The sequence below is a fragment of the Sorghum bicolor genome, chromosome 2 (assembly GCF_000003195.3).
Source record: "Sorghum bicolor cultivar BTx623 chromosome 2, Sorghum_bicolor_NCBIv3, whole genome shotgun sequence".
In the NCBI taxonomy this organism is placed as follows: domain Eukaryota; kingdom Viridiplantae; phylum Streptophyta; class Magnoliopsida; order Poales; family Poaceae; genus Sorghum; species Sorghum bicolor.
In genome coordinates, this window is record NC_012871.2 from 4,304,292 (window position 1) to 4,445,086 (window position 140,795).

Below are 140,795 nucleotides of genomic sequence, written 5' to 3' on the forward strand. Positions count from 1 at the left end.
GCCTACCTCGGCGGAGAGCCAAAGGCAACATTAATGGATTGCTCGTGTCATTGAGCTACCTCACTTGTGGGTAGGTTCTTGTGGTGTCCTAGTGAGGACGAGGTTCGTGCTACACCTCTTAGCCACCGAACCACCAAGTGTTGGTCGACACAACGGGGACGTAGCGTGCCGGCAAGCACGTGAACCTCGGGAGAAAAATTGTTTGTCTCCATTGTGTTTATTCATTGGATTTCTCCCGGTGATTGGACTTCATATTATTGATTGGTTCGTCCTCTCTACGTGGCGGTATAAAAATCAAACCATCTCTTTTACATTCCCGCAAACTAGAGTAGCTTTCTTACTTGTATAGAAACTTTAGGTAGCTCTCTAGTGTAAGTAGTGACATAACTCTTGTGTGCCTAGAGATCATATCAACTAGAATTGTTGGATAGGTGGCTTGCAAACACCATTTTAGAACTAGAGCAAAAAGCTTCGCTTTGTTATTTACTAACCTCTTGCTCTAGTGAATTTGTAGAATTTTTAAATAGGCTATTCACCCCCCTCTAGCCATATTAGGACCTTTCAACGGGTCCGGTGTGCACCGGACTAACTTGCTCAGCGTCCGGTGCTCTGCAGGTTACCGTTAGACTCTGACACGCGGCTGACATTGGAGCACCGGACGCTGGTGTTGAGCATCCGGTGCCCCTTTAAGAGCGTCCGGTGACCCCGTATTTCGCCCAGTGAAAGAGCCAACGGCTCTATTTGTTTGAGGGGCTATAAATACGTGTTTGGCCGGCTTGGGGCTGACTCTCTTGGTATTCTAACATACTTGACATCCTTGTGAGCCTAAGCAAACACCTCCCACTCATCTCCTTCATAGATTTTACATCTTTGTGAGATTGGAAGTGATTCCAAGTGCATTTGCTTGAGTGATTGCATCTAGTGGCACTCGGGGATCGTTCTAGCTGCGGTTTTCTTGTTACTCTTGGTGGTTGCCGCCACCTAGACGGCTTGGAGCAGCGGAGGAGGATTGGCACGAGATGGTGATTGTTCGTGGCCATCTCCCGATGATTGTGAGGGGTCTTGTACCTTCCCCGGCGGAGAGCCGAAAGGTAACTCTAGTGGATTGCTCGTGTCATTGAGTTACCTCACTTGTGGGTAGGTTCTTGTGGTGTCCTAGTGAGGACGAGGTTCGTGCTACACCTCTTAGCCACCGAATCACCAAGTGTTGGTCGACACAACGGGGACGTAGCGTGCCGGCAAGCACGTGAACCTCGGGAGAAAAATCGGTGTCTCAATTGCGTTTGATTGGCATTCTCCCGGTGCTTGATTGTTTATATTGGTGATTGGTTCATCCCCTACTCGGTGGTATTATTATCTCATCTACTCTTTTATATTCCCGCAAACTAGAGTAGCTTACTTCTTGTATAGAAACTTTAGGTAGCTTTCTAGTGTAAGTAGTGACATAGCTCTTGTGTGCCTAGTGATTATATCAACTAGAATTGTTGGATAGGTGGCTTGCAAACTTCCCATTAGAGCTAGAGCAAAAAGCTTCGCTTTGTTATTTACTAACCTCTTGCTCTAGTGAGTTTATAGAATTTTTAAATAGGCTATTCACCCCCCCTCTAGCCATATTAGGACCTTTCAGAGGGGCTTCGGCCTTCCTCCCTATCGCCCACCACGAGCTGAAGCCATGAGTGGCAGAAGGCCACACAACAGCTGGCCACACCAAATCCGACTGAGAAAGAGCTAAATGATTAGAAATTACATTTATTGTCAATCTAACCCTTGCATCCAAACACCTATTTGGCTAGAGTTACTTGAGGGCTAGTCATAAGCTAGAGAATAACTCTAACCTCTAACTTAGTTAGAGTGTTTGGATCCATGAGTTAGAGTTAGATTTAGCTATTTGGGACTCAAAAGTATCCAAACATGAGGGTTAGATTGGTGTTATTTGCATTTAACCCACCCAAAAAACCTATTTTTTAAAGAGGTGCTTATTTGGGCTATTTAGGGCTATTTGAGGTGGGGCCCATAAAAATGCATTGTTTTGTCGCACGGGATCGGCTCCGGTCGCACGACCGGTTCCTCTTCCCCACGCGCGACGCGAACTCGTAGTTGCACTGCCGCCTTCCGGGAACCAGCGCCACCGCCATAAGTCCGCCTCGCCGTCACCTCCCAACCGCGCTGTCGCCTCTTCCTTCGATGGACGGAGATGGCTTCGACGCGTGGGGCTCACAGCCGTCGTTGAGCGGCCCTAGACTCGTATATCTCAACCTCAACTCGTAAGCACCGGCGACAGAGGGGTTCCTAGGGCTTAGGCTCTACGGAGTCGTCCTCTGGGCGAAGCTCCTTCCAGGCCGCGTGAGAGGCTCCAACCTCCTCCCTATCATCCACCGCGAGCCGGAGCCATGAGCTGGAGCTGGAGGAGGCCACACAACAGTCAGCCTCACCAAATCCGGTTAGGAAAGAGCTAAATGATTGGAAAAAATATATTTATTGTCAATCTAAGAGCATCTTCAAGAGTTTTTTTTTAAATCTCACTTTCTAAATCATCATTTGGAGAGTCATTTGCATAAAAATCTCTTTGTGTATCTTTTATTTCTCCAACATTTTTTCTATATCTCATACGTAATCTAGAGAGCCATTCTTGTCTTCTATTTTTGGCTAGCGAAAAATCCAGAATAGAATATGACTATATTTGAATGATCATTTAGAAAACCTATTGGAGGTAGTTATTTTTATCAAAACCTCTATTCCTAGTATTTAAGAATGATTTGAAGAGTCTCTTGAAGATGCTGTAATCCTTGCATCCAAACATATCTTTGGCTAGAGTTTAGTTGAGGGATAGTCATGAGATAGAGAATATTAACTTAATATCTAACTTATTTAGAGTATCAAACATGCCATAGATATAGATAAATAATGAGTATACAGTGGATAATATGCAAAAAGCAAAATAAGTACATAGGGCTTGTTTAATTTACCCTAAAACTCAAAAACTTTTCAAGATTTTTCGTCACATCAAATCTTGCGGCACATGCATGAAACATTAAATATAGTAAAAAACAAAAACTAATTGTACAGTTTACCTGTAAATCGCGAGGTGAATCTTTTGAGTTTAGTTAGTCCATAATTGGACAATATTTACCACAAACAAACGAAAGTGCTACAGTACCCCCGAACCAAAATTTTTTGGAAATTAAACAAGGCCTTTAGTTCCAAAAATTTTGCAAAAAATTTCAGATTTTCCGCCACATCGAATCTTGCGGCATATGCATAGAGCATTAAATATAGATAAAAAATAATTACTAATTTCACAGTTTGCATGTAATTTAGAAGATGGATCTTTTGAGTCTAATTAGTCTATATTGAATAATATTTGTCAAATGTAAACGAAAGTGTTATAGTATCTTATTAGGCCTTGTTTAGTTCACTCTGAAATCCAAAAAGTTTTCAAGATTCCCCGTCACATCGAATCTTGCGACACATGCATGAAGCATTAAATATAGACGAAAACAAAAACTAATTACACAGTTTGTCTGTAAATCGCGAGACAAATCTTTTGATCTTAGTTAGTTTATGATTGGACAATATTTGTCAAATAAAAACGAAAGTGCTACAGTAGCGAAATTCAAAATTTTTTAGGAACTAAACAAGGCCTTAGAACTAAACATGGGGAAGGAATGAAGGAAGGAAAGGAAGGAAAAGACAGTCCCCGTTCAGACGTTCTTGCTCTCGCTCTCGCTCTCTCGGCCTTCCTTTCGTGGCGGCGACGACTGGCGGCGATTGGCGACGCCCTCTGCCGGATCTTCGTCAGCTCCTTCGCCGGCGACTGACGCTGCCCTTTGCCAGGTCATCGTCCGGCCTCCTTCGCCGGCGACTGGCGATCACCAGGTATGCTTGCCCCCTTCTCTTCATTCGTGCTGTTCGAAACCGTGCACCCAAACCCTAATGTAAGCTACTTGTATTCGGATCTGCTCTAATTACTACTATATACATGTATTATGCCTGCTAACTTCGGTTTCGCAAAAATTATCTGGTGTGCATGTGCACACCCACACCCTATGCTGGGTCCTCCCCTATTCAGTAGCTCTGAGCCTCTGATGAATGGAGGAAAGGAAACCAAAAAGACAATCTTGTGCTTTGTTTAGCCTACAAATGCGGCAGCATCCACCCTGTTTGCTGCAATTTGGAGACAGTGAGTTTGCCGACTATTATGTCTTCATCTCCCATGCCTGCACACGCTCTTCAACTTCACTGCCATCTATTTGTACCAGACACGCTTAGGCACTGTGATGTCTCATCCTTGGTCGAGCTATCCATAACAGCTTCAGCTTTGTCATAGCCCCCAATCAGTAAGCACCGGTCAAGGCCTATCAAGTTGGTCACCCAGGCCATCCCAAGGTGCCAATTTCCAATTGGTAGTATTGGGGAGACTAAAAATTAGAAATTTATAATCCATTTTTTGTTTGACTTGGCATCGAATAGGATGTGATCAACCTCGGTGTTAGAGAGTATCTTTTCTTTGATACACTAATGATATGGATTTTGGGGACCATAATTTTTTGAAGTTGTATCGGTTCCTTTTTTTTTCCTGTTTACAGTTCTAGCTACTAAAGATTATGATATATGATGGGTTTTCTTCTCTTGATCATCATCTATTGATTCCCTTCTTTATTGGATAGGAGATTTGATTCTTTAGTTCTTGCACAAGAGACTATCAGATCTTTATGTTGTGCTTATTATTACTGTTTCTCAGTTGGCTCAATTTCACTAGGCTCATTGCTGAGATGAGTTGAATTTGCTACTCATTTTGCTGATATGAACACAATCAGTTGGCTGTTAGGGTGCTTTTATTATCACAAAACTACTACAGTTTATTTTCATTATTGTGGTCATCTCTGTACCTGGTACCTTCTCCTGTCTCTGTGTTCTGTATTTCTGGGAAATGTATTTGCATCAGTTGGATAATTGCAAATGTGTTTACTTTGCATGCTAAAAGTAATTCCAGCTTCAGTTCTAGACCTAGTCAGCAATGATAATTTGTTGTCTGTTATTTGATTCTTTTGTCGTTTGGTACATCGGCTGATTGCTTCAGAAAGAAAATTGATGATAAACTTACATTGTAATTTGTATGTGTGGTCTTAGATGACTTAATGAATCTTCACTGATATTTACTCTCATAACAGGTTCTAGCTACAAATATTGGAAGATCGTTATTGGTAATTTCCAGTTATGTGCCCTGCTTTTATTCAAGATTCGTCAGGGTGATGACAGATGTGAACTCATCATTCATCGGAGGTGCTCAGTTGCAGCCAAGTAGAAGCATGAATACTGATTCATTCATGCGTGTTCCAGCGTCCCCAATATCATTTTCATCAAATAACATCTCTGGCTCCTCAGTCATTGATGGCTCCGTTGTGCAGCAAAGTCCACCCCAAGACCAGGTACAAAAGCGGAGATCTTCAAGTGTAACATCACATCCCATGATTGAGGCTAGTGGTGCATTGCATGCTCCAAAGAAATCAAGAATTGATGTTAGGCAAGATGAACTGCAGCAACAGCTGATTCAACAGCTGCTCCATGGTCAGAGTTCCCTTCATCTCCAGGGGCAACAGAACCCACAGCTTGAAGCTTTGATCCAGCAGCATAAACTAGCACAGTTGCAGCAGAGGCAGCAGCAGTTGTTGCAACCGTTTGCTCAGATACAACCATCTCAAATTGGCATTTCTCGTCAGCTTCAGCTTAGGCCACCGCTAGCACAGCCTGGAATAGCTGGACCTATTAGGACTCCTGTCGATACTGGGCTTTGTTCCCGAAGGCTAATGCAATATTTATATCACAAGCGTTATCGTCCAGAGGTGTGTTTGTGTTTGAGCACTGTATACATTGATCATGAGATTACGAGATGCAAGCCTTTGGCAGTACAATTTATTGGTGCACTGTCTTGTAGAATAATCCCATAACATATTGGAGGAAGCTTGTTGAGGAATATTTTGCACCACGAGCAAGAGAAAGATGGTGTGTGTCGTCTTACGATAAGAGAGCGAACGCTTCAGTTTCTACTCCACAATCAGCTCAGGTTAGTTAACAGTTTACATTCACAGCAAATTTTACTTGCGATTATATTGTTCTTGACTAATTGGTTTTGTGTTCCATGTCCAACATCACTCTCTGCTGTGTGGCATCACTTCCGTCTTGATTCCAAAACAAGATTGATTATCATCTTCTTAAACTTCTGCTTGATCGTTGAACACCACATCTAATTTTGTATCTTTTAGTGGCTTCAGAATATAGTTTATAGGTATACCTTTCTGTAGTAAAAAGAGTTTTCTTGTTGCAGTAGCTAAATAGAAAAGACCAATTCTTTTTTCTCTGCACATTTACAGTTAAAATGTGAAGGAGAATATCCCTTGGTCTTTTAAATTTGCAAAAGGTGATGGATATTTATATAATGCTTCATACAGTCATATTTTATCCATTGCAGGTCACATGGCGATGTGACATATGCAATACACATGGTGGAAAAGGATATGGTTAGCTAATTTCTGTGAACTCTGGCAAACTATATTCATGATGATATCTTTTGATATTCAAATTTAGTTTTTGTAGATTCTCTTTGAAACTTGTTGATCTCGTGTTAGTTGTTAGCAACAAACTCTACTTTGCTATAAATATCTTGTGGGTTAACAAAAATGAATTATATGAAGTTTCACATTGAATCTGTGGTAAAACAAGATGAATTACAGAAGGCCAGAACAAACATGAATTTAGTATCTTGAGGTTTACAAAATTGATAAGTTTCAGGCTGGAACAAAGATGAATTATGTGATAATACAAAATTGTATTAATGCGTCATGCATAGACATGAAGAATGGATATGAATTTGTCATGAATATATGCTGAGTGGCAATAATCATACTGTGCACAACTGCACATGCATGTGAAATGAGTGACTGAAAGGTACCTATGCAGTGTGCACCATTGATTCTGTGGTAAACCAAAGATTAGCTAAACTGTGGTATCTATGCAGTGTGCACCATGCAAATGCTATTGCCATAATATAGATGCACATCTTAGTGTTTCTTGTCCAAGTAGCTTTCTGATTTGTTACTTGTAGTACAAGTATCTCTTACTCAGGTATCCTTTTTTATGTCTGATCTCTCTGACAGAGGCTACCTATGAAGTGCTTCCTAGACTCTGTCAAATTAGATTTGATCATGGTGTTATAGATGAATACCTATTCCTTGACATGCCCAACGAATTCCGGTTGCCTAATGGACTAATGCTGCTGGAGCATACAAAAGTTGTTCAAAAGTGTGTTTATGAACACCAACATGTTACACATGAGGGGCATTTGAGAATCATATTCACACCAGAATTGAAGGTTAGTTGCTTGGTGTAGTAGTTCGCACATGTGAGTGCAATTTTTGTAACCTGTCCATGTTACGTGTAAGGGTCAATATCAATTCTTATGTACCGTTGACTCAGATCATGTCATGGGAGTTCTGTTCACGACGACATGAGGAGTATATCACTCGCCGGGTTCTGGCACCACAGGTGGATTTCTTATACTAGCACAGTGTTCCACTTTAACTTGGCTACAGAATTTTTAATTGTAACTTGCCCTTGCCTAGTTACATAGTAATACAGTTATTTCTTGGCAACCTAGGTCTTAGGTAATTAATTATACATGATGCGGCATAAGTCTAGTTACTTAGGACAACTTGTATAAATGGATGAAAATGCCTCTTTCTTGTCACGACCAGACTTCTTCCACAACTATTTAGATTTTTCTTCATTCTTCATTGATGTACTGAAGGTCAGAACTGCTTCAAGATACCCCAGCGAGGATCAAACCCATTTTCATTACATCTTAATGTAAATCTGTACTCTTTAAGGCATTCCCTAAGTGTGTGTTCATGTTTTACAAGTGTGACCAATGATATCTTATACTGCACACATGGTTCTGCTTTTCAGGTCAATAATTTGTTACAGGTTGCCCAGAAATACCAAGCGGCTGCCAGTGAAAGTGGTCCTGCTGGGGTTTCAAACAATGATGCACAAGCCATTTGCAACATGTTAGTGAAGAAACTACACCTTGAGTGCTGTAATATCCATTACATAGAGATCTTTTGCCATGATAAATAGAAAATCCTGTATCTCAGAGCAATCTTATTTTTTATTGTGCTAATGCAAAGGCATCATTTTGTTTTCTGCTGTTAGGTTTGTGACTGCATCACGGCAACTAGTGAAGAATCTGGAGCAGCACACCTTGAATGAACATGGTCTTTCTAAACGATATGTTCGCTGCCTGCAGGTAATTACAGTCTTTTACCATTGCATTGTATACTTTTCAATGTTGCCCCACAAATTCTGCTTGGATTTTAGTACATTATATCATTATATCTGCATGTGCATCCTATGGTTTCCATACATTCATACACATCAAGCACACTGATAGTTATCTGTCCTTGTCAGATATCAGAGGTGGTGAATCACATGAAGGACTTGATTGAGTTCACCAACAAAAATAATCTTGGTCCTATAGGTATGTTCATGCACATTTACCTATCACTGTCTTCAGTTTTCACCTAGTTGTCAATTGTTAGTTGTCTGTGACTCTGTCAACAAATTCTCCTAAAGTAACTAATATTTTCCCACTGTTTCCAAAAAGATGGTAGGACATATTAAAATAATATGCCTCAGGAAAGTTGATTGCTAGTTCAAGTTTTGTTGTACAAACGAAACTTGTAGCACTAGAAACGGGAGTTCTCCATACAGGAAGGAACCCAGCTGACACTATGTGATTACATGTCAAAGTCAGTTATTGATGTATGTCTGTGCTGTGGATTTATCAAAAGAAATTGAAAAAAAAAGTCTTCACAAGCCTCTGGGTAAAAACTTAAATCCTTCAGTCATATGCCACTGTCAAGTGACTATGGGGGTCCCAGTTGTCAGACACATCGATGGCATATAAAGAAATCAGATATGATTGTGTTGTTTCATTTGTTTTTCCTTCTGAGAACAGCAAAATATTGGATTATATGATATGGACAGTGGCAAAAGCAATAGATTTTATAATAATATTCTGATATAGGCCACACTTCCTGCTTGCCTCATCAACCTTTTGGTGTCTTTTTAATGTGCACTGTATTCATATGCAGAGGGCCTGAAGAATTATCCAAAACCAAATGTACCGAAGCTTCCAGGACAGAATTTGCATGAGGCAAAACAAATAACGGCTGCTGCTGGTCTTCCCAATGACCAGAACAACACCAAAGTTATGGGTGTCAAACAAGAAATAAGCGCTCATGTGGACAACGGAACTTCTGTTGCTGGAGCCATTGGTAATAGTACTCCACAGAATGCTGCAACACTAAACAGTTACCAGAGTTTACTCAGAAGCTCCAGTGCAAATCAGAGTCTTCTTCAGCAGGAGGCATCCAGTGTCTTCAAAGGTCCTGCTGCAATGCACAATGGCATCCAACTGGAAGCATCTAGATCCTTCCGTGGACCTAACCAAGTGCAGCTAGCACAATTCCAACATTCTGGGTCATTCCAGCACCCAATGCCTCAGCACAACAATCTCCAGATCTTGGGAGTGCAAAATAATCACCAGGGCTTGGGTGCGAGCCCACAGTATCAGCAGCATGTTTTAAATCAGCTGCTTCAAGAAGTTAAGAACACTAACGGCCGCACATTGCCACAGCAACCACCTCCAGATACCCCTAATGCAAACAGTGGTATCACATCAGGAGGTGCTAACACCAACAGTGCTGCTACCGGAGAGCAGGCACAGCGCATCAATAGCAGCGCCGAAAAGGGTGCAGCTACGGTCGGTACCGGGCCTAGTAATGTGATCAACAACAGCACAGCCAGCATTGTCCCCAGCAGAAGTAACAGTTTCAAGTCAGTAAGCAGCAATCCAGCTGCTGCTGCCGCCGCCTCCGCTGCTGGAGGCAATGCCGCGACTTCGAAGGCTGAGCCCTTCCACGAATTTGATGACTTCGAGCAACTCCTCACTAATGAATTGGTGGGAAACGAGTTCTTATGGGACAATTGACAGAGTACAAAGACACCGTACTGCTCAGACTTCAGTGTAAGCGTTGAGAAACAGCCTTCTTGGCTGCTAGTATGGAAACTAGCGTGTGGCGATGGAAAGTTGCCCAGGATTCTAGTTTCTGTTTCATTTCTCTTTTCGTAGGCTTTGTATTGTATTGCCCTTCGGGACAGTTAACTGATGTAACATGAGATGTGTGAGATAGGAGTTGCATTTGGCTTGTAAATGTGGGAGCAGTAACCGAGTTACTAGAACATATATATTTGCTGCGGGCCGCCTCTGTTTTGTCAAATTATCTCAGATTCATGTTGCGACTATTCCCACGCTGAATTTTGACAGCGTGGAGGCAGTAAAAGGTGATTGATGCCACGCTTCATTGAAGCAAACTTTCTCGTGATACCATGAAAGCGTAAAATAATTGGCTAATCACGTTACGCACTAGTTTGCATTGGCGGGATCGGCAAGAATATGTAGTAGTACAAAAGGTTATTACTTAGGAGTACAACACAAAGGTAAACATACTATCCTGGAGATTACAATCAAGTTTCCATGGCTGTTACGCCGATCCGTTCCGCTAATCAAGGTGACGATCTAGTCCTGGGCACCATTATTGCCGGATGGGCGCATACGTCCTGTACCGCAAAGCAGGCACGCTACCTGTCTAACATCAAGGTCGATCAAATCTTCTTCATTGTAATCCGGTTTAGACAGTTATGCCTCATGTTGGAATTCTTTGTCATGCCCGATGACAATCATATAGTCAATTGATGTGTGTATCCCTTAACTTGACCAGTCAAGTGAAGCAATCGTCTGATTAAGGCACAAGTCACCGTCGTTTTCCTACTTCCCAACTTCACTGCCCTTTGAACCAGCTGGAGCCGCAGCACTTTTCTCAAGAGTCTTTATTGTGGCATTTTCAGCTCCAAATGGCTCAGACTGTCTCTTGCGCCTGGGTCTCCTCGATGTCATCTTGATGGCATCATCTTTTTGCGGTGCCTTTTCTTTTGTTGAACCGCTGTTGGATTCTGAATCCGCGTCAGGAAGCAAAGCTCGGGAACTTAACCGTAGTTGACCTTTATCATTTATCTGGCTCAGATGATCAAAGAAACATAATTCAGAGAAGGGCATCATATCATGTGGTTGGATAATTTACCATATAGCGTTTTGGAGGTGGCAATTATAGAAATAGCAGTTTTCACTATAAATGCCTTGAGGACAAATGCATGTTGAACTTAAAAATAGCTACCAACCTCAATAAGCTTGACGTCTATGCGATCTCCAACTTTAAAAGCCTGCAACAAATGCAGTGGATTGGATTACTTAAACAAGGGGTAGAAATCTAAGCAAATGAAACAAATTCATAATATTTTCTCACATCCTCAGCCTTGGCCAACCAGCCTGAACTTAACTCGCTGATATGACATAAACCCTGCATATTGAGTTACAAGCAATGGGTTATGGCAGAAAATAATATCAAAATTAAACTGGACGGTATTTTTCATGAGAACTTCCTTTTCTATTGCACAGATGCCCAACAAGGCCATGCAATTTTGTCACTAAGAAGTGCTTCTTTTCTCTGAATTATACACAGGTGATGAATATGTGAAACAACTAGAGTAAATTTTAGTATCTGCTCACCTCACGCCCTGGAGCAATTTCAACAAAAGCACCATATGGAGCTATTGACTTGATCTCACAATTCCTGGTAAATGAGTTCCCAAGAAAAGGATATTGATTAGATACCCAAAAGATTGGTTACAAGAAAGCAAGCAGGGTAATTAATTAAACAAGAAAGAAGAGATAATATACTTTGAGAAGAATAGTCTACAAAACATCCATGGGGATAAAAGTTGATACCTGTATATTTCTCCGACTTTTGGAACCATGGTAAGGTTAGCTATTATAGTTTTTGACTTCTCTAAGCTTGATAGGTCTCTTGCAGTAATTTTTACCTGCAAAAGGCATTTGTCAATAGTACTTTAGTAAGGCTAAATGGCAAGTATCACCAAGTTCTCCGTACCGTGCCATCGTCTCCAGTATCAATAGCATCTACTCCAGTCTCCTCAATTATGCTTTTTATTGTCTTTCCACCAGAACCAATTATTAAATTCACCTTGTTAGGTTTGACCTTGAAGAACATTGTAACAAAACATGTTAGAAAGATATAGTTGCAAGAAAACATATATACCATATACACATCATGAACATAGTACCAACCTTCATAACATGAATTAAGGGAGCATACGGAGATAGTGCTTTTGATGGTGGAGGTGAAGATTTTGACATTTCATCTGAGGAGAAGCAAAATGTAACATCAGATCAAATGGGGAGAAAATGAGATAAAAACATGCAGAAAATGACAGTTTCAGCATAAGCATTCTGTAGAATAGACATGAAAAGTTATTAGTGTTGACCATCCAAGGGGAACTTTAATATTAAGGAACGTTCCAACCTTCACAAATAATGTCATAAGAATTGGTGCAGGAACAAACATGATTTACCAGCACAAAAGAAAGCAGCTACGATAAGTCGACTCCTTTTTTTTTTGTTGCATTTTCTATACTACTGCGAAACACTGGATGCTGCATTACTAATGGCAAACAAGTATTAATGCTGAAAGAGTTTGAAAATGAGCGCAAAACAGAATTCCAGCAGTTGCTATGTTTTTATCTTCCTTCCTTTTAATTTTAACTTAAAGCTTGACTGTGATGTACTCCCTCCATTCCAAATTATAAGACGTTTTGGTTTTTCTAGATACATAGTTTTTGCTATGCACTTAGATATACACAATGTCTAGATACATAGTAAAAGCAATGTATTTAGAAAAGCCAAAACGTCTTATAATTTGGAACAGAGGGAGTATATCATAAGTTTGTAGATAGCTGGGGTAAAGAAATTGGCATGTAAATGGAAATAGCTAATTTAGCATAGGCTTACTCAGAATATGCTGTCTCCCGTCCCTAGCTTGAAAGAGTGCTTGCTCCATCACAGGTAGAGTTATCCCGACTACCTGCCACAATGCAAGAACCAGACAGATTAACCATTGTAGCAAAGCCTCCTAATAGCAAAACTACATGACAAATACTTCCATCTATATAGTCATTACAACCTTAATGTCCATCTGAAATGCAGATATGCCACTTTCATTACCAGCAATCTGCAACAAGAGCTTACATATAAGAAAACTGAGCTTTCAGCAGAACAACATATACTAACCTTGCTAATGCAGTTCCAAGTACCAAATGCAGAATGAAATACAAGTCACACCTTCAAATCCATGTCACCAGAGGCATCTTCAGCTCCAGTAATATCAGAAAGTATAAGTGGGCTACCATCTCCACCAAATTCCTGTGTATCAAGGACCAGGCCCATTGCAATTCCAGCAACAGGAAACTTTATAGGAACCCCAGCATCTTGAAGTGCTAAACAACCTCCACAAACAGAAGCCATGCTGGTGATATCACATAAGAAGTATTAGCAATTGAGGAGTAATCAAACGCTTAATTCTCTACTGTAGTCTGTACAAACCCAAAGAAATGGTCAACTGCTAACTGTATCAGAAATATTGAATATAAGTTCAGGTACTGCTGGACTAAGAACTTTATTTTGGGTCACCAAACGCAAGATTTGCACCTCACCAACTAGCAAATGTCTAAACTAAACTCCCCAGGAGGCAACAAACATAAAATAAAAGGTTGTGTCAACTCATAAATAGTTCTGCAAATTGAAAGAACCGTTAAAAGAAAGACAAACAAACTTATACAAGCTAGCAAACAAAAAAAAATGTTAAGCACAAGAATAGTATTACCTGGACGAACCATTACTTTCAGTGATAGTACTCTCGACACGAATAGTGTACGGAAAATCCTCTTCTGGAGGTAAAATTGGCTCCAGTGCCCTTTCTGCAAGCATCCCATGCCCAATCTCTCTCCGGCTAGGTGCTCCAATTCGACCAACTTCGCCAACACATGATGGAGGAAATGAGTACTGCAGAATGTCACAGAAATTAGTTAACAATGCAGAGTAATCTTGCAGCTAACTGTGTTGATAACAAAACTCCAAGCAAAAATGGAAAACTATTTTGGACCATTTCACAGGTTAGCAATGAAATTAGTAAGCATACAGCCTTCAAAAAGAACATCACAAAGTGATCCTCAGAGGACAGAGCAGAGCTTGGGTAGATACTCATGTACACCCTGATCAACAATAAAATCTCAATGACACAAGTAAAATACAAAACATAACATCCACACACACACGACATTTAAATATAAGATGGCATCTTGGCAAACTCATGTTTACTTGCAATCTACAATGAATTAGCTCAGATTCAATGCCATAAGTGAAAATCATCACAGCAATAAAGCAGGACATAATCCTGTCAACTGTACATACCACATGTCTCCCTTTACATAACAAATCTTTAAAAGGGGGCAATACGTGCTACCCATTCTATTTTCACATAGTTTGTTCAGAAATATGGATCTGAAGACCCTCCACCCCCCCCCCCCCCCCCACACACACACAAAATGATAAGATTTCCCAATGAACAGAACCGTCTAAATAAGCATGATGCACAGGAAACATAGTAAGTAGGAAATTAGGAATTGACCAAGCAGGGTGATGTATCATTCAATCAGCAAAGGTGTTTCGCTTACCTGAAGATAGAAGCTTTTTGAATCCTCTGTATCAACAAGGTTGTCAATTCGTTGTGCCATCTGATAGCCACCTAAAGTGACCACAGCCAGTGACTGTATGGTCGGACAAAAGAAATAAGTGAAAACAAAATAATAAGATAGCAAACCTAATATGCATTTGACTCTAGCTGAAACAGACTATAAATAAACCAGCAGCAGAAAGTATAATGTTTTAAAAATACAGGTAATGGTTGTGTTATGTATTATTTAGAAATGAACTCCACAACAAAATACATCAAATTAAGTCTTGTAAGAGTTAATGTTTGAAGCAACAAAGCAGGATTCTTACAAATAAAGGTGGGATGGATATAAATAGAATATGCACATAAATTTCTATAAACGTCATCAGGTACTGAACAGATCAGCAAGACACTAACAGCAGCATATGACAGATAAAACTATGAGACATGTCATACTATGCCAATCAGAAACGACAGATACAACAGACTCTCAAATGAGGTGTATTACCTCACCTGTGTTTCTCCCCTCGTGAACAGAGCACTACCATGAGCTCTTGGAAGTAAACCACACTGAGAATTAATGGGTCGAAGTTCCCAAGGACTCCGTCCATCACTTCGCCTCCCTCCCTGAAATTTGAGGTGTTGATATTCCATACAATTTCCATATTAAACCACATGAAAGTCCCAAGGAACTGTGATTACCAGACATAATGATGTGGCACACTAGGAAATTCAATAACCAGAGTCACAATAGACGAACAAAGCCATGTATGGCAGGCATTGGCACACATACACAATGCTAGATTGTGATAGGACCCCTATTCTGAACTGTCCCTATTAGTTTCATTAATAACTTGTTTTGGCGTAGCAGAATTTTCTCCTAAATATGGCAACTACATATTTGTTTTCACTCTTCTTTTGGATGACCAGTGGGAGTTAATACCTGCCACACTGGCTTCCTGTTGCTGGGCTACAATGTTACATTCTACAGAAAGAGTTCAAAAGGACCTTTGAAAACACTATGCACATATAGGAAGAAGGTCAGATCCTTTGTAGTAAGAACTAGAAAGTACATATGATCTTTGATTGTTTTTACACAGACGTAACCAAATATGTATGCTGAATAAATGCAGACACTGAAAATCCATGACAACTAAAACAGGTATTATCAAGACTGCAATGACCATAACAATGCAATTCAGAAGTCTAAGTATGGGCATGAAATCTAGATCTATAACCAGATTTTTAACAGAAAAAAAAAACTAGCAAGTTGACACGAACGAAGCATCCTGCTATTGATCACATAAACAAGGGAAAAAAAAACTTTAGGTGACAAGCGCAATCAATACCTCTACAATCCGCCTTCGTAAATATTTAGATGAAACTTCCTTGAAGACTAGCTTGACATCAACTTCTGCAAATAGCTACATAGAAGAAAAATACTTGGAAATCAGTATAAAATGTTAGCTGTTTCAAGCAAAGCAGAAAAATGGGGTGGGGTGTGGGTGGTGGTGGTGGGGGGTGTGTGTGTGGGGGGGGGGGGGGGGGGAGAGGACGAGGTCTACTTGTCAAGAGATCTTAGAAAAGTGAAGGAAAAGAAACTTTACAAGACAAAAGCACAGGCCTAGCTATGAATCCTATAAGATACTATATCTGATGTTTTATAAAAGCATAAAAATCACCACATCGTCATCAACTACAATACAATAACCATCACCTGAGGAGGGGGCTTCCTTGAAACCGGCTTGATGTGAACATCACCTTCATCTACTTCTCCATCAACTATAATTTCATCCTCATCCTCATCCTCAACAATATCAGCCAAACTTTCAGTGACTCCAGATGAGGCATCTTTGGAAACATAACCCTGTTCAGAAAGTATACTTATAACTTTGTCCTCCAATGCTGAAAGAGCTTTTCTTCTGGGAATCTTTCCTTTTATTTGTAATGCCTTCACCAACTCATCTCCAGAAATATCCTGAACAACATTAACAGCTGAAATCAGCAACCAGGGGTAATGGCAACAGGCACATGCATGCTTGAAAGGGAAAAGGATATTGTATAACTACCAGCATATATTTTCAATTTAAAAATTACAAAAGTGAAGAAGTTGCAGTCCATAATTAAATAAGGAAATGATAGCAGGATTCAATAAATCTTTTATATGATTGACAAGACTATGTGACTACCCAAGTGGCTACTGAACAATCATATTAAGCGAATGGAAATGATAAGCATATAGGAGTAAGAACTAAGGAAAACAGGAGGACAGGAAACAGCATTCTAGTCAGCCAGTTCAGGTATTGTTTAGCCTTCAAACAAGCATATTAGGTACTTGTACTTGCAACTATATAAAGTTAAAAGATTGTATTTTGGTAAAATAGGGAGGTGTAGTGTGTTCATACTTCAACATGCCTGTAGAGTTCAGGAGGCGGTAGGCTGATAGCATCGACCATTTTCTTCTTCCCACAACTCTGGACGAGAACATCAATTGCTTTGCAGATTTCTCTAATTGCCACCTGATTTCTACATTACGTCAGAATCACAAAAAGGGACAGACCAGGACAGAAGTTTCGTTTCAGAAGTTCAGGTGTACAGAGCTAACATTTATGTAAGATAAGAACGGAAGCAGATAACATGTCTTCTAAAAATCTAAAGTGAGGTCTACAAATGACAGAAGCTCTGGATCTTGTAGGTTCCGGAAACAAAAATGGGGAAAAACATATACATTTTTGGCTTACTTGTACTGAGTAGTGAGTAGTAAGAGAGGTAATATAACAGCTCAGAAAGTTACAAATTATAAAGAACTCAAAGCTCCATGGTTAAGAGAAACTAGAAAGCAATGATAAACAAAATGGGGAAACAAATAAATCTATTATTTGCGCAAAGACTTGAGTAATTGATTGTTGCCTACAGTGATAGTGCTATCATCTTGCCATATTTAAGCACTTCATTCATGTTTACATTATGGAGCAATATATTATATATAAAAGTGTATCTTATTGATAATCTTATAAGCTCACCTGCCCAGCTTCCACAGCTTCAAGCAGCTTCTCCTCAGTCAGAAAATCACAGTAGCCCTACCAAAGACTAGTCAGGAATCAAATGATAACCTCAACTATAAGATTTATGAGTCCTATGAAAGTAATCAAGATAAGTGAGCTAATTTAAGGACTGGCAACTTGGTTTAGCACATGAGCCCAATGCATAACTGTTTTACAATAAAATAAAAGGCAGAGTAACAATGTACAGCAAACTTAAAACATACCACTAAAAAAATTGAGGACTTAACTATATGTTGCCAAATGCAAGAATTATATGCACAGATTTGTTTTAACAACTAAAAAAAGAATGCTGGAAATATGGTGAAGCATTCAAGCATGTATGCAAGCAAAGCTTCAGCACTAACCTCAATCATCAAAATGGCACTATCAGTCCCAGCCATCATCAAATCTAACTCTGAGTTCTCCATCTGTTCAGTAGTTGGATTAACAACAAACTGGTCGTCAATCAGGCCAATTCTTACTCCAGCAATTGTTTGTTTATTTGGAATTTCAGAGAGGGCCCTGTAGTGAAAATTTTGAGATAAATAGAGTATCTTTGTGATAAAGAATGTAATCTCACAAAAAAAACATCATATTGAAATATTTTTTTATTAAACCTACACGGCTATACCAGCAGCTGTGATAGCCAAGCAGTCCGGGGAGTGAATGCCATCATAACTGAAGACCTATAATGGTCAAGGTTATCTCATCATATGGAGTAATTGATGGAGGTCATCAAGAAACAAAAACCAAAGAAAAAGGTAGAATAGCATAATATGATCTTCAAATCTGGCCCATCAGCCACAAAGATGTCGAGAGAAAAAGTGGCCAACCATGGCCTTTTTTGCTAGGTGGATTCATATTTCTTTTATTTGTTGCCAAAGTGAATTATTAACAGGTGCAGAACATAAATCTCTCGATGAGGGAACGAAACAGTATTGCTGGCAATAGCTCCTATGAAAAGGCTCTGTATAGGGCATCTTGCAGCCATCTATGAAGATTGCTGGTAAGAATTATACAATATACATCATGTCAGTTTCAAAATAAGAACACTATCCTTGCAGTTTGAGTTGATATTATGGTTGAATTTTCTGATTTTCCTAACAAATTTCAAATAGCAAGTATCTCAGCTTTAGAGGTTGGTGAATGGGATTGCCAAGTTATGAATCCAAGTTACATGATGTTATACATAAATTGTCCGCTAATGAGAAAAGTATCACACTATCAATATAACCCTTGTAGTATTATGAGATTACTAAAGTAAGTTAGAGAATACTAGGACGGGTTACAATAAAATGGGGGAAAATATGTAACTGATGATGAGCTACTCATATAACTTTAACACACATTGCAAGAAAAAGCTAGAACATACAACCAAATTCCCAGAGGCAACACAAATGCAAGTTAACATCTAAAGATTACCCAGGATAGAATTTGAGTTTCATAGTAGAAACCCTTAGGCATAGTAGGTCGTAGGGGCCTGTCTATCAATCTGCAAACCAAAACCTGTGAAGCATGTAGGAAAGAAAATGTAAGCACCCAACAAACATAATAGTTGAACAAAAGTAGAAGCTCCTATAGTGAACCTCATGGTCTTTTGTCTTGCCTTCTCGTTTGAAGAAACCACCACTGGAATCAGTAAAAATATAGAATAAGGTTTCATAAATTACACAATCAAAACTGAGAATTGAGTCATGGACAATGACAAAGGTGGCGACAACAGTTTTAGGTTTCTGCACCTAGTTCTTCCAGCAGCTGAAAGGCGCTCTTGATAGTGAACCGATAAAGGGAAAAAGTCAGCAGGGTCGTTTGGAGTATCCGCCAGACAGACAGAACAGTAGAGAATCTGCCAGCACAGTTTGAAGTTACAGTTAGACATAAAAAGGTCCTGAAATTGAAATAACAAAATTAATTGCATTCAAGATGCTTCTATCATCATCCATTAAACTGGACAACAGTGATGAGAGAAACAAAATCTGAACAGCAGCCTTGAGTTGAATTTGGTAAAAGGCCAAAATTGTGCTTGCAATAGGCAATACGCTGTCCCCTAGAAAGCCATTCATGTTATGGACTTATGGTATCCAACAGGAAGAACAGAAGAAGAATCATGACCCATGGGCAAGTCAGATCAAATTTGATTGCCATGCACATGTAGAGCATATAAATCATAACAGTGGCAAATCATTACAGCCTAAATAGTGTGGAAGTGACAAGCATGCAGATTCTGATGTTTTGACAGAACGAAATGCACTTACAATATAACTAAAAGTCTACCAGCCCTGATAGAATTACGAAATAAAAACTGTAAATAGTCCCTCAAAACAAAACAAATAACAACTGAAACGTGCAAATGGTGTGCTCTGAGGAGAAATTCTGAGAATTTTATAACCCCTACTGACAGATTGAATGGACCATCACGCGTGCATGTACAGTTTCTTAACAACGGTCAAGTAGTCAACAGGTATTATAGATTCTGACAACTTACCGTTTCACCGTCGGTGACCATTACAGAAGCGCTCGCTTGCCTCCCAATGTGGCCCGTTTCCACCAATATCTGAAATGCGAAAACACTCCATTACCCCCATTTTTTATGAACGCAGTCTATTTTGTGAATGTGCGCGCTGTGCCATCAATCAATCAACCTAAACCCACGGATGAAGAGTAATAGAAACTTCAGTGCGCTTAGGCAAATGCCATGAGCAAAACAGCCAAGCACAATGGGAGGTCTTCACCATTGAAACCGCACTCGGGGTTGCACACGAGAATCCAGCAACTAGGAACACACGCAAGCACGAAGCATGCGCTGCAATGCACTGTGCAGGAACACGCTACGACGAAACCGCGCGGAGGCGCCTCACGCTACGGAGCGGCAAAACTCGCGACGCATGAGCAGGGCGCCGCGGAACATTCCACAGCCGAGTAAGAAAAAAAAAAGGAGTGAGAGCTCATCGGCGGCTCACCTCGCGGTCGCCAACGGGGATCCTCACGGAGAACTTGGCCGGTCCGGAGCTACTGGCCTCCTCCGCCACTGCGGCGGAGGCCCTGGCGACGCCATGCCTTGGCCTGGGCGCTCTCCTCCGCGCGCGGCGCGAGCACGGGAGCGAGGCGTGGAGCGGCGGCGCGGGGAAGGCGACGTGGTGGTGCTGGTGCTGGTGCGACGGCGGCGGCGGCGCCGGGAGGAGGAGGTGGAGCGCGGCGGGGCACGCGAGCATCTCGAGGTGGATGTGGGAGGAGGAGGAGGAGGAGGCGCGACGGCGTGGGACGGGAACGGGGCGGGAGACGAGACGAGAGGGTGGCGACGCGCCCACGAACCTTATCACTTTCTCGCTCTCTTTTGCCCTTCCGCCGTGTGGGTTTTTGTCAAGATTTTGCCGGCTCTGCTGGCTGCTGGGGTTTTGGGATGCCACAGCTCAAATTTAGGGCAGGGTTTTTCGTGATTTCTGAACATAGATAGGTGTACTGTTTGGAATTTGGATACACTATCTTACCTCCTTTGCAGAGCAATTATAACTAAAAAAACTAAAAAATACATAGACAAAAGACTAGAGATCTTATTCGCTTCGTATGTTCGCTGAATTATTATGAGAGAAAAATATTAGTAAGTTCAAGTGAATAGGCTCATTAAAGTTGATGTGATGTAACACAATGATGGGTGTTTCGTCAAAAAAAAGAACATCAACGATGGGGCAATATTGGCATAGCCCATTTTCACATCTGAATTTTAGCCTTTTAGATTAGAATTGAATAGTGACTTTCTTGCTCTATCACCTCTCCTCTCATTCTATTGCTCGTCTTTTTCGACATGGTAATTGCTACTTGTTTTTACCCAAATAAGTATGGGTACAAAATTTACTCATAATGGGTTTGGAGGTTTAATTGTTTTTCTATTTTGTCATAGAGATGGATATATGGAGCGCCAATGTATGATTGGTATTTATCCATTGTCATCTCTATTTAATGATTATCATTACAACCACATCAGACACTCTTGGTGAATTTGTAAATAAAATGTGTTCCAATCCAAGGTAGTACATTAAGAGCAGCAACACTTTTTGGGTATGTGCGAGGAGTTTAGCTTCCCCTTATAGGAGGAACAAAAATCACAAATGTTTTCCTAAGATTCAGGATATGTAAATAAATAAACAAGTGAATGAAGTGGGTTTGAAGGCTGGAATTTCGTGACCCATGTGATTGGTGATTTCCATGCGGATGTGTGTACTTTTTCTACTGTGTGAAATAAAGGGAGTTTACTAAGGCTTTGTTTAGTTCCGAAATTTTTTGGGAAATCGACACTGTAGCACTTTTGTTTGTATTTGACAAATATTATTCAATCATGGACTAAGTAGGCTCAAAAGATTCGTCTCGTCAATTCCGACCAAACTGTGCAATTAGTTTTTATTTTCGTCTATATTTAATACTCCATGCACGCGTCTAAAGATTCGATGTGACGGAGAATGTGAAAAATTTTGGAAAATTTTCTGGCACTAAACAAGGCCTAAAGGAGCTTCAGTGTTTGGTTAATGCAAATTTCAATTCTTTTACTTGCGGGTTCCGGCCTAGAGAATGTAACAAGGCTGCTCATGAACTAGCAATCTTTAGGGAGTGCTCGTGTAGAAGGAACTGAGCCAGTTCTGAGCTCTCTTCAGGCCCATGTAAGTAAATGTTATTATTGCCCATGAAGTATATCAACTAATGAGCAATAAGGCACCCATTATAAAAAAAAGAAAAAAAAAGAGGAGGTGGTGCCGTCTTATGTAGCGATTATGGCGTTGTTTACTTCCAAAAAATTTTGCAAAATAAGAATAATAGCACTTTCATTTGTATTTGATAAATATTATCCGATCCTAGACTAACTAGGCTCAAAAGATTCGTCTCGCAAATTACTGGTAAACTATGCAATTAGTTATTTTTTTTATCTATATTTAGTGTTTTATGCATGTGCTGCAAGATTCGATGTGATGAAGAATGTAAAAAATTTTACAAAATAATTTAGAAATTAAACAAGGCTATAGTGGAGGTGGGCTAGCCCCATTCTGCTCAAAAAAAAGTGCCGCATCCCTCGATTTTCTTCGCCTTGGAGCATACGTCTACAAAAAGACCATTCCGAAGATCCATCAAAGCACCTGTGGTCTAGTGGTAGAATAGTACCCTGCCACGGTACAGACCCGGGTTTGATTCCAGGCTGGTGCATTTTTTGTATTTTTTTCCCCCATTCCCTCTCTCCCCTGTCTGCTTTTAGCACTTTGGTTTGTTTAGTTCTAAAATTTTTGGTAAAATGTGAATAGTACTAATTTTGTTTGTATTTGACAAATATTGTCCAATCGTGAACTAACTAGGCTCAAAAGATTCGTCTCGTCACTTCCGACCAAACTGTGTAATTAGTTTTTATTTTCGTCTATATTTAATACTTCATGCATACCTCTAAAGATTCGATGTGATGGGGAATCTGAAAAATTTTGCAAAATTTTTTAGGAACTAAACAAGGCCTAATTGAATTTGATGCTGTTGGTCTTCTCGCGTTCCCATTTTTTTGTTCACAGTCATAATCGCAGCACATGCACAGGACAGTAGGCATCACATAGTTAAGTTCAGGTTGAGGTTTGCACTTTGCAGCTACATCCAGTTTCAGTAGCACAGTAGCAGCAGACTTCCGATCCCTTCTTCCGTAGTTCCATGCAAATGCAAACATCATGCTCGTACAACAGCCTAGTTAAATTGTGAGATCTAGCCATTATGTAAAATAGAAAGTTCAACCTAGCTAAATTGGAAAACACATATAGAAAGCAGGACTCGCTAGGCAAATATGGCCAGCGAGAAAGGTGGGATACACAGTTAGAAAAAATAGAAAACAATATAGACAAGTTGTTGGAATGCTTTTTTGAAGCACAATAGCTATAAATAGCTTTTTTGAATACATTTACTTAGTCTGTTGGAGTTGTTCGTAGTGAGTATTTGGGACTATTTTGTTTCATGTTTTGAGCTGTGTCAAGCGGTCTCATCTCCACGTATTATGTTCGGAGAAAAATAGTAAAGTTGTGAGCATCTAAAGAAGTGCTTAATTAATTCTCTTGTGGAGCTACTCTGTAGCGTAGTTTGTAGAACTTATAAATGAAGATGTAATCGAAGCGGTTTGCACTTTGCGGTTTGCACAGACTTGGCAGTTAGCATTTTTTATGTGATAAAGAATCTTGAAAAAAATGAATTAAACAACCATGATTGAACTAAACAAGCATGTGTATGATTGGATAATATTTGGATAATATTTGGTACACGACCTCGATCGCTCTCGAGCAGCCGTCAACATCACGCGCGCGTGTACCACCTCCCGCTGCCGGGCTGCTGCGCGTACCAAGCCAGCGGACAGTGGTGTTTGTTGAACGCAGTTTTTTTTACTCTATATGCTGGGCATTGCTTATCTACATCGTTGAATATGCATCGAGATGTGTGAAACAGTGGAGAAAAGTATAAACACAGTTGAGAGAAGTGCAGCAGCACGAATCTTAGAGCACATTTGGATGGTCCAGATAAGCAATGCTGAGCATGTACATGCTGCATTGTATTATTGGGTGTTTGTCTGGTGATAGGCTGCTGAGCGCTGATTATGCCCCGCTCGAGGTAGAACGAAAAAAAAGAAACTGAGGTATGGTTTAGATCTATTTTTTATTAACATTGTAGCATCTTTGTTTATATTTAATAATTATTTTTTTCTATTGTGAACTGGTATCCATAGTATTTTGTATCAGCTACCAATTGCTTTCTAAAAAGCAGAGAATGTTTCCTCCTTCTAAAAAAACTAAAGATTAACTAAGCTTAGAAGATTTATCTCGCAAATTACAGATAAACTATACAGTTAGTTATTTTTTATTTATATTTAATGTTCTATATATGTGTCGTAAGATTTAATATGATGAGAAATCTTGAAAAAACTTTAGATTTTGAGGTGACCTAAACAAGGCCTAAGAGCAACTCCAGCAGAGTCCTTACTTAAGCCTCAATAGCTAAATATGAGTGTCGAGACTAAAAACATTACTCCAGTAGGATCCCTACTTCAGACCTCATATTTAGTTGGACATTCATATTTCTCCACCAGACACCAATCTTGTTGACCCAACAGGACAACCCCCATCCTCCACCGCATGTCCAGCCCCAACTCTCTCTCTCTCTCTCTTCTCTTGTATATGCACGACACTCTACGGTCACTGACTCGATCCTCCAAGAAAGAGGGAAAAAAAAGGAGACAATAACTAGTGGTTTATTTCTGTCATTCTCTCCGAAATAGGTTTGAGGACCAAAATTTTTGAGTGTTATTGTTGGAGTCGAAACAAAAAAAACTAAATCCCAAAGAGTAGGTGGAGCACCTAAATTAAAAATAGAGGCTTTATTTTTGGGCTCTGGAGTTGTTGTAAGAACATATTATGCACGGTCTACACGGATTCCACGTGGGAGGCGTTATATCTCACGGGCGGGCACGGTAGGTTAGTTCCACGTGTGCAAGGACACGAGTGGGGTCGGTCGTTAGATGGGCCTCCCTAGCGGCGGCTAGCGCTATTTCCCGACGCATGCACCATGCACGAAAGGCATCTTGACACACATTTGGGACTTGTTTAGTTCCCAAAAAATTTTGCAAAATTTTTCAGATTTTCCGTCACATCGAATTTTTAGACACATGCATGAAGTACTAAATATAGATAAAAATAAAAACTAATTGTACAGTTTGGTCGGAATTGACGAGACAAATCTTTTGAGCCTAGTTAGTCCATGATTGGACAATATTTGTCAAATACAAATGAAAAAGCTACAGTGTCCATTTTGCAAAATATTTTGGAACTAAACAAGGCCCTGTTTGCCACGTTTTTTTTTCATGGCTACCATGTTTCGTTTTGCCACATTTTTGTGATATAAGAAAATCCACTATCTAACGTTAGGCAAACTTAGGGACAAAAGTTAAATCTACAACAGACGAGACAAGTGACTAAAAAGTCAGACCCACTAATAAGTTTCAATGGTAACCGAACACTGTCTAAGAAAACCATGGTTATCTAAGTTTGTTGTAGACACTTAGACCTTCCGTGTAATATGCTAATGGTACTATAAATAAATACCCTCTCCATCCCAAATTGTAAGTCATTCAAAGAATTTTGGAAAGTTAAAACATTTCCACGTTTGACCAAAATTATAGAGAGAAATACTAAGATTTGTAACATAAAGTGAGTATATTATAAGATATAATTAAGAAAGAATCTAATGATACTTAGTTGGTATCATAATAATAATTATTTTATCATATAAATTTAATCAAACTTAGAAAAATTTGACTCTCAAAGATTTTTGGAATGACTATAATTTGGAATGGAGGGAGTCCTAATCTATTACAAAGAATAGTGTACTACTCTTCTTGGAATTGGAATGCAGGGATAGACGTCACCTACTAGGCCCCACGAGGCCACGATACAAGTGAAACAAATAAAATAAACAACTATAGAGTCGATGGCTTAAGAAATGGTAGGAGACGAAAAACGTTCATGTGTTTTGTTCTGATTTGTTTAGTGAGTGGGCAAAGGCCCTTGTATGTTCATAGCTCTTAGTTTTTTCTGGCTTGGGTATCGATAGTTATACATAGTTTTATTCGTTTGAACTTATTTGCCGAATTTATCAGTCATTTAGCAGTGATTCCTTTCACAACAAATCAACGAATAATACTTTTATTTATGATTTTTCAGACAAGCGAACCAGCTGTGTGCAAAATAGCCTCGGTTCATTTAGAGTACCACTCCAAGCCAACAATATAGAAGGCCTTAGGTTGCAATCCAAATATGTCCATGTGAGCTGCAGCACTCTCTCCCTTCTAAGGGGCAAACCCCCTTTCGTCCACAAAGTTAATCTCATGGTTCTCATCTCATCTCATCTTCTTTCATTCTTTTCTCCACCAATTCATTGTAAAAGCACATAAGCAATACATGTCCCAACTTTTTGGGTGGCACCATTGGCGTTGTCTCGGTTGCCACTGTCATGTAATTGCAAGATGAATATCTCGGTTTGAAACATTTTTAAGTTGAGCTGTTTGCCTTTTATTAGCTCAATTCAATACTACTATGAAGATAAATTTGCTCTTGAAGGCACAAAGGGGGAAAAATATGTGATTGTCAATTGCCATAGCACTTCATGCATGTGAACATGTTCGGGAACCTATTGAGTTGGAACAAAATATATAGTACCGCCCTTTGTCCCAAATTCAGTAGTATTTTAACTTTTCTACGTACATAACATTTACTATGTTTGTTTCAAAAAAACATTTACTATATACTCCCTCCGTCCCAAATTAAGTCATTCCAAAATTCTTGGAGAGTCAAAACATTTTTAGTTTGACCAAATTTATATAAAATTATAAAGATTTATGACATTAAATAGATATATTATGAAAATATAATTAATGAAGAACCTAATGATACTTAGATGTTATTATAAATGTTACTATCTTATGATATAAATTTTGTCAAACTTGAGATTGTTTGACTCTCTAAGATTCTTGGAATGATTTATAATTTAGAATGGAGGGAGTACCTAGATATATGATATGTCTAGATATATGATGAAAGTTGTGTATTTAGAAAACCCAAAACGACCAATAAATTGGAATGGATGGTAAGACCATCCACGATAAATTTGTCTATGTCAGCTTGCACTTGCTACTACACAAATAATTTTACAAAGTGGTGTGATTTTATTAAGGCCAGTCTCAATGCATAGTTTCATGGTACACTTACCAAAACTATAAACTAGGTAACCGAGCCACAAGAGTTTCATGGGGATGAAACTCCTCTCTCATTTGATGAAACTCATTCATTTAATGACCCTGCCAAGTCAGCAATTTTGCTTATGTGGCACCCTATTTAATATGCATGACACTCTCATAAAACATGCATTGAGACTAGCCTAACAGGCACAAGCGAGCTAGGCAGCCGCCTCCATTAATAGATGGCAGGACTACTGGCTAAGTGTCTGCCTTAGGACTAGGGCCTTATTTACTTCCACCTCAAAACCTAAAATTTTTCAAGATTCTTCCTCACATCGAATCTTTAGACGCATGAATGAAGTATAAAATATAGATGGAAATAAAAACTAATTACACAGTTTAGTGGAAATGTACGAGACGAATCTTTTGAACCTAGTTATTCTATGGTTGGACAATAATTACCACAAACAAACGAAAGTACTACAGTGTCGCGTTTTTTTTTTCAGGAACTAAACACGGCCTAGGAGATTGGACTATGGATACTTGGTGACCGTATGAATGTCCATGACCAAGATGTTGTCTTATCGCTAGGCCTGGGCAAATTACCCGATACCCATTACCCGTACCCGAATTACCCGAACCCGGACCCGAATTACCCGAACCCGAGGTACCTGATCCTAAATTCGGATAGCGATTTTGATTACCCGAAATTAGTTTGGGTAATTCGGGTAATATCCCCCGGTACCCGAACTACCCGAATTACCCAAATATTTGTCTACATGTTTGTATTTATCATGTGTTGTTAGTTAAATATTAGAATTTATCAGTTTATTAGAACATAATTCTCTTTGTTTGAACAAGTGACAGTAATATATTATTCTCTACAAAATGCTATTGAAATTCTATACAAATTGCTGCTGAAATTATATATAAATTGCTATTGAAATTTTGTATAGTGTGTTGTGTTTTGAAAATTCGGGTAAATCGGGAATACCCGAACCCGAACCCGAATTATCGGGTACCCAAATTTGCGGGTAGTGTTTTTTCAGGACTAATATCGGGTAACAATTTTCATTACCCGAAGTTTAAATTACCCGAATTACCCGACCCGAAAAAATCGGGTAACCCGAATGCCCAGGCTTACTTATCGCCTATCACATCAAATATTTGGACACATGCATAAAGTATTAAATATAAATTATTTATAAAACTAAAAATACAACTACAAAATAATTTGCAAGACGATTTTTTCAAGCCCAATTAACCTATGATTAAACACTAATCACATTTGATGTTGTCTTGTAGTTATTACAACTCCCCGACGTAGTAGCATTTGATGTTGCCTTGTAATTATTATAACAATGCATTGTTTTAACGAGGAATTATGATAAGATACTCTTTGATATGTACTCCCTCCATCCTAAAAAGAGTGACATTTTTTACTTTTACAAATCATGTTTGACCGTTCGTCTTATTCAAAAAATATATGTAAATTATAAAACAAATAAATCATATGTAAAGTATCTTTAATGATAAAATAAATATTAACAAAAATATATAATATTTATGTAAAAAGATTAAATAAGATAAATTATCAAATAAAATGTCTAAAATTCTAAAACGACACTTTTTTTAGGACGGAGGGAGTATAAACCAACTTTGGCCACACAGTCATGTTTGCATAAAAGGTGTTCCTTAAAAGGAAAAAAACCGAAACATCGAATCAAATTCAAGGGTTTTAAGAAAGCTAAATTACACAACGGGCGACTGCCACCGCTAGTCCTACTGGCTACTGTGCGTCTGTGCTATTGCCTTGACAAGATGAAAAAAGTTTTTGGATTTTGACACTATATTATTTTTGTTTTTTATTTGACAAACATTGTTCAATCATAGAGTAACTAGGTTTAAAAGATTCGTCTTGCGATTTACAGGTAAACTGTGTAATTAGTTTTTATTTTTATTTTTATTTAATTCTTCATATATGTGCCGCAAGATTCGACATGATAGAGAATCTTGAAAAAATTTTAGTTTTTGATGAACTAAACAAGCCAGCGTGGCACCTGAAAATTCCTTTAAAAAAAAGGCACACGAAAATTCAACTTTATGCCGAAACAAAAAGGCACCGCGTCAGCAGCACGAGTGGCACGTCATCCACCGCCCCCACCATACCAAAAAGAAAAAGGAAAAATTCACGCGCACGCTCCACGCAAAATGACCGGAACGCCCTTCCTTCCTTCCAAGAATCCCAGCCAATAGCCGTACAAAGCTTGCCAGAAGTGCAGAGCTCTGGGCGCCAGCTCGTGTCGCTCGCTGCCTGCCGCTCTGCCTCTCCGTCCTTCCTCCCTCCTTCCCTCCTTGATTCTCGTGCGCCGGCGGCGTCCCCTCCCCTGCTCGCTGTCGCTGGATTCAAAAAATTTGAACCTTTCCTCCCCGCTCTATCGACCCCAACTCCGTCGCCGTCGACTCTGCTGCTCTTGCCCGCCACCGACCGCGACGTCTGTGGCCAGCCCCAATCCGCGGCGTCTCACCGGCCCGATTCCAGCAGCTTCCCTTCGTCCCCACCACCTCCTTCTTCTCGGAGCCGCTGGAGCTCCGAGCCTCCGACCCAAAATTCCACTAGCGTTCTCTCTTGCCAACAAGGTTACTCCGTTACTGTGCGGCGGCGCGGGCCGGAAATCGCCCTGTCACCAGCCCCAAGGGCGGCGGCTCGCATTGCGGCCTGATGGCGGCGAGGCTCGCCGCGGCGTCGGCGGCGCTTGCGCTGGCGCTGGTAGGGATGTGCTGCGCGGCGGGGCCGGCGACAGCGCTGGGGATGAACTGGGGCACGCAGGCGACGCACCCGCTGCCGCCCAAGGCCGTGGTGCAGGTGCTGCAAGACAACGGCATCAAGAAGGTGAAGCTCTTCGACACCGACCCGGCCGCCATGAGCGCGCTCGCCGGCACCGGCATCGAGGTCATGGTCGCCATCCCCAACAACATGCTCGCCGACCTCGCCGACGACGCGGGAAAGGCTAAGGACTGGGTCAAGCGCAACGTCCGGCGCTACGACTTCGACGGCGGCGTCACCATCAAGTCAGTCAGTCTCTTCCCATCTTCTTCCTCCCTGTATATATCTCTCTCACACACCCCCGCCGCCGTCGCCGCCGCGCGCCATGGATATCGTTCTTTGTCTGCATTGGTCACCGTGACCTCCTCCGACAGTGACTTGTTTCGAATTGCTCTGCTCGTGGGCGCAAAAATAAAGAATCGCTGCCGCGCAAATCATCTGCGACAGATAATCGGATAGCGATGATATCGATATGTTTAGAAATTCATGTGTCCTTTGGCATCAAGCTATCGTCTTGCAAAATCTCAAGAGCATCGCCCAACCATCACGGATGATTCTTCTGGATGAGGTTGGTCGGATGGTGGGGTCGTGGGGACAGCGGTTAGTGGAGGACGGTTGTTGGCAAATTCAGATCCGTTTGGAACATAAGAATTTTCATGAACCCTGAAGAAATTTCACAGGAACCAGCTTCTTTTTAGACAGAAAAAAAATCACAAAAAATATATGAGAAAAAAAATCACATTTTCCGAGACTGTTCGCCGATCTATAAAGCCATGACTATGAGAAAAAAAAAATTATTGAGTGATAAAAAAGTACCGTTTATAAGACAAACGAACGGAGTTGGAGGACATTATCGTATTCAATAGGTCGTGCAGGGCATCACATTTGTCTCTATGGGTTGTAGAGGCCAGATATTTATATCCCTTATTAAAAAAAATTGTCTCCATGGGTCGTTTCCGGGCACGGATAATGCCATAGGAGTACACGCTTGTTATTCTTTGAATATCAGTTGATTGGCATTATTATAATTAATTAAAATAATCCGGTGGTTCATTGACGGTACGGTTGTACCAGCTACCAAGTATACCTCCATATCTTCCTTTGATTTGATCAACTCGTCTAGGATACTTTTGGAACGTGTGAAATTGCTTGTTTTCTTTGGGCTGGTTTTGATCAAGTATCAGCATGGACAATGTCAGAGGATGGTTTGCTTGAATAACAGTTTTTCGATAAGGTAGGTTGGTGGCGGGGCAATTGTGCAGAGCATGGTCTATCATGACTCAATCAATTTGTTTTGTGGCATGTGTTGTGTTGGGACATGGCCAATTCCAGGATGATTGTCACTTTCATTTGTTTTGAGTATTTTTGTGGATAGGTTATATATTGAATTAATTGAACAGTTCGAACAAGTTACTACCAAGTAGTGTAGGATACCTCCATCTCTTCCTTTGATCAACTCGTGTAGGACACGTTTGGAGCGTGGGAAATTGATTTGTTTTCTGTGGGCTGTTTTTGATCAAGCATCAACACGGACAATAATGTAAGAGGGTGGTTTGTTTGAATAACAGTTCATCCAGGAAGTAGGTGGCGGGACATTTTTGCCAAGCATGGTCAATCATGACTCAATCAATTTGTTTGTGGCATGTGTTGTGTTTTGGAACATGCATGGGCAATTCCAGATGATTATCACCTTCACTCGTTTGAATATTTTTGTGGAATTTTAGAATTTCAGATACTGTAGCACTTTCGTTTTTATTTGACAAATATTGTTCAACCATGAATTAACTAGGCTCAAAAGATCCGTCTCACAAATTACATGTAAACTGTGTAATTAGTTTTTGTTTTCGTCTATATTTAATACTCTATGCATGTGCCGTAAGATTCGATGTGACAGAAAATCTAAATTTTTTGGTAGGAACTAAACAAGGCAATCCATCGGACTGTTCGAACAGGGCTAGATGAGTGCTAGTAGCAGTAAGCCCTAAGTACTAACTACCAAGCATGGTGAAACTTGGTTTGGTGGTTTCATTGGGTTTTAAGGCCACATATATATTCAGAACACGAGACATGAAAACAGACAGACACACAGCCCTCCCTTTTAAGCTAGTGGGGGTTGTTGTTGTAAAACATTAAACACATAATTGGAGATTTGAGGATATTGCTTAGAAACAGTGCAACAAAATCGCTATGCACCCATTGAGGTTTCATCCTCCAATCCAACCGGTCGTCCTTTACAGGCTGCAACTTGTTGTCCAGTCCAGCCCACCATCAGGCAGGCGCACCAACTACCTAACCTGATCACAACCAGTGGCAATGTCAGTGAGTGCTGCCTGCTGATCCGACGGAGAAGCCACTCATGTCCCAAATGCCCACTTCTCATTTTCTCTTTAAATTTTTTCTTGTGATGATCTTTTCTTCTAGAACTGTTTTTGTCACCAAGGCGGTGACAGTGAGGTGAAATCTACTGTATCACCAACTCCGAAACGAATTTACCGAAATTATCCACTTTTCATTTCATCCATAACCTTTTCTTGTGATCATCTCAACTTCTGAACTAATGCTAGTTATGTTTGGAATGAACCAAGAATTAAGCGCAGTTTAGCATTTTTCAGGTCTTTTGTTTTTGCAAAAAATAATCACAGAAGATATTTTTAAGCTGCATTTTCGACAAATTATGAATTAAAACTGATCTTGCAGGTATGTGGCCGTGGGCAACGAGCCGTTCCTGGAGTCATACAACGGCTCCTTCATCAACGTCACCTTCCCGGCGCTGGAGAACATCCAGAACGCTCTGAACAACGCCGGCATCGGCGACCGGATCAAAGCCACCGTCCCTCTAAACGCCGACGTGTACAACTCCCCGAAGAACAACCAGGTGCCGTCCGCAGGGCGGTTCCGCGCCGACATCGCCGGCCTGATGACGGACATGGTCAAGTTCCTCGCCAAGAACAACGCGCCCTTCACCGTGAACATCTACCCGTTCCTGAGCCTGTACCTGAACGACAACTTCCCTCTCGACTACGCCTTCTTCGACGGCGGCGCAACGCCGGTGAACGACAACGGCGTGCTCTACACCAACGTGTTCGACGCCAACTTCGACACGCTGGTGGCGGCGCTCAAGGCCGTGGGCCACGGCGACCTGCCCATCGTCGTCGGCGAGGTCGGGTGGCCAACGGACGGCGACAAGCACGCCAAGGCGTCCTACGCGGAGCGATTCTACGCGGGGCTCCTGAAGCGGCTGGCGGCGAACACCGGCACGCCGGCGAGGCCGAACCAGTACACGGAGGTGTACCTGTTCGGGCTCGTCGACGAGGACGCCAAGAGCGTGGCCCCCGGCAGCTTCGAGCGCCACTGGGGCGTGCTCCGGTACGACGGCCAGCCCAAGTTCGCCATGGACCTCGCCGGACAGGGCCGGAACACGATGCTGGTGCCGGCGAAAGGGGTGAAGTACCTTCCCCGGGCGTGGTGCGCGCTGAACCCGAACGCCAAGGATCTCGGCAAGCTCGGTGCCAACATCGACTACGCCTGCACGTTCGCCGACTGCACGCCGCTGGGGTACGGGTCGACGTGCAACGGCATGGACGTCGCCGGCAACGCGTCGTACGCGTTCAACGCGTACTACCAGGTGCAGAACCAGAAGGACGAGGCCTGCGATTTCCAGGGCCTCGCGCTGCCCACCGAGACCGACCCGTCCACGGCGACTTGCAACTTCACCATACAGATCCAGACCGGGGCGGCGGCCATGGCGTCGCTCGGCGCCCGGAGCGCTGGAGCGGCCGCGCTGGTGTTGGCGTTGCTGCAGCTCCTGGCGATGTGGTAGCAGTGCTTGTGTCCACGTGGTTGCCGGAAGAAGAGATCGACGTTGTACGGTTGATTGATTCTGTGCATTTCTTATATGATTCGATTAAAAAACATGCTTTTTATTTGGACCGGAGTAGAGATGTTTGCTTATTTTTCTAGGGTTAACATGTGAATAATTTAATTGATTGGGTATCTATCTATATATATATATCCTATAGAGACAAACCTCACTCAACTACTTGTCTTGCACCTCCTTGCGACACATCATCATCTACTCCTCCATACAATTAAATGTCCACTTACAAATGGATTTAGTAGCAGATGCAGGTACTTACACATGACCATGTAGAGATACGGCTAGTGCTAGCATTATTCTCTCACGTAACTTTCTATCTCTTCCTTTTCGAAAACTGACTACTAATAATTAAGCTTTATATAGATGACTTGATAGGCTACAATAAGACTATATTTATATTTCTACTTTATACCTACGACGACGCGCTGAGAATCATTCTAGTATCTTGTATGTTTAACTGTAATTACTCTAGTTGTTGACTCTATACTAACTCATCTGTGCATAATTGGATTTTCCTTTCTGTCCCTCTTATATTGTGCAAAAAGGGGAACTCATTTGTTCTGAAGTTACCTATTTTGTGACCACTGAAATGTTTGCCATGTAGATTATGCAGATCAAAACAAATTTTCTTGTTCTTATGATCCATTTTTTTTTAGATTTCGATATTGTAGCACTTTCGTTTTTATTTGACAAACATTATCCAAGCATGGAGTAACTAGGCTTAAAAGATTCATCTCGCGATTTACAGATAATTGTGCAATTAATTTTTATTTTTATCTATATTTAATGCTCCATGCATGTGCCGCAAGATTCGATATGACGGAGAATCTTGAAAAGTTTTTAGTTTTTGAGGTGAACTAAACAAGGCTTGTATAGTATTTCTGAAGAACAGCTCAACTTTACTGGCAAAGCTATTTTTTTTTAAAAAAAATAGCTTAATGATCAACTTTCTAGATGAAGCCGAACTACTTTGAAAAAAGTGTTTGGTAAAATAACTTTACAAACTACTTTCTTGGAGAGAAATAAGAGAGAGAGCTGAAATAAGCTACTTTTTTCAGTTTCATTTTAACTCATGTCTTTATGAGAGGAGAAGAAAAAACAACTTCATTTATAAAACTGTTTTAGAAATAAGTGTTCGATAAAAAAAAAAGTTTACAACTGAGTGGTTATCTTTCTACCACAAGTATCACTAAATCTTTGCTTCCACTCGGACCATTCAGCAGGAGGATTCGAACTCAGGGATTTTTCAGACGTGATTATTATTACAATTCTGAATTTGCACACCACCCTGTGCATAGGCCTTACAACATTTGCCCAATGGGCCATGGGCCGCTGGCCCGTTGCCAAGGAAACCACCCACGTGCACGGGCCGACGGCAAGCGAGCCCAGACAGAAACCCTACACGACGGCTGCGACGCCTGCCTACAAATACACGAGGCTGGGAGACCCGCCTCACTCGATCACCCCCGCTTCTGCCGCCGCCGCCGCCGCCGCCGCCGCGCTCTCTGGCAGGCTAGTGTTCTCGCCGCGCTGCCCCCTCCCCGAATAGTTAGCTCTCGATCCGCATCGCCGTCCTATCTCCGAATCGCTAGCTCTGGATCCGCGCTGTTTTCCTTGTCTTGCTTCGTTTGCGTCGCTGCTTGCTTTGTTTGTTTGTTTGTTTTCGGTTTTGATTTGGTTTGCCTAACATTGCAATTGTCCGGCGCTGCATCCGGTGCGGCGGTCAATCTATCCTTAGGCGAGAGCGAACCCAAGGGGAGGGCGCTTTCCTAGCTCTTCTCGCCTGCTTTTTAAGCTCCGGTCTTCCTGCTTTTTTCCCAGGATTCGCCGGTGACAAAGCAGGCAAATTTCTTCTATTTTTTGTTTGTTTGTTTGACTGTTCTTCGGATATGTGGCTAGCGATGGCAATGGCGAGGATGACGAAGAAAATCAATCGGATTCCCATTGATTTCTACGGAAAGATGAGATCTTAACCAGCTACTTCTGATTCGCGATGCCGCTGTCATTTTCTTGTTTCTCTTGGAAGATATTTCTTTGTATATATTTTTCTTTTTCTGTCGATTGATGGCGAGGATGACGAAGAAAATCAATCGGATTCCCATTGATTTCTACGCGAAAGATGAGATCTTAAACCAGCTACTTCTGACCCGCGATGCCGCTGCCATTGACTGCTTCTTAGATGACATTTTTTGTTTTTTTTTTCTTTTTGTTTCTCCTGTGGAGATGGTTGGATACCTGCATGTGATAATCCGTGGAGGCCGGTGATGTGATCAAAATATTTGCTACTCTTGATGGGGCAAGAGCCCCGCTTGATGATCACGAACCACCAAGATCTCTGAGGCCCTCTGTAATCGGTCATGCTCTTTGTTTCTGAATGTTCGAATTAGCCTACAGGGCACTCTTAACAGGTTCCGACAGAACTATTATCATCTGATTAACATTTTTGGAGACGTAAAATTCTCTCTTGAGGCCCTCTGTAATCGGTCATGCTCTTTGTTTCTAAATGTTTGAATTAGCCTACAGACACTCTTAACAGGTTCCGATTCAAGATGACAGAACTATTATCATCTGATTAACATTTTTGGAGACGTAAATTCATCCGGAACAGAAGAGTCAGTCTGCATATTGGTAAAGGCTAGCCGGGATGAAGAAAACCAATCTGTTTTCCTTTAATTTGAACTGTATGGGAGAGCCAGAATGTGGAAAACCAATCTATTTCCTGTTAATTTGAACCTGCTATGTTAAAAAATGTAAATTACCTGCTCCAACCAGTTAGAGAATAACTTTCTTCAAACAAAATGTACCAATATTTATATGATGTTAGGTAGTACACGATCAAAATATTTGCTACTCTTGAGTCTTGATTGGGCAACAGCCAAGAGCTCCCTGTTCCTAATGATCGCCAGGACAGCGATCAACAAAGATATACTTACAGCCAGTTAGCCACAATATCAGGAGACAAAATGCTAAGATTCCAAATCGAGATGAAAGAGTTAATTTGATTTTTCCACCTGTAACCTGAAGTGGTGGAATAAATCGAGACGAAAGAGTTAATTTGAGTTAATTTGATTTTCCACCTGTAACCTGAAGTGAGGCTTTGTTTAGTTATGTCTAAAAACCAAAATTATTTTAATATTTCTAAAATAACTAATTGCACAGTTTATCTATAAATTATCATACAAATCTTTTGAGTCTACTTATTAGTTTATAGTTGGACAATAATTAACAAATAAAAACGAAAGTGTTAGGCCAGTCTCAGTGGGGGTTTCATCACGATGTCATGCATATTTATTAGAGCGCCATGTCAACAAAAGTGTACTTTTTGCATGAAACGAAGAGGAGAGAGAAGGAGGTGAAACTCCGCGGGCGTTGTTTCCCACGCGGTGAAACGGGATGAAATTCCCACTGAGGACTAAATTGTTTCACCATCTTGCATGTGATCCAATTATTTTGCAGTAATTAAATACTTTGCCTAGCCTAGGAAACGTCAAGGTGAAACTCATGCATTGTGGAGGTTGTTTCATTGTTCGTTACATTGATGCTCTGTCAGCAGATTTGTTTTGGAAATAATGCATTGAAACGGGCCACTGAGACTGGCCTTATAGTACCTAAAATCTTTTCACCTCAACTAAACAAGGCCTGATGGAATAAATCAAACGATAACTGTTAATTTGATTTTTCTAAACATTCAGGCAAGCTGTTCCAATTTGTGGAAAAACTTTTTTTAGACAAAAGAAGGATCATATTAGATCATATACATCATTACATTAAAAGCGCTCTAGAATACATAATGTATATTTAGAAACTGATTAACTAAATTATACTCATGCTTTGTATAGTTTCAAATCTTAACTCTAACTTGTATGACTGTATAGATGACTGCATAGACCAAAATGCCTGATAACAAATGGCTAATGAATGACGGCCACCCTGCAGGCGAAGTGGGGAACTTTTTCTTATGTCTACTTCTTTCTACCATAAAAAAATAAGAAAGACTAATTGAAGACTTGATCTACTAGATAACATGTAAGCGAAGTGGAGAAACCCTAACTCTAACTTTAAAAGACTCATCTACTACTAGAGAACTTAAGAACTCGTCTACTAGAAAACTTAAGGAAGGACTAGCAGCGGTGTACAGTACAATGCCGGTGACGATATGTCAATACACCACTTGCGGCTTGCGGGACTTCAGGTCAGAATGCGCGTCTCAGAGAAAACTTCCAGCGGATGAAGCGACGACGATGACCTCGACATCAGATCTTGTTGATCTTGTCGGCCATCACGACGGGGTTCTGCTTGGCGATCTGCTCCCTGGCCGCCGTCTTGTAGTCGAAGGTGCACTGGTGAGAGTCCGTGTAGCGGTGCGTGGAGCAGAAGGTCCCGCCGCAGCGGCACTGGAACCCAGTCAGACCCACCTTCTTGCGGCAGCTCAGGCACCGGTTGCTCGGCGGCTTTGGGTTTGGGGGCTGCTGCTGCTCCTGTGCCGCTGCTTCTTCTGCTTGCTTGTTGTCTACTACGGCTTCGGCAGCGGCGGCGGCGGGAGCATCGTGTAGCTTGATGAAGTCCTTATAGCACTTGGAGCACATCTTGTTTGTCATGCTACTGCCGAAGAAGCCACAATTGTTTATGCACTGAATTGGGGCCTCTCCAGTCTCCTCGGACTCTTGTTTCCAGCTCTCGTGTGCCATTGTTACCAAGAATTGGCTGCAGGGATAAAAGTTCACAGTTCATTAGCAAGAGATGGGTATGCAGACATAAGAAAGCAAATAAGTAATGGCAGAAAGTAAGTAAAGAGTGATAAGAAGACAGAAATACATGATTCAGGTTCGAAAAAAAATTACAACCCTGGAACTATAAATGTTGTGTAGACAGAAACTAAGAGGAAATTACCAGCGCTGGATTGAATTCATATAAAGGATTGCAGCAAATTACAATAATCCTTGTATCCTTTAAAGAATGAGGTTCAGACCATCAGCTAAAAAAAAAACAAATCTGAATTGCAAAGGGGCACACACACACATGAATAATCCCAGGTTAACGATCAACGATGTTTATGCCAATTTTATCGTAACATGTCATTTCTCTCCAAGGTCTTTCAAATAGTTATCTGATAAACACACAGCCTGGATTATTCAGATAAGCAGCAGCTGCAGGCAAAGGGCATGTTAGCAATCAGCACCCAATGCCAAAAGTTGATTCAAATACCAAAGTCAGTGTCCAATGTAAGTTGACTGATTGAAACATCAAAAGTTGCTACCATGATTCTTTATTCCTGACAAGATTAATTAAATTAGCACATACCACCAGGTTGCATATTAAGCTGCAATACTGAAAACAAAACACGATCTTCTTATCTGTCAGCTTATATCAAGCACAAGCAGAGCGAAGTAAAGATCGACAAGCGCATATCCAACCTGCACAGCAGCAATGGTATCGTTAGCCAACAACACACACCCCAGGTCTTGTGTGTCAGGCCGCACCCCAGGTGGCCTCGGGCCAGCCGGCTGAGGGAGCCCGCGGCGGCCATGGAGCTGAGCGGGAGGTCAGTGGAGCAGGGAGCGGCTGTGGTGGTGCTTCGTTCGGTCGCCGGCGATGGCGTCCGCGCCTGTACGTGCGCGCCGAGCGGGAGGAAGAGCGAGCGAGTGCGAGAATGGGAGAGCAGAGACAGAGAGCGGCGCCGGGAGAACGGAGAGCGCTGGGCTCCGTTTCTTGCTGTTCGTAGAGGCGATGTGGCGGGCATGCGAGCAAAGCACGACTGCCTAGGGCCACGCGGCGCGCGGCTTCTGCTCCCGGTCGCTCACGCGTGTCAGCGCGGTTCAGGCGATTCCTCCAGAATATTTTACAAAATTTTTCACATTTACCATCACATTAAATTTTACGACATATATAAATAACTAATTACACAGTTTATCTATAATTTACGAGATAAATCTTTTGAGCCTAGTTAATCTATAATTAGACAATAATTATAAAATACAAACGAAAATACTACTATTTATATTTTACAAAAGAAATTTGGAAGTAAACAAGATCTGATGAGACCTATCTATAGCTGTATGAAATCATGCATCAGGGAGAGAACAGAGTCAATTTGCAAAATCCAAAAGAATTCTGCTAATAGGATGAAGAAAACCAATCTGTTATCCCTTAGATTTGTACTTGCAGTCTACGAAAGAATGCAAATTACCGAGAGGGTCAAACCGTCATGAGTTTGACTATTTGTTTTAAGAAAATGTTTAAAAGTTTATGACGTACCATGTGTTGTTGGATGGCTATAATATTTGCTACTTTTAAGTCTTGATGATGAGCAGGAGCTCCAGATCCTGATGATCACCAACCGACAAGATGTACTGGACTTGTATTATAATATCAGCTAGTAGGATTAAAGATTCCACATTTAACTTGAAGTGATGGAATAAGTTAAGAAAGATGCACTGAATTTAAAGTTGAATTTCTGAACATTCAGGCGAGCAAGGCCTTCCAATTTATGGAATGAATTGAGACTCATAATGCTTTGAAATAGATCTGGTTGAGTTTTTGAACATTTAGGCGAACAAGTAGCCTTCAAATTTGGAAGGACATGGGATCTACTTTGGAAAAAGGAAACAGAAGGCCTGTGTCAAGGAAACATTAATCTGAATGTGCATAGGTGCGCAAAGGACATGGATCTAATAATGCATTTGTACTAGGTTTCACCTAATACAAATGCATTGATGGGTCTGTTGCTGAACATGAAACCCAACCCGAAATGTTTCGGAGACAATTGGATCCAGGCGTGATGTTGGCCCAGACGGGATCGTGTTGGGACTTATTTACGTCTTGTTTAGTTCACCTAAAAATAAAAAACTAGCCATTAATTCATTAGTGGACAAGCATGGACTAGAACGAAGGTTCACGCAATGCATCTAGTTTACTTTTTGTCACGTATCCAAACAACCAGAAAATTGTATTTTTAGCAGCTCAAACAATACGCTTTACAAAACTAACATCCAGAATATTGTTCGTATAAAAATAGCAGCCCAAACAATTGCTTGTTATTTTCATTACCATTTTTCCTTTTTCTCTTTATTTCTCCTAAAATCTAGACGAATTTGCCTTTTTGCTAATTTCATGTAACCAGCCGCCCCGCCGCCGGTTCTGGTTCGTACTTCCTCCACCTTAAATTGTAAGTCATTTCAAGAATCTCGGAGAGTTAAAGTATATCAAGTTTGACCAATATTATAGAAAGAACTATAAACTTTTATGTCATCAAAGAGATATATACTATGAAAATATAAGTAATGAAGAACCTAATGAGACTTACTAGTTGATATCATAAATTTTGTTCTAGGCGATGTAAACAGAGCCTTAATACACCTCTAATTCCACGAGTCAAGATGGTGTTACCATCATTTGCCTCGCCCTCTCGTGATTTCCCTTTCTACTAGTAGTTTCTACCCGTGATAGAGACCCAGCACAGAGCGAAGCTATAAGCGGCTGACACCACGAAAGGCTAAGGGCCTGTTTAGTTTCCCACCCAAAATTTTTTCATCCATCCCATCGAATCTTTGGACACATGTATAGAACATTAAATGTAGATAAAAAAATAAACTAATTACACAGTTTAGTTAAGAATTGTGAGACGAATCTTTTAAGCCTAGTTACTCCATGATTAGCCTTAAGTGCTACAGTAACCCACATATGCTAATGACAGATTAATTATGCTTAATAAATTTGTCTTGCAGTTTCCTGACGAGCTATGTAATTTGTTTTTTTATTAGTTTCTAAAAACCCCTCCCGACATCCTTCCGACACATTCGATGTGACACCCCAAAAAATTTCGTTCCCAATCTAAACAGGCCCTAACACCAGGGAGCATTGCCAGTCAACCCCTCCTCCCATTCCGGCAGTGTTTTGCTCTCCAAGCAACAACAACTATACCCCATGAGTCGTCTGATCTGATGGATGACCATACTCTGATGAATCCCATGTACTCAAACCATCTCTCAACAGGCGTTGCTTTCCAACAGACGCACTGATCACGGGTACAGCAAAGAATTGCCAAGGCAATTGCATTGCATGTGGACATCCATGATTCACAACTCCCACAAAAGAACGTCACAAGAAACGGACTTGACATCTATCTATAGGCTTATCTTTACGTACTACCTCTATCTCATCGCATACAATACACTTCTTGCCAAGATAAGCTTCAGGCTTGCTGTGACTTCCAGGCTTCCAGCACCGAGTGATGATAATGTACAATACCGATGACGACATGTCAATACACCACTTGCTGGCCTTCAGGTCAGAATGCACGTCTCAAAAGAACTTCCAGCGGAAGCGACGAGCCGACGACGACGGAAAACCACGGCATACTTTCACCACAAACTATACGGCTAATAAAGCGATAGCACAAGCTGCCATTTCAGCTGAGGATCCAAACCCAGCTTTCCTTCAGATCGAATAGTTCTTGAGATTTTACTTGATATATGCACAGAACCAAGACTGGACGAAACTTGAAAGATATTCAACGAAAAAAATAAACCAGCAATCGGTAATAGTAATTAGGAAGCAATAGGATTAAATTACAGTTTGAATAGGGCATATATTTACATTATTACACAATCGAGAGAATGAAACCATGATAAAAAGGAGAAGGATAGACACAATTGAGAGACCCCACCCCACCCCCCAACTAACACACTACTAACCCAGACCTCCCCACCTGACTGACGACCTGAAGGAACCTATCGATCCGAGCGAACACTTGACTGAACCCAGGCACGGGACACGAACGAATCCAGAGATCCATCCTTCGACGATGAATGACCGCTCATCAGTCAGATCTTGTTGATCTTCTCGGCCATCACGACAGGGTTCTGCTTGGCGATCTGCTCCCTGGCCGCTGTCTTGTAGTCGAAGGTGCACTGGTGGGAGTCCGTGTAGCGGTGCATGGAGCAGAAGGTTCCACCGCAGCGGCACTGGAACCCAGTCAGCCCCACCTTCTTGCGGCACGTCAGGCACCGGTTGCTCGGCGGCTTTGGGGGCTCCTCCTGTGCTGCTTGCTTGTCGTCTACAGCTGCGGCTGCTTCAGCAGCAGCAGCAGCAGCAGCGGTGGGCAATGCGTCTCGCTTTGCTGCCTCTAGTGGCAGCACTGCAGAGGATGATGCCCCTGCTATAACCTTCTTCTCCACCACAGGGGTTTCCATCAACTTGATGAAGTCCCTATAGCACTTCGAGCACATATTGTTTGTCATGCTGCTGCCGAAGAAACCACAATTGTTTATGCACAGAATCGGGGCCTCAGGGGCATGGACTCCAGTTTCCTCAGACTCTTGTTTCCAGCTCTCTTGTGCCATTGCTGCTATCAACAGGCTGCAGGGACAAAAAAGTTCACAGTTAATTAGAAGGAAAATAAGAACACAAAAGCCCAGTAAGTAAGAGTGACAAAAAAGACAGAAATACATGATTCAGGTTCGGAAAGAAATACAACCCAATGTCCAACAGTTGGAACTACAAATGTAGCACAGAACACAGAAACTTAGGACATTAGCAGTGCTGGGTTGAATCATGAAAAGGAGGGCAGCAAATTTCAATCCTTGTTTCCTTTATGGAATGCAACTGTTTCATACAATCAGCAAAAAACAATTCTGAATTGCAAAAGGGCACAAATGAACAATCCCAGGCTATCAATGTTCCTGTCAATTTTATCCCAATGCGTCATTCTGCAAGGTCTTTCAAATAGTTCTAGTTACTCAGCCCAGATTATTCACATAAGCAGTAGCTGCAGGGAAAGGACATGTTAGCAATTAGCAGTTCAGCACCCAGATTGTTTCAAACATCAAAAGCTAATGTAATATGATATTATGATTCCATCTGCAGTCCATTGTAAGTTGATTGATTGAAACATCAACAATTGCTACCATGGTTCTTCCTGATAAGACTAGTTATTACTAGCACATACCACCAGGTTGCATATTAAATTGTAATACCGAAAACAGTAAGAAACACTATCGTATCTGTCAGCTTAAGCAGAACAAAGCAAAAGACAAGCACATCGAACCTGCAGAGCAGCAATGGTACTGTTAGGCAGCAACACGCACCACAGGTCTTCTGTGTTAGCTGATCTAATTGTGCTTGAGCACTATCTCATCCTTATTGGATATCCTATATAAACAACTGAAGCTCTGCACCCATGGTTAATCAACCGCGTCTTCTGTGTTAGCTGATCTAATTGTGCTTGAGCACCATCCCATCCTTATTGGATATCCTATATAAACAACTTTAGCTCTGCACCCATGGTTAATCAACCGCCTCACACAACCACAGCGTGAAGCCACAGCCCTCTTGGTTGCTCTGCAAGTAAAGATTGCTTATGCACCACCAACACAAGGCACACAACTGGCAGCAATCAGGTGAAGCAACCTATGCAGGTGATGAAGCAACCTAGGCCTGACCCTCTGGAATCCCCTCACCCAGCTGCACACACAATTCACGCAGTCAAACTTAATCGCAGCAATTCCAGCCATACGCACAAACAATTGCCCTTGCCAGTTGCCATGGTCACAACGAAACCTCTTGCCGCAATCGACCCACGGTCACGGATGTGACCGGCACGTCTAAGGAAACTCGCGCTTAATCCAAGCCAAGGCATGTGATAATCCGAAAGAGCTTCCTGATCAGCGTATGCCTCCTGACGTGCTCCATGATTCAGCACCATGCTCACATGTGGTGCGAGGGATGATAATAGAGCCCTGCCATGCACCCATCGCGGGCATGGATGATGAACTTTCCCCAACCGCCGGCGACCAACCCACCAATTTGTTCACCACCAAGCCACCCCTAGCATCACTCGCCCGATCTTGCTTCACCGATTCACTAGCCTAGAAACAAAAACCACGGCACAAAGATTCGGGAAGAATTAATACAGAGGAAACAAATCCAAATTCGAGCCCCACAGAAATCATCTCCTCCAATTCCAAAAACTGCACGACGACGGCACCAACCCACCACAGCGGTCAACCCAACCCAATCCGCCGCGCAGATCCAAGCGAATCGCTACTCGCCGATCCACTCCGCCAATCGCAACACCACCCCAACCTAGTACAAATCAGCCAGCCGCCTCGAAATTTCCAACTCTACTAAAAACAAGGAATAAAAAAACACATACATCAGGACACGCCGCGAACCCGGCCAGCGACGGGCCTGAGACCGAAGGCGGAGACGCGCGCGCGCGCCCCGGATCGATCGGCCGGCCGGCCGGCCGGTGCGGAGGGATCAGATCTGGGTCCGTGGAGGAGGAGGAAGGCTGGAGGGAGAGGCGGCGAGCGGCGGGACCAACCTGTGGGCGAGACGGCACGCGACTTTTTCCCCCAGAGGAGAATTTCTTTTCCTTTTTTTTTGTTTTTTTCCTTTTCTTTTTTTCCTGTTTTGGCGTCGAGAGTCGAGAGGGGAGGGAGGGAGAGAGGTAGGCGAAGAGAAGGTGAAGGGGGGCTTATTTCGGGCTTGGCGTGCGCTTATAAAGGCCAGCGCGTTTCGCAGGCGTCGCCGCTGCGATTACGCGTCAGATCAGATTAGATTAGTATTTTATTTAATTATATTTTTAATTAATTAATTAAAAACATGTCCCGCGTATTAAACTGGGTGGTTAGTGTGTGGACCCTTCTAGACGCGCGGAGACGGCCGGCACTGGCACAGTGGCACCCGTGTGGCTGCGGGTGGGGCCCGGTATGGTGGTGGAGGCGGGGCCCGCGTGTCAGGCGTGAAGGGCGTTGGTTCGCGCGTGGGTGGTGTCCACGGTGGACCGTGGGGGAAAAAGCCTGGCGCGGTGGGGGCCACTTGCCCTTGATGGTGGCCTTTGATGGGGTTCTCGCTTTTGGCTCTGGCAGGTGGGGGACGACGTGGCTCCTCTGGGTCCACATGGAATCGTACGTGTGACTTTACAGCGACTTGGACTGCTGAGTGCGAGTGAGGTATGCATGTTCGGCACTTCCTTTTGGGCCTTGTTTAGTTCGTAAAAAAAAGAGTGTTATCTCGTCCCTAAATTTGTTTAATTGTGTCATCCCGGTCCCTAAACTTAGAAATCATCCGTTTAGATCCTCAAAGTTGTTCAGTTGTGTCATCTCGGTCCCTAAGCTTGGTTTTGAATCTCATCTAGGTTAAAACAAAGCGATCTAACAACTTTATATCAAAAAATAATTCATAACTTTTTCATATGAACTCAAATGAAGACAAATTTTATACCAAAGTTATAGTCCTCAGCACAATCTACAACTTTGTAGTTGAAAAGTTTTTTATTTGAAGTCGTTTAGTGTTATAAAATTTAATTTTAAATTTTAAATTCTATAAACTTATAAAAAAAATTTGGGAACCTAAACGATTTTAATTTAAAAACTTTTCAACTGCAAAGTTGTAGATCGTGTTGCTACCTACAATTTTGATATAAAGTTTATCTTTATTTGAGTTCATATGAAAATGTTATGAATTCTTTTTCAATATAGAGTTTTTAGATTCGTCCTGTTTTGACCCAGATAAGACTTAAAAACAAGTTTAGGGACCGGAATGACACAACTGAACAAGTTTGAGGACCTATATGGGAGATTTTTAAGTTTAGGGACCAGGATGACACAACCGAACAAGTTTAGGTACCTAAACGGTCATTTTGCGAGTTTAAGGACCGGGATGACACATCCTAACAAGTTTAGGGACCGCTGATGCACTTTACTCTAAAAAAATTATAATTGTTTTTAGATTTTTTATTACATTAAATCTTATAGCATATAAATAAAGTATTAAATATAAATAAAATAAATAACTAATTGTATAATTTATTTGTAATTTACGAGATACATATTTTAAGTCTAGTTAGTATATAATTAAATAATATTTTTAAATATAAACAGAAGTGCTACAGTATTTATTTTGCAAAATCTTTTAGAACGGAACAAGGTCTTGATTGGGCTGCACGCTGCACGTTTCGATCATTTATTTTTTTTAAATGCACGTTTCGATCAATTGTTGGTGTACTGTGTTAGTGTAAGATGATAAACATGATGATCTGCATGACTGCATTGTTCCAATAACCTTTTTCATGATGATCTGCATTGTTATGATACAAGAAAAGTCTTGAGTATTTTGAATGTGAAAGCGAATCTAAGTGGAATTTATTTTCACTTATCAAGTATCTATGTCTCTATATGTATTTATAGTAATACATCAGTTATGCGAAATTGATCATAAATTAATTAGTTAGATTCCTTGTGGCGGAACCTATCTTCTCAAGTTCAACTGCTCGATTTGGCGCGGTTACTCGCATTTTTCTTGGATTTATTTCAGATTTAACAACATTATACTTTTAGTAATTCACGATGTTGCGAGTGCTATGATTTTAGTGATAGATAACGTTCCACTCGACAGCAAGGTGTCTATGGTGAGTTGGTGACTTCGTGCCGGCTTAGTTTTTCGAGGGTACTCTAGGGATGAGTGTGCGTGTGTTGTGAGTGTTTGCGTTGTACTGTGTAATTTTAAAAAATACATATAAAATTATTAGAATAAAAATATTTAAGATTTAATCCCTCTGTTAGGTGATGCATAGCAAAAAGAAAAGTTAAAGCGATTTATAATTTGAAACAGAGAAAAAATTAGATAGTATGCCATATTACTTCCCGTAGCGCCCTTATGTGTTTCTCTTTTCTAGCCATGACCTATGACTTACCACAATTCAAAATCCAATATGACATATTGTAATGCTATTGTTGCATACGAGTCGTAAGTTCTCCATGTGACCAAACATCAAGTTGTACATTCCGTTAAAGAAAAGATAAATATACCATTATGGATATGTACAACCACCATGGGCAGCCGTGGATAGTGGCGGAGACCTAGTAGAAAAAAGATCATGGATGTGACAAACTTTAGCTACTCTATATACAGGTATAGAGGCGTAGAGCGAACTTTAGATGCAAGGTACACCAAAAGCAAAAAAAAAAAAGGGACTACAAACATGCATGGTAAAGGTACATAATATAGTAAACGGTGAGAGAACGATGGTTTTAAAACTACACCTCTGATTTGATTTTTTTTTTTTTTGCTCTTGCACCAAAGCAATACTCCAGGTTCACTTCGAATTAGTCACATGCTTATAATAAAAAAGAAGTATATAGTAAACTAATTAGAGAACGGTAGTTTTATTCCAAGTTCATTTGGAAATTGTCAGATGTTAAAGATAAATTTTGTTTCTACTTTTGAGAGAAAAGTGTTACATGTTCCTGAAATTGTTCTAGGATCATGTTGAAAAGGTTCTAGCTTGCTTAGAAATAAAAATCCCTTGCTTATTCGCAATGTATTAATAGCTATCACTTACTATTTCACTTATTTGAACCAACGTTCCACTGTTCTTTTGCAGTTTCCCACTATCAGTACAAATAAAATGGAATAAACTGAATATGAAATTAGGAAGAATAAATAAACAAAAACAAAAATAAAAATAAAAAAGACTGAGAAAGAATTGTGCAAAAGAAACGCTTGAAAGTGAACGGCCCATGAAAAGGCCCGTGTGGGTACCCTCCCCTGTTCGGCTGGGCCGAACCATCCCGGACCACCCAGCCTCTCTCTCGCTTGCTCAGACCTCAGAGAGCTACCGCCTCCGCCGCCACCCCGTGCGCGGCGCGCTCTCTCTGTCGCCGCCGCCGCCGCTCTACGCCGGGTGCCGAGGCTTTTATCGGTCTCTTCGCGATCACGCACCAGGTATTCCCACCCCTTCTCTGCCCTTCCTCCCTCCGTGCGAAACCGAGACTCAAACCCTTGACCTAAAGCTATTCTTCGCCTATTCGGCTATTTGATGCGGGCTAACTTCGAACTTATGCAAATATTATCGTGTGTGCGTACTGATCCTGCCCTCGTATCCTGCAGTACTGCAGTAGCGAGGTCGAATTTCACCACTCCCTTGAATTTCCTTCTAGTTTCATTCAAAACCCGAGGCTGTCTTGTCAATTTTATGAATCTCTGTGCAATAGAGATCAAATCCTTACAATGTCATGCGCTGTGATTCATATTGGACTCAATCACTCAATTCCATGTCCAAATTTTCAAGTCTCTGGCTCAGTTCAGTTCACCCAGACTGTTGTTAGATTATATTCTTTTGCTGCTGTTGTAAACTTGTAGTGTTGTCAGGTAGTTTACCTGCCTCAATTTTATTCTATGTTTCACATGAAAAGTTTAGGTGCCGTGTTTATCCTGTTCGTATTGGCACGCAGTGGATGCAGATGGCTCGACCATTCTCATCGTCATGTAGTGATTGTAACCTGTGAAATCAAGGGTCTTGTCTACAGAATCAATCAGATAGGAATGGGCTTTCAGGTTAAAACTAAAAAATGATCTCATAATAGCAGTTGTGATATATGTCAATAGAGTTCAAACCTCAGGAACTTGTTTCTGATGGGCAGACCCAACCCAACTAGCGTGCCATCCATATACGATTGGTATGATTGGACTAGTAGCCTTCCTGTAATCAGTTCTAGCTTCCAGGACCAGGAGGACAAAATCAGAACTTGTCACTAACTTACAATGTTGAATTTAAGATGTTGTGAGCACTTTTAAATATATATGCAAGTACTATTGGTTAATTTCTTGTTAATTTTTTTACTTGTATACAGTATAATTGTGTATTGGATGTACCAAATTGCATATTGTAGAAATGGCTAGGACTACCCTGGTTCAAACCCTGGGTCCGCCACTCATACTCCATAGTAGTCTTGCAATGATTTAGATGCGGATCTTGTTTTTCCAATCTGGATTCATTCATTCGTTGATTCAGGATTCGATGGATTCATATTTGATGCATAAACATGGCGCTACTGTTAGAACCATAGTAGACTAGTATATAATATTATCTTAATCTCCGTCTGGTCAAATGCATGACTCAGATCAATGTTAGCTGTTAGTGGAAATTCAGTATCACAAGACATAAAACTCTGCTTGGTTATGTCTTGTTTTGTTGTTCTTGTTGTAAATGTTCTTCTCTCATGCCTCTTTAGTTTGGGGCATGTGATTTCTTAGTTATGTTACTGAATTGTTCTTCAGTCTTTCACCCAGAGAAGGCAAAGATGATCAAGAGGCGCTACTTCAGGCAGGACCATGGCGACAACAGCGGCTCCTCGTCTTCCTCCTCATCGGGTTCTGACTCGGACAACGATCCGACGGAAGAGGCAGTCAGCAGTGAGGAAGTAGAGGAGGATCAAGAAGAGGAAGCAGTCAGGGAAGAATCAGGAGAAGAAGAGGAAGAAGATCTAGAACAAAAAATTGAAGAAGAAAGTGAGTAGTTTACCACATATCATGGTGTGGGTTGAGGTCTCTTGCATGTGTTTTTCTCTGTTTCTCTGTTTCATTCGCAATTTTGTCTTGTGTTTCTGCAAGTGGACAACCTGATGTGGTTGGATGAGTTAATGTGTTTAACCTATCAACTTCAATGTGTCATGCCAGGGAGCAGATGCATCAGATTTTCAAGTAGTCAAATGCATTGGTCATTCTCTCCATTGTCTCTTTGGTTGTTAATGAACCGTTAGCTGTTTTAGTCTAACAATGACAATATTCCAGACTTCCACTATGTTAACTAAGAGTATTGTATTGTTTTTTTACAACGAGTATAAAACTTCCATAGAATATTAGGTCTAACTACAATTTCCAGTAAAGAAAACTGTAGAATCAATGGAGAAATTGAACAAAGTAGCAGTATGCCATAATTTATTAAGTGAAACTGTCTTCCATTGTTATGCAGAATCTGTTTCTTAGGAACCCAACTGTTTGTTAGGGTATTCAATTCCAGCTAGATATATTTATTTTATTGTTTCACTACAAACAGTTGAAAGTTATCCCCAGGTGCAGAAATAGCTAAACCAGACTCTTGACCTGTGAAAACATTGACCAAGATTTCTTCTTTTGTTGCTCATGTCTACCAGGTTCAGGATACCAAAGTGAGGAAAACTCTGGGAATGATGTGGATGACTCATCTATAGGTAATTAGATATTTTTTGTTCTTGCTGATAACTAGTAAGCCATGCTTTATTGCTTCTGGACTTTAACTTCCTCTTAATTTGGGGGATCTTTGTCAGATTATGTAACTTATGGTTTAGATGAAGTTAAATTTCCTGTTGTAAAGCCGGTGTTTGTGCAAGATACTTTTGAATTGTGTTTGTAGTTTTTATAAAACTGATAATTACTATTTCTGTGACTTGTCATCGTCGATGCTTTTGAACTCTGTATGAAACTGAGAATTGTTCTTTGTTCAGTCTTATGCACAGGTTAATTTGCTGTAATTGTGATTTAAAAGAATATAAGCGTATAGCTGTTAATCACTTAATTGTACCCTTTGGTGTCATCTTGGCATCTGGTCATGCATTCATGCTAAACTACTGGTCATGAAAAAAATTGATCCCTGTTTGAGAAAATCAGCTAAGCTCACCTGAACAGTACTTGTCTTGAAAAGAATGGAAGGGAGCTGTTCTGGTTGTGCTCATTTTCTATTGACATCATCTCTTTTATGCATTAGTTAGTTCTTAAATACTGTGAAAACATTTTTTTAATCATTCATGGGTTTCGTTTCAGACGATGATGAACACAGCAGTGCAAGAAATGAAGAACGTCATGAAATAAGTTTGCCCATTAAGAAATCTTCTGGTGCTATTGCTGACTCTGCCAAAAGTGCGGATAACACAGATGATGCTGTTGATGCAGATTTTCCTGACTGCATTCTGAAATGCAAATCTGTGTTTAAGTGCAAGCTCTGTCCTAGGATCATATGCTTAAATGAGGAGATGGTCAAGATACATCTGAAATCAAAGGTAAAATTCATTTGAAGAGTGCTAATGTTTCCATTGTGTAAAAGAAGGGGAACGGTCAGAAGAAATTTAATAAGTTTTTTCTGCTGTGAAGATTTAAAGCGACATCTTATCATGCTAGGAGCCTCCTGTTCCTAAGTATTTCCCCCTTGTGCCTTCATTTTGTTTTGTTTTTGGCTTTTCGCAGAGGCATGCTCGTTCCAAGAAACTACTAGGAGAAGGCAGGCTTAAGCTGATGCTCAACAGTGATGGTGAACTGGAGGAAGAGCAAGAGACACATGCTGAGCGTCATGCTCGGACTATAGCTATTTCTCAGGTGTTTACACTATTTATTAAAAATTTTAATTTATCCTGGCCAATGTATTTTCTTGAATTGAGTTGTTATCCAGTATGAAATTTTGGCATTTAATTCTTCTTATTATGCTTGATAATTTTTTCAGCAAGTACAAAAACCAAAGAAGGATTCAGGTAGGCAGCGACAAAATCGGAGAAAGAAGGTAATTGAGTCACTATTTTTTTTGCATGTGCATGTGCATTTGCATTTCGTTTCCTTTTCTTTTTCTTTTTTGTTTTGTTTTGCGAAGCACATATCGAAGGCTTCTAGGTGTCATTTGGAAGGCCTGTTAAGCTCAAAGTTTGTGCGATATCATGTTTTCATTATCTAGAATGATCTCGAGCAGCACAGCACCATGGAGATCGTATTTGGATGTTGAATACACTTGAAATGATTCAAACTGTATTACTGTGGCACTGCATGTGCTTTTTTTTGGAGTACATATCGAAGGCTTTTAGGCGTCATTTGGAGGGGTTTGTTGAGCTGAAAGGTTGAGAAATATCATGTTGCATTGTCTTGAATGGTCTCGAACAGCATGCCAATGGAGGTCAACTTTGGGTGTTGGAGACACTTTAATCTCCATTGCTCATGCACTTCTTGTGAAGCACATATCGAAGGCTTTTAGGTGTCATTTCGAAAGGCCTATTAAGCTCAAAGTTTGTGCGATATCATGTTTTCATTATCTAGAATGATCCTATGCAGCACACCACCATGGAGATCGTATTTGGATGTTGAATAAAATTGAAACAATTCAAACTGCATTACTGTGGCACTGCATGTGCCCTTTTTATTTTGGAGCACATATCGAAGGCTTTTAGGCGTCATTTGGAGGGTTGTGTTGAGCTGAAAGGTTGTGGAATATCATGTCCATAGTCTTGAATGACCTTGAAACAGCATACGACCATGGAGGTCAACTTTGGGCGTTGGTGACACTTTCTGCATTACTCATACTTGTGAAGCACATATCAAAGGCTTTTAGGCAATATTTGAAAAGGCCAATTGAGCTTAAAGCTTGAGCAATATCATCTTATCACCATCTCCAGGTGAATGATCTCGAGCTGCATGCCATCATAGGTGTCATATTGGCATGTTGAATACATGCAACAACTGAATGTGTATTTGTGTGGGTATTGCCTCATAGCATGTGAAGCTACTTGCTGCTCCATTACTTTATGTTCTGACAAATTTTTTTTGCCCCATTATTTACAGAAGAGGTCCCGGAATAATCTGGAGAAGAAACAGGAGGCACAAAACTCCAATAAAAAGCAACGCAAAGCTAAATGATGAAGTGGTTCCTGCAGAAACTTCTGAGTTCTTTTTTTTTGCTAAGTAGCTGTGTTGTCAAACTTGTAGCGGCCATACTGTTAGGATATTCAAAGTATCCGAGAGTTCTCTCCTCGGCTGTACCTCCGTTTTGACCCAAACTGGTGATAATTTGTTGAAATTTAGAGATTGAATTGGGCCTTGTTTAGTTCCCAAAAAATTTTGCAAAATTTTCCAGATTCCCAGTCACATCGAATCTTTAGACGCATGCATGGAGTATTAACTGTAGACGAAAATAAAAACTAATTGCACAGTTTGGTCGGAATTGACGAGACGAATCTGTTGAGCCTAGTTAGTCCATGATTGGATAATATTTGTCAAATACAAACGAAAGTGCTACAGTGTCGATTTTGCAAAATTTTTTGAAACTAAACAAGGCCTTGAAGTGGACCAAAATGATAATTTTGACTCTTGCAGTTGATATAAGCCACATGAACTACAATTGTGTTGCGTATATCACTGCCGGATGTGTTATTCAAAGAGCTCAAGTGTCTTGGCTTGCTTCAGTCAAATTGATAGAGAAGTTGACAGATCAAATTGGTAGAGAAGTTGACAGTATCACATTTCACGAAGTTATCTTGCAGTTATCGTGATAAGGAAGCAGATGATGCTATAGAGAAGAAATCCATCAATCAATACTACTGAAAGCCCAGCACGGCCCAACCAAATATAGGGTGGTGTTAAAATTTAATAGGCACATTAGTATTTTTGTTTTATTTAATAATTACTGTCTAATAATAGATTAATTAGACTTAAAAAGATTCGTGTTGCAAATTATCCTCTATATATGTGTCTAAATATTCAATATGGTAGGTATAAAAAAAATCAAACCTTAGTGCTCATAAAGATAACTTCTGTCACATTATTAAATATTTAAACACATACATAAAATATAAACCTAATTAATTTATAATTAAACACTAATCACTAAATAAAACAAAAATAGTAACCCAACCGAACACCCTAGCGAAGAACACGATAAAGCCGAATGGGCCCTTCTTGTTCCTCGTGCACCTCGTGGCGCGTGCTGCTCAGCTGCAGTGCTGCCTTCTCTTGACTTGCTCCCCCGATCTCGCTCGCCTTGCTCCCCGTCCCCGATCCGTCCATTCATCTCTCTCAGGCGCACGTGTGTGTCAGCAGCTCCGGCGTCGATGGAGAACCTGCTGTCCAGCGCGTCCCACGAGACGCTCCCGGACAGCTTCGTCTTCCCGGCGGAGCAGCGCCCGCCGGCGTCGTCCGCCGCCGTCGAGCTCCCCGTCATCGACCTCTCCGGCCCCCGCGACGAGGTCCGGCGAGCCGTCCTTGAAGCCGGCAAGGAGCTAGGCTTCTTCCAGGTGGTGAACCACGGCGTGCCGGAGCAGGCGGTGCGGGACATGGAGGCCTGCTGCGAGGAGTTCTTCCGCCTCCCCGCGGAGGACAAGGCGGCCTTCTACTCCGAGGACACGGGCAAGCCCAACCGCCTCTTCACCAGCACCACCTACGGCACCGGCGGCGAGCGGTACTGGCGGGACTGCCTCCGCCTCGCCTGCGCCTTCCCCGTCGCCGCCGACGCCAAGACCAACTGGCCCGACAAGCCCGACGGCCTCAGGGAGGCGACGGAGAGGTTCGTCGCGCCGACGCGGGCGCTGGGCATGGAGCTGCTGCGGCTGCTGTGCGAGGGCGTGGGCCTCCCCCCGGACTACTTCGAGGGGGACCTCAGCGCCGGCGACGTCGTCGTCAACGTCAACCACTACCCGCCGTGCCCGGACCCGGCGCGCACGCTGGGTTTGCCGCCGCACTGCGACCGTAACCTCATCACGCTCCTCCTCCAGGGCAGCGTCGCCGGCCTCCAGGTCGCCTACCGCGGCGACTGGATCCGCGTCCAGCCCCTCCCCGGCGCCTTCGTCGTCAACTTCGGCCACCAGCTCGAGGTCCACTTCGTCTCCCTTTGTGGCGAGATGCGATTGACTTGTTTGATGACGACGCTGCCTGCCTGCAGATCGCGACGAACGGGCTGCTGAAGAGCGTGGAGCACCGCGCGGCGGCCAACGCGGCGGTGGCGCGCACGTCGGTGGCGACGTTCATCATGCCCACCGACGACTGCCTCGTCGCCCCCGCCGCGGAGCTCCTCGCCGGCGACCTCGGCGGCGGCGCGCGGTACCGCGCCGTGACGTTCCGGGAGTTCATGAGGGTGTACAAGACCGTCGGCGCGCGCAGGGAGAGCGTCGAGAAGGCCTTCAAGATCTGATTGATGTCGTCAGCTGTTTGGCAGCTCGTCTGTGACCAGGCCGTGCTCTATAGCCGCACGCCAGAGATGAACAAATTGCTTTGTTTTTTTTTTTTTGAAATCTACATCATCATATTGCTTTGTATTTTTTTTTTTTGAAATCTACATCATCTATAGCCGCACGCCAGAGATGAACAAATAAGGTGGCCGCTCGTTTGATTTTCGATGAAATTTCAAATTCCACTTCCATCGTTGTCAGGCATGGCATTGGCATCGGCGCCGCGATTTGTAGCTACGAGGTACACCGCCGGCCAAGCAAACCAAGCGCCGGCGGGAATGCAGCCGTCTTCTCCGCCGCACGATCGCGTGGAGGCCAAAGTCAACTGCAGCTTTGAGTAATCCTGACTCCTTGATACAGTGGCTTTGTTAATAAAAAAAGTTTTTAGATTTTGATATCACAGCACTTTTATTTTTATTTAACAAACGTGTCCAATTATCGAGTAATTAGGCTTAAAAGATTTGTCTCGTGATTTACATACAACCTGTGCAAATAATTTTTATTTTCATTTATATTTAATGCTCTATACATGTGTCAAGACCACAAGAACTATTCCCTCTGTCCAAAAAGAACGTAGATCTCGTTTGCCCATGAGTCAAAAAAATTAGTCTAATCAAATATCGTCATAAAAACATTAATATTTTATAACACATAATAAGTATTATAAGATTAATCATAAAATATTATTTTATAATAAATCTAATTAAAGATCTAAATGTAGGTAATATATTAGGATTTGCTATATTTCCGATGTCTGAAATTTAATATTTTTTCATGTGATCAACATAACAACTACTACTAGCATGTGCCCTCTACACTCAAGATGCATCGCCTGAATGTTCAGGCGACTGATACGGAGGAAACGTGTAATATATTTTATAAATTTAATTAAATTTAAAAAATTTTGACTCTTCGTGAAGTGAAATTTATGTTTTTTTAGGATGGAGTAGTATTGAGCATTTGTGCTTTTAAAAATGTGAGGAACTCAGAAAAAGCTACAGTACATTTTATTGGTTTAATTTCTGGACAAAAATAGCTTCAGGTTTTATCATTTTTTTGTTTTGCCTTTATTATATTTACACGTGTTTCTAGAGCTTTTGATTAGGTGCGTGGAGAAATTCTCGAACAACAACAGCGTTATAAAGTTTTTTCTATGAAGTTCCAATACAAAGGTAAAATAAAAAGACTTCCTTAATCACAGGTGCCTAAATTTTGGCTTCTGGTGACGAACATCATCTATCTAATCCAAATCCAACTATCACTAATTATTCTCATCCTTAGGACCGAGCAACTTCTCTTGTTAGTTTATCTTTACTTTCAAAGATCTGTAGAATAGGAAATGTGAAGAAAAAACTCCTTTTGATCTCCTCCAGCTTTGCTTAAAGTTCTATTCTCCTCCTTTAATGGGAAAGCCGCTTGCTTAACTTCCCGACTTTTGAAATGTTGTTTCTATATCTTTGTTTAGCATAAGCAATTTAGCCTGTTCGCTTGGCTGAAAAGTCATGACTAAAAGTACTATTCACTGATTTATTGTGAGACAAATTGTTAAATGGCTAACAGATTCGGTAGATAAGCTCAAGGAACAGACTACATCGGATTACATTGATAGTTCAAGATGGAAAAATGGATTTAGGGAAAAAAATGTTTAAAATATTCAAATATTTATGTAATTAAAAATCCTAAAATCTAATTAAATCTTAGAAAAGTTTTTAAGCTTGAAAAATTAGGAAATCTAAAACCTGTTATATATTCCGAGCTAATTAAGCAAAACTTAAAATTAAATAAATTTTTATTATTTTTAATTGCATAACTTTTCTTGAAAATTTAGCTAGATACTAAAAAACTATTTGTATAATTGTTTTTTATAAAGTATATTGACATCACTAAACTCACGACCCCGGTGTCATGTAGAACAATTGATGTGTACATGTAGCACAAAACCAAGTTGGTCACGTGAAATTAAATCTAGCCCTCCATGGCTCCATATATTTCATACACAGTAAGTTCAGAATCCAGAATTCACAGTAATTAAATACGTGCTTATCGTCAAGCAAGCAAGCGGGAGTATAGACACGTAGACCAAGCTCACTCCAGCCAAATGACACACAACATCCAAATCATAGCTGGCAAGCGTTACCACTCACCCACCAGCTCTTCAAATTCAAATTCAAATTCAAACAACATACATATACCGTTGAAAAAAAAACCCCTTGTCTTGCAAACTGCAGTGCACGCATATGGCTGACAGCAGGGCTCGTCGTACGTGTCCGGTACTCATGTGTCTCTGGAATTTTTTTTACATCGGGTCATTCACCCGTATTTCATTTAGGCAAGTCTCAATACATAGTTTCATGACACAGTTAGCAAGACTATAAACTAGGTAACCGAGCCACAAGAGTTTCATGGGGATGAAACTTCTCTCTCATCTAATGAAACTCCTTCGTTTAATGACCCTACCAAGTCAGCAATTTTGCTTACGTGGCAACCTATTTAATGTGCATGACACTCTCATGAAACATGCATTGAGACTGGCCTAAAAGGATGTCCCTGGAATTCAAAGACAAATTATCCGGAACACGCTGGAGGAGCGGATTACGGTGACCTGGCGCCCGTAATTAGCTGACAGCAGCACCAATTTTTTTTTCAACCCGTTCCAAAGCAAGTGACCGCCCCTCGCTCCGACACGTCACGTCGCCGCTATATATGGCCGCACCGGCCGTCGCCGACGAGCCGGCCGTGCAGCAGCCTGTTGGTTGGTTGGTTCTTGCAATGCGGGGATAAAGCCAAGCCTCCGGATTCCACGCAGCAAGCGATCGGATTTCCCGGCATGGCGGCGGCGGGCGTGGTCGTGTTCGACGCGGAGGTGCTGAGCCGGGAGGAGCGGATCCCGGCGCAGTTCGTGTGGCCGGCCGAGGATCGGGCGCCGTCGGCGGGCGGCTGCGGCGTGGAGGAGATCGCCATCCCCGTGGTGGACCTCGGCGAGTTCCTCCGCCACGGGGATCGGGAGCTGCCGCGCGGCGTGGCGGAGGCGTGCGAGCGCCACGGCTTCTTCCAGGTGGTGAACCACGGCGTCCCCGCCGCGCTGCTCGCCGACGCCTACCGCTGCCTCGACGCCTTCTACGCGCGCCCGCTCGCCGACAAGCAGCGCGCGCAGCGGCGCCCCGGGGAGTCCCACGGCTACGCCAGCAGCTTCACGGGCCGCTTCCGCTCCTGCCTGCCCTGGAAGGAGACGCTCTCCTTCAACTGCCCCGCCGGCACCGGCGGCGACACCCAGAGCGCCGCCGCCGTCGTCGACTACTTCGTCGACGTCCTCGGCGAGGACTACCGCCACATGGGGTACCGTAAAAAAAAACCCTGCATAGCTATAGTGTACGTGCACGTATTTGTGACAATGGCGCACGAAACGAACGAAATTACACATGCAGAGAGGTGTACCAGGAGTACTCCGACGAGATGGCGCGGCTAGCGATGGACGTGACGGAGGTGCTGGCGGCGGCGCTGGGCCTGCGCCGCGGCGCGCTGCGCGGGTTCTTCGACGGCGGCGACTCCATCATGCGGCTGAACCACTACCCGGCGTGCCGGCAGCCGCAACTGACGCTGGGGACGGGGCCGCACCGGGACCCGACGTCGCTGACGCTGCTGCACCAGGACGACGTGGGCGGGCTGCAGGTGTGCGCCGGCGGCGGCGGTGGTGGTGAGTGGCGCGCGGTGCGGCCCCGCGCGGACGCGTTCGTGGTCAACATCGGCGACACCTTCGCCGCGCTCACCGACGGGCGCCACGCCAGCTGCCTCCACCGCGCCGTGGTCAGCGGTGACCGCGCCCGCAGGTCGCTCGCCTTCTTCTTCAACCCGCCGCTCGACCGCGTCGTCCGCCCGCCGGACGCGCTCCTCCTCGAGGACGAGAAGCGCCGCCGCCCGCGCGCGTTCCCGGACTTCACGTGGCGCGAGTTCCTCGAGTTCACGCAGAAGCATTACCGGTCGGACGCGAGCACCATGGACGCCTTCGTGTCGTGGATCGCCGGAGGACGCGGCGATGGCCATGGCGGCAGACAGGAGGGCAAGTGACGATCGATCGATCGATCGATTCGATCATCTAAAGCCGTAGGCAGCAGCTAGGAAAAAAAAAAATGGCCGGTGATGCAGCCATTTGGCGCATAAATAAATTTAGTGGTTGTGTAAATATATTATGGTGCAATAAGGACGACTTCAATGGCGATCTATAAAGCTTTGCAGTTTTAGACAATCTTTCATGCATGCGGTATGCTATGGCGATCGTTGGTGTAGAATGCGTGCATGCCTTTGCATGCCAATATGTTGGTCATGTGATGGCACAGCGTGAGTGTAGCTCACTGCGACAACGTGCTGATTAGCGTGGGGTCCGAGATGAAAAGATCGCCTAGTGACCTGTGCTTTGCTATGTTCCTGCTAAACATACTCCTATGCAGGTCATTTTTTTTTAATTTGGTGCCTTATTGACACATTGTTCAGGTTTCCAACATTTCTGAAACAAACCAATCTAAGCCCATTGTCAAATTGTCACATTGCCTTATTGACATATTTGTCACATTGTTTTTTTTTTCTCGACTTGACGTGTATTTCATCAGGGAGAAGTATAAAGCCAACCAACGGCGAGCTGCCGCGGTGATCCAAGATCAGGATCTGAGAGACAAGCCTTAGCGGACTACACGGCGAACGGTGAACGCAACTAGGAGGAAAGAGACGCTACTGCATGCCTACAACGGTGACCAGGAAAATCTTGATGCCGGCCTCTTACTTAATCAGCGGTTCTTTTTAAGATGAAACCCTGAAGATTTATACCAGTTTTTTACAAGACCAATACTTTGTTTTAAGAAAAATGACACATCTTTGTAACACATGACTTGCACATTGCATTATTAGGCTTCAAACTATATGGAACAAAATAACGAATAATAAAATAAAATTGTTTTTACTATGCATGCATCCTAATTCCTAATCCCTAATCAAATCCTATGTACTCTAACCCGAAATATACTGCTGCTTACATGTAAAGTACATCACTCCGTATTTACGTGCAAGGCAGTAACTAGCTAGAGCGCCGTGATCTCGGCGAGGATCCCGTCGACGCTCGTCAGCTTGCCATCGTCGTCGAAGCATATCTCTCTCAGTTTCACGAACGTGTAGCAGGTGAGCAGACTGTCATAGCCGGCCTGGTGCGCCTCGCCGGCGGCCCGCGCCACGTTGAGCTTCGCGGCGACGCTGTCCAGCCCACGGCGGAGGTGGTCGCTCGGGCAGAGCCTCGCCATCTCCCTGACGTCGAACACCCTCCTCCGGCGGAGCAGCGCCCCGGCGACGACCTCGAACTCCGCCGCCGACGCGGGCATCCGAAACCCGGGCCCGAGCATCATCTTCACCAGGTACGCGAGGTCGTACCCGCCGCTGGCCGTGACGACGCCGGCGCGGCCGAGGCCCGCGCGCGCCCACTTGCGCAGCCGCGGGCCGAACGCCGCCGCCGCGTCCACGCCGTCCCGCCGCGTCCGGTCCAGGTCCACGCCTCGGGCTCGCAGCGCCGCGATGGACTCCGGCGTGTGGCGGTGCCGCCGCACGTCGAACTCGCGGAAGTTGAACTCCCACACGTACCGCGTGCCGGCGGTGGCGCCGTCGCCGAGGCCGACGAGGGAAGGGAGGCGGCACCCCGCGTCGTCGAACAGCGTGAGGCCGAGCTGGATCGGGTCCAGCGCGTCCACGGTGGACCTCAGCAGCTTGTACCGCTCCTCCGGCTTCAGCGTGTGCGCCGGCCCCGCCGGCCGGTACACCGTCCCCGGGAACTTCGTGTCCACGGCCAGGTACCGGAACTTGGGCAGGAGCGACTCGATCAGCTTGGCTTCCTGTTCGAAGTTGTGCGCCCACACCTGGCGCACCTCCACGTGCGGCGCCGGCGGCCGCGCTGGTGGGAACGGCACCGGCACCATCGGCGGCTTCGTCGCCAGCCCCCACGCCGCGCCCGGCGTCAGGGGGTGATGGGACGCGCACGCCGCGGCAGGGTCCGGCAAGGAAGGCGGGAGCGGCCCGCGCGGCGAGGGTGTCGTCTCCAAAGACGACGAGCAGCGCGAGGGCGAGGGCGTGGAGGGCGCCGAGGAGCCGGCGTCCATGACGTCCGCCGCTGGCGCTGGCATCGTGTTTGGGACGACGAACCGCATCTTGATCGGGGAAGCAACGCGAGCGCCGCGCGTTGCCACCTGCTGCCGGTCCGGTCGCGCCATCTGCTGCGCCGCCGCCGCCAGGAGCCCCCGCGTGGCTCCCGCCATCAGCTGCTGCTGCTGCTGCGATAGGAGCGCCGCCGCGTACGACTCGGCCAGCGTGTCATGCGGCGGCGCGCCCGTCTCCAGCGACGAGCAGGAGCCCGGCGGCGTGGAAGGCGGCGGCGAGCCGACGTCCGTGACATCCACCACCGCCGCCTGCGGCCTGTAGACGTCGGCCGCCGGCATCGTGTTTGGGACGAAGCGCATCTTGATCGGGGGAGGAACAGGGGCCCCGCGCGTCGCCACCTTGGCCGAGGCCTGCCGGTCCGGTCGTGCCATCTGCTGCTGCGCCGCTGCCAGGAGCTCCCGCGTGGCTTGCGCCATCAGCTGCTGCCGCGACAGGAGCGCCGCGTACGACTCGGGCAGCGTGTCGTGCTCGTGCGGCGGCGCGCTCGTGTCCAGCGACGGCGTGGAAGGCGGCGGTGGCAAGGCGACGTTAGTGACATCCGCCGGCGCCGCCGCCTGCGGCCTGTAGACGAAGGGCGTCGGGATCGCGGGGAAGACAGGAGCGCCGCACATCGCCGCCGAGCGCCGAGAGACCTGGTTCCTCCGGTGCCGGTTCAGCTGCGCCGCGCAGCCGTGCGGTGCGACTTGGTTGGAGGGGGCGGCGCGTTCGGTCGTATGTATATATACGCGTGAGCGTGAGTGCGCGCGCTGATCTGCTGGACCTGATCTCGGTCGGGTTGTTGCGAGACGGGAGGTGGCGGTGGAGCTATATAGAGGAGAGAAGGATGCAGAGGCCAGCGATCGAGGCGGTGGTGGTGGAGTGGAGTCTTGGCCGTGTTCGGGCGACGCGTCCGACTCGGCCGACACGACAGTACCCATCCATCGAATAAGGAAAGTTTTATGTACGCCCGATACGATACGAGTACTCCGTATGTATCTGTACCGGCCGGCCTCACGAATCCGAGGCAGCTGCTATCACGTCACGATGTAGAAACAGTATAGATGTCGTCATTATCAATTCGTTTTTGGCACACGTGACGCGTGTATATGGAAGTACAAATGTCCACGTAGCCAAGGGAGTCTTCACCATGTACCAGGGGTATTCGCCGCGGCAAGCGTCGCCGCGGGTACGAAGAAGAAATATAAATAAGTTTGAACGTGTATTGCCTAATTTGGAGAGCTTACATGTTGAGAAATATGTGAATTGATGATATGAACATTATAATCGTATGAGATAGTGGATTTTAATTGTGTGTGATAGTAGATTGTCTACTTAGATAGCTTGCGTGTTGAGAGAAATATGTAGTGAAATTTTGCTTTATAAGAGTATAATATACCGTATATATAAAACTAACTATATATATTTTTCCTCCATTGGAGTTGTTCTCTTTCAACAATTACTGTCCGTCCCAAAATAGTTTGATTTTAGAGTCGTCCGAACTCAAACTATCTTAATTTTATCTATAACTTTCCATATAAGATGATAAATCTATGGTACAGTTTTTTTTTTTTTGTGACTGGTACAGTTTGGTGTTACAAATTTTGTCACTCTTCGATCAATTGGGCCTACTAAATGGGCTTGCATACAAATTACACATAGTGTGATGGGCAATCAAAATGGGCCTCACAGATTATGACGGAAGGCCTCAAACACGTCACATTTTTATTTATCGTCATGAAAAAGTCCGTCACAGAAACAGCAGCGTTAGATCCCAGGTTGGATCCTGCGTGGATTGGCTAGTGATGATTGCAGGCTGACCTAGCAATGGCCTCAAGCCTAGGTAAAGCTGGACGCCGCCGTCCAACAATTTGTTCGTTTGACTGATAAGTCATGACAAAGAATATTATTGGCTGATTTATTACGAAAGAAAAACATTGTGAATGTCTAACACGAAGCTACGATTTCTGGACGCGCGAAAGCATTCCGATTTGTGCTAGAACGATAAGGCTTAAGGTTTGATTACAAGATGGTGAAACACTGCGTGACAAAAGAAGAAGATGATCGACACCAAGAAGCTGTAGAAGCTAAAGATCAGACATCACACGTAGCCGCCGTTGGCGCGGATGACCTGGCCGTTGACCCACTCGGCGGCGTCGGTGCAGAGGAACCCGACCACCGGCGCGATGTCGCCGGGCTCCCCGAGCCTCTCCATGGGGCAAATCTCCACGGCGCGCCGCACCATGTCCTCGCTCTTGCCCTTGAAGAACATGTCCGAGGCCGTGGCCCCCGGCGCGACGCAGTTGGCGGTGACGCGGGTGCCTCTGAGCTCCTTGGCCATCGTCCGCACCAGCGCCTCCACCGCCGCCTTGGACGCCGTGTACGCCGCGTACCCCGGCGGGAGGCTCCCCACCACGGACGACGTCACGGCCACGATCCGCCCGCCGCCGCCGCGCGGGACGCGGTTGGCCGCCTCCCGGAGGCACAGGAACGCGCCGCGCAGGTTGACGGCGACCACGCGGTCGAAGGCCTCGGTGGTGGTGTCGGCCACGGCCGGGTACGTGTCGTCGTTCACCCCGGCGTTGGCCACCAGGATGTGCGCGCCGCCGACGCCGAACGCCGACTCCGCCGCGTCGAAGAGCGACCGCACGCCGGCCTCGTCCGAGACGTCCGCCCGCACGGCCACCGCGCGCGGGAGCGACGCCGCCAGCGCGTCCGCCTCGTCGGCGCGCGACGCGTACCCCAGCACCACGCTCGCGCCCAGGGAGGACAGGTGCGCCGCGATGGCGCGCCCGATGCCCCGCGACGCGCCCGTCACGATGGCCACGCGACCCGCCAGCGGCTGGGCGTTGCCCGCTGGCAGCGCCGATGCGGCGGCGGCAGCGGCAGCGGCAGCGGCTACGGCGGAGACGTCACCAGCGTCTGCCATTGTACCTCTCGGCGGCTCTGGGGTTTCTTGGGTCTCGCACGAGCGGGTGCGTCCAGTGTTAACCACGCGCGTGCGGCGCTCGCGCCGTCCACGTCTCGCCGGGCCCGGCCGGCCGTTCGGCGATTGCGTCCAGAGCACGCCGGGGCAACGATGGGGACCGCGACGTCTCGTGACTTCGTGAGCCTCGTGCTGTGCTGTCCTGTCCTCAAGTGCGCGTGCGCGTGGTGGCATCAAGCTTTTCACCTCCGATGGAAGATGCCCTTGATCAAAGCGACAGCTACATAGGAATTTCGCTGGGAGACACTTCGATATATGTATGTATTATCCCCCAATTTGCACCTTGCAACTTTATTTATCGCTGTATTATTGAATAAATAAGCTGAATAAATAAGCTGGTTCGTGGATATTCATTCTCAGGTTACATACCAGCAGTGCAAACAGTGCACATCTATCTATAGGTCGTGTAACTACTCTGTATTGATCAAGGAACATGTACGGCAGGTCCAGCAGTTCAGTAATTTACAGTTGATTTTATAGCATCCAGGACCTGGAAATAGACTTGGTTAGACATGGCATTACAGCGGCATAGCAAAGGGTCTCTGGTGATTGGTCATGATCATACCTTGTTCTTGGTGGGCATGTAAAATGGTTCGTAAACGAGAGGGAAAGGAGTGTCGAGGCCGCAGACTCTCGCCACAGGTGCTTCTAACTGGTACATATCAAATTGTGAATGAATGATCAGAGGAGCATCAAGACGAGGCGACACATGATTGATTTTACATGTTCGGTAGATAATCCATTCAATAAGAAAGGCTGGAAGGTTCACTACCCTCTGGAAGCAGCGCTCGGTGATGGATGCAGCAATCTCTGCACCAAAGCCCCCGGTGATTGGAGCCTCATGGCTAACCTGTTACATAATTTGTCTTAGGAATGATAGTATCTCATAGAGACATGCATAGCATAGATGAGAATAAGTTGATGTAACTAGACATGTGAGAAGAGCTGCATACGAGAAGCTTTCCAGTCTTCTTGACCGAGGCCTCTACTGTTTCCTTGTCCCATGGTATAAGTGTTTTTAGATCAATGAGCTCACAAGATACCCCATCCTGACATATAGAGATATAGTAGCCTCAGTTATGGTATATGGAAAACTGAGGAACATCACGGGGAGATGGATATCAAAATTTACAGAAACAATCAAGAAGCTACGAGGACAATACACGTATCACTTGCTATTAATTGTCACTAGATGGTTCTTTCCCCCCCGAAAATCATGCCATTATGTGATATAGACAACCAAAACTGATGCTAGCAACTTCAATATGTGAGGATTGCCAGTTGTAGTCATAATTTCAGCTTCTTATTGATCTCAATTGGTACTTGAGAATAAATTCTGTCTTCATAGATGAGCAATGTGCATTCAACTACGTGTTTCATCCGGTGCTATACTCACATTAACAGTGAATATATGATATATTATCAAGTGGTAATAAACTTTCTTTGCCATTGTTTTGATTGATACTGGGATAACTTTCTTTGCCATTGTTGACTCAAGACAAAACAAAACAGAATATTTGGTTTTGTTGGGCTTCACCACAAATTATGATAAGGAAGGTTCTTCCATATATATCAGCTTGAGGATGTTAATGAAATTTTGTCCATGGATTATGGAAATAACTGACCTTTGCAGCATCTTCACAAGCTTCTTTCAGTACTGCAAGTTGAGCTCCCCATCCAATGAGTGTTATATCACTTCCTTTCCTAATCACCTAAAGTAAATAAGTTGCATGAGTACCTTCATTTAATAATGACAAATGCAATAATGCGATACAAATATACTCACTTCTGCCTCAGATAAGGGCAGCATATAATCCTCCTCAGGAACTTCTTCAACAGCCAAACGATACAACCACTACAGAAAGAGAGGAAAGGTAGTTTTAGTCTCTGCACAGTACAGCAGGGATTCTGATGAGGCTTTTCTAGATCCTGGAATGCTTAAAGTTATCCACCTTTGGCTCAAAAAATACAACTGGATTTGGATCTCGAATGCTAGCCAACAGCAACCCCTTAGCTTCACGTGGACTTCGGGGTATGACAACCTGAAAGACTTCAGTTTCTTAGCAAGCAGAAATATCCTGAGGTGTTTATTTCATGTTTTTCTCATATAGTAATATTCACTGAACTGCAGCAAGCAAGTCTTGCTGCTACAGTTGAAGACATGTTCAGAAAAATATCAAGGAGGTTTGCATTCAGGAAAATGTTGATTTGACATTTTTTTTTCTGGAGAAGGATAGTTCATGAAGAGGGATTCTGGTAGGGCCACAAACTTAACCTTGAGTCCAGGAACATGACAGAAGAAAGCCTCTGGTGACTGTGAATGGTAGTGACCACCGTGCCCAACAGCACCATAAGGAGTTCGAATTGTTAAGCCTAGAAAAGATGGATAGGAAAATTGAAAGCCCAGAATGAGACTTGTAATTATCTGGCCTACCTCAAAAGATGATTGGCCATTCAAGACACACAGAGAAATGAAATACCTCCACAGTTAAATTCATTTCCACTCCGATATCTGAATTTAGCTGCTTCATTGACAATCTGCAACAAAAAAGTTTCATAAATAGATTGGGACAAAACATAGATCAAACACATATATGCACTGAATATGGAAAGGATATATATTGGAAATAAATAGGCTCAAATAAACACGTTGAAGAAATGAAGCCTTGCAAAAACTTCTGCATAAGGATTTGGCTATGAAAAAAAAAAGTTCAACAATGGAACAGAGAAATAAGACACTTCCTGAAACACAGATAATATCATGTGGTCCAGCAGAGCAAGTATTTAGAATGTACAAGTAATCAGGAGGACAAAAAGAACTATCATTGGTAAGTGTGTAAGATAATTATATGGATGAAATCAGAGACATGCCTGATCAAAGGCTGGAAAGATATAGTCTGCAAACTGGATTTCTGCAATAGCTCGATTACCCTACATGAAAGGCAAAAGATGTTAAGTTTGTTTTGGATGGTTTCATGTTTTTTCGTTTGCATATACTAATACAAATATAGAAGCGAATTAGTGATTTTGTGACAATGTATGGTAAACTAAGTTATATGTGATCCAATGAGTATGAAATTTTTACCATAGTTCAAGCATACAATAATGAGCGCACCATAAAAATTTTACCACAATTGAACCATAGGAACTACATATATGAATTATTCAAATTAATTACAGAAAAACATAGATTTAAAGCTACAACAAAAACTTTGTACTAAAGTATATCATATTATACATTCACTATGTATACCTAATCATCAGGAATCCAACAAAATTAATTTTTTATTTTATGATTTTTCTATGATTTAATATGATTTTTCAAAGATCCAACGAAAATAAATAAAAAATAAAAAGATAAAACCGCCCTCTAAAACCACTCGAGGAGGTTGTTTGACCGGTTTTGAAAGTTCAGGGGGTAGAATATCCGGTTTTATAGTTTGGGGGATAAAGTATTCCACCCTAGATAGTTTGGGGGGTTATGTAGACTTTTTTTCTTGTTTGAAATATGCAGAGAACCTACCATGGACCATCTTGTATTGAATAATTTTTTTCATTTGTATTTTCTTTGGTTTAAAGGTCCTCTGATCCTATTCTACTACTTTCTTTGTGTTATTAGTTGCGATTTAAATTTAAAAAACAATCAATTCAGGAGGGTTCATTCCTCAATACAATTTGCATAAAATCATTACATAAAAGAGTAAAACGTCGTATGTAACTCACCATTGCTGCTAGGCCAATGGCAAATCCAGCAATACCCTGTTGAGCAAAACTGGTCAGGAAAATGAAGGTGTAACAGCAAAAAGTGATAACTAGCTAGCTAGAATACTAGATGCAATCCCCGTTCCGAAAATCAATCAGAGTTCAGTAAAGTATTTCAGAACCAAGAAAATCAAGGTTCAGCCTGATCTGGCCACTGAATTTTGAGATATTGCTGTAAATAAAAGTGGCATAAGCATCAGAAGATATACTACTAAGTGAAAAGCTGGACCTGCTCACATAGCGGCGTATTGAATACTCTGTTCTTGCCAAACCGATCAGCCAGACCTGTGGTGCAGCGAAAGACGCCGCCGAATCCAACATCCTCTCCGAAGACAAAAGCGCTGCCAGGAATGGAAAATCGCCTTCATCAGTTAACTGAACAGAACTGCGTGCATATCGCACAAGTGAATGAATTCACTAGATGAAGTGGAATCTCGGAACTGAGGGATTTCACTTCAGAAGCGAATCGGAACGTCCGGACGTGCCAGGATCGTTATCTTATCGCAAGTTCAACCGCAGCTGAGCTGAAATTGGACGAACAGAGAAGGAAGGGGATCAGCACGCATGCTCACCGGGGGTCGGTGTCGAGGGCGATGTGGAGCGCCTGGTTGACGGCTGTGAACAGGTTCACCGCTTTCGCTCCTCCTCCTCCTCCCTCCTTCCGCTCCGCCGCCGGCCCACCGCTCCCGCTGGACAAGCACCGGCGCCCGACCACCGCCGCCCAGCTCCCCCTCCTCGTCCTCGCCACCTCCCTCAACGCCTTCGCCGCGGCCATCGGCATCCAAGAAAGTGGAGTCGGCTGGCTGAGCTGCGCTCTCCGGACAGCCGGGAGTGGGAGCGATTATTGGACAAGCAGCTCAGCTCACGATGCGGCCCTGCTCTGCTTGTACTTCTTGGACCCGCAGCTGAGAGTGACGTGGAGAGATAAGCTCGCGCCCATGCCTGGTCGCTTTCGTCAGTGTCGTGTCGCCTTGCTTCCAATCTACTACCAGAAAGCAGTAATAAACCACCGCGTAACAGATTCCTGTTATTTTTATTTATTTGTTAAATTTTTCACGTTTTTCTTCTAAATAATTGCATTTTTTTCTCTTCTCGCGCTAGTCACGTTTGCGTCATGTGGATCATGCTTAGATGTTGTACTTTTCTATGCAAGTACAAGTATACAGGTTGGATGTGACTTGTCTCACGTTGCCTTGATTATATATGAAGAAGTTCACCTTAAAACCAAAAACTTTTCAAAATTCCTTATCATATTTAATCTTATGGCATTTTCATAAAACATTAAATATAGATAAAAACAAAAACTAATTATATTGTTTGTCTAGGCCTTGTTTAGTTGGAGAAAAATTTTAGTTTTGAGTATTGTAGCACTTTCGTTTGTATTTGATAATTATTATCTAATCATGAACTAACTATGCTCAAAAGATTCGTCTCTCAAATTATAGACAAACTATATAATTAGTTATTTTTTAATTTATATTTAGTGCTCCATGCATGTGCCGCAAGATTCGATGTAACGGAGAATTTGGAATTTTTTTGGAACTAAACAAGGCCTAAATCGCGAGACGAATCTTTTAAGCCTAATTACTCTATAATTAGACAATGTTTGTCAAATAAAAACGAAAAAGCTATATTGTCGAAATCTAAAAACCTTTTGGATCTAAATAAGGCCGAAATGTCGACCTTGTTGACCTTGTTTAGTTCTATTTTTTTTTCAAAATAGATATTGTAGTACTTTCATTTGTATTTAACAAATACTCTGTTTAATTATAGACGAACTAGGTTCAGAAGATTCGTCTCGCAAATTACAAGTAAATTGTATAATTAATTATTTCTTTTATTTATATTTAATGCTCCGTATATTTGTCTCAAGATTTGATCTGACGAGAAATCTAAAAAATTTTACAAAATCTTTTGAAACTAAACAAGGCCAGTTGAGGTGATGGAAAAGTTTGTGACTACTATAGTACTTTCGTTTTTATTTACTAATTATTATTTAATTATAGACTAACTAGACTTAAAATTCATCTCATAAATTACATACAAATTATGTAATTAATTATTTTTTTATTTATATTTAATATTTTATGTATTTACATAGAATTTTGAAAAGTTATTTTAGGGTAGACGACGATTGCGAACCCGAAGGAAAGGATGGTGACGAAGCCGTATGAATCGCTGAATCGGGTCTTTGCCGCCGTCGTCTCTGCCGCGTGCCGGCGGCATGCTGTGCCGCGTCGATTCAGCTTTGTGTGGATCGTGAACACGCCGGCGGTGCCTGTTCCACTTCCATGGATATAGATGGGCCAATAGCCCAATACATAGGATGGGCCAAGATAAAGCCCATTAGTTGGGGGCCCAGATTTTTGAGAGGCCGGCTTGGTCGCTCCAGTTGCGTTCTCGAGTGTGGTTTAGGGAAAAAAAAGATGGTTATATATATAGTACCACTTGCCATCACCCATCAGTGATCAAATCTCATACATTTGACATGTACACACAGGGGAAACGTATTGTATTATGTTTCGTATGGAGAAGCTCTTACGGTAACCAAAATCAGTATCTAATGTAACTTAGGGTTTTTTGTTTAGATTCTAAATCTTTACATTCCAAAACATTTTATAATCCAAATAAGTGTTTAGATGCTTTCTAAATTTTTTGGTCTGCAACACACAAAGCACGGACCCTTAAACAAGTTTACACAGTTTCAAGGTTCTAAAGTCCCAAATTCCAAATCTTTACAAGGCTCCTGTTTAGATCCATTTTTTTCAAAAAATGCTCATTTTTCTAAAAGTTTTGGCTGTTTGGCTGTATCTAAACCGCGCCTTAGTAAAACAATGTAACGGTTTTCTTGAAAACCATGCCTTTAGGGATCATTTGGTAGCCTGAATCAGTTTTAATTCTCTCGAGAATCAAAAGAACCGGCACCAAACGGGATAGTGGCGAAACGTTTCAGCCTCTTTTTTTTTTCTTTGCCTGGCTAACTGAATCGTTGGAATGTGGGTAATTTCGTAGTGATTCACTTCCGATTCTTATGCCTTTCTTATATGCTAGAAATTGCATTTTTCTTCAGTTATAACCTTTTTTATACAAAAAATTAAATATATTGTATTTAAGTTGTTCTCCGCCCATAAAAGCTTTGAATTCTTAAAAGAGATATTGTTTTATTTATATAATTATTTTCAATAATATATTTCTTTCTGACGAATTGAAATCTAGTCTATAACTAAATGGTTTTTACAAAATAATTCTAATTTGTCATGAAACACTTTTGAAAAAAAAAACTGAACCCAAAACGTTTCTACCATACTAATGCGAACCTGCCAAAATGCACCTTAGGAGCACCAGGAATCAGGATTCAGGAAGCCTCCTCTGAGCAGTCTACGCGACCGACGAAATGGCAAGATTCAGTAGTTTTGGCCCCTGATCCCCGTGACGAGAGAGAAGGAAACCACACCTTTTCGTTTTGATGATAAATAAATAAATAAATAAATAAATAAATAAATAAATAAATAAATAAATAACATAGACCAAAATAAATAGGAAAGAGATAGATATTTCTTGCATGCGGTCGTAAGAACCAGTGGCTCTGCGCATTCTACCTCCCGCACACTCCATTCCAACCAGCAAGCAAGCAAACAAACAAAAGACGAAGCAGCAACAAAGATCACACGAGCTCCGCTTACTCGACGACCCACTGCACTCGCCTCCGATCGATCGATCCGGCGATCACACTAGTCGAGTCGACTCGACTCGAGCGAGCGCGCGCCCCCGATCAATCAATGGCGGCCAAGGTGGCGTCGCCGCTCGCGTTCCGCCGCGACGTGCGTGGCCCGCTCGGCCGGCCTCATCCGAGCGGCGGCTGCCGGAGCGGGACCGGGATGCCGGGGGTGCTGTACTGGAGCAGCGGCGCCGGCGGCAGCAGGGTGCTCGCGGCGCGGGCGCGCGGGCGGAACAGGTTCGGCGGCGGATCAGGGCGGACGGCCAAGGACGAGGCGGCGGACGAGGACGAGGAGGAGGTCGCGGACGTGGTGATCGTCGACGCCGGGGACGAGGAGGAGTTCGCCTCCGACGAGCTGTCCGGGTTCAGGGGCCTGGTTCTTGATCTCTCCTACAGGTGAGATCACAAACACATGTAGCTTTTGGGTCCACGTATCATAGACATGCGGATTTCATATCTCATATTCTCATATACTTCAGTTTCAGCAGACAAAGAAACTTGAAAAAGGCTTAATCCATCAGCAACATGCATGGTTTCACATTACTTGTAGTTGCAGAGTTACAGTTCTTGTTGCAGAGTTATTACAGTTCTTGTTCCAGTGTCAGAAACAGCTATACTGATGTACTGTACAGTACATCCTTTTTATTTGCTTTTCGAGTACAATCAATCACAGTATTGCTGCATGGAATTTCTATTGCCACAAGGCACTTTTGTCATCAGACTTTGATGCACTTGCTGGAATTTGATCCTCAAGTCAAGTGTGCTGAACTGAAACTGTACTCTGCATTCAGGCCTGTCAATGTCGTGTGCTGGAAGCGCGCCATCTGCCTGGAGTTCATTGGGAAGGTTAGCATACCAGATACCAACCAAACGCTTCATATTTCTTCGGAGTTCATCAGTTGTGATCTATGCTGATGAAACTCTTATAGTTGCTCGCATTTTTCAACACATAATGTGATGAAACTCAATAAAGGCTTCATTGGGAAGCTATGCAGGCCGATGTGTTGGAGTACTATGATCAGACCGTCTCTTCGCCTAGCGGATCCTTCTATATCCCTGCAGTTTTAAGGGTACATATGTGACACATATATTGGATTCTCTTTATTGAATTAGTTTTTGAAGTGGCATCATCTTCTCACTTTGTTGTTCCTCCTTTGGTGTTGTTCAGGTTCCACAGTTGCTGCAAGTAGTAAAGAGAAGAAGAGTCAAGCAGAGCCTAAGCCGTAAAAACATTCTTTACAGGGATGATTTCACCTGTCAGTAAGTACTGCATTACTGCTCAAGTTTAAACTTCAGTTCCCCTTGTATGTGTAAGGCTGTGTTCGTTTCTCTCTGCATATCTGAGGCTTTTACAGTTTCCTTTTTTTTTTCATTTTTTGAAACAAAATCCTCTTAGTTTTGCTCAAGTTTTTTAGTCTGTATCGAGTGCCATGAAAGTTCTCATTTTCCATCACCTGCAGATATTGCTCTTCAGGGGACAACTTGACAATTGACCATGTTATTCCGATTTCGCGTGGTGGTAAATGGGAATGGGAGAATTTGGTATGCAGTTCTAGTGCTCCTATTCCATCTACTCATTTTATAAACTGGGTTTTCCTTTCTAGTGCTCCTATTCTATCTACTCCTTTCTTAGGTATGTCCATCTTTTATTTGAATTTTGCAGGTGACTGCCTGTGCCAGATGCAACTCCAGGAAGGGTCAGAAGACACCGGAGCAGGCAAACATGAAGCTGCTTAAGATCCCCAGGGTAAGTTATGTGGCAGTTTATATCTTCCTGACTGAACCCTGATGGCTGCCACAAGGTTGTTTCTGATCAGGAGCAATCACACGGTTATCGCTGAATTGCACTGCAGGCGCCCAAGGAGTACGATATTATGGCTGTGCCCTTGACAAAATCTGCATTCAGAACGCTCAAGAGGAACCATGGGCTTCCTGAAGTGTGGCTGCAGTACCTTTCCAGACCATCTCCATGACCAAAACTCCAAGAGCCTCCTGATCTTACGGGCCAGCATCTCAGTGTATATTAACATTATACTATGCTGCGCACAGCCAAAGACTGCAGATCCTATTCTGTTCAAAGCTCTGTACATGAAAATAGTATAAGAAATAAGAATTGCTGTAAGCTGGTGCAGAACCAGCCTAACAACTCAAATCTAATTTAATTTATCTAAAACAGTGACCAAAGTACGTAGGATGTATTTACTCGTATGTGCACAATCACATGTTAATTCGCGAAGCATTTAGCTCAGCACACCCCATGTGAAGAAAATTTACAAGCAGGTCACATAAATACAGATCTTCTCAACATTGTACTTTGTATCACACAACAGAAAGTAGACGGCTGCAGAAAGTTTGAAAGCAAGACATTCGCGGTTCACATATAAACACATAATATACCAAGGAAAAGAAGTTTGTAAATGCTTGATTGAATTCCCATGTTCATTTCAGGTTCTTAAACCAGCCAACATTAAATAAGCACTACACCAGAATATAGAGAGGGACGAACTAGAATTCAGAGAGAAAAAAGAGGCAGATAAATGAAAATACACCCTCAAACCGATGATCCATCCATCATTGGAAAACCCAGTTAATCATCCTTCTATTCCTAAATTCCTGACACGCCAGAACAGACCATACCTATCACCAAACACAACCAACTAGCTATCCTCTAGCTCCTATGAACTATAGGAAACAGGGACAAGAAACACGCTTAATGGGATCTCAGAATTTCCTCAAACAACCCACACAGCCTTAGGTTCCACCCCCACACCACTGTCAATGGCTAACAAAAAAATAAAAAATCAACAGCCATTTGGACCTGCCAACTTCTCAGTTGGTGATTTCAGGTCCTGTGGAGCGACATCATTTCCTTTCTCGCCATTTTTCTCTCCTGCTTTGTCTAATGAAAGCTCTTTGTTCAAGACATCAGCCTCAGTGAGTTCTGTTGATCCAGTCTCTCCTTTGAGACTTTTCTCTGTGTCAGTAGAGTTAGGCAGCTTCACATCGATGACCTGAAGTAGCATTCACTGGTGTCAGCTAGAACAATTATAATTGAGTTATAATTGATCAATCTGTTTTAAAAATGAACTGTTCAGTAAATTTGTATTGAGAAGCTACTATTTTTCGTATTACAAGAAAGCAAGATAACTAGTATGCATATAGTTTGTCAATAACACATATGGGCTTGTGCAGTTACATGAAATTTACAGTAACAGACTGTCAGTGCAATTTCAGAAAAAAAAAGACCTACAATCAAAGCAGGACAATATACTCCATACCTTTTTCAGTGACTGCTGCTGCTTTGCTTTCCTCTCTTGCATCAACTTCTCACGATTATCATAAAAGCCAAAGTCATCCAGTATGGATGTCTTGCAGACATGATCCTTGAAAATCTTGAGCACTTGAAGGCCCTGCTCAAACTTCACCTGTGACCAACAGAAAACATACATAGAACTCAATATGCCATTCAAATCAAATAGTTAATAGTTAAACATGTAAATGTAAATAAGAAGCATCAATCATGTCACTGCAGTGTAGTGCTAATAGTCCAATATGTAAGAAGCATCAACATGTAAATAGCAGGTGTCCTACAGTTCTATGATGGTCTTATGGCACTATGCTCTACAGTATGATAAGCCACAGATTGGGGCATGAAAACAAAACAATTGGTCACCTCATGTGTATCTCTGCTGTTTGTCACTGGCTTGTTTTCATTGTTCTCAAGAATGATGTGCTTCAGCAAGCTGTTTGGAACATCCTTCACAATGTGCCACTTGACAGGGAAACAACCAGTCCATTTGTCCTGTTGCCAATGCTCTACTGTTTTGTCAAAATCAACACGACCAACCATCTCAGCAAGGCCAACAAACTGGCCACTTGCATTCACCTTCAAAAAGAGAATATATTACCAGCATAAGGCCATAAGCATGGTGAATGATTTCACATTGATGAGCATCAACAATAATCATAATGAACAAACACAAAACTTACAGAGAAAAGAAGGAAAACAGGAGTTTCGCTTGATTTCTCTTTAGCCTCTTGGTAGGCAGCATCAAGTTTCTTATTGCCATTGGGAGTGCTAGCCCACACATTGTACTTAACACTCTTGTGAACATCATCTTCACTGTATGATTTAATAATGAAGAATTTTGCATCTGAGTATGTTTCCGCAAAGTCAGCCTGATTATACTGATCCTTCATCGCAGGATGGGATCCATCATCAACCGAAAGGTCCTGCTCTTTTGCTGGTACTTCAGTAGTAGCTCCAAGCCCCAGCTGGTTTTTGTACATACCACTTCTTGGCCCTCTTTTCAGCTCATTGAAGCCATCTAGGTTTCCATTGCCATAAACATAATATCCATTATTACCTCTTCCTCTGGTTCTGTACTTTCCATCATACAGTGAATTCCACCCACCATATAACCCAGAACTATACATGTGCGATCCATACCAAAGGCCAGCTCCATAGCTCCCATCATACCCATATATTCCATTAGCTGAATAAACTGATGGGGAAGTTGGTGTTTGCAGACCCTTCAAGGAAAAAAATATCATGGTTAGGAAGGCATAAAGTCCAATACAGTAAATCCTCACGGTTGCGAGGTGGGAAACCACAACAGACCAAATGTAACTCCATGCAATGCCAACCCCACAGTGATAATAACTAAACCCTCAATGCACTTATTTTGGGATGAAGGGAGAGAATTTGCCACTCCAAAAAATAAACAGATCCTCTACCAAGCAACAGTGAAGCTCATGAGTAAGATGTAACATGAAATATGCCAACAAACATTTGAACCAAACTTAAAGTTGGCATATGGCACAACAGGAACTCTATCATGGATGGACTGAACTAATAAATAAACATTAGAAGCAGAAAGGCTTACCATGAGATGAGGATACTGTCTCGTGTTTTGATTCCTGGACTGCCCCTTGGTTTTAGCATTGAGAGCAGTCGAATTGCGATTGCTGGTAAACTTTTGCTGCTTGTCAGAGAACATCTCACTGCTATAGTATGGATAGTGCGGCCAACTAGTCTGGTTCTGATAGCTGCCAGAACGCGCACTGGATCGGCCATATGAACCATTGGAACTTGGCGTATTCTTGTCTGCCTTCAAGGTCGAGTTTGAATTTTTCAGACCTTTCACCTCATCGACACCAACAGTGGAGACATCCCCTTGCGGCGCCGGAGCCAATTTCTCACTTTTACCATTGGTCGACAGCTTGGCAGTAGAATTCTGTTGCTTGTTATATGTTGATGGGTACTGGTAATCGTAACTCTGAGACCCATAAATCTGACCATCAGACCCCAAGGTTGCAACACCATAGGGAGCATAGCCATAGTACATATCAGCATAGGTACCCTGAACCATACATGAATAAATAATTACTATCAGTCAATCAAAAATACACACTCGAAACACATGAAGAACATTTAGTACCAATATATTTTTATGCCCAAATAACGAGGACGAGAACAATTATTCGATTGAATACAGCCTCAAGGTTGAAACAAACGAAATTAAGGAGATCATTATCTGTTGGTTCCTAGAATAACATATCAAACAGAGAAGAGAATCACTCACAGCAGTTGGTGACTGTGCTCCATCAGCCAGGTATGTGGAGTACTCCCCCCAGCCACCATAGGCTGCAGATCATCACAAAAAAAAACAAGGACTTTGAATAAACTGTTGGTACAAATTCAAGCACCGAACACTCAGAACCGAACCAAAAACACCATTACCTCCATAGGCATAAGCCGGGTAAGCACCATAGTACATGCTAGCGTCCTTGTAATCCTGCGCCTGCAAGTTCTCGGCCCCAGGCTGCAAGCTCCCCACGGCGGTGGCGCCCTTGGCCGGAGCCGCCGCCGCGTCCTTGAAATCCTGCACATGTAGGCTCTCCATCGCCGGCTGGAGGCTCTCTACCGCGGCAGCCACCACGGAGGCCTTGGCCGGAGGAGGCGCGTCCTTGTAGTCCCCCTGCACGTGTAGAGCCTCCATCCCCGGCTGCAAGCTCCCCACAGCCGCCATCACGCCCTTGGCCGGAGCCTGAAACGATTGCAACAGCAGACATGGCGTCAAACCACCCTGCGGCAGGCGCGGATCTAGTAAAGTCGACGTCTTTTCGCGAAAAGGGTTAGGGGTTTAGTGGACATCGAAGAGCCGAACAGCTTGAGGTGAGAGTTTGGGGACTCGGTTTCGTTCGCGCAGCAGACAGGGGAGAGGAGGGGGTGGGGGGTACCTGGTGGGCGGTCTTCGCCGGCGAAGAGATCGGCGGCGGTGGCACAGGCAGTCGGCGCAGACAGAGGGGGAGAGAGCGCGGGCTCACGGCGGCTGGAGTCTGGGAGGGAGAAGATGAGGCGGACTGGTGGCTGTTAGGGTTACTTCGCTGTATATATTTCCGCCCCGCCTGGTTGGTTGGAGTTGGGCCTTTAACGGGCCTTGTCCTTTCAAGCTGAGACGCACATCTAGCCTGCATGGGACGGGTTAATGGGCCTTCTGTTGTCATGACTTTTTAGTTTCTTCTCTCTCTCTCTCTCTCTCTCTCTCTCTCTCTCTCTCTCTCTCTCTCTCTCTCTCTCTCTCTCTCTCTCTCTCTCTCTCACATTTACTTTTTATTCTTTTTATTTCATATATTTATCCTCTCCATGGCACACCATCAATGGCCACTGAAATATTGGTTTCAAATACGAGAAAATAATAATATTTATTAATCCATTGCAGATAAACAAATAAAATATTTTTATTTTCATAAAGGATGAGCATAATCTCTCTTTTTTTTAAAAAAAATAGAATATGTTTTACTCAAACATATAACAATTTTATGAACAAATTCTCCACACGCCGATGAGCACTCTACGGGTTTGGGAGGGAGCTCGTGAGTGTATGGTGGCCTTGGAAAAGGGTTTTGGGATGGCAAGTTGAGGATCGCCTTAGAAAGGAGGGTCGGCCGGAGAAGGGCGGTAGGTGGGTGGAGCACACAAGTATGGGAGAAAAATTGAGTTAAGAGGAAGAAGAGGCATAAGTACCAGTACTGTTCATCAACTGGAAAAAAGGCATCTAAAAAAATAACAGCTCCCTTTCAAGAGAATTCAAACACCAACAATAAAAAATAATTTGTTTTCCTTATTGTCTCATACCCATAGGATGCATGTCGAGCAGCGGCAGTGTCCTTCCTTCAAAACCGTACGTTCAGTCAATCTTGATGGGCGCCTGCTGCAAAAAAAAAAAAAAAAAAAAAAAAAAAACTTGATGGGGATGGGCACCTCTCATGTTTGCTAGCAGTTGCCCAAGCGTCCAACTCAGGCCTTTTTTTTTACTACTCAAACAATGATATTGCACTCTGTATTCTGGAAGCGTCCATGTTGCCCATTTGTGGAGGAAAACAAAATGAACACAACACTGTGACTTCCATCCATCACTGGCACCTCAGAAAAGGTCTTTCTTGGCAAAAAAATAAAAATAAAAAAATTCCGCTCTATTTCTCTCAAATTCATAAGGTACTCAACTCAGGTCATGGAGACAAATACACACCCTACGATATACTATGGCCTTGTTTAGTTTCAATTTTTTTTTTGGAAAATCGACACTGTAGCACTTTCGTTTGTATTTGACAAATATTGTTCAATCATGGACTAACTAGGCTCAAAAGATTCGTCTCGTCAATTCTGACCAAACTGTGTAATTAGTTTGTATTTTCGTCTATATTTAATACTCCATGCATATGTCTAAAGATTCAATGTGACGGGAATTTGAAAAATTTTACAAAATTTTTTGGGGACTAAAGAAGGCCTATATAATTTTTACATGGCACGGAAGGTAGTTTTTATAAAGACAGCCAGAAATATAGCCGGAGTGAAACAGTTAATCCAACGTCAGTAATACAAGTTCACCAAACTTCTGTCATGAAAATGGAACCTGCAGCAATGAATTTTGTTGCCTCCCACATGCCTGTGCTGCAGTACAATGCCATCAATTTGGGATGATGGTGGGTACGTGGTATACATTTTCTTACCATGTGGAAGTTGTGCGAGTAAAGCAAGGCCTTGTTTAGTTCTCTCCGAAAAGCAAAAAGTTTTTAAAATTTCTTGTCACATCGAATCTTTCGGCATATGCATAAAGCATTAAATATAGACGAAAATAAAAACTAATTACACAGTTCACCTGTAAATTACGAGACGAATCTTTTGATCCTAGTTAATCTATAATTGGACAATATTTGCAACAAACAAACGAAAAATGCTACAGTAGCGAAATCCAAAATCTTTTCGCATCTAAACAAGGCCCAAGTGGTTAGCATCCAAGTGAAATAAAAGAACCTCCAAAAACATATTTTGTGTTATTGTGTATAATATCATCAATAACTTAAGTGTGACTATGGGAGCTCCAACTCCCAAAATTCAACATTCTAGATTTTGGCCTGTTGATGAATCAAAATTTTGTTGTGAATTTATTGCCTTGGATTACCATATCGTGTGATGGGTGGTACGACAGCGTTAATAAATAATAAGGCTTTTGTCGTGCCATTCTGTGTTTGGATTGTGGGGTAAGTTAATTGAACAGTATGGCACGACCCATCAACCTTATGGGTCATGCCTTATCAGGTCGTGTGCTTTAGAGAAATTTCAATACATAGGCTGTGTTTAGTTCCTGAAAAGAAAAATTTCGCGACACTGTAGCACTTTTGTTTGTTTGTGGTAATTATTGTCCAACCATGGATTAACTAGGCTCAAAAGATTGGTCTCGTAAATTTCGACCAAACTGTGTAATTAATTTTTATTTTTGTCTATATTTAATATTACATGCATGCATCTAAAGATTCGATGTGACGGGAAATCTTGGAAATTTTTGTATTTTCGGGTGGTGAAAGTAAACAAGGCCTATTATAACGCGTACAGTATACATTGAATGATGGTAGAGATCATATGTATACCATATAGGGGGTTAGCTAGATGCGCACATGACTAACTAGTATGGGTATGTATGTGTGCATATGCGTGATGAATACATATATATGCCAAGTTGCCAACAAGAGGAGGCATATAAAAGGTTGAGAAAAGTGTGGTCGGTCGTCACAGTGGTCACACTATTTCTTTAGCCACCTCAATTGAATATATATATATATAGAGTCGATGGTTGCTGGCTGATCGAGAGAGTCCTGTGTGTTAATTAAGTTTATCTAGTGCAGCAAAATGAGATGCGTGCGTGACAAAAAAGTGGGCATCTGTTTGGGAGTAGGAGGCATCTGGGAGTAACGTTCAGGGCTCCAAGATTCAAATGCGAGCTACCATTCTACAGGGCTTGGGACATCTGTGTGACTTTGATCTTTCGAAGCTTCACGCATCACCCGGTCTGGTAGTGTAGCCTACACCGCAGGGGGCAAATCCTTTAGTAAAATATTTCCTCCGTATATGATTTAGAAGTCGTTTTGAACAAGACTTGTGTCAAACATTAAGAATATAAATCATCAATAATTTTTAAATTATTGAGTTTGCAAATATGGAAATTATATGAATAGATTTATTTTTAAAAGTACTTTCATAAAAATATACATATATTATTGTTTAAAAAATATTTTTATAAAAATAAAAGAGGTCAAATTTATGTTTTGGAGACCGTGTCGCTGTCCTAAATGACTTCTAAATCTTATACGGAGGGAGTACTACTCAATCCATCCTAAATTATAAAACGTTTAATTTTTTTTAATACTAAGTTTGACCACTCTCTTATTCAAAAAATTGTAAAAAAATATCACTTATTTTGTCGTTGCTTGGTTTAATAAAAGTTATTAAAAAATGAATTAAAACTGATTATGTTTGTATAAATTTTTTGAATAAGATAAGTGACCAAATTTTGGAAAAAAGTCAAACGTCTTATAATTTAGAATAAAAAGAATATTATAAACTAAAATTCCCCATATTATATAATAATAAAGTTTAGCATGATGACCCTGGCGATGTTCTCAGCTACATTCGCCCCTGTCACCTCCACAGCCACACCATAAGAAACACACGTCAATGCGCTCAGGGCTGTGATGGCCTCCTTCGACCACGGCCCCTTGGATAACTGTTGAAGAAAGCCTCCTATGCTTCATCTCCAATCTGCTCGTCTGCTGGTGTTAGGTCAAGCTGTTGGATTAACCGGGCTGTGGCACGCCATGCCACAGGAATGCACGAGCTTCAGTCTGCTACTACAATGACGACCTGTTGGTGCGCCTCGTGGCTGTAGCTGTGCTTGTTTGCACGAGATGTCTTCAGTGGCAGTTGATGCCGGTTGACAGGTGCCTCCAACAAGACCTGCCTAACATTTTGAGTTTATGTGGACCCGCCTCAACATTGTTCTGCATTTGAATAGACAATTGATCGAAGTGCAAATCCTACAATTTTTGGTCCACATAAACTGCAAAACCAATTTTTTGGGGCATGCTATTTGAATAAATGTTTCACCTAAACAAATTTCACCAAACATATGACTGAGTGGAGGTTTTCTCATTTGTTAATTTTTAAATAGTTAGCTACCACCACACTATGTTCCTAACAGTTAGCCTTCGTTCTGCTCTTCGAATTGTCCTTGGTTGCTGCGAGAGCTGCCATTTAAGTGTGAGGAATATCAGTTGATGCTGAATGGTGGGAAGGTTGAAGGTAATTGTCCTTGTACTATTCAACTGGAAAGAGGTAAACCCATAGGACCAAAGGGGACTCTAACTTGATGCTGGGATCCAGACGACGTAACATTCATGATTCTTCTTAAACCTCCACTCAAGAAAGGCAACATGTTGTTCTGAAATTAATACACGTGCAAATGATCAAATTTCTCTTCTCAGGCTGTTTGCTGCTGCTGATGATGATTTCAGTCTGTGTCCATCTGCTGCTATTGCTTGTGTAGTCCTTTGTCGTTCACGAGTCCATACACTTTCAATTCAATTGACGTGTTTGTGTTGATTGAAGTAGCTGACACTAACAGCAAGGTTGTCTCACAGTCTAAGAGAAATATGACATTCATCACATTCATGAACTCAACTCTACACTGATGAGTGGTTTCACAGACTCACAATAACACCAGATGTTAAACATTAACCCTATGTAATACTTTTCTAGGCAGCTGACAAAACGTGGATTGAGAGGTGATTTCTGAATTTTGATGATGGAGTGGTGCAGAACCAAGTTCTGAAATTAGTACTACTTGTAACATATGATTCACTGGTAAAGAGGATGATTCTACTGGAGATGGGTATTCATCTCAGATCGTTGCCTGCTACTCTTGATGGGGTCGAGGCTCAAGTGTAGTCTTCACTGGTAAAGAGGATGATTCTACTGGAGATCTGTAAGTGTGAGCGTGGGAGCTCCAACTAAAAAAAATCAATGTTGTGCCCTTAGATCTCTAGCCATGTCCTCTGTGTTGACTACTCAAAATTTTCTTATGAATTTTATTGCCTTAGATGACTATATGTTGTGATGGGTGGCACGACAAGGTAAAGGCTTTGTTGTGTTGTTCCATCTTGCATCGTGGGGTAAGTTAATTGGGTGGCATGGCACGACCCATCAGTCTTACGTGTCGTGCCTATCAGGCGTGTGCTTTACAGACACTTAAATATACTATAATATAATGTGTACGGTTGTAACGAATAACTAGAGACATCACAATGCTTACTAAAAAACCAGTATAGGGGTACCTCCGTACCTGCCTCTGCTAACTCAAACCTATCCCATATCTAAAAAAGAAGCGTAAAATCTATTAGGCGACGGGTTGCGTGGGGCTGCACACCCTCATAGCCCATGAGCCCGACGTGACCTTGCGACCTGTGGCTTCCTCTTCCACCTTCGTCGTCAGAGACGAGGTAGCTGGTTTTAAGGTTAGGGGCTTGGGTTTCCAGAGGCTCCATGGCAGGCAGCCTTAGAAGGGGGAGGGGCCTGGCGACGAGGTGGTGGCGGTTCGACTGGCGGCGATAGGGGTGCCCCAAGTGGGCAGTGCTAGACACCTAGTTGTCCTGGGCTGATGGCGGGGGTGACGAGTCAAAGCGTGTCCTTCGATTGGGATGAGTTGAGGGTGGAGTGGAGTGATGGGATGGTTTGGTAGCCATTAACCGGGGGCGGCACACAAGGAAGGCAGGGGTGGGGTAGGCGAGCCATGATGTGAGGACAATGACGAGACTGAGCGTGTAGAAGATGGGGAGGGGTCACACTCTCCCATATAGCGTGATGGGTCACACGTTAACACACTCCAAAAAAGAAGACACATGCATCAGTGTCAGGCAAAACAAATTGATGTCATAGATATGGGATTAGAGACGTGTCTATTCGCCGCACATCTCTGTTTTGTTGTTGTCCAAAGTAGCCATATGTCTAATATTTCAGAAACACGCCTCTTTGAATCCAGTCTATTCCAGGGAATACATCAAAGATGGGTGCACTTTTAGAGACGAGTGTAATTTGGCATAGGTCTCTTATTTGTTGTGTATATACTTCAGATTAGTGGCAGACGATGTTTTCCTGTGTCTCTCATTGTTGACTATGTCAGGGGCGCTGTATCACGCCTTGTCACTGGTGTAGACACTTATATCAAAGTCTTGTTAAGTTAATAAGAGCCTCTAACTGGTCACATGCCCTGCGACTTGCTACACATGTGTTCTCCCTTCCATTTTAGGCTTTGTTGGGATGTAGTCGGATTTGCATCAATCCACATGTGTTGGAGTGGATTAGAGTAGAACTTAACTAAATTCCACCCTAATCCACTCCAACACATGTGGATTGAGGTGAATCCGACAACATCCAAACAGGCCTTACTGTCAGTCTGCCACACGCGTCTAAGGCATTCTAGCTCGATCGTATCGATCTCCGCTCGACCCTCCTGGGTGCAGAGCATGCTCTGCCCTTCACATGTATGTCGCGCAAGCACACATACATTGAGGGTACGGTGCGGTGCAGTACTAGCTAGTGATATGCTCGTGGATGCTTAATTAGCAAAAGTTTAGGATGCTTTCTCCATGTCATCAGTTCTGCTAATTAATTGTTCAGAGTAAATGTTTTAGAGAGCCGAGCTACTCTTTGCGTTCCTCAGAAGCTTCTGCTAATTGATTGTTCAGTAGTGCTTAGTCATCCAAATCAAGCTGCTTGCAGTGTGCAGTCTCGAGCTACTGTACACTAGCCAATGCTTGTTTTATTTCAATTTTAATACAATATATCCTGATATAGCCAACCAAACAAACGATCTATTTTTTTTGAAAGATCCGTTACCGGCTTTCATTGAAAGAGATAAGAGCAAATTACAACATGAGATAGCGGCACAAGATGCGCCACTATCACTGTTTCGCCCAGGACCCAGAAGGCTGGTCCCAAGCCAACCCCGAGAAACTAATGGTGATTTACATTAATAATAAAAGACAACAAGTAAAAGGAAGTTTCCTAAATGGTAGGAACCAATGTCAACCATTGGTGAGTAAGCAGCTCTAGGTCTTGGTTCCCTACCGTTGTCCAGTTATGCACTGCATCACGAATGGAATGCACAATTTGCTGGACCATCTTGATTGTTTTCTTGAAAACATTTCTTTCCAACCATAGCTCCCAGATTGTAAGGATGATGACTGAACCCACACCAGGGCGAACTGATTCGGGAGTTTCAGCAATCAGCGAAACAAACCAATCTTGTAGGTGCTCAGTTTGAGTCCAGTTTCCAGGCATCAAGGATGGCATATGAATCCAACACCCCACCTATTTCCAGATTTCCTTGGCCACTGGGCATTCACAGAAAAGATGATGTGCTGTTTTCAAATTCCTCAGACATAGTTGACAGAAATATTCATTTGGCCATCCCCTTACTTGCAGGCGGGCTGCTGTCTAGATTCTATTTTGCAGCAGTAGCCATAAGAAGAACTTGCACTTCGGAGGGGCTTTGATCTTCCAAAGTTGTGTTGCATACTCACACTTAGTCCTTGCAATGAAGTGTGCTGCATATGATGAGCTGGCCGAGTAGGAGCCATCTGATGTCAGCACCCATTTGATGGTGTCTTGCTGAAAATCAGCTTGTGTTATGTCTTCTAGCAATACCCAAAGTTGAGTGTATTCGATGATGATCTCGCGGCTTAGTTGTGGTCAATATCACTGATCCACATATTGCCAGCTAGCGCTTGGGCCACCAATCTATTTTTCCTTTTGCTATGTTTGTACAGTAGTGGGAATCACGTAGCCAGAGCTTCACCATTAAGCCATCTTGAATTCCAGAAGGATGCTTTCTTACCATTTTCAAGCTGGACCACTGTGGCTGCATTGAAAAGGGCTCTATCTTCCTCGGTTATAGGAATCTACAGGCCTTCCCAAGGTCTTGGTCTGGTGTTCCAGCTGAACCATAGCCATCTGAGCCTAAACGATTGATTAAAAAGATCGAGGTCTTTGATGCCTAGACCGCCGTTTGGTTGTGGTGCACAGACTCGTGTCCATGCCACCTTACATTTACCTCTAGTGAGTTCCACATCTCCAGCCCATAGGATTTTTCCCTCAGCTTATCAATTTCTTTCAAGATTGCTTTGGCACCTTGATCACTGTCGGTAGATAAACCAGCAACGAGCTGAGCACATATTTCACCAGCTCTCGCCGACCCGCAACATTGACAAGTTTTCCTTGCCAGCCAGCTAGCTTGCTCTTAGCTCTGTCTTGTATGTATTGCAAATGTACCATTCTCATCCTCCCAAGAGTGAGTGGCAGGCCCAGGTATTGGATAGGAAAGGAGAATCTTCTTCCTGTGAAGTCACCGAGTATCTCATCCTTGTCGAGATCCTCACATCTGACTGTGGCTACAGAGCTTTTTGCCATATTTATAATTAGTCTAGTAGTCTCGCCGAATGCCTTCATTATCCACGTGATGCACCTGATATCTTCCTTAATTGGGTTGGTGAAATCATGACATCATCAGCATATAGAGAGAGACGAAGCCTGGCTTGTCGTCCTTTAAGCAGAGTCAAATGTCCCTCTTCAGCAGCAATGTCAAAAATTATGCTCAGCACATCCATCGCCAAGATGAATAAATAAGGCGACAGAGGGTCGCCCCGTCTTAATCCCCGAGCATGCCTCAGTTTCGAACCTGCGCTCCCATTTAGCATAACCCTTGATGAAGAGAATCTGAGCAACACTGTTAACCAGTTTGTCCACCTTGTACTGACGCCCATATGTCTCAACATCTCTAGGAGATACTCCTAGGAGACAGTGTCGAACGCTTTACTGATGTCCAGCTTCATCAAGCAGATGGGGGTTTTAGTTCTGTGGTAGTGTCTCGGTAGTCCTCTGACATACATAAAGTTATCTTGAATGTACCTGCCCTTGATGAACGCACTTTGTGAATCAGATATTAGTTTATCTATGTATTTGGACAGCCTAGTATAGCTTCGTCATTTGGATCACGTTGGGCAAGATACATCTAACTGGTTGATTATTTTCTTATTTTAGGCATTTAATATAAAACAATTGTAAGCAGTAAACCATGAGAACAAGAACACAAATCTTGAGCACAGGTTTGAATTTCCCCAAGTTCCAGCAAGCTCAACGCGAAGGCGATCTGATCATGTAACTAGTTTACAATGGACTATAAGATGTTTACTTAGATTGTCCAGTCTGAATTTTACTATTCAGCCTTCACTCATCAACCATACAACTGTCCACACCGTGCCCTCCCCAATGTACAATTTTTGCAATGCCTAACAGTACCAGAGGTGAAAGCATGGCAAGATTGTTGGAGAATCATGCTGTGATATTCATATAAGTTCTACTTTTTTACGATGGTTGGAAAGGTAGCATTGGTATTTCCATGTACTTTTATTTTCTTTATTTTTCCTTACATCGATTTGAGAAAGTTTATTTATAAAAGTTAATGTTTGTTGTTGAGGGTATATAAGTAATTGTCCTAACTTATCATATGCTCGCACAGTTGTAGAGGCCGGATAGTTTTTATCCATTATCTAAAAAAATAAGCTCGCACAGTCTGCAGTCTACCCATATTGTTTCTTCTCATTGGCTGTCATCGTCCTTCAAGACTGGCTTGCCACACGCGTACACATTGCACGAATAGAGACGATGGATCGGTTTGCTCTCCGACTGATACTACCATTTCTGCAAGAACTCGATCTTTGTGCTGAGAGCTTGCGATAGAGCATCCTGATTGCAGAGCTGGATGTATGACCTTGTTCTTGCTTTGAAACTAGGTCAAATTGGTGCATATGATCTACGCCAGATGCAGGATTCATTCGACCAATGGATTGATCGATCGGACCAGCCAAAATTTTCCTTTGTACCATAGGCAATGGTGTTGCCCTACGTGTTCGTGCAGGGATGCGGGAGATTACGAGCTAACGATCTCCTGAATCTGGCTACTCGTCCTGCTGCGGCCGGCTAGCTAAGTGCCTGAGTGGATGGCAGCGGCCACGCCCACCGGCAGAGCTTGTCATTACACGTGAACAAAGGAGGAAGAAAATTCCTCAAGTTTATTGGTAGAATGATTCAATTCCATATACTAGCACAAATTTTTAACATGTGAGAAACGTGGTTGCTGTGATGCATCAACTCATTCCTTCTGCAAACTAAGCTAAGAAATAAATAGTGAGAAGATCATGGACTATTTCATTCCTCAAAGCAAACACCTATATAAAACTTAGATATAGACTATAATGTCTATAATTCTAACGAACAACAGAGGGATCACAATGCTTATCTACACAAAAGTATAGGGGGCTAAATTAGCTAGATGCACACATGACTAACTAGTACAGACATGTATGTGTGTGTATATATACCTGATGAACTACATGTATATGCCAACAGATCGAGAGGAGGCATATAAACGTGGTACATATATATAAAGAGGCAAAGCGTTGTGCTGTCGTCAGTCATCACACTATTTCTTTATCCATGCACATGAATATAGATAGAGACGATGGTTCTGAGCTGATTGAAAGAATCTTGGTGATTTGGATAAGTTTATCTAGTGCAGCAAATTACAATGAGATGTGTGACAAAACGTAGGCATATTTGTTTGGGAGTAGGAGGCATCAGGGAAGGTATCAATCAGGGATACAAGAGCATGACATGCTCGCTGAAGATTATACGACGAGTGGGCCATTCATTAGGTTGTGGGACATCTGTGTGGTTTACGGGTTGCTCTTTCCAAGCTTCAAGCACCAGGCGGTCCTGCAGTATAGTCTCGGCGTCTCGCTGTGCCATTGGCAAGAGCGCTTGAGTCCTGGCGCGCGGTGGGTTCCTCGTGGAGTTTGTTCAGCCTAGCATACACGCAAAGCCTTGCTGTTGGAAGACTGAACTGATCTGATGAATCAACAAAACAACTGAACTGTGAATTAGGGGAAGATAACATTCTCTGATATATCAGTGCATCGCTTTAGGCTTTGAATCTTGTTTCTGGTAGGTTCCTGTTAGGTGTTAGCCGCGGCAATTAACTCAACAGCAATTCACCCATCTAAGTCTTTGATTCTATCGTCCTTGTTTAAATAAGTGGCCAAACTCGATTACATACTCCATGATTTTTTTTCTTTGAAAGTCCAGGAGATTTGCTGAATTTATATTAGCAGAAGAAAAAGAAAACATATACAGCTTCACATACAATCATCCTTCTTAGGGTACGCACACAACCATACTCGATTCGCCGCTTACACCAAAAGAGAGAAATGAAGAAAACAACAAGCCCCTCCACGACAGGAAGGAAAAACAACACTAGACGGCCCACTAACACTACTGCAATAAGCCTTTTCAGAGGCGGTCAAAAAACATTTCGTAAGGCAGGCAGACTACCGCCTCTGATTCATGGTCATTGTTAATCAGCTTTTTCAGAGACGGTTATAAATTATAATATCTGTCTCTGTAATAAATAGATAAAAAGCCAAAAAAGGCAAACCGGCCAACTAGATTTCTTTTAGTTTTTCTTTTTTTCTCTCCTTTACCTTTTATGCTTCTTATTTCATATTTATCTTCTTCATGGGACACTATAAATGGCCACTAAAATATTGGTTTCAAAGAAGTGAAAACAACCAAATAAGCAAATGGAGCATTTTTATACTTCATTAAGGATGATGATATTTTTATTTCAATTTGAAACCTCTTTTTTACTCCACTAGCTGGCGAGTGCTCTTCGGGTTCGGGAGGGAGGTTGTGGGTATCTGGTGGCGGTGGCCTTAGAAAAGGGCCTTGGGGTGGTAGGTTGGTCTCGCAGAGGAGGCGGACATTAGCAACCACTAATCGCTTCAGCTGTAGCAGTGCCACTTGGCTGGTCAATTGCTACTGCTACTTCCTTCGATGAGATCCACAGGTGCAACTATGGGAGGTCCAACTCCTCCGGCGAACTGCAACGAATCACGTCATGCATGTACAAATTTTCCACAGTGTCTTCCCCAATGTACAAATTTTGCTATGCCTAGTAGTACCCGAGGTGAAAGCGCGGCAAGATTGTTGGGGAATCATGTAGTGACAATTCATTCACAAAAGTTTTAACATAGTATTTGGTTCGAAGAACCACCTCATTCTAGATGAGGTAGTGCTTCATGAATCTATTTCTTAAATTTGGTGGAACAATTATATTCCTCATACTAGTATATTCTTGAAATTTTATGACAGATTAATAGAGAACTTAAAAGATGCATATCTCATTACTTTTTCGAATTAGACACTATCATCAACATGATTAATGGGTGATTGGTTGATAAATGTAAAGTATTTAGTACAAATGCAAATGCAAAAATAAATAAATTATGTCCTTAGAATCCTTTATATTTGAGTATAATTTTTGAACGCGTGTTTGTGGCTTTGTGCTATATTATACGGTAGAGAGAGTACATTGTTCCTCAAACTAAATATCATATAAAACTTAGGATAGCCATAAATGTGTGCTGGGTTGTAATGAGCAACTGGAGAGATCAGTGCTTATCTACACAAAAATAGCTAGATGCACACAACAGACTAACTAGTAGCACACGTGTATGTGTGTATATATCTGATAAACTACATGTATGCCAACAAAATAGGAGGCACCAAAACTTGGGTACATATATAAAGAGGCAAAGCATTATTGTCAGTCATCACACTATTTCTTTAGCCACATGAAAATATATGTAGAGACGATGGTTGCTGGCTGATCGATCGGGAGTCAGTGATTTGATAAGTTTATCCAGAGCAGCAAAATGTGATGCGTGACAAAACGTATGCATATATATGTTTGGGAGTAGGAGGTATCAGGGGCCGGGAAGTCATTCAGTGCTCCAAGAGGCAAGAGCACCATATGCTCACCGAAGACTGAATGGCGTGCGACATCTATGTGGTTTAGAGGTTGCTTTGTCCAAGCTTCACGCACAGGGCGGTCCGGCAGTGCATACCTGCAGTCTCGCTGCCATTGATAAGACTGCTTCTGACTTTCTGAGTCCTAGTAGGGGAAAGAGCAAAAAAAGGCGTACATGAAGTTTATTCAAACGAGCATGCAAAGCCTCGCTGTATGAAGACTGGACGAATCTGAATGAATCAGCGAAGAACTATGATCTACAAATCAGGGGAAGGAATGAATCAACGAAGAACTCTGGATTCTATGAATCAGGGGAAGATATAATTCTCTGATCAGGCATCGCTTTGGACTTTGAATCCAGTAGCTAGATGTCCCCATAACAGTGGCCACGAACTCAACACTGATTGATGACCCATCTAAGTCTGGATTCTATCCTTCTTGGTTATAAATATATAAGAGGCCAAACTCGATTATATACACTCCTTGACCCTTTTTTTCTTCCAAAGATCGGCAAGTGATTTGCTGAATTTATATTTATAGATTAAAAAAGAAAAATAGATACAACTTCATGTTACAATCCTTCTTAGAGTGGCTACACAAACTATACACAGGCATCGTTTGGAACTTCTCCCAGCAGGACCGGCTCTATGCTCATATACACAGGGAATAAATCTGGATGGAACAACATTACCTAGCTGATCCATCATAATCTGTCGCAGGCAAGCAGGGGCCCAGTTTCGCCGCCACTAACACTACTACAGAAACGAACTTCCGTGAAGTTGCTACTGTTCACTCCGTGGCGGACGTTTTTTTTTGCCCGCTGCTGTAAATCATGTAATTTACCGCAGCGGGCACTTTTAATTAACCGTGACGGACACTTTTGCCCGCTGCGGTAAATCGACCGCAGCGGGCATCTTAATATGTCCGTCACGAAAAATATGTATTTTCCGTGGCGGACGTATTAAGATGCCCGCTGCGGTAAATCAATTTACCGCAGCGGGCAACCTATCATGCCCGCCATAGTAAATTTCGAAGCCCAAATATATAAGGTCTCTACCTGCTGCTGTTGGCATATACATGCCCGCTGTTCCTAGGCGACGGCGGCGAGGCGCTGACGGAGGCCGTGGCGGAGCTGCTGAGCCCTGTGGGTATGCTCCTCCTCCCCGTCTTTGGCGGGTCCCTGACGCCGTCCACCGCGTGGGAGGCTCCCCCGTCGGCGTCGCCTTCATGCTCCTCCTCATCCTCGCCTTGCTCTACTATCGCTCCTCGCTCTGCCCACCTCCTCAGGTGGAACGGACGGAGCACGGCGGCACGATGGCGCAGATGGAGCCCGGATCCACGGCGGGGAAGGCGCCAAGACGCGGATCCCCCTTTGTGTTGACATGAGGTACACCGCTGCTGCTCCTCTTCCTCCCGTCTCCCTCTCTTTTTCACTCATCTCACTGTTCTTCCTTCTCTCTTTCCAGATCCAGTGAAGGAGCCGCCACGAGCTAGATCTGAGAAGGTGGATTAGAGCAGATCCATGGACGACGACCCTGGACCGGCGGCGCTAGGGTTTCCCTGGTGGCGGCGGCAACAGCCTGGATGGGCTCGTCGGGCCCCTAGATGGGCTCGGCGGGCTTGTCCAGGGTTTTTTTGTTTTTTAAATCATTAACCACGACGGGTAACATAAGATGCCTACTGCGGTTAATGGGATTAACCACAACGGGCATCTTATGTTGCCCGCTGCGGTAATTCCATTTTCTGCAGCGGGCAGAGGCGTCCGCCACGGTGAGGCCACGATTAACCGTGACCTTTCATTCGTGGCGGACGCCAATGCCCGCTGCGGTAAACGTAAAGTGCCTGTCACGGTTAACAATTGTGTAGTAGTGTAAGCTCCGCCCCTGCTCACAGGGAGGGGTTGTGCCCTTGAGGGCCTCACCGGGAGGGGCTATTCGCTTGGACGTGCCGCGCCCAGGAAGCCGCGTGTAGGAGGGTCACCGTCGGATTTGGCGCAGAGAGGCCACATGAAGGAGCGCTATCTACAAATCTAGCGTAGGCGGCGGTTGACAATGGGCCTAGGCCAGTGCATGGGAGGGGCGACAACAAGGCTGGGGCTGCGACTGGCGGTAGAGATGTGGAATTGGGGCGGCGAACATGGACCTAGAGCGGCGGGCGGCAGACAAGAAGCTAGGTGGGGGTAGAGACGGAGCAACGGTAAGGATGGGGATAGTGCTCCAAATGGATACCCGCGGTTCTTCTCTAGTGTAACTAAATGAACTAAATAGACAATTCCTTCCCTCATTTTTTTCATTTAGTTCATTTACACTAGAAAAGAACCGCGGGTATCCATTTGGAGAGCCACCCCCATCGTTAAGCAGCGGGCTTGCAGCTGGAGCGATGGGATAGGGTTTGGCCACGGGTGACGCGTACTGTGGGAGGAAGTGAGAGGCGTGGGGTGGTTGGTGGCCACGTGTGGAGGATTTGGCCTCAGGAGTTTTCTGTTTTTTTAATTTTTTCACTGCATTTTCTATTTCACACACACTACAAAACCAAAAAGAACAATTGCTCATACCGGAAACAGAGAGCCAAAGCCAAATCCAAATCTATGGCGTGACTTTTTTCTATGCGTATGTAATTTTAATCTATGTGTTTTTTAAAAAGGACACAATAATTACAATTTCCCTATGTATTTTCATCCACAGAAAAATCATACAATTACCTTATGAGTTTTTGTATTTTTCTATCGAGATATTTGGAATCGAGAGAAAAAGCATATAATTAATTACCTAGGGGAGTGGCAAGCGGCTCAGCAGGTGGCGCGAGGGCTCTAAGGGCGGGGGGCTTTGGGGAGGTTGTGGCGGGATTTTGGATGGAGAGTGCAGGCGAGCGCAGGCAGGATGAGTTTGTGGAGACGGCGGACTGGAATCGGAAGGGAGGGACAACGAAGCATGACAAGAGAGGAAAAATTGGTGGCACCCTGCGGCAATAGGCGGCTACACTTCTCAGATTTGGGAAGAGAAGGTCTAGGGTTTTTCACTGCTGTGGGCTAGGCTCAAATTTGGGCGTGGGCTTAACTCAAAGTAAGCGGGGCGCGTGAGCTAGGAGGGGGCCACTTCTTTCTAGCGACAGATAGACTGATGGTGTACCTATATGTGTGAGTTATCTTTAGTGACAGATCATCTATTGATAAAAATAATTTTTAGCGTAAGATGTCTGACGGTGATACGGTATTGTGGTGTAATGTTGGTGTCTCGACTGGATCAATAAGCTTGACTGCAGCCTGTAGGAGCTCCAACTCCTGAACGTCAACAAATCGATGTTGTGGCCTTAGATCCGTCTGTATTGATGAATCGAGGCTTTGTCATGCCATTCCGTGTCGTGCCTTGGATTGTGGGGGTAAGCTAATAACTGGGTGGCACACGACCCATCAGCCTTACTAGGTCATGCCTTCTCAGGTCATGTGCTTTAGAGAAAGTTAGATATACAGTTGTAACGAATAACTGGAGAGATCACATTGCTTATCTACACAAAAGTATAGGGGGTTAGCTAGATGCGCACATGAGTAACTAGGACATGCACATATGTATGTATATACCATGTATGCGAACAATCGAGGAGCGAGGTGGCATATATAAACGTGGGTAGTACAGATATATGAAGAGGAAAAACAACGTTGTCGTCAATCCACACACCATTTCTTTTAGCAACACAACATGAATATATACACGAAAGAGTCATGTTGTGTTTATCCAGTGCAGCAAATTGTGATGGGTGAAAAAGTTTGTATAAGTTTGGGAATAGGAGGCATCACGGGAAGTATCATTGAGGGCTACAAGAGCACCACATGCTTGCTGAAGATTAAACCGCGAGCATGCCATTCATCAGGGTGTGGGACATTTGTGCGGTTTAGAGGTTGCTTTTTTCAAGCTTCACTCACCAGGCGGTCCGGCAGTGCAATCTCACCGCCATCGACGAGGTCACTTTGCATTCCTGGCAAGTGAAAAAACCAGGATGTGCTAACAAGCATGCAAAGTCTTGCTGGTACTTAGTGCATTGCTTTAAACTTCGATTATAGTAGGTGTCTCGTTAACGGCGGCAATTATTAACTCAATATATATACCGACGACGGACCCATCTATAAGTCTTGATTCTATCCTCCTTGGTTATATAAGAGGGCCAAACTTGATTATATACTCCTTCCTTTTCTTTCATCGAAAGGTCGACTAGAGAATAGCTGAATTTATATTTGTAGAAGAAAAAGAAAAACAGATAAAACTTCGGATTATAGTCCTCCTTAGGGTGGCCAAACAACCGCACTCAATCCATCGGTTACTAGTGGTGGAGGACGAAATAAAATTTCAGATTACAATCCTCCTACTTAGCGCGGCCACACAAACATACTCAATCCACCACTTACCAGCGGCTGATCGAGGACAAAGGAAAATGAAGATATGGCAAAATTGATCATCTTGCTGTGACACCATGCATGGCACATGCATGTCACAATGGTTCCATGCGTTGCTGTACCTGCCTCCTCATAAATACGTGTACTGAAAACAGACTCCCTAACTTTCTTTTTGCAAGGAAACGTTTGACCACTGACTTAAACAAAACCTATTTTACTTGATCACATGAAAATAAAATAACTGCATTTGTTTGTTACAATTTATTCTTTGTATAGTACTTCCACAAATCTACATATAACAGAGTGAGTTATATATTCAACAATACGTCAACTCCCATATTGTCATATGATCATGGAAGAGAGAGCAAATAAACAGATTGATTTGTGCCTTTGTGTGCTTTTGACGTCTCTTTGAAACCTTTTTATCTTGTACACACTATTTTTGTTGAGGATATAGAAGCAAATTAAGGTAAATGTATGATCTATCTTGAATGTAAGCTTCTTTATTGTCAAAACCTATTCCATTATTAAACGTTTAATTAATAGAAACAAGGTGATATTATTTAATGAAAAAAAAGGTAAGGATGGAAGGAAGCTACAACATGCTCTTGATCAATGCAGAATGGCATATGGTTATTAGACGGACTGGGAAGAGCTACCATGAGTGTCCCAGAAGAAGTATCAGCAGTCCCAAGGGCAATAACGGTTCACCAGGAAGTCCTCTTCTGTTCCTAAAAAAAAAAGTCCTTTTCTTCCTGCCTCTTCCCAATATCCAAACCTACCACGATATGGGGAAGTGGTTGAAAGAAAGCTGGCTAAAGACTGAGCTTTGCTGCTCGCTCACGGCTTCATCAACGGATATGTAGGGCTCAAATAATGAACCCAAACTTCAGTAAAATCAAATCTTGTGTCTCCTTAATTTGTGATTCATTACTTTACTTTGTGTTTGTCTTGAACAACTCAGGTTGTGCACTTGTCCTAGACCGTGTAGATACTTGTTTTTGAAAGATGACAGTGTATATATACTATGTGAGTCTACTGCATACAGCCCTTGGAGAATCTATATGTTGTTATAAGTTTGAAGCTAATAAAGTTGAAAAGGGCAACTTCTTTGCTGTAATGTGCAAACCCATAAAATCCAGGTGGCCAGTTTTTTTAGAAGTGTTTGCAATCTCCTTATATTTGTATGTGTGTGCTTTACTTGTTTTTGCAGAGAAAGCACTCGGTGGACTTGATAACATAATTAAGAAATTGTGAATCCTAACTATACTCTAATTTGTGTTTTTATAAATATCAGGTGATCTGGTTTTGTAAGCAAGATATATAACCTGGTTTATATTGATTTTTCTGTAAAAAAAAATTAAATTACAGGGAATTACTTATCACCTATATATTCACCCTTTCTAGGTGACATTTGGATCCTTCCAAATTATATTCACCTACTACCTCTAAGGGCAATAGGACACTTCATTCAATCCAATCAATTCAAATCTATCTAAATGAATTGTCCAGTCATTTTTGAGTACCAAAGTACTTGTGATAAAAATGTGGGTTCATATATACAGAAGCAAAGCATTGTGCCATCATCATATTATTTCTTCAGGTATATATGGTTGCCACATGAATACATAGATTGCAGGTGATGGCTGTGGACAGATCGAGAGAGTCGTGATTTGGTGAGGTTATCCAATGCAGCAAAATGAGGTCGATCGAAGTGGGAGGCATCAGGGGAGGTACCATTCAGACCTTTAAGAGCACCACATGATTAATCAGGAATAGTGGCAGATGCAGTAAAAATTTCGGGGTAGGGTGAAGATTACCTTTGCTAGCACCTGCATTCACTTGTTAAGAGAATAACCGGTGGCCATGTTGATCAGCATGCTGTGGGATATGTATGTTGCAAGGTTGCTCTCTCGAAGCATCACACACACACTTAGCAGAACGTTCTGGAGTGTAGTGTTGCTGCCAGCCTGCCATTGACTTTAATGTGGTGATTTCTGTCAGATGGAGATGATCAGGAGGTGATGCACACACATTTAGTTCAAACGAGCAAGCCCAAACAACCTTGTTGTCAAATAAAACGAACTTAACTAAGCATTAGTGAAAAGCACATAGAATACTCCGATCAGTCCATCACTTTAGTCTTCATGGTAGATGCCCGTTAAAACTTAAAAATGGCAATTAAATTAACACAGACCCATGTAAATTGATTGTTTATATCCTCCATATATATCTAAGAGGCTGAACTCGTTTATATACTTCTTGATTCTTGATTATATAGTAAAAGCCATATATATATATAGTCCCTAGCCTTCACTGAAACTAGTTACTTTTTCTACAAAAAAAATGTACCAGTCCGTTTGATCTTGAGTGTCTAGACAGGGGGTTGGTAAACTGGCAAGAAAAACAGAAGAGGCACATGTCCTTTATTACGGTGGATTTTGTTGTGTAGATGGCTGCATCCGGCAGGCGAAATTGCAGGAAAAACCAATGGACATGTCTACATGCATGTCACCGATACCACATGAGTGTACATGCATAGACATGTCAAGGATACTGCGTCACTGTATGTATCCGTATGAATACAGTACGCGAGTTAGTTGTGAGACGAAAGACTGATGATGCAACTGAGACAGACAAGTTCTATTTTGCTGTCTGTCTGACATGCATATAGATAGACCGATGGTGACTCGGAGGAGCTAGAAAAGGTGCACCACCGTACCGTCGTCGAGACTGACCTCGCCGTGCACTTCAAATAAATCACGGACGACCGGCCGGTCGAGAAGAGTCACGAGCTGGGCGGCAATGGGCTGAGGCGGTGAGCTCGGCATCACGTCGATGGCATGGATCAGCCGATTGGTGTAGAGTTGGGTTGTTATCTGGGTTCTGTGGAATGAAATGGCATTGAAATATTGAATTAACCCGGTCAAATAAGGGATGACTTGATAGATATGCATGGAGTTTACACATGAAAACTGCCAGGCCCAACAACTTTGCTGGCTCTGAACAAGATCCACCTTGAATTGAATGGATGGAAAAATTGAGTGACGAGCCATTATATGTCAATGGTGCACACACCTACCATTCGTGAGGACAAAAAAAAAGCAATGCATACATATAGGCTGACCACTAGGTAGAAGAGAACGAGCCATCATATATTGAACCCTTTACCTTGAGGGTGTGCTAGTAGATATATATGTATATAAGCTGGCTATGAGTCCTTCAACCTTGCCCCAAATTAGCCTTATAGTCAAGGCCACAAACATTGAGACAACTAAGGATAGTGGGATTCAGGGATTAGGAAACATCAGCGAATGGGATTCGAACATGAAGAGCATGCAGCTGTTGTGAGAATTGTATTACGCAAGAAAGGGACCATGGTTTTCGGCAAATGCAGAAAATCTGGCAGCTATCCCCGCCAACAGTGGTTCATGTTGGTAAATACAACACTCGGCAAAGAAGCCTTTGCCGAATAGGGCTCCGTCGAGGGCCCTTTTTACAACAAATGTGTAATGAAGATGTGCCACTGTGCGTAAGTTGCAACATTATTGTTATCTTGACATCACTATCAAGGGGGAAGATGAAAGATTCGCCTATATATATTGTACCCCTTGTATATCAGTCAGAGGTCCATGAAAACCTTGGAAATGACATACATTTTACACATGATAGAAAAGAGAAGTTATCTCTTGAGCAAAGAACCAGCTGTTCTGCAAAGTACACTGTAACACCCTAAATTTTGCTTCTTTGGAAATAAAGCTAAAATAATTTATTTTGTATTTTCGTGCTCATGAAAATACAGTAAAATAAAATTTTTCCTTAAATTAAAATTCATCATAGGGTTTAGCAACGTTGTTGTGCATACATGCTGGTACATATGTTTTATGTGATGTTTGTTTGTTGCTCCTTTGTGTGTTGAGACTAAGCAAAGTTTTTTTTAAAAATACGTTTAGTAGATCTATCTTCCTTTTTCGGTACGTATTTATCTTTTTCTACAATCAAATTCCTTGTCTCTCAGATCAAGATTTCATTCAGAGTCTCTCAGAATCTTTTCTTTCAAACCTAAGTCACTCCTTTCAGTTTCTTGTTCATCAATCAAACTTTTCGAAAAATTTTCCGGTCTTTTCCGTGAGCATAATCTAATTTTTAGATGCTCCATATTATCTCATCATGAGCTCCAAACACTTTATTTGGGTTCCTCATATTCCATAATAGCTTTGAGAATTTTCTCTGAATTTTCGAAGTTTTTGGAGTATTTTTTGGGGGCTTAAATAATAATTCTAGACTTTTCTGGAATTGTTCTATACATGAAATTAATTAATTCCGAAAATAATAGAATATCTCTTTCTCTTCAACGCTTAAATTTCAAGTGCAATAAATTTAATAAATCCCAAAGACCATGTCTTTATTTATTAATGGGCTTTAATGTTTATTTAGGTCCATTAGTAAATGTGGAAGGTGCAACATTAATTAGTACCATATTGTCTATTGATATAGATGTGGAGAGTTTTCCTCCCTATATATATCTACCAACCCTTTGGCAAAGCACCCCACAACTACTGTTAGAGAAGTCCCTAGTTTAGGAAATATCTCGTGTAGTAAACTAGATTAGATTTTTTTTCTCCTCTTCTCGTCGCTAGCCATCCCTGAGGACGTCTCCAAAGGCTATCATCTACATACAGCTGTCCGACCGGTTCCGAGTTCATCGCCGTGCTTTGGTAAGAAACACCCACATGATGGTCGTTCCTGTACATCCTATCTAATAGCTACTCTGGTTGCTGATCTTAAATGATCACGTATAAACCACGGACTTGCAGGCTTTGTGTTTCTGTCCATATACGTGATTTTCTTGCTGAATTTCTGTGAATGCCTATAGGCTGATCTCCATGTTTACCGCAGCAGACTCATAACACCAGCACGGCATCCCTGTCTCCAGTGCCTATTCGCGTGGTTCGCAAGATCAGCGGTCTTGAGACTTTGCACTGATCTGATACAATCTGAGCTCGCCTCTAATCTTCACTTCGGTGCAAAGGGGTGCTCTCGTGCAGCATGCAGGAGCATGCAGCTGCCGGTGGAACATGATGAGTAGAAAATAATCGAGTTTTAAAAGCTTGTTCTTTTGCCCTAGCTAGCCGCCGCCGAGCCCTGTATCATCTTCGAGCTATCTCTGCCCAAGAAAGTTGGATAGGTGAGTTTGTTGAGAACTTCTCTTCGTTCCCATGCACATCCTGTCCAAACCCGAGTCGTATACACTGTTCTCCGATGAGAATCTTGGTTGCCAGGCAATGGAGTTTCGCCCTGCGTGTTTGTTCTAATTAGCATGATGACATCATCATGATGTCAATCTAGTATTATTGCCGTTTTCCTTTAGAAAAAAATAAATCCAAAAATACAATGGAAATACACTTGTTTCTTGAGTCTGTATTCTCTCTATTTTAACTCCGGTTTGATCCGTTAAAGTGGCGCTTGAATCATGTCGATACGCTCTACACATTAGTTTTAGAGTTTATCATGTCACTTGATTATGAATCTAATAATTTACGTAATAAGTAGATTAGTACTTATTCAATAGCCTTCTAATGAAAAGCAGTATAGGGTAATGTCGTTGTTTTATCTTTAAGTGTTAACTTTATTAAAGTCCAATGAAATATGTTTCAGTATAATATTCTTATACCACGTACCAAGTTCATTTAGATATTTCTATGATTGCTTGTCTTTTATAAAGTTAAAGTTTAATAATTTGATCAATCTATATACAACTAGTTTTTCAATTAAAAGCAACTTTTGCCATCTCGGTCTTTTGTAAATAAATTAGTTTTATCTTAGTTTTCCAAACCAATTATAATTTGACTAAATTTAATTTAGATATATCTCTGAAATATCCTAAACATGTTTTATAGTAAATGAAGCTTAGAGTTTTCTTCTTTTATATAATCTTTTGGTTGTCGTTTCTTTTGAACCATAGCTCCGATTAGAGTGCTTTTCCGTCTGTGTGTTTGTAGCAATGTGTAGATTAGTTTTCAAACCTTTTCCTTTATTGATTGGTGTACTATTTTAATTTATTTATATTGCTTGCTTCGTGTATGATTGTGTAGATGCTTGTGTGGTGCTTTGTGATCATGTCCAGTCGGTGAGCTTTACGTGGTGATCAAGAAACAGATCATTGAAGGTTTGGAACTAGAAGAAGGATCTAAGTTTAAGGCAAGTATAGCATGAGATCATCCTTGTTTCCTAATAACTTTAAATACACAATTTATATTGCATGTGTCTCCTTGATAAGGATTTCCTAGTATTGATCTTATACCTTGTCACCTATGGTTATGCATTGGGTAGCTTATGCTAGTGCTCCACTAAACCATGATCTTGTAATTTGATTAAAGGAATATGCAATGAACGTTAAAAGAGGACTTTTTAGCAACTTTGGTAAAGAGGGCTGGAGCATTGGGCTATCTTATGGTGCTCTAGTTTCTCTCCATAAGGACTTATCTGCTGACCATCCGGGACATACAGTACAACTGTGAGGGCTACATGGCTCTGGCTTTAGCTCAGTATGAGGACCTTTTCTAGCCTGTTAGTGGTTACCCTTGCGGCGCAAATGGGGGATAGCAGACCGTGGATTCCTGCGGGTGAGTCACACGGACTGACTAACGAAACCAAGCGGCCCTAACTTGTTAGACGAACCTTTGAAAGGATTCATAGTAAACCCTGCCGGTCTTCCTTGGTAGTGGGCTAAGAGGTCGACGGGCCTCGGGCGAAAGGGTAAATCATGACTCACAGTGAAAGTGTACAACCTCTGCAGAGTGTAAAACTGATATATCAGCCGTGCTCACGGTCACGAGCGGCCTTGGACCAATACAGAATAAATGATCACTAATGGCAAATTATTAAAGTTATTGTTGTTAATATGTTGTTTATGCTATTTTTTATTTATTTTACCTGATCATGAGTTTACTATGGGACTTGACAACTTGATGCTACTCATATGCTAAAATTGTGACAACTAAAAGTTACATGCAGTTCAACCAGTGTCTAGCCTTTGAGCCTCATGAACCCTATGTCTTGCTGAGTACGAGATGTACTTACGCTTGCCTTTATATTTTATTTGGATAAAAATCCCGGATGGGTACCAGATTGCTAGTTTGGAGAAGAGTTTAGGCTTGTGCTCAACCAGTCAGTTGTCCCTGTGGATTTGGAGCTTTCGCCTGAAGAACGGAGTGACTTTCCGCTGTTTGCCATCTAAGGTTATATCTTTTATACTAAGTTCGTTATATATAAGCATTGTCTATTGATATTACCCCTATTTGTGGCTATATGTGAGATTTGACTTCCTGGGCTCATGTATCTGGTTTTGTTCTTAAAACCGGGTGCTACATACACATACAACATTCAGCATTGTTTGCACCAACCCTTAAGGAGGAAATTACTTCATCCGTTTCAAATATATATAATGTTAAGGACAAGTTATTAGTTATAAAATTTATTGTCATAAACTATTGACATAAGTAAAGTAAATTGCCAGTTTCATCATATGTGTCATAATGTTTGCATGCTTACATGGTCTAGATGTTGGTGCCAACTTCGCATTCGGTCTAGTACTATTTATATTAACAGAGATAGAAGTGAGTAGTTTAGAAGAATTTATAACATACTTTATGGTTAATCAGTTGTTTAAGATAATTGCTTATATTTGTATCTTTGTGCAGATTTGATATATATTTTAGTTAATTTTTTTATTATAATAGAGGTTGGTAATTTGGAAAAAAATAATTATGTGTGTTATTTTATATTATAATTTATAATTGTTGACGTGGGTAATTTAGATGCAATAGTGAATATATTTGCCTTATTTTTTGTATAGGTAGATATAGGTGACTTGGATACAAATTTTGGGGTTATTCTAAATTAGTTTTCATAACGACAAAGGTGGGTAATTTTGATTCATATTTGGATGTTGCTTTAAAATAGTTTTCATATTGATAAAGATGGATAATTTAAATAAAAATTTGATGTTACTATATACTTTTTTAATAAAGCATGATAGATCTAATCTTATTATTATTTTTTGACGCAAAAATCATGGGGGAGTTCCCCACGGTGGTAAAGAGAGCTTTTATAAAACCAAAACAAGGGCGAAAACACCTACACACCTAGAGTACAGGGAAAGGAATACTTACATCAAAAGGCAAGAGGCAAAGAGAAAACTATACCGAAGGAGCTATTGTAAGCGTAGCACTAGATATTATAGTGTCCAGCGAGAGGTGAACTAGCAGCCTATGAGATTCCCCAATGCGGCTTGATTGATTGAAGTGAAGCTTCTTCTTTGAAGTTGTGAAGCCACCTACCAAAGGTGGCCAGAGTAAACCGTCAAAAACTAAATGGTTGCTGACCGTTCACATTTTGTCCTCTGGCTCCAAGGCTGAGCAATGGGAAATTCTCCCTTCTCGATGTAGTGCAGGTTCGTTAAATATATTATATAGATTTCATTCATCTTGTCCTTGCACTCTCCCTCCCGGTTCTTCTCGAATTCTCTTCTAGTTCATCTCAAAATTGTGGAACATTGCTATTTTTGTGTACACATACAAACTACTTATATATCATACATCTATGCATATACATAATTCTGGGTCTTGCAGTAGGCATTCATACAGACTTATAATAAGTACTAGCTCAGCTCCAAGTCTATGTTGACAAGCAGATTGGAGATGATTCTACTGACTAGATGAAGGACCGAAAACGGCGACCAGAGGGGGGGTGAATGGGAGCCTCAAATTTTCTCTCGAAAATATTTGGCCGCTGTCCCAAAATCACTCCCAAGCACAAGCGAGAGTCTCGAAACTAAATTACCCAAGTCCACCTGTGACAAGAGCACTTAGATAAAATATTTCCAACAATAGAAACCCAGTGCAAAAAACGGAACTCAAAACGGAGCTCAAACGACCAAACTAGACGCAAAATAAGAAATCGAGGCTAGAAAAATTAACCGGAAAATCCTCTGGAAATTTAATTAACTCAGAACAGAATGGGTTGCACGTTAGCCTAGTTCTCTCAGGTCTGCTGCTCATGTGCTGCTTAAACCAATCACAAAGAAAATGAACCAAGTTCACAACTGACTAACAGCAACAAATTTAAAGCTCCAAGCTTTAAGCAATCATTGCTTTAGTATATTACGAAAGGAACAAAAGGGCTTGTGACCGATCAAAATCAGGCAAGCACGGGCTGCAGCTCTTGCCGCTCAAAAACCATGGTGAGATGCTGAGCAGCTGCTACTGAAATCAATGCATAGGAACCTGAAAGAGGCAAGCACCTGCTGCATTACTTGAAGCTCACAAGCTACCTGCAAAACTGCTAAACCGAGAGCCAGACTGCAGATGTAACAACATTCTCAAGACTGCAACACACACGCACAGCAATAGAGAAGCTGCTCTCCAACTTGTTGAACGGATGCACAAAAAGAAACTAAGAAGGCCACGTACACCCTGAAGCAAGTAAAGCTTGGAGCAGAAACTGACGGTGCTGAAATGCTTAGAGTTGAAACGTAAATGCAGAAGCAGCTCAGCAGGAAATCAGCTAGGACGAAACAAAAATTTACGAACAAGAACTGGACAGGGACAACGCAAGTTGAGGGGATGCTCACAGCTGCGTAAGAAAGAGGACTAATTTGGGCCTGCTCATGCACAGCGCCAATTCGAGCACACAACATAATGCAGTGAAGAACAGAGAGGAACAAGGGCACAGAAAACTGCGACGGGTAAAACAGAGAGAAACACCGGAGACCTGGTGTTTGCTCTGCGGATGCTCACGGCTGCTGCGACGTTCGGCTAGGAGTGCTCGACCTCGTGCCAACAAACACCAGTGGTGCTAGATGCCATCATCGGTCCGTCCGCCTGGAGCCTGAGCAAGACGAACAAGAAGAACAGAGACCGATGCCAGACAGAAAAACATACGGATCTCCTCCAAAACAAAACGAATCGCTGCCAAACTTGGCACAGATGAAATTTGCCCTACCACGAAGCTATTCCCCAAAAATCATTACTTGGGATTGACTCAAACTCTGAAAAATTCAGATCATAGCAAAGAACGAAAAAGGGAAAAAATGATGAACTTGGACAGCGAAAATCAATGACACAAAAATAGGAATCCCAAAGGACAAAAGGAGAATTTGGGCCTCCATTCCCACTCCAAAACACAACAAAAATGCTACGAATTCTTGTCAGTTCATGAATCTCTAGAACTTGGGAAAAAGAGCTAAACCTAGAGAGAAAGGAAAAAACTACCTGTTGGCAGAGAGGTGGCGTGAGAGAAGTGGAGAGGGGCTTAGGAGAGATGGGGAACTCCCCCGGTTTATTTATCAGGCATATTACATATTTCCCAAATGTCCCTAGATATTTTTGAGCGAACTAGCTAGCCCCAGGGGCATTCTAGTCCAACTCGACATGACCTAAATCCGACGGCCACCGCGCCTCCTCACCGGTAGCGTCGCTCCGAAGCGATCTCACCGATGCCGCCACGTGCCATCCGTCCGCATCGGGACCTCCGTCCGGGTTTTGAGGCCCAAACCCGCGAAACCCGCCGCGAGTAGCGTAGCCCGTACGCGTCCCCCGCCGTGTACACTTGCGCTTATCGATGTCCCAAGTGTCAGCCACCGCAGCTGGCCACCCGGTCGTCTGGTCCGTCAGTCCAAGCCTCACGTCCGCGATTCACCGCAACCGGTCCGTCAGCACGGCACGCCCTACTTGACCTTCACCCGACCGCTGCCACCGCATCCAGACTCCACACCTGCACATCACGAAGCCAAGAGACACCGTTTCGACACATAACTCTGTGCCAGGATATCAGTAGAACCACCGAACCAACAACCCACCAAAATATTGGTACGTTGACAATCGCTCATCACACAACAAGGGTGCTCCACAATGGTTATGTAAAAACCATGTGTTCGCACTAGAGGTTTGGGCCATTTTTATTGTTCTTTTACCGTATCAGTAATCTGCAATGCTTTGTCGTTGCTCGATCACATGCATGGTTTGTTTTTTTGACTGACTGAATTCTTCAGGTTATGTAACTAGTGCTCTGGGATTCTTCATTTGCACCAGTTTTGTAACATGCACATCAGCCCAGGGACTCTTTGCTATGCAGAACCATTCAGTCTTCAGCGAGTCGTCTTGCTGCTGTGCCTGACTACAGTAAGCATCTGCCCAAAAGGATAAGCGCCCAATGCGACAAAAATGGAGAAGGCTGGAGGTCACAGGCGCAATGGGACCCAACTTGTGATAAACGGTAGTTATTAGCTAGAGTGAGGTTTACTGTATGTCCCTCAACTATCATGGTCATCCGATTTTGCTCCCTGAACTACAAAATTAGTTTTGTTGCCCATAGCCTTTTAATTTTTTAAACTGTTTGTTTTCGTACCATGGGTGATTTTGATCTGGCTAATTAAGTTGAAAGTTCAGGAAGGTAAAACAGAATAAAAATATTTCATAATAAAATCCAAAAATTCATAATAATAAATTTTGAAAAACTTTCCAAATATTTTACATGAAAAAGTAATGTAATAAAAAAAAATCCTTAAACCTGGTTTAGAAAAGTTATAGAAAATTTGTTTTGCCTCCGAAAATTATGAGCTGGTTTTGCATTTTTTTGTAGACTAAAATCTTGCTCTATCATCCAAGCTTCAATATTTCATTACCAATTTCAAGTATCAGGTATCAAATTAATTAACCACTTAACCTTCAAAATAAATATGAGCACCAATATTGCATTTTACAAATTACATCATTTCAAAGCTCACCGTGACTATGCAATAGAACTAATATTTTGGTCAGGCAGCACACGGCAAAGCGTCTTTTCGTGGTTTTTAAAAATAATTACTTTGCCGTGAGCCCTGTGACGTGGCACACGACAAAGCTGGACGTTACTGCGATGGCGGCCGTTACGTTGCTTTTGTGTGCCGAGTGCCAAAAAGACACACGACATTAGGTTTTGCCGTGTGCGTGGCGGCTGGCGCACGGCAAAGATGGTCTTCACCGTCAGCTACTGTGCCGTGCACTCTTTGCCGTGTGCTTTGGGCATTTTGCTGTGTGCCTGAGGCACACGGCAAAGCTCCTGAGTCCGGTAGTGAATCACATAGTAACTAGTTAATTAAAAAGGCCTACATGTTTCCGTGATGTTGAAGAACAAGCTGAAGTGCTCTCAATCTTTCCATTTCTTTTTAAATTTTCCATCCACATCTTTATGTGAAGACTCGACTGACATGAATCAATGAATGAAACAAACTGAATATCGAGCATCAGTGGAAGATACTGAATAATATCCGTATCAATATCAGTTATTTTTGTCTTCATGACAGGTAGGTGCCCCATCAACAATAACAATTAACTCCATGCCAATCATGACCTATATGTTGGTCCTATCCTTTATAGATTGTATATAAGAGGTCAAACTCAGCCTATTCTATCCTCAATTATATAACAAACATAAGGTTCCTTGCACATGAGTTAGGTTGCTAGCTACTACATATAGTAGCTAGGCCGACATGTTGGAAAATGCTCCTCTAGTCAAGACAAAAAAAAGACATGTAGACAGCAGTACCGACACTGGGGTTGTGAAACATCAGAGAACGAAATGTAAGCTATGAGTTTATTAGACGACGTGAGGCATCTAGAAACACAAGCAGTGCAAGACAACACCTGTATGAAGGGCGCCAAACTAGATGAAAAGGAATCCCGTGCATCTGCTATGCAAATCTTTTTTCTAGAACACGACTTCACGTGTATTTCATTAAGGAGTCTGCTATGCAAATCAGATGTTGTGAGTGGATATAACTGTTGCATAATCTAGTCTTGGTTTACCGTTTTAGACGCCTATTCTTAGCTTTCCTATTCATAGCTAATTGACTTAGTGTGTGAACTCGTTCTCTCTTCCATGGACGAGCGTGTCTCTGTAAACAGCCTGATGCATGGCGATGGCATATGCTGTGGCTTAACTTGCTTTTAGTTTGTAGTAGTGACCACACAACTTGCTCTCGTTCATGGGATGGCATGAACAAGTCTGAGGACATGTGTGTGTGGTGTGGCTTCGGCCTTGTATGACTATAAATGATAATGCAATGAGTCCAGAAAAGCTACGGCGGTTGTAGCACCAAATACTCTTGTGTCCACCTTGTGTTCACGTTGAGGATTTGTGTATATTCTGGGTTATCATATCTAGCTCCGGTAAGGTTCGCCGGTGAGTAAGGAGACGGCAAGTGGTATCAGAGCTAAGGTTGTCCGTCGAGTCCAACATCATGCCATCGAGGATGCCGCGTGGACGATCGGCTTCTCCACTACATTGCGGTGCGACACTGGAGCACAAGAGTGGCTCCGGCAATGGTGGTCTCGGCCTAGTGATCCACCAGGTGGTGCAGGAGAATGGCGGTAGCAGGAAGTACCTAGTGCTGACTAAGACCAACTACTATAGTTGGGCGGGGATGATGCAGTTGAAGCTGCAGGTGAGAGGCCTGTGGGAGGTGGTGACCATGGGCACCTACAACTACACCGACGACCGCAATGCTTTGGAGGTGATTGCATTGGGCGTGCCTCCGAAGATGTAGGGCACCATCTCGAACAAGGCTCAGGAGCCGCTCAAGAAGACGCATCTCGGTGTGGACCGGGTGTGCCAGGCGAAGGCCAACATGTTGCGGTGCAAGTTCGACTTGCTCAGGTTCAAGGACTGAGAGTCCATGGACGACTTTGGCATCCGTATCACCGACCTCGCCAGTTGGAGGTCCTCAACAACAGCTACACCGAGACAGAGATTGTGCGGAAGTTCCTGCAGGCCACTCTAGCAAGGTATTTGCAGATCGTGATGGCGATCGAAACCCTTCTCGATCTCGATACTCTGTCTGTGGAGGAGTTGATAGGGCGACTCAAGGCGGTGGAGGAGCGCTATGATCTTAGCAGCGGTGGAGGTGGTTCTTAGGCGACCCTCAACCTCACGGAGGATGAGTTGGTGGCGCGTGTGATGTATAGCTCTCTGGCGAGGGATCCTCAGGTGGAGGCAGATCTTCGAACCTGCGCCGTGGCCGCGGTGGTGGTCGTGGCGGTGGCCGTGGGCGTGATGGTGGGAGCAGCAGTGGCTCCAAGTCTCCCACCAGCGGCAACGGGAAGAAGAAGACCATCGCCAATGATGAGTGCGCGTACTACGGCCATACGGGCCACTAGGACCACGAATGGTAACGAGGTTGTATAGCCTAGTGTTCAATAGCGCTGTGATCTGTTGCGCGGTCACCAAACCAAACAGAAAATAACAGGACCCGATGGCGCCATGAACCGATGTCAGGTCAAAAAAAAACCAAACCAAACACATTCAGGCCTTGTTTGGATGTTGTTGGATTCACCTCAATCCACATGTGTTGGAGTGGATTGGGGTGGAATTTAGTTCAAGTTCCACTCCAATCCACCCCAACACATGTGGATTGATGTGAATCCGACTACATCCAAACAAGGCCTCAGTAACTTGTCCACCAGTTCCCTCATTGTCTACAAATAAAGTTGTATATGTACAATTGCTTTCAACTAAATGAAAATGCAGAGCATCTCTGCTAAAAAATGGTCCATCACGAACATCTACGACCTAAGAAGGTTATATGCTTCGGTTAATATAACTTGTCCTTCAATCCCTTCTTGTCGATAACAGGAGACTACCATTTCTAATGGCTTGGCGTGTTTATGTTTCATTGCATGGATGGGGACGTGATCTTACAAATGGGTAGCGCTTCTGTCCTTATGAAGCTGAATGCATGCCAGGGACACGGATAGATCACTAGTAGAACTCATATGAGATGCCCGGATGGAGGAACAAAGTCTGCAGAATCTATTACTTTTCCTAATATAGGGAAAGAGCAGAATTCTTCTACCCATGAACTTGCACATCTAGCTATATTTGGTTGTCGTCCTCACTCTTCTGACCACCAGATCACCTGTGAGAGCTCTGAGTTTCCAGTTTGTGCCTTTGTGGCATTGTGGAGTACTCCCTCCATATAGAATTTAGAAGTTGTTTAGGATAGCAACACGGTCTCCAAAATACAACTTTGACCTCTTACTTTTATATAAAAGTATTTAGGAAAAAAATTATATATATATGTGCTTTTATGAAAGTATTTTTTAAGACAAATCTATTCATATAATTTTCACATTTGTAAACTCAACAATTTAAAAGTTATTGATGATTTATATTCCTAATATTTAACCCAAATGTTATCCAAAACGACTTCTAAATCCTATACGGAATACTTGTTATCTGCTTCCCAAGGTTTTAGCATGTCAGATGATGAACTCTAAGCGAGTAGTGACAGTGTTTGCAGCACAATTATGTATAGGTGTTGGCGCCTGGCGTGGCTAGAAGACCCCCCCCTCCACCGCCACACCCACCCACCCACCCACACCCTTGCTGAGCACTGTAGCAGCTCCACTCCCCATTTCTGAATTTTGAAATTACTTTCAAATTTACACAACTTTAAAATCTGTAAAAACAAAAGTTGCTCAAAAAGAAAGGATCTACAACTTTGTTTTTGAGACCTTCTTCAAATTCTGCCTGGATTTTGAAATTTGAATTGAGGAATGAAAATGGATTTATTATCTACCAAAAAATGGTTATACTTGATTCTCTGCAGAAGAAATGGGAAACACATCAGCATTGCAGAAGTGGAGAGCCAGAGGGAAGCATTGTTGGAGAAGATGGAATGCTTACTGATTTCTTAGCTTTTGACTTGCAATGTCAAATCATGTAATTTTTGAAGAAAATTTTGATAACAATCTAGAGTTGACTGATCTCGCAAACAGTATAGTAACTATATTTGCAATGTACCTTTTTTATCTACAATATAAATATATATATGAATGATTTGAAACATGCAATAGTTGGATGGCTGTCCAGTCAAATCATGTGAACAAACGCATGTTTAACAGTTCTTATACATGACATGCGGATTTAAGCTTTTTTCACATAGTGTGAAAACCAGAGTCAAAGAAAAGAAAAGAAGACATCAAGAGAGGTATCTTTGAGGGCTTCAAGAGCACCACATGCATCGCATGTAACATTTGACTTAAGTTGCATTGATTCACATGAGCACGCCCATTCGCCCAACCCTGTTTTTTTGCCATCATGCCTAAGCACGTTTTTCATTAAGCAGAAAAGAGTCATTCTTCTTTTGTTTTCATCCTATCCTTTTGTCTGGATTATATATATGCATTTAGATAGAATTGAACTTGTGTATGTTTTTGTAAGTGGTTATGGGCCTCAATTAATTTTTAGGTGATGTAATTCGCTTCTGTCTTAGACATCATGATCCCTTTAGTAATGATATGCTAATCAATTGGCAATACACACTAATCTTATCATGGTAATTATGATAAATAAATTTATTATCATCAACTTTCCGCTAGACACAAGCTCGTCCAGTATCTAGCAGAACATTTGTTCTCTTCACATGGGTCATCTTGTCCATCCTGTCTCTAAACCAAACAACAATCAATAAAAACTGATCACCGTCGCTAATCCAATTTTATGTAACCAACCTTAGTATTTCATTATCAGTCATCAACCAAACAATTATAAAAATATTCTTATAACTGTCATCATATGCAAGCTATAGCATAATAATAACTTCTTTCACCGTACCATCCTTAAATGTCACACAGTGCCCACCAAAGGAGGCATATAAAATGTTAGCATATGTACAAAGGCAACACGTAACATAGCTAAGCCTCATGGGTTATCACACAGATCAATGTATATAGTGCTAGTGCATAGGCATGGTTAATCAGATCAATAATTCTTTCTTTTTGAGTTAATATATATCCAATGCAGAGGAATCAAATGAGATGCGCTACAATATTTGGGACGGAGAGGCATCGGGGAAAGTTTTATTCAGGGCTTCATCAGAAGCACTACAAGCTTCACTCATAACTGCAGCAGGGCCAGACAATTCTGCAGTGGCAATGCAAGTTGCAAGGTGTCTCTTTTCGGAGCTCCGCACAGACGTCTCTGCTTGGAATATGCAGTGTTGCCACCACTGATGGCCATATGCCGCAGACAAGCTGTGGACAAGCTAGAGGTGCATCGAAGTTCCTGTTAGAATGTTGCACTGGAGTTTGTTTCGCAACTCACTTGTAGGGATGCAACATCAAAATATTTTGGGTCTTCGGGCAAATGAACTAGAATGACATTCATATAATTTGATGGAAGAGGAAAAATGAACTAGAAGGGCATTTGACCATAATTAATTAGCTGACCCAAAAAGAACACCATTAGGTACCACTTGCAGAGTTGATAGTGACCAACTCTTGAGGGCTAGGTCATGTCTCATTGTGTCTCGTTTTCTTTTTGGACCTCACTGCTTTTTAGTATAAATATCTTATGTTATTTTTTAATTTATAAAAAGGCATTGAATTTTCGTTGACATGATGACGTTGTGTTTATCTGTCTTACTTCTTAGCTTTACAAGTACAAAATAGCTTCCTTGTGATGTCTCGTTATATATAAATGGTTGGGTCAGCAATGAAAATATCCTTAAATTGCAGCAATCTTTACTTTGATTAGTTTATTTTTATTTTAGAATTGGGCCTTGCTATGATACATCTATTACCTCCAAGGAGGTAAGAGGTCAAATAAATCTGAGTCCTTCATTTTAAGAAAAAGTAAAAATGATTAACTGAAGATAAAAAATAAATAACAAGCAAAATTATTAATTATAGATGGAAAATTATTATGGCAACTTTACTGTCCATGCACCTAATTACGGGAATCTCTACTATGACTAGTCCACCCAAAAAACTACCCCCACTGAGGGCCTAAATTTGTGTACCCAGATAAACGCACACATGATTCTGCCTGTATCAAAATTAAGGGCTAATAAAACACCAGAACCCATCCAACGACCAATGTTTGATGTTTGATGCCAGACTTCTCACCCCTTCTCACCCTCACGGCCTCGCCTTCAAACGCGCACAACACAGCGACGCTCAAACCTCCACGACCAGCGATCGATTCCTGGAGTCATCACCAAATAAAAAGAACAAAAGGAAATGCAAGAGCTCATCTCGCCGGCGGGCGCCTCCGAATCCGCAAGCCTAGGCTCTAGAATCGCCAGGACGCGCCATCCTTCCGACTTGCACCTAGGGCTAGGGACTAGACGTGGCGTGACTTTCTCCACCTACGACGCGATGGACAGGGGCGCTGGAAGCAACCACGACCAGCCGAGGAACCCCGCTGGCCGCCCATGACTACTGCAGGCTGCCTATGCCGCGACGGACAGGGGCGGGGGCAGCAACCACGACCATTGTTTAAGTTGAACTGGAGTAGAAAGTGAGCCTTCACTAACTCCCTAGAGACGATCTGAAGTTCAAGGTAAGAAAATCGAAACACCATTGGCGCACGCAGCGATCAGTCGGCGGGGCTCCCGAGGGACCCGAGAAAGATGGCGGACGCGGCGATCGGAACGCCGTACCAGTGACGCGAAGGTCGCAGAGAGCAGCCGAGCAGGATGTGGCAAGCTGTACCACGGCACTTCAATACATATCGCCATCACGCCAAGCAAGGTGAGCTTTCAAAGCAATTGCTGAATTCTTCATCATATGGAGTTGTTGCGGCTTTCTCTGTTTTAAAAACGATCAGCTACTTGCTAATGTTATTTGCAGTACTAATCAGCAGTCAATGGTCCGTGGTTGCTGCCGGGGTCCCTTGCGGTGCTAATCAGCCACCCGGACGAGCCAGAGGACAGCGTCTCGCAAGGCTGCGGGGGCATCAAAGGAGGAAGGTGCAGCAAGACGAACCGAAAGGTGAGAGGATTTCATTTCATCGACTTGCTTCTACTCTCCGATTGTTTGTGGACTGCATTTCCTGATTAATTATGCTGTGAGAGGTCTGCATTTCCTGATTATTTGTGGTATTTCAAACTTTTTTATGCTGATTTCGTTATCATATAGCTGTTGTCGCAGATCTGAAATGTGACCAAAGGAGAAGGTGCAGCAAGAGAAACCAAAAGGTTAGAGGATTTCACTTCCCTGATTGCTCCAGTGAAGAAGGAAGTTGCCAAGTTTTCGAAGGAGACAACCAAGAGGATGAACCAGAGGAGGATGAGGAAGGTGAAATTTCCTGAAATTTATTTTTGCACTCTATCTATTATTTTTGCACTCTAATTCAAAATTTACTGTTAGGTATTGTTCCTAAGCAGTCATTGATCTTATTTCTTCAATGCACAGTTCATTCTTCTGATGCAACCATAGGGTCTGCTGCTATTTTGGTTAAGAGCTGCAATGATCCTAACATGGACCAAGTGGTGGTGCTTGTTATGGAGGAACAGTCCACAAAGATACAACTTTTGCATAATAGAAGGCCTGAAAAGAATTGAGGGCCTTGTCTTTGCATAACAGAAAGCCTAGAAAGAGTTGAGGACCTTGTGGTGTGGAGGAGGGTGTATAGATTTGATGCCTAACCATCCCTCCACAGCAAGGCCTCCGTTGCGGCGTTCTTTTTTTTGTTTGCCCTATATTGAACTTTGGAAAATTATATATTTTCTTGTCCTACTCTATGTGAAACAAATGTGTGCAATAACCTGTAGTATTGCCGTGGTTGTTGTTGAATTAGAGTTTTGCGAAGTAATGTTTGTTTCTATTTTCAAATCAATACCATTACATTGTTCCTAGGTACAAACTGGTGCTAGCTACCTATTTTTTTAACCACCTGCTGATAATTTTTTTCTTTTGTATATTTTCTTTTCTGCAACTATGGAATGCAAAAATAATGCAAACAACTTCTAGCTTATCTGGCTTCTATTGAGTGTAATAGACGCTATAGTCTGGAGATAAAGATGGGCTACCAAAATTAACTAGGTGGCGTGATCTGTGTAACATTGCAGGGATGTTGAGGAAGCAGAAGCTGCAGTGTGCTTGAAGGGGATTCGATAGAAGTAGAAACATAAGCTGCAACATGTTTAAGTATAACAGTGCGTGAGTTTTCTTGTAGAAGCACAAACCGAAGCTGCAACATGCTCGAGTCTAACGAAACATAAGCTGCAACATATTTGAGTATAACAGTGCGTGAGTTTTCTTTATTTATTTTTCTTTTGTTGACACGTGCAAGTGCAACCTGATCGCTCCTTGGTCCCATGAGCTTAGCATGAAGGCCGGTACCTGTAAAACTCAAGAATTGAGAAGTTTCAGGTAGAGCGAAATAAAGTGGTGCATGAACTTGCACGTTTTGCCAATATGGCATATGTCAAAGACTGAGTATTGTTTCCGGTTTTGTGTCAGGAAACTTGTTTTGTAATGATATTGTTGAATCCGTGATAATAAAGCTCCCTTTGGCAAAGAGGTGGGTGTTTCTGTTGTTATATTGGATCCATGTCTTTTCAAACTAAGTATTATAAAGGTAAATCACTTTTTTATTGTTTTATTTTGATCATTAGATATTATCGTAGCGTTAGCACGGGTATTATACTAGTGAAGTATAATTTGACATGCACGGCAAATCACCTTCACATAATTTAAGTATTGGAAAATCATATTACCATGATTGGCCATACATGTACAGAAAATTTGACATGCACCGATTTCATCATGAGTCAAGATCTTTCTACGCCCGACACAGAAAAGTATCAGGGGGTAGAGAAGTATGTGTGACTGTGAGTACTGTTCGCTGGTCTGAAAAGCTATAGTTGGAAATATTGTTCGCTGATTTGTTATGAAAGAAAAACACTGTTGGCTGGCGAAAAAGTACGGCTATAGACAAACGAACGGGTACGTCATGAGATTTCGCCGCCCACTGCTTCTCTAGGTCGCCGCCAATGGCTGTTAATGCCAATGATCATCATTGGGATTCTCTCCATGCCCTTGGTCTCGCTGCTCAAAACGGAACAGTGGGTTTAATTAGCGTTTGTAAAGAGAAGCCTGAGAAGAGTATGTTTTGACATCTACTTGCTTCTTTTTTTTTTCTGGTCTCCGGACTGCGGATCTCCACTTCCAATCTTTGCTGCCCGACCTTGAATTGCAGCCATGAATCCTACGTATCAGATCCCGGCTACCTTTGAAGTTCGAGCGCTGTCATGCATCCCTACCCTCTCCTGATGCTTATCTTGCAGGCGGAGCTCAAGCGCACGGAGAACTGGACCTCTCCTGTGTCGGCGTGGTCACACATATGACATATGTACCCGATTGGAATGAGCTTGCGCATGTCAAAGCGCATGTCAACTCAATTTTGTCTATATATTTACACGTCTTCTAGCTATATTTACACTGTCTTATCACTATATTTATAATAATTTCTTCTGTATAATTTATTAGATAGAGTGATGTAAGTTGAGGAAATGACGTGTACATACCAAATTTTTCAAACAAAATTACAAATTATTTCTATGGAATACAGACATCAAAGAAATATATGTCAAATTGTTCACAATTTTTTTAGATTAAAAAAACAAAATATTCACAACTTTTAAAAATGTCATGCCACGCTGCCGCCGCCGACACCGGGGAAGCGTAGCGTCCGGCCTCAGCTAGTACTGCAAGACATGGTAGTGCCACATCTGCTACTTTGGCATGATTTGCTGCAGCTGCTTCATCATCATTGCTGACGAGGTCGCGGCAGGGAGGCCGGCGCACGGGCCATACCGTGAGCTGCACGCGTAGTGTGGTATCTGCAAGTCCACCCTCTCACAAAATGCGATCGATCAGATGCAACGCTCGAAGGGCGGGGGCGGCGTGATGCTAGAGATCAGGTGGCAACTCTTGGGCCGGAGTCAGATCCAACGCTTGAAAATTCGGTTGACAGAAGCAAATAAATCATGCGGTTGACGTATAGCATTTCTCATTTTAAAAATATGTTTATCCTATTACCTCTTAGGAGGTAATATATGACAATAGTTATCTAGATCGACGGTTCACAGTTAATTGGAGGTACTATAGCAATCCTGAGAGCACTCTGCGATAGAGAAGTATGGCATATGGGTTGGGCTGGGCAGTAAAAAAATACCTTCAAAGTGAAATGGTCCATGTGTGATTGTGTTGGCCTTGTTTAGTTGCAAAAACTTTTCAAAAATGGACACTATAGCACTTTCGTTTGTATTTGAAAAATATTATCCAATCTACGACTAACTAGGCTCAAAAGATTCGTCTCGCAAACTATAGGCGAACTATGCAATTAATTATTTTTTTATCTATATTTAGTGCTCTAAGCATGTCCTGCAAGATTCGATGTGATGAGGAATGTTGAAAAAAAAATTGTAAATTTTTTTGAACTAAACAAAGCCAAGAATACAGTATAGAGTTTAGACCAAGAAACTTGTTGGCTAAGAGGCATATGGCTTGGCTCCTTCGATCGAGCGCCACTATGGGTGTCATTAACTGTCCTAGTTCTATATATGGTGGAATAAGCTACTTCAACTAAATACAGCCAATGCGCACATGATGATTGAATATTCGTGAAATTATTAGAGCAGGCGCGAAGCCGCAACTTCCTATATATGGAAGGGAAGCGACGGCCAAGGGTTAACCATCTGGCAAAGCTTTGGGGTCTGGAGTACTTCTCCATGAGAATTGGACATGGGCCCTAAGCTTATGATGGCTATTTTTTTTTTTTTTTGAAAGAACTGGCAGAAGCTCTGCCTTTCATTTTAGGTAGGAATAAGAATTTATATACAAGCAAACCTCTTATGGAGGAAGTTAAGGAGTACAGACTACAGAGCAATAGAGGGGGATGGAAAGAGCACAAGTTTTCGTGAGAAAGAAAACTGCTTATATGAGCAGATATTGTGATGAATAGACAATATCCTGCTTTTCAGCTGCAACCAAAATAACTCTCTTGAAAGTAGATAAACTTCCTTCTGGCACAACGCTTGGATAAATGGTCCGGTGCCAAAAGATATTGCACCCGTACCATAAGTATTTCGGCTATCCAAATAAAAAACGAAGCAGTAAGCTACGACAAAGCAGTGAGCTACATTGGATAAGTGATTTTTGACTTGTTTTCACTTATCGTGAACAGCCCTCATATACCACAGTCAGTTGGTGCTACTGTGGCTAATAATAACTGGCTACTGATTCCTAGTCGAGGCCGACCAGCAGGATGCCATTGTCTGAAGCTTACTGAGCACGTATAGTACACAGCCAAATCAGCTTACGTGTGCATTCTGTTGGCTCGATGAAAAGAAATTTCCACATATATATTGTCATAATTTGGAAGGTTTATTCGCATAGGTGCTCCAAAATGTAAATTCTTTGTATGGCTGACTATATATACAAAACAGGTTATGGGCCTCAAATTGCTTATCACGGAAACCATGGCCTGTACCTTCTTGCTGAATTCCACTACTTTGTATGGGCTGTGTGATGGCCTTGACACAACACAGCCTTGGGGTCGTGGTCTCAAACTTGGGAGAAATGGAGCGAGCACCAAAGAAGTAATTTCAGGATTGCGTGATTTTTGTATTAGCCCATGATGAATGGATGCTCAAACCTTGTCTGTTTGGGTTCTTCTTCTTAATTAGTATAAGAGGAAGATCTCCTAACTTGCTAATTTAAGAAAGAAAAAAAAAAGGCATACAGTAGGGCGTGGAATGATTATCCGGTGTGTTTGCAAGCATGCATGTTTCTCTGCCTGAGATGCATACACCAGGCCGTTAAGGACTGCAGTGTTGCTGGCCTGCTGCCATCTATCGACTTGAGTTGCATTGAATCCCTGGTAGGGGCGAGATCAAGAGGTGCATGTGAATTTCATTCAAATGAGACCTTGTTGAGTGAAGGATCAGCTGCCCTGAATGAATGAAACAAACTGAACTGAGCATCAGTGAAAGATAAAACTGGATAACGCTCCTATCTGTAGCAATTGCTTTTGACTTTATGGCAGGTAGGTACGCCATCAACAATGGCAATTAACTCAATACAAAATACTCGTATGTGTCTTGGTCCTATCCTCTTGGATCATATAAGGGCCGAACTGAATTATATTAGAGCCATAAGGTCCCTTGCCCATAAGCTATTAGAGTGCTAGACACTATATATACAGCTAGGTCCATTGATGTTGCCGAATGCTCTATGAAGACCCCACAAAAACTTGTAGACAACAGTATTAGGGTTGAGAAACATCAGAGAATGGGACGTAATCTTGGAGTTCAGAAACGTGCGACCGATCGTGGCATAACACGGTCCATTATCATACTGAACTCCAAAGTTAGGTTGTAGCATGATACTGCGATGAGACGGAATCAGCATATATAGATGATTAGTCATGAACCAGGACATAAATTTGTTGTGTTTATCTTGCCTGAGCTGGCATTTGATCAAATATATTGCCTTGTCACTGACCATTCGGTTGAATTGTATTGAATAAGAGGGGGTGGATCATGAGGTGCAATGGCACTTGATCAGGTCTAGTAAAGCATTGCTCTATCACTGACCAATTGGATTTTATTGTGTACTGAATCCTGGCAGGGTAGAACAGGAGGCACACACATCGACTTTACACGAGCTAGCTCTAATAAAGAAGCTTTAACTACCTGATGGAATAAGTGAAACTGAACATTAGTAAGAAATGAAACTGAATGATTATATATACCCACGTTAATGTACAATGGCATGAACTCATGTTCTGTTCAGCAGTCCACGTATATATGTCAAAGATCAATCCATATATATAAGGGCCTGGACGTTTTTTTTTATAGAAAACACAGGAGAGGCCGTGAGGCCTCTATTGAGAATTTATTGAAATGTAACCAAGCTGATTACAAAGGAAAGGAAACAAAACAAAGGAAAAAGAAGAGAAGGGAAAATAAAGGAAAAGGAACATATCCCAAGCAAAAAGCAGGGAGCTTAAGAAAAAAAAAAAGGTGACAAAGAAAACCATAACAATTACACAATATTTTCTAGCCATGATTCAATTTCTGGGAAGTATTTCCTGGACGTTGAGGGTGCTACATAGTTAAGGTCGGTTAATATTTTTGCCAAAAACATATGTCAAATATCCATCCATAATTCTGTATGTATAGTCCTTTGACAATCTATATGCATATTACGTGTGCAAATTCACGATGGCACAAGTCAATCAAACACCCACAGAGACGCTCAAAGTACGTTACATGTCTCTTTTCATTATCTCCTGAATTATATTGAATAACTTAGATAACTAATACCTTTTTTACTTATTTCAAATTAAAGACGGAATGGTTGAGAGAAAAGGTCATACAAAAAGACCGAATCAAAGCTATCCAAGAGACGATAGCAGGATTTCTCCGCGAGCAAGTGATCAATCCAAACAGCGAGTTTCACTTCAACGGCAACGAAACTCTTATTCCAAACAACGATGATCATTTGTATCGTTTTTAGACATTGGGAGAACAAACTCTGTATATATGTGTTACGAATTTTGTACTTATAAAACTATATATATATAAAGCTTTTTATATATCTATTTAATTTTTGATGTGGCCTATTCATTTTATTATAGGCAAAGCTTAATTATAAAGCTAAGCCTATAATTTTCATTTATATATGCTTAATATGCGTGTAATATAAATATATTATTGTATCAGCAAAAAATATGTATTGAAAACCTATTATTATTATATAAAAACAATAAACAGAACCGAAGAAGTGAAACAAAAAAATCCTTTAACACCGGTTGGTAATACAAACCGGTGTTAAAAGGTCCTGCAACGTGGCAGCCCTGGCAGGAGATTACCAACCGGTGTTAAAGGAGGGGCTTTAGCCCCGGTTCCCCGGACCGGGACTAAAGGGTGGGCCTTTAGTCCCGGATGGGCAGCACCGGCTCGGGAACCGGGGCAACAGGCCCTTCCCGACCGGTGCTAATACCCGAACGTGCGTAAGGGTTGGTCAACATGTCTTGCCAAAAAAGTCATGCCAGGTATATCTCCTTGATCTGTGATCCATATATATAGTCCCTTGTTGTCCGGTATATATTGCTCAAATAGAGTTGTGGTCTGAGTATATATTGCTGAAAAGAATAAGTCATGGGCACAAATATGCAGACAAGTCTAGCTTGGGTTGGGAAACATCAGGGAATGGGATCTAAACTGCTTCCTCATCTCTCGTGAGTGGGTTGGGCTACAGCACCAGCCAATTTGGCTAGGCTGCGCCATAAGCCCACCAAACACAACAATTGACCCAAGAGTAACCTGCAGTTTATTACCTGCTTGACCCAGCAGTGGTACCAGATCCCAAGAATGAGCATTTTACTCTTTGTCTACACAAACAACGGACAGGCGCTCAAGTTGAAGCCGCTGCTTCTGCTGTTGCTAATGTTGTGGGCTTCCTTCCAGCCTCTGCTGTGCAGCACTGCTCATTCTCCAGCTGCCTCTGCCATAGCTCCGCTCTGGCGTAGCCACCTCTCTGGTGATTTCTTCAGGCAATTAATGCTAGTCTTTTTTCTCCTTGTATTGTGGCAATAATTGCTCGATCTAGGGCTCAATCATAAAACAGAAAATGATTCACCTCACTTCTCCCTTTGGTTAAATAATTGTGTTTTCTTTGGATAGATCGTAGGTGGTGCTCTGTTTAGTTAGGAATATGCCATCCGCGATTCAGTCTTTGTGAGACAGTGTCTGTGTTGTGAAGCGCTGGGAGAGAGAACAACTGACACTGAAGTCAGAGTTACAATGGTGTTCGATCCTTTAATTTATTGCTAAGTTCTCTTAACAAGTTTCATGAACCTAAGCATTTTAGTCCAGCTCAGTAGCATAGGGGGCCATCTTGCAAGATGTGTTAAACTATTTTATATTCCTCTACATCTTGCAAGAAGTGTTAGATAATTTTATTTATGTCAAAAGGATCGAAGGAACCATTTGTACTGTGGCCATCTATGCGCTTAAGAGAAGATTGGACCATTAACTAGAGTGCTAGTATTAGTGCTTAGGATTGTTAAAGGTGAGATTACATTATGTCCCTAGTTTTGTTTGAGGGACAAGAGGCCATCACGGTTTGATCAAAACTATCCATAGTGAAGATGACTATGAATGATACAAAGAAGGCCACACAGAGATCCACTTGTGCCTAGGGAAGGCTTATGGACTATTCGTGAATTTACCTGACCATGAGTTTGGCCCTTGCGAGGGGCTTCAATGAGGACCTATGGGTAGCATGAGCTTTCCAATGCCTTGGTAAAAATATCATCATGTGATAGTTGCATGCTCCAAGCCTTTATACTTTTATGTTCTTACATTCCTTAGTTGTGTGCTTTAACTTTCTACTAACTTGCTAAGTTAGTTGATAGGGTTCAAATCTACGGTGCAAAATTCGTTACCATTAGAGATAACAGCACATAGAAAAACCTAGTGCACATCTAGGTAGAACTTGTGTAGCTTTTTATAATTGATTTTGTACTTTAGTTTTAAGATACCTTATTCAGTAACAATGTATTAATCAATAGCCAATAAACACTAATCTTAACATGGTAACTATTATTTAATAATAAATATATTTGATGTCATTAATCTTACTCCAACCAACAATTATAAAAAATGGACTAATAATTATCAGTAATTGTTAACCAATGATTAAGGTTAGTGAAGGCGGATGGCCTTGTCGGGCCATTTTTTGCTGTACAGGCTCGTCCAGTATCCTGACAAAAAACAACTCTAAAAACAACTCTAAGAATGACTGCCGTCTCTCATATAGTTTCATGTAACCAACCTTGGTATTTTCGTCACCAGTCATTAACCAAACAATTAATTGTCACACGGTGCCAACCAATGGAGGAATATAAAATGGCAGCATATGTACCAATGCAGCACGTAACATAGGCACATAGGTAAGACTCAATTCATAGGTTGCCACATAGATCAATATATATAGTGCATAAAAATGGTTGATCCGATCTAGAATATATTCTTGCCATTTCAGTTTGTATACCCAATGCAGCAGAGTGAGATACGTGACAAGTCTACAAATGTTTAGGACAGAGAGGCATTGGGCAAAGTTTTATTCTGGGTTTCAGGAGCACCACAAGCAGCATTGGGTGTGTTTGGTTCGTAGGTCTATCGTAGCCTGGCCAGGAACCCTAGCCTGGGCACTATGGGCCTGTTTCTAGGAGCCAAGAGGTGTTTGTTTGGTTGCTTGCATTGCGGAGCCTGGCCAGAACGAGTTTATGTTTGGTTTGTTGTGCAAAGGGCATAGAATCACCTCTTTCTTTGACCGGTAAGTCTACCTCCTTTTAGTTATTTCATCAAACACCTCATCCGTCCGCCATGGCCGACACTGGAGCTCGTCCGTCCGCGAACCTGTCCGCGAACCCGGCGCCGTGCCGACACTGGAACCTGTCCGCGAACCCGGCGCCGTGCGCCGCGGGGGCGTGGCGCGGGGTCACCTGCGCCGGCGGCCGCGTCACGAGGCTGGTGCTCGAGGGCCTCGGTCTCTCCGGCGCCACTGCGCTGCCGAGGGAGCCGGCATGGGTTCCTCCGCGTGGTCCTCCTCCGCGTCCTCCTCCTCCGCGTGCTCGGCCGCCTCCGCGTGGTCCTCCTCCGCGTCCTCGGCCGCCTCCGCGTGGTTCCTCCTCCGCGTCCTCCTCCTCCGCGTGCTCGGCCGCCTCCGCGTGGTTCCTCCTCCGCGTCCTCGGCCGCCTCCGCGTGGTCCTCCTCCGCGTCGTCCTCCTCCGCGTGCTCGGCCGCCTCCGCGTGGTTCCTCCGCCCCTCTTCACGGTGAGCTCGGCGAGCATGGCGGCCTCCTCTCGGCAGAAGCGGGCGGTGTCGCGAGCAGATGCGAGCAGATGCAGATGCGGGCGGAGCATGATGGAGGAGGAGCGCCGGCGAGCACTGAGGGGGTCGGACGGAGGGGCACCGTCGAGCACCGAGGGAGGTTGGGCGGAGGAGCAAAGCTCGAGCGGTGGTGAGACTTCTGCCGGGCTTAGCCAAGCCAGGCCCTAGAAAAACGGACCTCCCATCGGTTTTTGGGAGCCAGGCTAAGGCCTGTACGGAGGCCAACTTAAGCCTGGCCAAACAGAGAACCAAACACTCACATAGTCACATCTTAACTCCAGGAGGCCTGGCCAGGGTTGGCCACCCAACCAAACAGGCCCACTGTGACCTACGGCGCTCGGCAATTATGCAGTGGCAATGCAAGTGGCAAGGTGGCTGTTCCGGAGCTGCACCCGGACGCGTGCCTCATAGAACACAGTGTTGCTGCCAATGATGGACAAGCTAGAGCCATTGACGTTCCTGTCAGAATGTTACACCAGCGTTTGTTTCACGTCACACTTGAGTTGATATTAACCAGCTCTTGAGTACCGAGCTACACTGATGTGTCTTTTCTTTTTGCACCTCGCTGCTCTTAACTATGAATATTGTATGCTACTTTTATTTTATTTTATAAACAAGCATTGAGCTTTCACTGACATTGTGGTATTATATGTTTATCAATCCTAATTCCTAGCTTTACATGTAGAAAATGTTTTCCTTGTAATGTCTTGTCTCGTTATAATGGTTGGGTCAATGAAAATACACTTAAATTCCAACAACCTTGACTTTCATTAGTTTATTTTTATTTTTGAATTATGTGCTTTTACTTTCAACAAGAGGCACTTTTTGTAATGAGTGATTTTGTATTGTTCTCACTTAACGTGAACAGCCACACACGATAGTCAGTTGGTCCTACTGTATATAGCTAATAATAACTGACTATATATATTCATTCAGACAGTCGACATCAGGGCAGGTCAACAGGATGCCATTGTCTGAAGCTCACTGAGCACGTATAGTACACAGCCAAATCGGCTTACGTGGTGCATTTTGTTTGGTCAGTAAATAGAAATTTCCATATATATGTACTAGGGCCTTGTTTTAGTTTCCTGGGTGAAAATTTTTCAACCATGGACTAACTAGGCTCAAAAGATTCGTCTTACAAATTATAGGCAAACTGTGCAATTAGTTATTTTTTATCTATATTTAATGCTTCATGCATGTGCCGTAAGATTCAATGTGATGAGAAATCTTGAAAAGTTTTAGATTTGAGGTGTAAGTAAACAAGGCCTAGTAATTTAGAAGGTCTATTCGCACAGGCACCCCAAAATGTAAATTCTTTGTATGGCTGGCAATACAAAACAGGTTATGCACTTCAAACTGCTTATCAGGGAAACGATAGACTGTAACTTCTTGATGAATGCCACTACAGATGCCTGTGTATGGGCTGAGATGGCTCATTGGTGCGGCCACCCGGCAAGCTTGGGTGCCTTGACACAACAGCTTTGTGGTGGTCAAACTCGGGAGAAATGGAGCGAGCACCAAACCAGTGATTTCAGGATTGCCTAAATTTTGTATACATTAGCCCGTGATGAATGGATGCTCAAACCTTGCCTGCATTCTTCTTAATTAGTATAAGAGGTCGATCTCCAAACTTGCACATTTAAGAAAGAAAAAAAGGCATCAATGGATGTATCGTTCAGAACTTCAAGGCCACCACATGAGGTGACCGTGTGCTAGAATGCAGCAGAGGGCGTCGAACGATTGTGCGGTGTGTTTGCAAGCATGAATGGTTCTCTGTCTGAGATGCATACACAAGGTCGTTGAGGAGTGCAGTGTTGCTGGCTTGCTGCCATATATCGACTTGAGTTGCATTGAATTCTCGGTAGGGGCAAGATCAAGAGGTGCATGTGGATTTCATTCAAATGAGACCTCTTGTTGAGTGAAGGCTCAGCTGCCCTGAATGAATGAAACAAACTGGACCGAGCATCAGTGAAAGACAAAACCGAATAATACTCCTACCAGTTTCAGATGCTTTTGTCTTTATGGCAGGTAGGTGCTCCATCAACAATTGCCATTAACTCAGTACCAAATACCCATATGTGTCTTGGTCCTATCCTCCTGAATTATATAAGAGACCGAACTCGATTATATTAGAGCCATAAGATCCCTTGCCAATTAGCTAGCGTGCTAGATACTATGTACAGCAGCTAGGTCGACTGATGTTGCCAAATGTCATATGGAGACAGAAAAGCATGTAGACAACAATATGGGGTTGGGAAACATCAGAGAATGGGTTGTAAGCTCAGACTTCGGCTGTCATGAGCCATGTATAAACCCAAGCAGTTCCAAAAAACGCCATTGCAGAAGGCAACAAATCTGAACAATAAAATCCATTTCTGGCCCTGACCCAACCAGGAATTGTGTAGACAGATCGTGTAGAAAAATTGCTGTTCTTTTTTGGCCCTGACCCAACCAGGAATTTGGTCAAGTCTAGTGTTATGTTGCTTTGTCAATAACCATCTGGTTGAATTGTATTGAATCCTGATGGGATAGATCAAGAGGTGTAGTATCAATTCTTGGTCCGCATCCACCAGTCGGATGCATTGGATCAGGTCACGTAATGGTCCATTTCTGTACTTAGTCGGCGGACAAAAAAAATTGTTGGTTTTTCAGCCCAACTTAACTTGATCAGGTCTAGTACAGTACTGCTCTTTCACTTACCATTATTCGATCGAATTGCACTGAATCAGCAGGGTAGACCAGAAGCCTCCTCTGAAGGAGCCTGAACTACCCTGAATATATGAAACTGAAGCACCAGTGAAAAATGAAACTGAATGAATACTATATATATATATATATATCCACGAGTAGAATGGAAATGAACTCTTCATCTTCAGTTCAGCAGTCCACACGTATGTCAAAGATCAATCCGTATAGCTATAAGGCCCTTGTTTGACACAGAGGGTGCTAGATAGTACTTTCCCAAAAACATATGTCAAAAAACGATCAATCCATACATGTAGTCCTTTGACACTGAGGGTGCTGGCTGGAAGCTGGATAGCTAAAGGTCAGTCAGTATTGCCACAAAGGAGTTGTAGTAGGCTAAATAGTGTAGTCAAGGCTACGGACATGCAGACATAATACTAGGGCTGGGAAACATCAGGGCAGAATGTGATCTAAACTCCTGGTGCATCTCATGATGTTCTCGGAGAGAATGGGGTATGTTGCAGCACCTTGGTCTATAAGCTATATGCTTTCTCTAGTTGGCAGCACCTGTGCGAAGCAACCTCTGACATGAGAGATCTGATTCACGGTGATGAAACAGGACGAACTGGTGTCCTCTGAAGAACGGCAGTCATACGGGGGTGACATCTATCAGAAGCAACTGCAGCCTCAACTCAAAACCAACCAGAGCTGCTCTCACGCCTGGGGATGGGCTTCGACAAAACTCAGAATTTGTTTCTGCGATGTAATTAATGCACCAGATCCTGGAAATAAACCCTAGTTCTTTGTTTTGATTTTGCCTACCTAGCTAGCTTTGCCTCCCAGCATTTGTCCATTTAATTTGATTAGTTCTAATCATCACAGCCAATAATAAGATTGGACTGCCCACCGGCGGTGGCGTCATGGTCTTCAACCATCCGCAACGTGTGTCCTCTGCGAGCAAGAGGATGAGTCGCAAGAGCATTTGTTCGCCAGTTGCGCCATCACCAGAGAGCTGTGGTTCCATATCCTCAGCTGGGCGGGAGCCCAGCAGCTCGACCCCGGCGGCTCCACCAGCATCGTCGTGTGGTGGATGGACACAAGGCTGAGGGTACCTTCTAGCCGACGCGGTGGCTTCGACTCCCTGGTCCTTCTCATCTCCTGGGAAGTCTGGAAAGAGCGGAACCGGCGAACCTTCGACGGCAACTGTCTAAGTCTCAGTCAGCTATTGCAGCGCATCAAAGATGAAGGGGAGGAGTGGATCGGGGCTGGCTTCAGCAAGCTTGCGACCCTGTTTGTTGAGACTTAGTACGGCAAGTAGCCCCGAGGGTTTGCTTTATCCAGTCGCAAAACCGTGTAACACCTAGTACATCACTCGAAGATCCACCGTTCTATCCGGTGTCTTCTGTCTGTGTTCCCAGGTTAGGGGAGGCTTGAGGCATCTCGCCGCTGGCACCCCGAGCTTTGTATTGAACTCCTTTTTCCCTTAAAGCAATACACGCTCTAGCGTGATTTTCGAAAAAAAATAATAAGATTGGATCAGCAGAACGTGTCAATCTTCATGGAAATCTTCCTCATTGCTGCTTGGGAAATTTGGAAGGTCAGCAACCATTTAGTTTTTGACGGTTTACTCTGGCCACCTTTGGTAGGTGGCTTCACAACTTCAAAGAAGAAGCTTCACTTCAATCAATCAAGCCGCATTGGGGAATCTCATAGGCTGCTAGTTCACCTCTCGCTGGACACTATAATATCTAGTGCTACGCTTACAATAGCTCCTTCGGTATAGTTTTCTCTTTGCCTCTTGCCTTTTGATGTAAGTATTCCTTTCCCTGTACTCTAGGTGTTTTCGCCCTTGTTTTGGTTTTATAAAAGCTCTCTTTACCACCGTGGGAAACTCCTCCATGATTTTTGCGTCAAAAAATAATAATAAGATTAGATCTATCATGCTTTATTAAAAAAGTATATAGTAACATCAAATTTTTATTTAAATTATCCATCTTTATCAATATGAAAACTATTTTAATGCAACATCCAAATATGAATCAAAATTACCCAGCTTTGTCGTTATGAAAACTAATTTAGAATAACCCCAAAATTTGTATCCAAGTCACCTATATCTACCTATACAAAAAATAAGGCAAATATATTCACTATTGCATCTAAATTACCCACGTCAACAATTATAAATTATAATATAAAATAACACACATAATTATTTTTTTCCAAATTACCAACCTCTATTATAATAAAAAATAACTAAAATATATATCAAATCTGCACAAAGATACAAATATAAGCAATTATCTTAAACAACTGATTAACCATAAAGTATGTTATAAATTCTTCTAAATTACTCACTTCTATCTCTGTTAATATAAATAGTACTAGACCGAATGCGAAGTTGGCACCAACATCTAGACCATGTAAGCATGCAAACATTATGACACATATGATGAAACTGGCAATTTACTTTACTTATGTCAATAGTTTATGACAATAAATTTTGTAACTAACAACTTGTCCTTAACATTATATATATTTGAAACGGATGAAGTAATTTCCTCCTTAAGGGTTGGTGCAAACAATGCTGAATGCTGTATGTGTACTTTGCAGAACAGCTGGTTCTTTGCTCAAGAGATAACTTCTCTTTTCTATCATGTGTAAATGTATGTCATTTCCAAGGTTTTCATGGACCTCTGACTGATATACAAGAGGTACAATATATATAGGCGAATCTTTCATCTTCCCCCTTGATAGTGATGTCAAGATAACAATAATGTTGCAACTTACGCACAGTGGCACATCTTCATTACACATTTGTTGTACTAGCCGGATCAATTAATGTTGATGATATGGAGTCACATATAGCTGAGGGAGCCCTGCATATATATGCTTACAAGAGGTAAAACTTACTAGGTTTGCAAGAGGGTCGCCATGATCGAATTGGAAGGAACAGAAGTATACGTCCTCAACATAACAACTCCACACATGATTGGGACGCATCAGAGAATGGGTCAACTTCCAAGCCACCTGTGCACTCGGGCAAAGCCATCTTTGCATTCGGCAAAGGGGCCTCGACGGAGCCCTATTCGGCAAAGGCTTCTTTGCCGAGTGTTGTATTTAATTTGTTCCTTTTTTCAAAGAAAGTGTCCAAATACATGTTTGCTTGCGTTTTTCCTTGATCAAATGTTAAGATAAGGAAGCATCCATAGTTTAGCAATGTCCCTTAGTAATACGGCTAGGGGTTATCTATCTCTCAGACCATTTCTACAGGTGGTTTCTAGATCCAAGTGCATGAAGAAAAAAAATAAGGCACCTCTAAAAAAACATTTATGTTTTTGTAGCAATGCAATACTCTGAGCAGAGAGCTAAATAAGTTTAATTTGAAAATTATGCTAGGAAGAGTCCTATATATCATGCATATAAGGTGTGTGTACTATTACTGCTCGGGAGTTAATACCTGTCCCTGTCACTGCTCCACAAACCATCACTTGGATGAGCAAAGTATTCTCCATATCTCTATATAGTACACTAGCCAGTGGCCAACTTCACCTGAATGAGAAACAAAAGCATGACATTCCATTTAATTTTATTCTTTGATAGAACTATTCCTTGTTAAATAGCGCATGTGATGGTTGCGTACTCAACACAGAGCACGTAGACAATAAGAGATGATCAACCAAAGGGATCTGGTACAAGACATAGGAATAGGAAGCATAAGGGAAGCAGACCGAGCTGCAGAAGTGCAAGAGCTGTGAGCCCTAACAGCTTGCTAATGGCTAGTAATGTCATTCTGTGATGGATGCGCTTTTGTTTCTAGCTAGTATTCGTAGACTTGGACGGCCATGCCAACACGATCAGTCTTGCTTCCACAGCCAGGTTTGCCCCAAAATGGCCTACCTTGCACATGGCCAGGAGAAATGAAAGATGGAAATGCGAAGAGAAAGGGTTAATGTTGGTGACTAGATGTGATGTGCTTCGATGCAGACTAGCTATGAAATAAATGTACTCGCTGATTGATCAGGTTGCATGTTTGATGCTGTCAAACTTCTCATCTTCCGCAGCCAAGGTGAACATCATCATCACAAGCTTGTTCAACAGATTTGTCACATAATGTAGTCATTGCTCCGAACATAAAAACAGGGTGTGACTAGTCCATTCCATACACACTTAATAATAAGTGTTACCTCGAGGGAAGCAACTTGTTTTTCTGGGTTGTATTGAATTGACCCCAAAAAAATTCGATTAAACTAATTCCCTTTCTATGGTAGATTGACAGTGACTAGAGTGTGGGCACTTTGCTTTGCTTTTTTTAAGTATATTTTACAGTGCTTGCAAATAATGATTGGAAAAGCCCATGTACTACACGATAGGCAATGGTCGGGAGTGTTTTCAAGAACTTCTATCATCTAAACTATTGGAGAAACAATAAAAGCTAGGAAAAAAACTCATTCAACTTGGCTAATTTGATCAGAATTCAAAGAAGGGAAGGTGAAATGCAAACAATCTAATAAATGACATACAACTGCCTATTACCCAATTGCGCCTCTATTAGGCAATGAGAATTCTTGCTTTTGTCACAAGAATGAGACAATTAAGCATCTTTTCTTAGCATGTCGCTTTGCACGGGGTTGCATACAAGTTGTGTTAAATCTCTCTTGGCCCTGCAGCATTTTCCACCTCTTTGGGAGTTGGCTTCGAGGGTTTCAGAAGGATCTCAAACCTTTAATTTTGTTGGAAGCGGCAGCAACTTATTGGTCGATTTGGTTATGCAGAAATGATTTTGTATTTGAAAAGAAATGTGTTCACTCTCCCTTGCAGGTGGTTTATTCGGTCATCCATTGGCTGTGTATATGGGTTATCCTCCAAAAGCCTTACGCACAGGTTTTGGTGAAGAAGTTACGGTGTTTTTCTCCCGGGCACATGGGTAGCGATCTAGTCTTAGAATTGATTGTCACTCGAGTCTCAGGTTTCTCTCTCTTAGGCTTTGTGTTTAGGCAGAAGCCAGAAGTGAATTCACTTTTATTGTACCAACTTGATATAATGACTGTGAATTAATAAAATCCTTTCTTTATCAAAAAAAATTGTGCCTCTATAATTCTTCTACACCCATCAGACGTGTGGTTCTAAATTAAGATTTGGCCCGAACTAGCATCATGTTGTCCATATTTTAATTATTGATTCACTAGAATTAGACAAGATATAGCACAGGTCCTCGTGTGATGGAGGCACTGATCACGATGTCCCACAGCTGTGGAGTCTGCCGCACACTTGGTGCTGTGTGACCCCAAGCACTCTACCTCAAGGAGGACGTCGATTAGCAATTGGATGCGATGGAAAGCATACGTCCCATTCCAGCCGAGATGGACCCCCTGCATCCAGCCCACGGCATGTGCATGCCGTACCAAGACAACTGCAGAGACCACTGCTCCAGTGCATCAAAGCAGCTTAGGACTTGTTCGTTTGGTAGGGAACCAACCCCTGGATTCCTACCAGCACTCACTACAGGAAACACGAGCTTTGCCTAGGGCCTGGCTTTGCCGAGAGCCAGACCCTCGGCAAAGACTGCCTTTGCCGAGAGCCAGATCATCCTCTCGGCAAAGAGCCTTTGCCGACGGCCAGGCTCTCGGCAAAGAAGGGCTCTAGGCAAAGGTCAGCTTTGCCGAGAGCGTAGCTCTCGACAAAGGCAAGCTCTCGGCAAAGATACCGCGCCGTGAACGTCTATCATAGTCGTCACCTTTGCCGAGAGCCACGTCGTTAGGCTCTCGGCAAAGAGGTGGCCTTTGCCGAGGGCAACGACTGGCTCTCGCCAAAGACCCCTTTGCCGAGGGCTAGCACTTGCCCTCGGCAAAGAGTGAAGGTTTTTTTTTGAATTTTGGGTCTAGACTTTTTCTATAGCTCTTGCATATTATATACAAGCACATGTTCAAATTTGGGAGCTTTTTATAACATTTTGCTATATTTCATAAATCAATTTATTTTCTTTGCATTTTTTTGAAAAAGTAAATTTGAACTGTAGGTGTATGAAATAATAATATATAGCCATTCAAAAAATGATACTCATATTTGAGAGTGTATTTTGAGGCTATATCCATAAACTCACCCAAAAGTTTGAATGTCTTTTATATGAAACATAACCATCCATGTGTCGTTGATGTGATTTTTAATTATATAAATTCCAAATGAACTTCAAAAATCACAAAACTTGGGGACATGTCTTGTTATCGTATGTGGATGTTGTGGTAAAAAATTCATAAAGTTTCGAGCAAGTTGCGACTCCGAATGTCTAAAATCCAAACATCTCCACATGTGATCATATTTGATCACATGTGGAGATGTCTGGGTTTTAGACATTCGGCATTACAACTTGCTCGAAATCTTATGATTTTTTTTACCACAGCCTCCACATGCGATAACACGACACGTCGCTAAGTTTCGTGATTTTTGGACTTCATTTGGAATTTATATAATTAAAAAACACTTTTCCTTCACATTCCTTGACATGTTATGTCAGCGAAAGGGTTGAGATTTCATGTGTGGTTGTGGGTACAACCTCAACATACAACAAATATCTTGACTATTATTTTTTGAATCACTGAGTTCCAATATTCCATATACCTGCAGTTCAAATTTGAATTACGTGAAAAAATTTAAAGAAACAAGATTAATTAGTTAAATATAGCAAAAATGTCAAATTGATGCCAAATTTTGAAATGTATTTAGAAATTGTGTCACAAAGACACACAAAAAAAACTCAGTTCTAAAATCAAAAAAATAAAAAAAGTCAACAATTCTTTGTCGAGAGCTAGCCAGTCCGGCTCTCGGCAAAGGGTCTTTGCTGAGAGCCTGACTGGCTGGCTCTCGGCAAAGAATTGTTGGCAGAAAAAACGAGTCTAATACTTTGCCGAGAGCCTGCCTGCGTGGCCCTCGGCAAAGGATTTTTTCGAAAAAAAAAATAAAACGCCTCCTTTATCCCCACCCGGCCACACACGGGCACCCTCATCCTGCACGGGCACACGCGCCGCCGCCAGCACCCTGCACGCCGCCGCCGCCCGCGCCGCTGCACCCCTTGCGCCGCCGCCGCCGACCAGATCTGCCGCCGGCGGCCCCTGCCCCTGGCCCTGCCCCGCGCGCCCCTGGCCGAAGATCCCGCTCAGCTCCTCCAACCACCTCACCTCGCCTCCAGATCTTGAGTTCGCGACCACCGCGCCAGCGCTCGCTCTTTCCGCTCCCCTGTTGGCACCAGTGACATGGATTCCGTCGGGTAGGCGCCAGCACCAATTTCGGTGACCAAATTTCGCCCTCCCTGCTCCCGGACTTGGTTCTTGGCGACGGCAAGGATTTTGTGTTGGTTTTGGGTGAGTACTTCTCCTCATGTCCGTTTATTTTTTTTCAGAGTACTTCCTCTTTCATTTGATCCATTAATTCATGAACTTCTCTCTCATCTCGCATCCTGCTCCTAGCAGCAGAGCCTGATCGAGCCCCCTTTGAGCAGGTTGCCGGAGGTTTCAGCAGTTTTGTCTGCATAACAAGTGCTTCATCGGATTGATCTGCTCTTTTCCCTTGGGTGAGGATAACGGAACGCGCTTCTTCCATTTTTCTATAGTCTGGTACTCTGGTCTGATAGTAGCCCTAGCATTTTTTTATTTATTTTTTGCTTTGGTGTCACGATGGAATTTCTAGCGATTTATTTAGCTAGAAGAAGCAGAGGAGTGGAATCAACTCCGGAGGCAAGAGCTTAGTTAGGCAGTCCTGCTCCTGCAGTCCTGCTGCCATAATGCTAATAATATATATAATACCAGAGATCGATGGTGTGCATTACTACTCTAATTATTTTTGTACCCAGTTACTTGGTTCGTTTGACACAGACTGCATTAAGTTGAAGTGTGGCTGAGTTTAGATTTGTGGCAGAATGTTTTGTGCAGTATGGGTACATACAATGGTTGACAGTGGAAGCTTAGTGAGGTGTGAGACTATGCTATCCTATACAGAATAAGATGATACAGTTCAGATGTGAGTGTGAAATAGAGAGAAAGAACTTGTAGCTTGCAGCAGTAATTAGTTATAGGCATGCAAGTAAAAAGTGTTAGGCTTCAGTTAGAAAGAGCAGAGATAGAGAAATTAACAAAAGAGGAAGCCTGAAGAATATAGCATAATAGTCAAAACAGTGAGAGAGTAATAGTCGTTTGATATGAAAATAGGCTTGTGTGTGTTCGGGAAAATAGAGTCTGAAATTTATGAAATACAGAGGTGTGTGAGGTAATAGATTGCAGTAGATACAGCAAGGAGGAAGGGCATAAGAAGGTAGTTGAAATTCATTCAGACTGCATTAAGCTGAAATTCATTCAGCTGATCGATGGTGAGGCATACATAAATAAATATCCATCCAAATCCAAAGTGCGTCTAGCATAAATAAATATAAACATGTATGTAGAAATGCTGGAGTACTAATGAACTGAGAGGGACATCATGGCCTAATCCCTTTCGTGGCACATGATGGAACGAATTTTGTTTATACATGTTTGGGGCGTTCGATTTGGCTTATGAATGGAATCTTCGCTCCTCTGCTTGCCCTGTATCTAGTAGAGGACTAATTTGCCCCTTGTTTCTATAGTTTAGCTTTCACACACGTTTATTCGTTCATTTAAAACTACTATGTAAATTGTAGTTTATTATGTTTGGATGTGTGGCCTTCGTGCCATATATGTGAAATGTGGATGTGTGGCCTTCGTGTCATATATGTGTTGTTGGCCATCGAGCCGGCTTTTTTTTACAGGTTTTGGAAACCTCCCCGTGCAGGGGAGGTTCTGCCGAAAGTTTGTACTTATAGTGTTGTTTTTTCTTGTTTTGCAGAGCAGGACCTATCGGAGAGGAGTGTGTGTTTTTTTATCATTGGTTTTTAGTTTTCATGTCTCTCGGAGAGGAGTGTGTGTTTTTTTATCATTGATTTTTAGTTTTCATGTCTCTTTTAGGCTAACATATCACTTTATTTTTTAATACAGCTGAACGCTGCTAAAGTCATTGCTGTTGGCCTTGGTGATCGTGACAGGGATGGTAAGCTGATCCGTGTATCTCTAAGTGAAGGCGACACTGTTCTGCTTCCGGAGTATGGTGGAACAGAAGTGAAGCTTAGAAAGAGTATGTTAACATATGCATGTCATTTTGACTTGGCACTATATTCTCTCTCCCCTTCCTTTTCTGTTGCTGTTGCTTTGTACACCTAAATCAGAGAATTCAAGATCAGAACACCTGGATATTTGTCATTGACGATCTTCTTGCCCGAATTGTGGATGTGTGGCCTTCGTGCCATATATGTGAAATGTGGATGTGTGGCCTTCGTGTCATATATGTGCTCTCGGTAAAGATTTTTTTTTTAAAAAAATAAAAAGTCTTTGCCGAGAGCCTGCCTAGACGGCTCTCGGCAAAGCCCTCTTTGCCGAGAGCCAGTCTGGCAGGCTCTCGGCAAAGACTTTTTTTAAAAAAACAAAAAAGTCTTTGCCGAGAGCCTGTCTGGATGGCTCTCGGCAAAGTTCTCCTTTGCCGAGAGCCAGCCTGGCAGGCTCTCGGCAAAGACATTTTTTTTAAAAAAATAAAAAGTCTTTGCCGAGAGCCTGTCTGGATGACTCTCGGCAAAGTTCTTCTTTGCCGAGAGCCAGCCTGGCAGGCTCTCGGCAAAGACATTTTTTTTAAAAAAATAAAAAGTCTTTGCCGATAGCCTGCAAGCACGGCTCTCGGCAAAGACGACGTCAACATTGACGTTCCTCGATGGCGCCGTGGGCTTTGCCGAGGTCGTTTCTGGCCCTCGGCAAAGTCTTTGCCGAGAGCCTGCCACGTGGCTCTCGGTAAAGAATTCTTTGCCGAGAGCTTCTTTGCCGAGAGCCACGTGGCAGGCTCTCGGCAAAGACTTTACCGAGGGCTTTTAGGCCTTTGCCGAGGGCTCCTGGCTCTCGGCAAAGAAGCCGAATCCAGTAGTGCTACTTCACTAATTTATACAAGTTTTGATCAGCTGGAAGGACCGGTTGGATTTCACCCAACCGAAGGAGCCCTTAATTGTTTCAACAACCAGTTTTCGGTTGGTTTCCTCATGTTTCCCATTCCTATTCCTAGATACATGTACTAGTGCATTGTATATTGGTCTTTTAATCACTTTTCCTTCTTTCCACAATCTAATAAGGGGCTTGCTGCCTGTTAAACGAATTGGAGTGCCAAACTATATATGTCTGTGGAATGGCTCGTTGAGGCATGTGGTGGTTGGTTGTGTAATGACATGTGTACTATTTCCGAATATTACTACACACAATATTATTATATAAATATGACTCAAAACCCATGAGAGTAAGTAGTGCCTAAACATTAAGAAAATGAGGTCCAGGCCGGGCACCCGCAAACAATTTCAGCCAAACCAGCCAAGCTAGGTTACGTTCCATCCTTTTTGTCAAATGTTTGTCGATGATGCTTTTTTTCTTTATTTCCAGGACATATGCATGCAATTTCGAAACGAAAGAAAATGATACACTCTGCTTTAGTATGTTGTCTATACTAAAGGTTTTGGTGATACAAAACATGGCATTCGACAGTGTGACTGGTGGTTGATTGACTGATGACTAGAGCACCCAAACATTGGATGTCACCGAAAGTACAGAAACGTAGTCAAGGAAAAGGGATCCAATAACCCTATATCACAGCTGCCTCATAACATTCTGTATGTTACATTTCATATCTTATAAGAGGAAAGAGGCAAATAATGCACCTTTAATTTCCTAAACTTGATTGCCTCGTGTATGGAGACTGGAAGCGGATTGCATCTCTGCATCTAGTTCAAAAATCATTCAGACCCCTGTTGCATGACGACAGAACTGGTTTTTACCATTAGTCCAGACCACAGGAGAACCAACATCCTAAAGTCCACTTTGCCGGATACAGTTTGCTCAAACTCCAACACCGTTGGTGTAACTAGTGTACAGTTATAAGCCCTAATGACTTGCTAAATGCTAACAATGTCATTCAGAGATGGATGTGCACTACATATCATAAAGGATTTTCACTAAAATGGTCAAAATTGATTCTAGTTAGTATTCCTGTAGACCTGGATAGCCGGGCCAACATGATCAGTCTCGATCGCTTCCACAGCCAGTCTCGCCCCGAATGGCCTACACTGCACATGGCCGGGAGATCATTAAAGATTGAAACATGGAGAGAACGGGTAGTGTTGGTGACTAGTAGCTGTGATGCACTTCAAAGCAGACTAGCTGTGAATTAAATGTACTTGCTGAATGACCGGGTTGCATGTGATTGATTGATGCTGTCAAATTTATCATCTTCTGTCCACAGATTTGTCTGATAATGTAGTCATTGCTCCCATCAAAAAAACAGGGTGACAAGTCCATTCCATACACACTTAATAATAAGCGTTGCCTCTAGGGAAGCAAGTTTTATTTTTCTGGGTTATATTGAGTTGACCTCAAGACTTTGTCAACTAAACTAATTCCCTTTCTACAGTGTAGATTGACAGTGTAGAGTGTGTGTATTTTTGCTTTGTTTTTTAAAGATATTTTATAGTGTTTGGAAATAATGGTAGGCAAGGGCCATGTGCTTCACGATAGGCAATATGGCTGGGAGTGTTTTTCAAGAACTTCAACTCTTGGAGAAACAATAAAAAGCTAGGAAAACCCATTCAACTAAGCTAATTCAGAATTCAAAGAAGGGAAGGTGAAATGCAAAGTGACCTAAAACTGCCTTTTAGGTACCCAATTGTGTATTTATATTCATCTTCACCCATCAGACGTGGTACTAAATTAAGATTACATTTGCCCCAAGCTAGCATCATGCTGTGCTTATGTTAATTATTGATTCACAATAACACAGGAGACTGTCGAAGGAGGTCCTCACTGTCGCTGACCTGAGCATGTATGCACACTGAGGTAATCTGTGTTGGATGTCGATGAGACAAGACAACTACGGTTGGCTACACAAACGCGAGCTCCTTGCTGACCTTGGTTACGGAGCTGTACGTTCTCCTACACCTTCGAGATTGGAAGTGGAAGAGCGAACCCAAAGGAGCCACCGGCCGGCTATTCCACCGTCACAGAATGGATCCACGCGTGCGAGGAGATCCATGAGCTGCATGCAGCTTGATGGAGCACACCATCCCCACAGCAGTGCAGTCTGCCACACGCCGAGCCCGGCCTTTTGCTTGGTGCTGCGTGACCTGCTACCTTGAGCAATCTGAAGGGGCGTCTATCAGCAAATGGACGCCATGGGCAGCAACCCCTTGGCAGAGATGGACCCCAGGCATCTACACTCTGTTATCAGGACCACATGCACCTCAACGCAGGGAATAGTTGCCTATTATTCCCACTTTTGGTGCACTTCATGTTCGCTTGGCTGATAGTTTCAACAATCAGGTTTCGGTTGATTTCCTCATGTTTCCTATTCCTATGTACATATACTGGTGCATTGTATATTGGAACATTTTTTCCTTCTTTCCCCAGTCTAATAAGGGCCGGGCTTGCTGCCCGTTTAAACGATTGGAGCGCCACAATATATAGGTGTCTATGGAATGCCTCGTACGTCAAGGCATGTGTGGTGGTTGGTGTGGTGAATTGACATACGTACTATTTCCGAGTATTACTACACACAATATTATATATACCTATATGACTCAAAACCCATGAGTGAGCGTGCCAAAACATTAAGAAATTTAGTGGCCCACCTGTAAACACATTCAAACCAAAACCAGCCAAGGCTAGGTTCCGTCCTTTTTGTCATATATGCATGTTTGTAGATGATGCTTTTTCTCTTTATTTCCAGAACATATACAGGCAATTTCATAACAAAATAAAAGGATACACGCTGCTTTGGTTACGCGTTGTCTATTAAAGGCTTTGGCGGTACAAAGCATGCTGGCATTCGGCACTGTGACTGATTGACTGACTGACTAGAGCACCCCAACTTTGGATGCCACCGAAAGTACAGAAGCATAATCAAGGAAAAGAAATCCAATAACCCCATATCGCAGCTGCCTCATAACGTTCTGTATGTTGCATCTTTCCTTACCTTAATTGCCCATGCTGGTATCGAAATCGGAAGCAGATTGTGTCCCTGCATCTGGCTCAAAAATCATCCAGCTGCCTTGACCCCTGTTGCGTGCATGACGACGGCAACGACATTTACCG

General features: G+C 42.6%; 13 protein-coding genes, 2 long non-coding RNA genes and 1 other non-coding gene across 22 annotated transcripts; 10 read left to right on the forward strand and 6 right to left on the reverse strand.

The window, feature by feature from the left end:
- On the forward strand, positions 3,670–10,362 carry LOC8081171 (probable transcriptional regulator SLK2). The gene is made up of 10 exons (XM_021452665.1): positions 3,670–3,876; positions 5,172–5,843; positions 5,936–6,064; positions 6,470–6,518; positions 7,155–7,369; positions 7,474–7,542; positions 7,963–8,063; positions 8,209–8,302; positions 8,464–8,533; positions 9,150–10,362. The coding sequence occupies exons 2-10, from the start codon at positions 5,253–5,255 to the stop codon at positions 10,046–10,048; spliced, it is 2,217 nt and encodes a 738-aa protein (XP_021308340.1). The 5' UTR covers positions 3,670–3,876; positions 5,172–5,252; the 3' UTR covers positions 10,049–10,362.
- Positions 10,464–21,105, reverse strand: LOC8060701 (probable polyribonucleotide nucleotidyltransferase 1, chloroplastic). Its single transcript, XM_021452664.1, has 24 exons — positions 20,707–21,105; positions 20,232–20,300; positions 19,486–19,592; positions 19,333–19,375; positions 19,169–19,252; positions 18,368–18,432; positions 18,112–18,268; positions 17,726–17,782; positions 17,108–17,221; positions 16,420–16,680; positions 16,052–16,126; positions 15,216–15,329; positions 14,704–14,796; positions 13,854–14,032; positions 13,313–13,496; positions 13,155–13,202; positions 12,983–13,055; positions 12,263–12,336; positions 12,066–12,173; positions 11,903–11,997; positions 11,684–11,747; positions 11,421–11,474; positions 11,296–11,337; positions 10,464–11,131 (listed from the first exon to the last, which is right to left on the reverse strand). The coding sequence occupies exons 1-24, from the start codon at positions 20,956–20,958 to the stop codon at positions 10,886–10,888; spliced, it is 2,658 nt and encodes an 885-aa protein (XP_021308339.1). The 5' UTR covers positions 20,959–21,105; the 3' UTR covers positions 10,464–10,885.
- Positions 22,866–22,936, forward strand: TRNAG-GCC. Its single transcript has one exon. It is a non-coding gene; the product is annotated as a tRNA-Gly (tRNA).
- LOC8081172 (glucan endo-1,3-beta-glucosidase 8) lies at positions 29,730–34,332 on the forward strand. The gene is made up of 2 exons (XM_002459343.2): positions 29,730–30,551; positions 33,004–34,332. The coding sequence occupies exons 1-2, from the start codon at positions 30,202–30,204 to the stop codon at positions 34,124–34,126; spliced, it is 1,473 nt and encodes a 490-aa protein (XP_002459388.1). The 5' UTR covers positions 29,730–30,201; the 3' UTR covers positions 34,127–34,332.
- LOC110432443 lies at positions 35,644–36,977 on the forward strand. The gene is made up of 2 exons (XR_002449896.1): positions 35,644–36,591; positions 36,720–36,977. It is a non-coding gene; the product is annotated as an uncharacterized LOC110432443 (long non-coding RNA).
- On the reverse strand, positions 37,529–39,867 carry LOC110433026 (zinc finger A20 and AN1 domain-containing stress-associated protein 9-like). The gene is made up of 2 exons (XM_021454598.1): positions 39,598–39,867; positions 37,529–38,887 (listed from the first exon to the last, which is right to left on the reverse strand). Exons 1-2 carry the CDS (start codon positions 39,708–39,710, stop codon positions 38,437–38,439), a joined length of 564 nt encoding a protein of 187 aa, XP_021310273.1. The 5' UTR covers positions 39,711–39,867; the 3' UTR covers positions 37,529–38,436.
- On the reverse strand, positions 42,702–45,668 carry LOC110432927 (zinc finger A20 and AN1 domain-containing stress-associated protein 9-like). 3 transcript variants are annotated; one of them, XM_021454171.1, is made up of 3 exons: positions 45,507–45,668; positions 44,229–45,048; positions 42,702–43,540 (listed from the first exon to the last, which is right to left on the reverse strand). In XM_021454171.1, the coding sequence occupies exon 3, from the start codon at positions 43,522–43,524 to the stop codon at positions 43,006–43,008; it is 519 nt and encodes a 172-aa protein (XP_021309846.1). In that variant the 5' UTR covers positions 43,525–43,540; positions 44,229–45,048; positions 45,507–45,668; the 3' UTR covers positions 42,702–43,005. The 3 variants fall into 3 exon arrangements, with proteins under 3 accessions (XP_021309846.1, XP_021309845.1, XP_021309847.1); XM_021454170.1 differs by lacking the exon at positions 44,229–45,048 and having other exon boundaries at positions 45,507–45,667; XM_021454172.1 differs by lacking the exon at positions 44,229–45,048 and having other exon boundaries at positions 45,336–45,515.
- On the forward strand, positions 48,744–53,826 carry LOC8060702 (ribosome quality control complex subunit 2). Of its 2 annotated transcripts, none has more exons than XM_002459344.2 (7): positions 48,744–48,910; positions 50,246–50,476; positions 51,121–51,177; positions 51,767–52,002; positions 52,187–52,315; positions 52,440–52,496; positions 53,543–53,826. In XM_002459344.2, the coding sequence occupies exons 2-7, from the start codon at positions 50,269–50,271 to the stop codon at positions 53,615–53,617; spliced, it is 762 nt and encodes a 253-aa protein (XP_002459389.1). In that variant the 5' UTR covers positions 48,744–48,910; positions 50,246–50,268; the 3' UTR covers positions 53,618–53,826. The 2 variants fall into 2 exon arrangements, with proteins under 2 accessions (XP_002459389.1, XP_021309992.1); XM_021454317.1 differs by having other exon boundaries at positions 50,258–50,476.
- Positions 54,521–56,109, forward strand: LOC8060703 (2'-deoxymugineic-acid 2'-dioxygenase). The gene is made up of 2 exons (XM_002459345.2): positions 54,521–55,566; positions 55,635–56,109. Exons 1-2 carry the CDS (start codon positions 54,808–54,810, stop codon positions 55,881–55,883), a joined length of 1,008 nt encoding a protein of 335 aa, XP_002459390.1. The 5' UTR covers positions 54,521–54,807; the 3' UTR covers positions 55,884–56,109.
- LOC8060704 (gibberellin 20 oxidase 1-B) lies at positions 57,767–60,337 on the forward strand. The gene is made up of 2 exons (XM_002459346.2): positions 57,767–59,256; positions 59,346–60,337. Exons 1-2 carry the CDS (start codon positions 58,748–58,750, stop codon positions 59,983–59,985), a joined length of 1,149 nt encoding a protein of 382 aa, XP_002459391.1. The 5' UTR covers positions 57,767–58,747; the 3' UTR covers positions 59,986–60,337.
- On the reverse strand, positions 63,980–65,282 carry LOC8081173 (NADPH-dependent aldehyde reductase-like protein, chloroplastic). The gene has a single exon (XM_002461473.2). It carries the CDS (start codon positions 65,243–65,245, stop codon positions 64,187–64,189), a length of 1,059 nt encoding a protein of 352 aa, XP_002461518.2. The 5' UTR covers positions 65,246–65,282; the 3' UTR covers positions 63,980–64,186.
- Positions 65,326–69,724, reverse strand: LOC110432906 (2-oxoisovalerate dehydrogenase subunit beta 1, mitochondrial). Its single transcript, XM_021454089.1, has 13 exons — positions 69,406–69,724; positions 69,063–69,174; positions 68,795–68,830; positions 67,943–68,002; positions 67,552–67,609; positions 67,347–67,444; positions 67,024–67,113; positions 66,858–66,926; positions 66,697–66,783; positions 66,025–66,120; positions 65,844–65,921; positions 65,637–65,723; positions 65,326–65,561 (listed from the first exon to the last, which is right to left on the reverse strand). Exons 1-13 carry the CDS (start codon positions 69,612–69,614, stop codon positions 65,526–65,528), a joined length of 1,116 nt encoding a protein of 371 aa, XP_021309764.1. The 5' UTR covers positions 69,615–69,724; the 3' UTR covers positions 65,326–65,525.
- Positions 72,414–74,759, forward strand: LOC8081174. The gene is made up of 7 exons (XM_002459347.2): positions 72,414–72,947; positions 73,343–73,397; positions 73,547–73,621; positions 73,720–73,811; positions 74,012–74,093; positions 74,215–74,298; positions 74,405–74,759. The coding sequence occupies exons 1-7, from the start codon at positions 72,613–72,615 to the stop codon at positions 74,522–74,524; spliced, it is 843 nt and encodes a 280-aa protein (XP_002459392.1). The 5' UTR covers positions 72,414–72,612; the 3' UTR covers positions 74,525–74,759.
- LOC8060706 lies at positions 74,946–78,918 on the reverse strand. The gene is made up of 8 exons (XM_002461474.2): positions 78,795–78,918; positions 78,295–78,601; positions 78,137–78,198; positions 77,438–77,914; positions 76,542–77,084; positions 76,225–76,437; positions 75,830–75,976; positions 74,946–75,562 (listed from the first exon to the last, which is right to left on the reverse strand). The coding sequence occupies exons 2-8, from the start codon at positions 78,581–78,583 to the stop codon at positions 75,353–75,355; spliced, it is 1,941 nt and encodes a 646-aa protein (XP_002461519.1). The 5' UTR covers positions 78,584–78,601; positions 78,795–78,918; the 3' UTR covers positions 74,946–75,352.
- On the forward strand, positions 114,664–116,465 carry LOC110433189. Of its 3 annotated transcripts, none has more exons than XM_021454980.1 (3): positions 114,664–115,015; positions 115,163–115,321; positions 116,095–116,465. In XM_021454980.1, the coding sequence occupies exons 1-3, from the start codon at positions 114,721–114,723 to the stop codon at positions 116,127–116,129; spliced, it is 489 nt and encodes a 162-aa protein (XP_021310655.1). In that variant the 5' UTR covers positions 114,664–114,720; the 3' UTR covers positions 116,130–116,465. The 3 variants fall into 3 exon arrangements, with proteins under 3 accessions (XP_021310655.1, XP_021310653.1, XP_021310654.1); XM_021454978.1 differs by lacking the exon at positions 116,095–116,465 and adding an exon at positions 115,439–115,824 and having other exon boundaries at positions 114,668–115,015; XM_021454979.1 differs by lacking the exon at positions 116,095–116,465 and adding an exon at positions 115,439–115,824 and having other exon boundaries at positions 114,668–115,015; positions 115,175–115,321.
- On the forward strand, positions 134,616–136,888 carry LOC8060708. Of its 2 annotated transcripts, none has more exons than XR_002449665.1 (3): positions 134,616–134,978; positions 135,087–135,187; positions 136,623–136,888. It is a non-coding gene; the product is annotated as an uncharacterized LOC8060708 (long non-coding RNA). The 2 variants fall into 2 exon arrangements; XR_002449666.1 differs by having other exon boundaries at positions 134,617–134,978; positions 135,084–135,187.

Coding starts and splice junctions, on each gene's coding strand:
- LOC8081171 (XM_021452665.1), top strand. CDS start 5,253: ATGACAGATGTGAACTCATCATTCATCGGAGGTGCTCAGTTGCAGCCA. Junction 6,065..6,469: donor CTACTCCACAATCAGCTCAG/GTTAGTTAACAG, acceptor TATCCATTGCAG/GTCACATGGCGATGTGACAT. Junction 8,303..8,463: donor GATATGTTCGCTGCCTGCAG/GTAATTACAGTC, acceptor TGTCCTTGTCAG/ATATCAGAGGTGGTGAATCA.
- LOC8060701 (XM_021452664.1), bottom strand. CDS start 20,958: ATGCTCGCGTGCCCCGCCGCGCTCCACCTCCTCCTCCCGGCGCCGCCG. Junction 12,337..12,982: donor CGGGAGACAGCATATTCTGA/GTAAGCCTATGC, acceptor GCTTCTCCTCAG/ATGAAATGTCAAAATCTTCA. Junction 11,998..12,065: donor ATACTGGAGACGATGGCACG/GTACGGAGAACT, acceptor TGCCTTTTGCAG/GTAAAAATTACTGCAAGAGA.
- LOC8081172 (XM_002459343.2), top strand. CDS start 30,202: ATGGCGGCGAGGCTCGCCGCGGCGTCGGCGGCGCTTGCGCTGGCGCTG. Junction 30,552..33,003: donor GACGGCGGCGTCACCATCAA/GTCAGTCAGTCT, acceptor CTGATCTTGCAG/GTATGTGGCCGTGGGCAACG.
- LOC110433026 (XM_021454598.1), bottom strand. CDS start 39,710: ATGGCCGCCGCGGGCTCCCTCAGCCGGCTGGCCCGAGGCCACCTGGGG. Junction 38,888..39,597: donor ATACCATTGCTGCTGTGCAG/GTTGGATATGCG, acceptor TTATCCCTGCAG/CCAATTCTTGGTAACAATGG.
- LOC110432927 (XM_021454171.1), bottom strand. CDS start 43,524: ATGGCACAAGAGAGCTGGAAACAAGAGTCTGAGGAAACTGGAGTCCAT.
- LOC8060702 (XM_002459344.2), top strand. CDS start 50,269: ATGATCAAGAGGCGCTACTTCAGGCAGGACCATGGCGACAACAGCGGC. Junction 51,178..51,766: donor TGTGGATGACTCATCTATAG/GTAATTAGATAT, acceptor GTTTCGTTTCAG/ACGATGATGAACACAGCAGT. Junction 52,003..52,186: donor AGATACATCTGAAATCAAAG/GTAAAATTCATT, acceptor GGCTTTTCGCAG/AGGCATGCTCGTTCCAAGAA.
- LOC8060703 (XM_002459345.2), top strand. CDS start 54,808: ATGGAGAACCTGCTGTCCAGCGCGTCCCACGAGACGCTCCCGGACAGC. Junction 55,567..55,634: donor ACTTCGGCCACCAGCTCGAG/GTCCACTTCGTC, acceptor GCCTGCCTGCAG/ATCGCGACGAACGGGCTGCT.
- LOC8060704 (XM_002459346.2), top strand. CDS start 58,748: ATGGCGGCGGCGGGCGTGGTCGTGTTCGACGCGGAGGTGCTGAGCCGG. Junction 59,257..59,345: donor GAGGACTACCGCCACATGGG/GTACCGTAAAAA, acceptor TTACACATGCAG/AGAGGTGTACCAGGAGTACT.
- LOC8081173 (XM_002461473.2), bottom strand. CDS start 65,245: ATGCCACCACGCGCACGCGCACTTGAGGACAGGACAGCACAGCACGAG.
- LOC110432906 (XM_021454089.1), bottom strand. CDS start 69,614: ATGCCGATGGCCGCGGCGAAGGCGTTGAGGGAGGTGGCGAGGACGAGG. Junction 67,114..67,346: donor GTCATGTTCCTGGACTCAAG/GTTAAGTTTGTG, acceptor GAAGTCTTTCAG/GTTGTCATACCCCGAAGTCC. Junction 65,562..65,636: donor ACATGCCCACCAAGAACAAG/GTATGATCATGA, acceptor GTCTATTTCCAG/GTCCTGGATGCTATAAAATC.
- LOC8081174 (XM_002459347.2), top strand. CDS start 72,613: ATGGCGGCCAAGGTGGCGTCGCCGCTCGCGTTCCGCCGCGACGTGCGT. Junction 73,622..73,719: donor ATATCCCTGCAGTTTTAAGG/GTACATATGTGA, acceptor GGTGTTGTTCAG/GTTCCACAGTTGCTGCAAGT. Junction 74,299..74,404: donor AGCTGCTTAAGATCCCCAGG/GTAAGTTATGTG, acceptor ATTGCACTGCAG/GCGCCCAAGGAGTACGATAT.
- LOC8060706 (XM_002461474.2), bottom strand. CDS start 78,583: ATGGCGGCTGTGGGGAGCTTGCAGCCGGGGATGGAGGCTCTACACGTG. Junction 78,199..78,294: donor CCCGGCTTATGCCTATGGAG/GTAATGGTGTTT, acceptor GATGATCTGCAG/CCTATGGTGGCTGGGGGGAG. Junction 75,563..75,829: donor AGCAGCAGTCACTGAAAAAG/GTATGGAGTATA, acceptor ATGCTACTTCAG/GTCATCGATGTGAAGCTGCC.
- LOC110433189 (XM_021454978.1), top strand. CDS start 114,721: ATGTGGCAAGCTGTACCACGGCACTTCAATACATATCGCCATCACGCC. Junction 115,016..115,162: donor GCAGCAAGACGAACCGAAAG/GTGAGAGGATTT, acceptor GTTATCATATAG/CTGTTGTCGCAGATCTGAAA. Junction 115,322..115,438: donor ACCAGAGGAGGATGAGGAAG/GTGAAATTTCCT, acceptor TTCAATGCACAG/TTCATTCTTCTGATGCAACC.